General features: G+C 43.3%; 3 protein-coding genes across 5 annotated transcripts; 1 reads left to right on the top strand and 2 right to left on the bottom strand.

Moving 5' to 3' along the window:
* Window positions 1-6,086: 6,086 nt before the first annotated feature.
* LOC144593008 (uncharacterized) lies at window positions 6,087-13,796 on the bottom strand. The gene is made up of 5 exons (XM_078398422.1): window positions 12,894-13,796; window positions 10,237-10,546; window positions 7,416-7,511; window positions 6,438-6,548; window positions 6,087-6,217 (listed from the first exon to the last, which is right to left on the bottom strand). Exons 1-5 carry the CDS (start codon window positions 13,794-13,796, stop codon window positions 6,087-6,089), a joined length of 1,551 nt encoding a protein of 516 aa, XP_078254548.1.
* A 12,639-nt stretch (window positions 13,797-26,435) lies between these two features.
* On the top strand, window positions 26,436-53,323 carry kbtbd2 (kelch repeat and BTB (POZ) domain containing 2). Of its 3 annotated transcripts, XM_078397580.1 has the most exons (5): window positions 26,520-26,555; window positions 28,340-28,634; window positions 39,712-40,177; window positions 42,567-42,732; window positions 50,764-53,323. In XM_078397580.1, exons 3-5 carry the CDS (start codon window positions 40,008-40,010, stop codon window positions 52,300-52,302), a joined length of 1,875 nt encoding a protein of 624 aa, XP_078253706.1. In that variant the 5' UTR covers window positions 26,520-26,555; window positions 28,340-28,634; window positions 39,712-40,007; the 3' UTR covers window positions 52,303-53,323. The 3 variants fall into 3 exon arrangements, with proteins under 3 accessions (XP_078253707.1, XP_078253706.1, XP_078253708.1); XM_078397581.1 differs by lacking the exon at window positions 28,340-28,634 and having other exon boundaries at window positions 26,436-26,555; XM_078397582.1 differs by lacking the exons at window positions 26,520-26,555; window positions 28,340-28,634 and adding an exon at window positions 38,631-38,727.
* Window positions 53,324-54,457: 1,134 nt separating this feature from the next.
* avl9 (AVL9 homolog (S. cerevisiase)) lies at window positions 54,458-106,973 on the bottom strand. Its single transcript, XM_078397579.1, has 16 exons — window positions 106,848-106,973; window positions 95,209-95,329; window positions 87,744-87,829; window positions 84,679-84,750; window positions 81,137-81,226; window positions 75,803-75,869; window positions 74,595-74,635; window positions 73,138-73,176; window positions 72,267-72,336; window positions 70,193-70,707; window positions 68,379-68,513; window positions 67,124-67,343; window positions 63,886-64,003; window positions 61,829-61,882; window positions 56,737-56,825; window positions 54,458-56,057 (listed from the first exon to the last, which is right to left on the bottom strand). Exons 1-16 carry the CDS (start codon window positions 106,920-106,922, stop codon window positions 55,942-55,944), a joined length of 1,908 nt encoding a protein of 635 aa, XP_078253705.1. The 5' UTR covers window positions 106,923-106,973; the 3' UTR covers window positions 54,458-55,941.
* Window positions 106,974-144,179: the final 37,206 nt, after the last annotated feature.

Here is a 144,179-nt window from a genome sequence, read left to right as displayed (position 1 = left end):
CATTTTGGTTTCACCATGTCGAAATTACAGCAGTGTTTATACATAGTGCCCCCATTTCAGGGCACCATAATGTTTGGGACACAGCAATGTCATGTAAATGAAAGTAGTCATGTTTAGTATTTTGTTGCATATCCTTTGCATGCAACGACTGCTTGAAGTCCGCGATTCATGGGCATTACCGGTTGCTGTGTGTCTTCTCTGGTGATGCTCTGCCAGGCCTGTATTGCAGCCATCTTTAGCTTATGCTTGTTTTGGGGGCTAGTCCCCTTCAGTTTTCTCTTCAGCATGCTCAATTGGGTTCAGATCGGGTGACTTGGCCACTCAAGAATAGACCATTTCTTAGCTTTGAAAAACTCCTTTGTTGCTTTAGCAGTATGTTTGGGATCATTGTCTTGCTGTAGCATGAACTGCCAGCCAATGTTATGAGGCATTTGTTTGAACTTGAGCAGATAGGATGTGTCTAAACACTTCAGAACTCATTATACTACTGCCATCAGCAGTTGTATCATCAATGAAGATAAGTGAGCCAGTACCTTCAGCAGCCATACATGCCCAGGCCATAACACCCCCACCACCGTGTTTCACAGATGAGGTAGTATGCTTTGGATCTTGGGCAGTTCCTTCTCTCCTCCATACTTTGCTCTTGTCATCACTCTGATATAAGTTAATCTTCGTCTCATCTGTCCACAAGACCTTTTTCCAGAACTGTGGTTGCTCGTTTAAGTACTTCTTGGCAAACTGTAACCTGCCCGTCCTATTTTTGCAGCTAACCAGTGGTTTGCGTATTGCAGCCTCTGTATTTATGTTCATGAAGTCTTCTGTGGACAGTGGTCATTGACAAATCTACACCTGACTCCTGAAGAGTGCTTCTGATCTGTCACAGGTGTTTGGGGATTTTTCTTTATTACAGTGAGAATTCTTCTGTCATCAGCTGTGCAGGTTTTCCTTGGCCTGCCAGTCCCATTGCAATTAGTAAGCTCACCAATGCTCTTTCTTCTTAATGATGTTGCAAACAGTTGATTTTGGTAAGCCGAAGGTTTGGCTGATGTCTCTAACAGTTTTATTCTTGTTTCTCAGTCTCATAATGGCTTCTTTGACTTTCATTGGCACAAACTTGGTCCTCATGTTCATAAACAGCAATAAAAGTTTCCAAATGTGATGGAAAGACTGGAGAAAAGACAAGGCGCTGAGAGCTCTCTTATACCTGCATTAAGGAGGCATTTAAACACACCCCTGAGCAATTACAAACACCCGTGAAGCCATGTGTCCCAAACATTATGGTGCCCTGAAATGGGGGGACTATGTATAAACACAGCTGTAATTTCTACAGTGAAACCAAAATGTATAAAAATGGCCTTTAATAAAACCTGACAATGTGCACTTTAACCACATGTGATTTTTCCTATTACAAATCTCAAATTGTGGAGTGGAGGCGCAAACATTATGGAGGGCACTGTAATTTGCCACCAACCCAAATCAGGTAGCCAACCTGCTCAACATGCATTGCCTTCTCATCTTCTGAACCTATCCACACTTTGGTCAGAGCCTGGAAACATACCCTTTGGCATGGATGAATTGACCAATGCACTTTCAACTTCCCATCACCAAGCCAAATTTGTATCCAGTCAACCAAAATACCTTGAATCCCATATGCCTAACATTCTAGAACAGCGTACCATACTTATAACTAAAGATCTAAACATAGCACAAAAAGTAAGGAAATTTGTGTTTGATAGATTATTTCTTTGTTGTAACAATGCTTCTTGGCAATAAATCTTATACCGTTGGAAAGCCTGTTTATTTCCCTTTTAAATGGTGCCATATTTGTAAGGAACATGCATTTGTGGGATGAGCAGCAGAGCTGAGTATGTGGGTTGCGCCCATGAAAAATCTGCCAAATGTTCTCTGCCAATGCCAAACAGCTTATTCTGCCATTGACTCTTGTTCGGTGTTGTTTGGTGGATTGGATGATTGAAGTCTGAAGAAACAAGACATATTGACAATTTAACAATTTATTCATTTAATAAACAGGAGCCTCAGTAGCGTGTGGAAGAACCATACACAGCCACAACAGCCTGGCCAGGGCCGTCTTAACGCATGAGCCTGATGGGCACTTGCCCGGGGGCCCACGAGCATAGGGGCCCCATGCTGATCTGTGTATGTTAAGTGACTTGCAATAAATAAATACTACTTTAAAAATGTAGGTTCAATAAGTGCTTTTTTCGCAACATTTTCGGTCACTAAGTGCTTCTCACAGCGATCTGTAAGTGTTTTTCGCACCCTAAGTCCATCGCTAAGTGCTTTTCGGTAAGTGCTTTTTGCCGGCACGACAGGGGGGGGCTGGTAGGGAAAGGGGGGGTGGGGGAGAGTAACGGTAGGGGCCCCAGTACTCTGCTTTGCCCGGGGGCCTATAATGCTGTAAAAACGGCCCTGAACCTGGCACCTCCTCCTCATGCTGGTCACCAGCCTGGTCACACACTGTTGTGGGATGGCATCCCATTCTTCAACCAGCATTTGTCGCAAGTCAGCCAACGTGGTTGTGTTGGTCACTCTGGCACGAACAGCACGCCCAAGCTGATCCCACAAGTGTTCAATGGGGTTGAGGTCAGGACTGCTGGCAGGCCATTCCATCCTCTCCACTCCCAAATTCTGGAGGTAGTCTGAGAAACCCTGCTCTGTGGGGGCGAGCATTGTCATCTTGGAGGATAGAGTTCGGTCCCAGACTGTGGAGATATGGGATTGCCACTGGTTGCAGAATCTCATCTCGATATCTCTCTGCATTGATGACAAGCCTCGTTTTTCCAGTGAGGGAGATGCCGCCCCACACCATCACACTGCCTCCACCAAAAGATGTTACTCTATCGGTGCAGCAATCAGCATAGCGTTCTCCGCGTCTTCTCCACACTTTGACCCTATGATCCAACTGCCGTAGGCAGAATCTGGACTCCGCTGAACATAACATTCCTCCGCATGTTCAGGTTCCAGTGCACGTGTTGCCGACACCAGCGCAAACGGGCCTGACGGTGAAGGGCAGTCATGGCAGGCCTCCTGGCAGCCCTATGAGACTGGAGATCGGCTGCGTGCAGTCTGTTCTGAATTGTCTGGGCAGAGAGCCGTCGGCCATATCGTCCTGCAAACCTTGACTGCAAATCTGTAGAATACAGCCTACGGTTCCTAAGTGCTGACAGGGTGAGGAAACGGTCTTCTTCGGGTGTCGTCTTTTTGGGACGCCCACTTTGCGGCCTGTCTCTGACATCCCCCGTTATATGGAACTTGGCCTTCACTTTGGAGATGGTACTAGGGCTCACTCCAAATAATGCCGCAACGTGGTTTTGCGGAACACCAGCTTGAAGTTGCCCTATCGCACGGGCCCTATCCAGATCATTCAAACGTGGCATGCCGATTCTTGGAGCAGACACCTACTGACCACTGTAGCAGGGCCCATGCTCACAGATGCTGCCAATCAGGTGCCAATCAGGCACCTGATTGTCAGCACCTGGTGGTACCAGAAGCTCAAAACAAGAGTCAATAGCAACAGCAGAATAAGCTGTTTGGCATTGGCAGAGAAGATTTGGCAAATTTTTCATGGGCGCAACCCATATACTCAGCTCTGCTGCTCATCCCACAAATGCATGTTCCTTACAAATGTGGCACCATTTAAAAGGGGAATAAACAGGCTTTCCAACGGTATAAGATTTATTGCCAAGAAGCATTGTTACAACAAATAAATATTCTACCGAACACAAATTTCCTTACTTTTTGTGCTATGTTCTAAAGAGCAACAGAATTACCCCAAATCCTTCATTAGATCACCATCTGCAATTAAAATCCCCAAATCATTCTAGTTAATCTTTCCTACACCCTCAGTTGATTTTGTAATTATAGTGATGAAAACTGAATAGTGATGGCCTTTTAGTAACTAAATTTAACTACCTTGTTTTTGTCCTTGTGCCTCTATAAAGACCTAGCTTCATTAACCATTTCCTACTCGTCTTTATTCATGCACATATACATCCATGCCTATTCTTGCACCCTTTTAGATTGCTAAATTTGATCTAATACATTTCTCCTTTCAGCCCATTTCATTAGCAGTCTTTTTCATCATTCTCATCGTGTTTTTCTGCACTTGCAAGCTTATCTATCAAATGAACATTTTCCCAATGCTTACTATTAAATTCATTCAATAGCAAAAATGGGAAGTTTTAGTTTACCTTAGTTTAGAGATACAATGTGGAAACAGGCCCTTCAGCCCGCCGAGTCCATGCCGACTAACAATCACGTGTACACCAATCCTATCCTACCCATTAGAGACAATTTACAGAAGCCAATTAACCTACAAGCCTGCACATCTTTGGAATGTGGGAGAACATACAAACTGCACACAAATAGCATCCAGGCTCAGGATTGAACTCAGGTCTCTAACACCGAGACAAAAACTACATGGATAGGACAAGTTTGGAGCGATATGGACCAAACGCTGGCAGGTAGGATTAGTGTAGCTGTGACATGTTGGGCCGAGTGTTGCTGGGTGTGAGCAAGTTGGATTGAAGGGCATGTTTCCACACTGTATCACTCTTATGACTCTACTGCCACACCACCATGCCATCCACAATGTGCTGTCTCAGTACAGAACCCAGGGAACACTTTACTTAACTTCCTTCTGGAAAATTGCTATTCCATAAAGTCTTTCTCTGCAAACCAATTTCTTGTATTTATTTCATAAACTTCAAATTCTGTACAAACTATTGATGGTGTCAGAGGTTATGGGGAGAAGGCAGGAGAATGGGGTTAGGCGAGAGAAATAGATCAGCCATGACTGAATGGCAGGGTAAGTGATGGGCCGAATGGCCTAATTCTGCTCTATCATTTATGATCTAATATCTGAAATTCGCTGCTCTCTACATCTCACAAGTGACTGCAAGTTGAAAGTTTGAAAATTCAAAGCCGATTTAACCAAGTCATTAGAAATTCATTCACAATTTCTCTGTTATTGGATATCATGTTGGGGATAAAAATGCAAATGAGTTCCACATGACCATTAATCCAGATTGGCTTTTGTTTTCTAATACAACCACTTAAAGCAGGAGTAGCAGCTTGAACTGCATGTTGTAAATGGACACAAGCTAATGTCCTTCATTAATAGGTGTAAAATCAGGGTCAGAACTTTGGTTATCACATTTATCGAAGTACCAGTTGCATGTCCTGCAAAACTGAAAATGTGGCACATTACGCCACCTTAGATGATTAGTTAGACAATATGTGCAGGAGTAGGCCATTCGGCCCTTCAAGCCAGCACCACCATTCAATGTGATCATGGCTGATCATTCTCAATCAGTACCCCTTTCCTGCCTTCTCCCCATACTCCCTGACTCCACTATCCTTAAGAGCTCTATCTAGCTCCCTCTTGAATGCATTCAGGAATTGGCCTCCGCTGCCTTCTGAGGCAGAGAATTCCACAGATTTACAACTCTGACTGAAAAAGTTTTTCCTCATCTCCATTCTAAATGGCCTACCCCTTATTCTTAAACTATGGCCCCTGGTTCTGGACTCCCCCAACATTGGGAACATGTTTCCTGCCTCTAACGTGTCCAAGCCCTTAATAATCTTATATGTTTCAATAAGATCCCCTCTCATCCTTCTAAATTCCAGTGTATACAAGCCTAGTCTCTCCAGTCTTTCAACATACGACAGTCCCGCCATTCTGGGAATTAACCTAGTAAACCTACACTGCATGCCCTCAACAGCAAGAATATCCTTCCTCAAATTTGGAGACCAAAACTACACAGTACTCCAGGTGCGGTCTCACTAGGGCCTTGTACAGCTGCAGAAGGACCTCTTTGCTCCTATACTCAACTCCTCTTGTTATGTAGGCCAACATTCCATTTAAGGCACAAATCTTAGATTAGTGTCAATAGCAATTAGTTGAAATGGAAGAGGTAGGCCAGAAGGCCTGTTTCTATGTTGTATTTTTATACAAGCTGAAATTTACACATTTCAGTTTTGAATATTGAAAATTGGAAGCAATTTAAATACACAGGACAGTATGAATTGCTTTTGCACCAATTTATTTTTTACCAGTGTTTAAATCACTCTGCATTGTGAAGGCACTTAAAATGACTTGAGTATTTTTTCATTGCATCCAAGTGCTCTTTTTTGACATGGTATAAAGGTGCAGGCTTTTTGGAACTTTTAGCCCTTCCTCTCCTCAGTGCATTTCCTGAAATGCAAGGAAAGAAAGTCAAGATTTAAAATCAGTTTACGGTTCAGCATTTTCACTAAGAGTCAAAATATTAAAGTCCTAATCTACCAGTGATGGCTGAAATTACTGATAGGCTGAGGATTTTGTACAAATAATGTAGATTCTCTTGGCAATTAACCCATCTTATCAGTTCACAATTACTGTCCCCTTGGATCCTGCTTAATGGTAAGTAGATCACCTTGAAATGCATGCAAATCTGACAAATTCCAGAAATCCATTTCATTAAGCTTCTGAGTTGCTCTCTTCAGAGGGACTGATTTGCAGCTGGGCTTGATTTGTTCCAGCTTCTCTGTACAGAAAAAAAAAACTTAGTTAAACAATGTACAATTTCATCATAAAGTATCACCTGTGCAATGCTGTCAATGAAGGTTTTTTACATTCAAGGAATGTGGGCTTTGCAGACTGAACCAGCATTAATTGTCCTTGAGTAAATGACAGCGAGCTGCCTTCAAACTGTAGTGCAAGGTGTGGGTACACCCACAATTTGTACTGAAACCCTGAGAAAAAAATTGGAACCCATAACTTTCCACTCAAGTGCAGCATTCACTGCCCAAAGTCAATTAAGTACAATGCTACAAAAAGTGGAGTTAACCAAAAGCTAATTGCATTTTAAACAATTCCACTCGTATCTTATCTTACAAAATACAATTTTAATCAATTTTCCATAAAAGACTGAGGGCAGAAGAATAAATATTAAACCCAAGCCAATCAGACCCAATTGAGAACCAGCATAGCAACTAAAGTTGATAAAGATAAGAGGCTGCAGATGTTGGAATCTTGAGCTAAAAATAACATTGGAGGAATTCAACAGGCCAGCCAGCATCTGCGGAGGGAAATTCACAGACAAAATTTATCAGGACTCTTCTTTGAAACTAAAGGATACCAACCCAAAACAGTTTGTCCATTTCCCTCCACACATTCTGTGGAAATCTGCAGAGCTCCTCACCCAGTTAACTTTAGCTGATAATTTTAAATGCTAAAAGATATTATCAGGTTGCAAACCTGGCTTAGCAAAGATACTATCTTGGTAAAGCTTATGCTATGAAGGGCATCATCCCAAATGCATAATTGCATTTCTGTTAAAAGAATAGTGTAGAATTAACTCAATACTTTGCTCAAATCCATATTTAGTGTTAAAATGAAAACATGTTCTTACCAGAGTCTGCATCATCAAATGACTGAGTAGCTGACTTGGGCCTTGCACCAACTTTATTCCAATATTCATCAACAGAATCTTCACTTGCATTTTGTACTTAAAAGAAATTAATGAATCGGATTGAAATTTATAAAATAATTTTTAAATAGATCCAATTAGTCCCCTACCAATTTGAATGTCAGGAAGCTAGTTGTACCCAAATTAACTCATTACTGTTTATGAAGGGAACAAATTATGAAAATGTAGGCAAGAATCACAAAACATTGTCTTCAAATACTGTGCATTTGGATTTTGACAAAACTAAACATTAAATGAAATTTCTGAATATTGTGGTACTTACTGGTAGTGTGGGACCTGTAAAGAAAGTGCAAGGATGTTTAACATTATTGATGGTCAAGTTCAGATGAACTGCTCAGAATAAGAATTGCAGACATCTGCCATCTTGCTGCCAACTGTCAGAATGAATGCAAGAGCAAGCCAGCTGGACCCATTCTCATGACCTTCCCTTGGCTCTGCAAATTCTTTCAGAAACTCATCTAGCTTGCTTTTGAATACTCCAATTAAATTTGTTTTTTTGGTTGTATATTCCAGATTACAGGTTACCTTTGGCAATCATCTGTTCCCCTAGTCCTTGACTTCAACTGAGAATAGCCTCCATCTACATCCTTCGAGCATAAGAAAATACAAGGAATCGGCATATAGCCACCTCAAGTCCCATCCACCATTCAATATGATCTATGCTAGCCTCAACTTTGCCGTTCAAAACCACCAGATTTCTAGAACCACCGCAGTTTCTCTCGACGACCCTCGTTCCTGGAATCATTTTAGTAAATCCCTTGCCTTCTTAAAAGCCTTGCATCTTTCTTGAAGTGTGGCATTTCATTGCTCTTTACTGCCCACCTCCACATACAGAGCCCAGAATTCCAAAACCTCAATTGCTTTCTTGCCTTCTCTACCACTTACAAGACTTTAGTCATGCACCCAGATTAATATTGATGTGTCTCTGAACATTGTTTCCTCTATTTTATAGGGGATTAGATAACTACCTTTGAATTCACAATAAAATTGAATGTTGCCTCTACAGCACATCTAAAAACACTATTGTGGGAAAGATCCAGTAGAACTGATTTACATAAAGCCAATGGTGCAATTTGTCTGAGGAAGAAGCTTCCAATTAGCAGAATGAAAAGACAAAGAAAGAATGAGAATAAAGAATGAAAGTGATGCATAGACAGTGATTTTGAATCTAGATTGCAAGGTTAGGGAAAGCAATGGAGTTAAACTTGGGCAAATACCGTATTTGAAAAGGCAAAAAAATTGCAGTGATAGAAAATAATGTGATTAGCTGGACTACTCAGAATGAATGGTCTCATTTCATGCTGTAACTCATTTGGTTATAAACCTGAATTATAGATTACAGGAGGGTAGATTGGCAACTACATAATTGAAATTTCATTATGGGAGCAGTTATCAGCATGTCCAATTTCAGGACATGAAGTACAAGAGCTAGCAAGTCACATTGCAGCTTTATAAAACTTTGGTTAGACCACATTTGGAGTATTGTGTGAAGTTCTAATGATCCCATTACAGGAATGATGAAGGTTTTTGAGAGGATGTAGAAGGGATTCGCCAGGATGCTGCCTGGATTTGAGGATAGTGTTGTAAGAAAATGAACATACTTGGATTGTTTTGTCTAGAGTACTGGAATTCGAGAAAAGACCTGATAGAAGTATAAAATAGAGGTATAAAATAATGAGGGATACTGAGGATGGTCATAATTCTTTTCCCAGGGTGGGAGTGTCAAATGAGTAAGCTTTAAGGCAAGAGGGGTAGAGTTTAAAGGAGACATACAAGTTAAGTTTCTTAAAAAACTGAGAAGTTCCTGAAAGGAGCTGCCAGGGATGGTGGAAGCAGATACAAGAGTGATGCTTAGGAGATATGCAAATATATAGGAAATGGATCACATGCAGGCAGAGATTACTTTAAATATGCATCTTCAGCTCAGATTGTGCTATAGGGCCTGTTCTTCTGCTGTACGTTTCTATGTTTCATTGTCTTTGAGGCTTACTCTTGAATAGCTGCAGTCCTTGTGAAGATACTTAGTTCTGTTAAGCATATTGTAACATGACTCAGCCTATTCTGAAGATAGATTTCCAAGTTAGCATTGTATGCTTCAGTTAACGGAGACTAGATGTTGGGTGAAACCAAAGCAGAGAACAAGTAGAGGTTTGACAGGTGCTGTCTGTTTAGGAGTTGATACGTTCTTCCTGTAACCCCGTGGGTTTTCTCTGGGTCTCCAGTTTCCTTCCACACTCCAAACACGTACAGGTTTGGAGGTTAATTGGTTCCTGTAAATTGTAAAGTCCCCAGTGTGTAGGATAGAGTTCGTGTACGAGATGGTCGCTGGTCAGTGCAGACTCAGTGGACCGAAGGGCATGTTTCCACACTGTCTCGCAAGTCTAAAGTAAAGGTGTTCAAAGATTTTTATTGAGTGAATAAGAATCAGTCCCAGTGGCAAAACATGCAAATAACAAAATTCAGTTAAGACAATAGTCAAAAGCATCAGTGTCATAAAGAAGGGTGGCAAGAGAAAGTTCATTCATAATTGAAAGGAATGGGATAAATAGGAGATTAGGAAAACTAGCAGGGGAGTGGGTCCAAGTTGATGTCAAAACTGTTTGATCAAGCTTGGCGAGTTTAACAGCCTCTTGAGGAAAGAGTATCAAAACACTCAATTTACTTTTTGACAAATGGGCTTCATAGATTAAGTAAAAAGTATATCCTTTATCCAATTCAATAATACAATACAATGAATCCTTACCGCTCATTGTTTTCCATGTATATTTGTGCCTTTTCCCCCCTTTCTGTTTCCGTTCCAATTTTGAGATTTGCCCGGATTTCCGACGCTCCTGGTGCTCAGTCCCCAACTTAGTTTGTTCTCGTTGGTTAATAATATACTTTATCATGTCTTGTCTTTTCTTTGCTCTCTGTTTTTCTTGTTGCAACCGATTAGAAAACTGAAGTGGGGAGATTTTAGGTGATCTACGACTTATTTTCTTATAGGAAAATCCACCAACCTTTGCCTTTTCTGAATTTTCTGCCCTGGAATCATAATCTTGCTCCTCTGAAACCTGCTTGGAATTAGAGATCAGAAGTTATGCAATATGGATGCCATGTCGCCCACATTGCCCTTGTCAGTTGAAAGAGCTTCCCACCAATCCAAGATATTGGCAAACTGAATACAAAATATGGAAGATAGTGTAGTGGTGGACAGATATTTTTGAAACTGGGAATTTGCAAGTAGTGTATCACATGTAGGAGGTATGATTAACAATTGTGCAGACTATGTAAAAATTGGAGTTTTATATAGCAAAGGCAATGAGGCAAAACACTTCGGGAGGCCAAATTCTGTTACGACAGTAAATAGCAAAGACCTTCAGACCAAAGTTGCACAGTGGGACCTTGGTGTGCTAGTCTCTAGCTCCCTAAAAATGGCATTTAGTATGCTTGCCTTCCCAATGCCTTGAGGCATTGAGTATTAGAGTTGAGACATTGTGTTGTAGCCGTACAAAACATTGGTTTGAATGCACTTGGGATATTATGTATAGTTCCAGTAACCACACTACATGAAGAATGTGGTGGCAACAGAGTGCAAAAGAAATTCATCAGAATATTGCCCAGGACAGTGCATTGTGGTTATAAAGAGGGAGAATAGATAGCCAGTTTATTTTTATTGCAATATATAGGAGCCAAGGGTTGACCTAATAGAGGTCTGTAAAATTGAGAGGCATAGATAGGATACTCACAATCATTTTCTCTGGGCATTGGAATCTGAAAAGAGGGGGTCACGGGTTTAAGACAAGAGGGGAAATTTTAAAGGGTCTGAGGAGCAAGTTTATTCAGAGACAGAGGTGAATATCTAGAACGAGCTGCCAGAGGTGATGGATGCCATTACATCTATAATGTTTGAAAACCATTTGAATAATTACATAGAGGGATACTAATAAGGGGAAATGGGTTTAACATAGATAGATAGTTGGCATGGAGGTGGGCCAAAAATGCCTATTTCTGTGCTGTACATTATGATTTTATAAAACAATGTAGCTTTATATGTGATAGCTTTTCAGGTATGTATCCGTGTTGTCAGATATAGATGTAGTAAGGCTTTCCGCCTCCCATCACCCTTTCAGGAAGAATTCCAAACAGCCCTTTTCGGAAAAAAATCATAGTCATATACTTTCCAATTATATATCTTAAATCTATATTCTTGTTTTTTGGCTTCATCCCTACATTCAGAATCATCTAGGCCTCCGCTTCACCTACTTCCCATTCCAAAAAGGCACAACTCTCAACCAATTTTCCTCTACTGAACTTTTAGTCCTGGCAACATCAAGACTCTTTAATACCCTCACCAGAACTGCAGGACTGTCCACAATACTCAAGATGCAGTCTAACTAGAAAAGCAACCTATTGAAGCATAACACAAGATACAAAAAGTGAAGTTGACTATCCGAATCATTTTATTCATCTCCCTGCTATCCAAAGATTGGTGCCCAGTTCTTCTATCCCTCCATATTTCTACCTTTATACTTATCTATTTCATTGCTATGCCTTCTCCCATTTCTCTAGAAAGAATTCCACCTGCTAATTTTCTACTCAACTGATCATGTGATCTATACTATATAGGAAGGAACTGCAGAAGCTGGTTTAAACCGAAGATACACACAAAAAGCTGGAGTAACACAGCGGGACAGACAGCATGTCTGGAGACCCTTCTTCAGACAATGGTCCGTTTCCTTTATCATTGTTACATTTTTGCACATCTTTCATTGCTCTTTATCTCTCTACATCATTTATATCTCTCGTTTCCATTATCCCTAACCAGTCTGAAGGGTCTCGACCCAAAATGTCACGCATTCCTTCTCTCCAGAGATGCTGCCTGTCCCACTGAGTTCCTTCAGCTTTTTGTGATCTATACTATCCTCTAGTCCAAATCCTTCCTTCACCACACGGTCATCTTTATATCTACAAACTTTGATTTCTTCAACATTTAAATCTCTAATGCAATAATACATGTACCAGACCCCATGGATCCCACTCAATACAGCATCCGTTACCTTTTATTTTCAAACACCAAAACAATGTTACTCTCCAATAGATTCCACAAGGTTTTTATTTTGAAAACTAGCCTGCCATGATGATCAAAAACCTTGCTACAATCCATGCAGCCTAACATTGCCTGCTTTATCCATCCTTTTGCCATCTAAAAAAACCCAAGTTAATTAGTCCCAGCTTCCCTGGCAGCAATTTCTGATTAATTAGTATCTTTCTAAATGAAGGTTTATTTTGTCCCTCTTGAATCAATTCAAATAATTTGCTCGAGTAACTGGCCTGAAATTACCCATTTCAAGACAGTGGAAGCAATTTAAAGTTACTTTCCTGCCCCTCTATGTTTAATTAATAGTTAAAATATCATACCTCAATGGAATCTGAAGAGTATCGGGTTTTTTTATTTCCATTTGATCGGGATGATTCTCTAGAAACTCTACGACATCGTCGCCGTCCACTAGATGCTGACATCTCATGAAATAATTGGCCTTTTCTCAAATCCTCCCTTTCAGAAAGGGCTTTGCTGCTGGTATTCCAAGTGGCAGAGTTATTTCTGCAGACATGTTTTATGCCTTTTCCTTTTAAAAGTTCTTTTTTGCAACAACTACAAAATTGCTCTCTCGCAGAAAGATGTTGATTTCCCACTGTTTTGCTACCAATTTGATCATTGCAGGCAGAGATTGCAGGGCAGAAAGATGAATAGGCATTACACATTAGGTGAGAGTATGACAATTGGTGTCTTCCATGCATGGCATCAGAGAAGGATGATTCCTCATCCTTTGAGGAGATTTCATCAAAAGATACATTGAGAACTCTTGGATGGTGCTGCAGCATTTGAGGACCATCTTTCCAGCAATTACTTTGTGCTTGCTCTTGTAGCCATGCCAGCACACTTGCAGAAGGTATGTATTCTTCAGGTGACTCAAGGGAAGCATCACCTTTCAATACCTCACATATTTTTTCTTCATTTAATGGCTCTGCTGAAATAATCTTTTCATTGTCTTTATTGGTTGCATTCTTCGCTGTTCCATCTTGATTGAAACGTCCACTTGATTTCCTTTGTAATGGAGCTTTTTCTGACGCCTCATGTACAAATTCATTTGTTGGAAATTTGCAGCTTTTATTGGTTTTGCATTGCAAACTGTCCACTTTATCATGCCTGCCTGGGTAGCATGAAACTTCATCTTTTGTCCTAGATTCAAATCCTGCTTCTGGAGATTTGTTTGAATCCAGCAACATTTCACCCTGTGACAGGGCTGGATATGTACACATTTCTGGAACTTCTGTTTTTCGAATTATTTTGTCAGCTTCAAATGAGCCATAAATAGGCACCCCACTCTCACAGGCACTTACAGCCCAAACTTCACATTGAACGCCTTCTTCTACCTTTTTATTAGGAGTATTATATATGGGAACAGTGGCTTCAAATGATCTCCATACATTTATGGAAGGTGCTCCTTCACTGCATTCTATTCTTATTTTTTCTTTTTGTAAAGCATAACCACCTGCCTTGGCATTCTTGGATGCCACAGCAGCACTAGTTTCTTCTGTCTCATTTGACTCGCCCTGTATTCTTTTGTGCACTACTCTTTCCTGGAGGATATCTGCACTGCCAGAAGTTAATTCAGGACCAGGGGTCTTCTGATGCCGTACTTCAGCCGCCTGTCTGCTACTTGCCATAGTTTCAGTGATCACATCTGCCCTTTTCGGTTGGGCTGGATTGGTCTCACTCGTATCAGTTTGCACTTCTGTATTAGTCATATTCCTTCTAAAGGGATAATGTCTGAATCGGGTAGAGTGATAAAATGTTGGGCGAGCGACAAAAGAATTAAAATAGGGTCTTCTGAAGTTTGTGTGAGCCATTGGTGACTGTGGGCCATAGCTTCTTGGGAATGGCATTGGACACACCGGATAATACAAGCTACCACCAAATTCTAACAGGAAGGAAGAGACAAATTAGTTGAGTAACAAATAATCTTTTACCAAACAAACTAATTAGAAGCCTCTTAAACCACATGCCACAGAATTCATTTTGGGAACTATAAAATAATTGCCAAGTATTTAGCATTCCTTCACAATGTTTGCCTCTGTGACTAACACTTGATTAATTAGTTAAAATATTGAAATCAAGCCTGATCAAAGTGGCAACAAAAGGAGAGAAGTCATAATGCTGAACACAAACTGAAGATGTTTGTTCAAGAGTTGGAATCAACATTTCATTTGCAGTGGCCAATTAGTCTGCCTTGTACTTTTTATTCTTCATTTCAGGACACGTTACCAACAAAACAAAATTTATTGTCCATCTCTTACTACCATGGAGAAGGTAGAGTCAGTGTCACACAAGCAGAGAAACAAAGCCCATCACATTTATGCTGACCATTAAGTGTACAGTTCTGATCATCCATCTATTGGAAGAACAATTTAAAACTACATCAATAAAGTGGAAAGGATGCCCAAAAAAATCAGAAGGGGGTTACAGGGTCTGGAAGAGTTCAGTTGCAAGGAGAGGCCAGATAGGCTTGGACCATTGCCCCTGGAGCACAAGAGGCTGAGGGATGACCTTAGACTTTTACAAAATCATGAAGGGAATAGGCAAGGTGATTTGCCAGTCTTCATCCAAAAGGTAGGAGAGTCTAAAAGTAGGGAACAGGTGAGGAGAGATACTTTAATAAAAAGGGACAACTTAATTCACACAGAGATAGGTGTGTACATGGAAGGAGTTGTCAGAGGAAGTTGTATAGGTGGGTTCAATTATGACATTTAAAATACACTTGGGGAGGTACATGGATATGAAAGGCTGAGGGATGGAGGCCAGGCAAATGGGACTAGCTCAGTTGGACAAATTGGAGGAGTTAGGCTGAATGGCACATTTCCCTGCTCCATGACTCTGACCAAGTACCAACATATACCAATTCCATTTACTAATACTTGGCCCATCACCTTCTCTACTTTGACGTGCTGGTCCAAACATTTTTTTTAAGTGTTTGTAGCACACACCTCCAACACCTTCTCAGGCAATGAATTCAAGATTTCAAACACCATCTGGGTACAGTTCTCAAATCCACTGACTCCTTAACTTAAACCCATGTCCCCTGGTTTTAAACGTTTAAGTTGAGAGAAAGCTCCTCACTATCGGCCCCATTAATGTCCCTTCTTGAACGACTTCCCTCCCTTTAAAAGTGGTCAGTCACGCTAGTCTAGTTAAATTACAGCAGACCGCTCCTCAACAGTAACTGCAAAGTGGGCGGGTAGGGGGCAAGGAGAGGTGGAAGGGTCAGCCCTTTTCCATCCTGGAAACTAAACAAGGACCCCAGCGATTAAATTAATCGATCCTCGGCAGGTTTACTGACTCGGTCCTAGCCGGATTTCCCAACTATCGTCATTAACTGAACACAGGTCAAAACGTAACCTGGAACAGCAGGCGAGTTTGAAGACCAAACATTAACCAATTTATAAAGAAAATCGACTGAAAGAGGATAATTGCGTTGCGGAACGACAAATTTAAATCAAACGTATAAATCAGGCCAACACACGGAATGAAATGAATACCAGTTAAATGATTAAGTCAACCATTAAATCTGTCACTCGCAACTACACGAGATTGGCAAAGCTGCTTACCTACGGTGGGGTAGAAGTATGGGTGAAAGGCGGGAGGGTGCACGAAAGGAGACATAGGAGGCACAAACATGTGTGGTGACGGCATTGGTTGAAAGAAGAAGGACCGGTTGTGGTTTGGTGGGTGACCATCTTCCGGTCTTTGGCAGGAGGGTGAAGAATTCATTGCGGTTCGCGACACGCAAAGAACCAAAATCAAAACCCAATTGTGTAGGATCGGTGTCAGATTCATCGAAGCTCCAACTGAAAAACATGCAAAAACATTTACTAAATCTGTGACACAAATACACTTCCATTCGAAAAAAATGATTATTTTAAAGTTATAAACCACACAAGACCAACTACAATAAATTCCGGGTTTAGCTTTGAAATCGCCCCATAATTTTCAAACGCACCTATCCTTCATACACCCCTAAGCAGAAGCGAGAGCGAGAACAACCATTAGCCTGATCTTTGCATTTGCACAATACAACGCTAATGGAACGAAATACCTTATCTGCCAACACCTCCCTATACCCATGCATTTATCAATTAGCGGCCAACAACCAGCCAGTCACGCGAAGCCATTAATTTCACTTGACAGCACTGATTCTCGAAGCTGTGCTGACGAAACAGTTTTAAAACTAGTTTTATGCAGATATTATGGGTCCCGTTTGTTATTCTGCAACATTCTGACGTCCTCTTTTAGATAAAAACTAGTGATGAAAATATTCAACAGGTGAGGAAACTTAATGCCTTCTACTACCTAGAACGATTGTGACAACGGAAGTAACACGTGTGATTAGAACAAACTGAAGATAATTAGAAACAATTTCAAGATTTTATTTAAGATTTTCAGAACCCACATTATGTTTCCTTTTATGATAACTCTGATTTTCCCGTTTTGTTATTTTCTTCTTTCAATTGCTCCCTTGTCATAGGATCTGCCATACTTTCTATTCTTCATTGTTCTTCCCCTTTGTTTTCTCTTCCCAATGCATCCTTTTTCTGCATCTTGAAACGTGTTTATTTCTATTTTACTGATGTGTACAGTAGAGGAATAGGAATATAGGTCAGATGAAAGTGCTATTAAAGAAATAGTATAGAGCCATAGAATATCATGGTGTCACACAGCATGGAATCAGGCCATTTGGCCCACAGCATTCATGCTGACCGATGGAAACCTATCTGTATTAATGTCTGTATTAATATGTATTCATCTTCAGCACTTGGTTCAGTGTTATGTTCATAATTTCATAAGTCACAGGAGCAGAATTAGGTCATTCGGCCCATTGAGTGTACTCCGCCATTCAATCATGACTGATCTATCTTTTACACCAAGACAATTCTAGTCTATTCCAGACACTTAAGTGCTGTCAGTGACCCTGCTATTGTTACTCTCGCAGGCAGGGCAATGCCTGATAATCAACACTCTCTGGATTAAAAAGGTCCCCTTCATATCCATCCTAAATCTCTTGACCCTTACCCTAAGCGTCAAGAGATTTTGAGGGGGGGGGGAGGGGGTAGGGAGAGGTGGGAGGGAGGGGGAGAGCGGAGGGGGGAGGGGGGAGGAGAGACAATAGACAATAGGTGCAGGAGTAGGCCATTCGCCCCTTCAAGCAGAGAGGGTGCAGCACCAATACAGGAGAGGTTTGGGCCCAACGGTTCCACTTGGTCTAGTAGATAATAAACTTGACTTGATTTGAACTCAGTTTAAACCTTCCCCGACAGTGCTAGTAAACCTCCCTGCTAGGATGCCGGTCCAGTTCTGATTTCTGTGTAATCTGTCCCACTTGCACATGTCCCACCTTCCCCAGAAATGGTCCCAATGATCCAGGTACTAAAACCCAACCTCTTGCACCATCCCTCCGGCTATGCAATCATTTGACCTATCCTATTCACATACTCACTAGTTTGTGGCTACCAGAAGCAATCCAAATACAACCTTTAATGTCCTGTGCTTTAAATGGCTGCCTAGCTCCCTAAACTCATCTTGTAGGACTTCACCTCTTGTCCTACCTATGTCGTTCGCACTACAACTACTGGCTGTTCACCCTTCCCCTTCAGAGTGTCCTGCAATTGCTCAGGGACATCCTTGACCTTAGCATCAGGGATGCAAAATATATCCTGGAGTCTTATATGCAAACAGAGAAATGCCTATCTGCATGCCCCTTCTCCCTCATGATATAGTATACAGTATAGTTACAGTATAGTAAAGGATACAGTATCCCTTACAGTACAGTTCTGTAGTCTTCTTCCTCTCCTGCACAGCAATGCCTCCCATGATGACATGAATGGGATGTTGCTGCTGTTTTCTCTGGTATTCTCTGATAAGAGGAGGGTTCTAGATGTTTGGATCACTGGGAATATTTTTGGGGAAGGAGAAACCAGTACAAATTGGCAAAATTGATCAAGGAATCAATTACTACAGTAATGGGGAATACCCAAGAAATCTCCACAAACTCAGCTATGTGGGTGCAGCTTAGGATCAGCAAAGGAGCGATCACTCCTTTATAGTACAGGGTTCCAACTGCGTAGGTATATTGGCAAATCATTAAGAGATACACTGATCAGCCAGAACATTATGACCACTGACAGGCGAAGTGAATAACATATCTTGTTACAATGGCACCTGTCAAGGGGCGGGATATATTAGACAGCAAGTGACCAGTCAGTTCTTGAAGTTGATGTGTTGGATGCAGGAGAAATTGGCAGGAGTAAAGACCTGAGTGACTTTGACAAAGGCCAAATTGTTATGGCCAAGGCTTGTGGGGTGCTCCCGGTCAGCAGTCGTGAGTATCTACTGGGTATGGGGAGAGGGCAGGAACAGAATACTGATTGTGAATGATCAGCCATGATCACATTGAATGGTGGTGCTGGCTCGAAGGGCCAAATGGCCTCCTCCTGCACCTATCATCTATTGTCTTTTGTCTATTGTCTATTGACAGTGGTCCGAGGAGGGACAAACCATAAACTAGCAACAGATTGTTGGGCGTCCAAGGCTCATCAATGCGCGAGGGCAACGAAGGCTATCCCGTCTGGTCTGAACCGACGGTCTACTGTGGCACAAGTCACAGAAAATTTTAATGGAGGTCATGGGAGGAATGTGTCACAATACACAGTGCATCACACCCTGCTGCGTATGGGGCTACACACGGAGGAGCAACAGCATATTAGGCAGGTAGTCATAATGTTTTGGCTCATCAGGTCATAATGTTTTGGCTGATCGGTGTACAAAAGGAGATTCACAGGGATACAATCTGGGATAGAGAATTATGATTAGATCGGCTGAATTTTTAACTTTAGAGCAGTGGAGGCTGATGGTCCTGACAGAGGAACAGAAAATTATGAGGGACATAAGCTGGGTAGATAACAGAAAATGTTTCCCCACAGCAGGATGAGCATCGGAAATTAGAGGGCAGAGGTTTAAGTGAGAAGTAAGAGATTTAGAGAGGATAAAAATTATCATCCAGAGGCTTGTTGAAAAGTGGAGGAAGTGGAGGCAGATATTCGCACATTTAAGTAGAATGTCAGTGAGCAATTAAATCACCAAGTTACAGAGACCTATAGACCAAGTACTAATAAATGGGAGTTGCCTAGATGTTTACTTATGGCCACATAGACATGGTTGGCATAAGGGCTACTTCTGTGTCAAATGACTCTATAATTGTGTCAGTAACCGGTTTATAATTTCAATTGTATTAACTGAATAATTTTATTGAAAAAGTGTAGAGTATGGAATTTTTAAAGAACAATTGGGAGAGGTTTTAGACCCTGTATAATGATGGAGAAGGGGCTGAACTGGGCCTAATCTTAGGGAATGTAGCCTGGCAATTGGTTGAAGTGTTAGTGAGAGAATGTTTTGGAGATAGACCATAATTTCAATGTTGTTAAGCCAATAAATGTATTCATTTTTTGGACCTGGACAATGTTGCAACGTTTAGGGTTGTGGATGGGTGCTTTGTCCGAGATGAGTCAATCGTTTTGTGTGTTATTTTAGCTCCGTTTATTCAGGCTAGAGGATAATGTTCCACAATTTTCCTAATATGTTTTGTGAATGATGAAAAGGTTGAGGTGGCTGGTGTGCCATTCATCATAGAATACCCAGCCTCTGACTTGCTCTTGTAGTCATATTATTTATGCGACTGGCCTTGTTGAGTTGATGATTCCCTTGATGTTAATATGGAATAATTCAGTAATAATAATGCAATTGACCATCAAGAATAGGTATTAAGATTCTCTCTTGTGGAAATTATAATTTCCCAGGACTTGAGCTGTATGAATGTTGCTTGTTACATATGTCTAAACTTTATATGAGTCTTGATGTATCTGGGCATGATCTGCTTTGCATTCTGAGAAATTGGGAAATGAATTGAATATTGTATAATTTTCTGCAAATATTCCTACTTCTGTGCTTATGTCACTTTGTCAGGCCTAACACAATGTCCTGAGGAACTCCTGTAACAGTGTGCTGCAGTGGGATGATCAACATCCAATATCACAACCGTTGCCTTTGTTCCAGGTACAACTTCAGCTATTGTAGAATCTTCCTCTTGATGCCTATTCCCATCCAGTACTCTCAGCCTTTTCTCGGTAGCATGTGGAATGAGCCGATCTGATTGAAAACAAGCTTTTGTGATATTGGGTGTCTTGGGAGGAAGACAAGAACAAACACCCACTCAGTATCTCCAGCTGAATATGAACACAAATGCTTTAGAAATCTTTGGCACCCTCACCATTATTGAGAATGGAAATATTCATGGATCTGTGTAGTTGTCCACATTTGGACCATGACACGTGGAGTGGTCCTGGTAAAACCCAAATTGGGCATCGGTGACTGAATTATTAGTCAGTTGACAGCTTCCATCGCATTGCTAAGTACAGATTGAGTACAGACTGATTGGCAGTAATTTGCTGGATTGGATTTGTTCTGTTCAGTGAAGACTAATGAAGAGTATTGATGAAATTTAGCTGCCATCTCCTAATCTGCCAAAACTAATTCCCCAGCTTTGCTTTCTAAGGGACCCACACTTACCCAAACTACTCCCTTCCTTTCTATCTATAGGGCTTCCTGAGTTCTGAATTACCTGATTTACAGAGATACAACTTCATGTAAATTTTTCTAACTAATGGTAATAATAATGAAATGATTCATGGTTATCATTAATGATTGGATGCCGTAGGTATTCCATTAGTTGAATTATGGATGATGAAAGAATTATAGCAGGTATTTAGAGCAATGATTTGCAGAGTTATGGAAAATAGAAGTTTCTGTCTTACGGAGAAATCGGCTTACAGACAGTTCAATGAACTTATGTAACCCAAGGGCAGCCCGTATCCATAGAAGACCTTGTTGTTTGTTTTGATATTACTCTCTTAATAAATTCTGCACTTTTTAGCCTCTACCACTAGCCCTCTCCATAGTGTATGCTCCATGTATGGTTATATGTTTATGTACATTTTCCTTGAAAGTCAACCAATCAAGACAGAGTGCACTCCTTAGAACTGTTCCTGTATTTAAGGCCTTCAATGATTGATAGGTCCAGAATCAACTGGAATTCAATATTGACTGCCAGGAAGATATTTTAATTACCATTTTCTTTCTCTCCAAATAAAATTATTTTCTTGTAAATTACTGTCTTTGAGTAACTTGGGAAAAAATTCAGTTCCTAGAGAAATTCCGTTCCTAGAGAATTGTGCTGACAAGTGACAGTTCTATAACAGATTAGAAGGAAGGCCACCAAGATGATGAAGTAAAGTATCACAAAAAATTGCAATGCTTCAGAACAAGGCGACACTGCCCATACACATGACTGCCCATACTGTCCCTCTGCCACTGCCTCAATAGTGCCCCTTGACTGTATTTCAGGTGTCCCTCATTGGACATGCACTGTTGGCACCTCTCTTACACCCCTACAGGTTTTGCACTAATCCTCCATTTAAAGGTGCTATAACGTTGAAATATTTCCACACAAATACAGACAACAACCTTTCTAATTTACAGTCAATACATTTGTACATCTCACGTTAGATATTTTTATTATGAAACCACAACTTTCTGTCCGCTGACAAGTAGTTTAATTTATTATTGTCATGTGTACCGAGAAAGAGTGAAAAGCTTTTGTTTGCATGCTTTCCAGTGAAATAAAATAATCCAATCAAGCCGTCCACAGTGCAAAGCTAAAGCATAAAGAGTACAACATTTAGTGCAAGATAAAGTCTGACAAAGTCTGATTGAAGATAGTTCAAGTTGGTTTGGTGATGGAATTACATAGGTGTTCTCTGTTAGCTTCTTGTGTCAATCACATTTTGCTTGAGTAGGTTCCACTGCATGTAATCGTGATGCTAGGCAGCTAAACTTCATCATAGTTTCTTCTGTTGGAAAACTAACAGGCCTCAGTTGGATCACAAAGTCTTCCAGTAATAATTAGTGCCATCAAGTCATAGTACTGTAGGGCAAAGAAACAAGGCCCTCTGCCTATTGCATTCTTGCAGCTCTTTGGCCATTATACTAATCCAATTTGTCCACATTGTTGCCATATTCTTCAATGCCTTGCTTATTCAAGTACCTGTCTAAATGTCTCTTAAACAGTGATTTTGTCTGATTCCACCACTTTCTCTTCCAGATATAGACCACTCTTTGTACCAAAACGTTCCCTTCACTTTCCTTCTGAAACTTATTCCTCTCACCTCAAACCTAGGCCCTCTCATTTTTGATATCCTACCATGAAAAAAAGCTTCTAACCATACCCTACACCTGGTAATTTTATATCCATCAGGTCACCTTTGGCTTCCTTCCCACCAAGGAAAATTAGCTCCTCCACATAACAACCCACATACCCCATCCCCTCTCCCCTATTCCATCACTCCCTCCCCTCCCCTGCAGGGAATAAGCCGCTGAGCCGGCCACCGGTCGGAGGACCTGGGCCACCGGGAGGAAGCCACAGAGCCGCCCCCTGCTCGTCACCCAAAGACCGGGAGAGTGGAGCCGGCGACGAGGTGGACGTGACTGGCGAGGAGTGAGGCTGGTTGGAGGAGAGGGAACCATGGTCTGGCTTACCACACCCTTAAGGTCAGCTGTGGGTAGCCCCCCAGGGCACAAAGGTGGACAGGCAAGGAAGGGAACATCGCATTCAAGGAAGGCGATGGCTGGAAGCCCAGAGCAGCCTATGGCGTGCCCGGACTGCTTATTAGAACGAGAGCATGGACTGCATTTTGAAAATGGCGCCAAAATATGGTGTCTGTTTTGTAATGTTTCAACATCATGACCCAACATTTATATTGATTGTGTATCTCGGTGTGTGCCTCTAAGAAAAATCTGTAAAGCACAGAAACTGTGTCTTTGAGCTGTTGGGCTAGGGTTGGATTGATTCCAGCTCATTTCTCCCTGTACATATTATACAATGAAATACTCCAATTGAGGAACTGAGTGATGCTTTTTTTCCTGTTGTAGCTTGAGGGCAGCTTGTGATGGTGCTGAGGCTGTACTTATGCTTTTCATCTTCTTCATCACCATCCAAGTTACATCCTGGTGTCTGTTGGCTAGTTCTGGCTTTGAGGCATTTTGCCAAATGGAGTTGATTGTCTAGTCAAGCAAACACCAAATAGGGTCTTCTGTTTTCTCTCCCTCAATGGCAAATACATTCCAAGACAACCATTACCTGACAGCTTTGTAGTTGAAGAAATTTCTCTCCAGGTAATTATCCACCTGGAGAAGATGGGTAGCCTGACAGGTCCAGCTCACCAGGATATCCTATTTCTGCCTTAGCCTTCATGATAGTGTTCTAATACTTAGTGTTTGCATGCAGGCCTACACACACTTACAGCAACAGTCACTTACAAAGAAGGCCATCAGGATTAGTGAAGAATTGGGTACACCTTTCCCCACTTTTCCCAGGGTGGGGGAATGGCGGGGATTGTGCATGGGCTCTGTGGAGTTGAACTTCGAGAACGGAAGGTTGCTCTCGTGATTATGGTAGCAGCAATGTGAATATATGATGTACAATAGGGCAAATGTCTTGCATCATAGTGCCAATTTACTGATGCTAATATCTAGAGAAAAAAGCTGAGATAAATGTAGGACCCTGAAGTTTGAAACTGGGAAATGAACATTTAAAGATCAGATCATTAAAGGGCAGATCATTTAAATTAACACTTTGCATCAAACTTCATAGTGGACGAGATGGCAAATATCCTAGATGAGGTAGTTTCATACAGTGTGAAAGAACTTAGAGCAACCCGTACTACTAAGGATAAGTTCTATAAAAAACTAATGGGACTAAAGATGGGGAAGTTGCTACTACCCAATGGACTGCATCCAAAGGTATTAAGGGAATTGGTTGCAGAGATGGAGGTACCGTTGGTTGAGGTTTTTCAAAATTCACTGAGTTGGGAGTCAGGAGGAAAACAAAAACCAGACTATTATGGTTCAATGTGTAGGAATGAATTGCAGATGCTGGTTTATGCCTAAGATAGACACAAAATGCTGGAGTAACTCAGCGAGACAGGCAGCATCTCTGGAGAGAAGGAATGGGTGACAATAGACAATAGGTGCAGAAATAGGCCATTCGGCCCTTCGATCCATTCAATGTGATCATGGCTGATCATTCACAATCAGTACCCCGTTCCTGCCTTCTCCCCATACCCCCTGACTCCACTATCATTAAGAGCTCTATCTAGCCCTCTCTTGAAAGCATCCAGAGAATTGGCCTCCACTGCCTTCTGAGGCAGAGAATTCCACAGATTTACAACTCTCTGACTGAAAAAGTTTTTCCTCATCTCTGTTCTAAATGGCCTATCCCTTATTCTTAAACTGTGGCCCCTGATTCTGGACTCCCCCAATATTGGGAACATGTTTCCTGCCTCTAACGTGTCCAATTCCTTAATAATCTTATGTTTCAATAAGATCCCCTCTCATCCTTCTAAATTCCAGTGTATACAAGCCTAGTCGCTCCAGTCTTTCAACATATGACAGTCCCGCCATTCCGGGAATTAACCTAGTGAACCTACACTGCACGCCCTCAATAGCAAGAATATCCTTCCTCAAATTTGGAGACCAAAATTGCACATAGTACTCCAGGTGTGGTCTCACTAGGGCCCTGTGCAACTGCAGAAGGACCTCTTTGCTCCTATACCCAACTCCTCTTGTTATGAAGGCCAACATTCCATTGGCTTTCTTCACTGCCTGTTGTATCTGCATGCTTCCTTTCAATCGAGTCCTTTCTTCAGACTGACAGAGTAGCCTGAGGGGAATTGGCCAATGAGGTTATATCGGTCAAATTTAAGGTGGAAGTTATATTTAATAGTCAAATTCAAAGAACAGATATGTAGGTAGGTTACACAAGGGTAAATAGGCTGAATGGCCTATTTCTGCACCTATTGTCTATTGTCACCCATTCCTTCTCTCCTTTGTGGAAGTACCTCAATTGAGCAGGTTTGAAGGAATTCGTAAAGTGTATTCAAGAGGATTGGATCTGCTCTATCTAAAAGATAGAGCAGTCTTGATGGGTTGAATGGCTTAATGTTGCTATTTCTTTAGTATTCTTAGTTTTTTCTCCATTTCTGAAGGAGAAGATTTTTCACTAAGTCTGGCTTTCTCCAGCTCTAACTTTTCTTCCAGCTTTCTCCCCCCAACAATCAGTCTGAAGGGTCCCAACGCAAAATATCGCCAATCCATTTTCCCCAGAGATGCAGCCTGCCCTGCTGAGTGAACAGAGGTTCACATGCACCTCCTCTAACCTCATTTACTGCATCCAGTGTTGCCAATGTGGGCTCTTGTATATCGGCGAGACCAAGAGATCTCCTGACTGTTAACCATTTTAACTGTCCTTCTCATTCCCATACTGACCTTTCTGTCCTGGGCCTGCTCTATTGCCAGTGAGGCCACATGCAAATTGGAAGAAGTGCACCTCATATTTTGCTTGGGTAGTTTACAAACAAGCGGTATGAACGTTGAAATCTCTAACTTTAGGTAACTTATACAAACACTCCCCCTCCCCTTCTCCATTGAAAGTCAGTTGACAGTTCCACAGTTCGCAACAATGTATCACACTGTCCCTAGCCATCAATCTGCCTATCGCAGGGGTGTCAAACTACCGGCCCGCGAAAGGGTGCAATGTGCAATCCGGCCCTCGGGATGATTTGGGGGGGGGAGAAGCGCTGTTAGATTTAACACAAAAAGTGAGCTACATGACCACTTAAACTCACAGGAAATATGAATTTTGCGCAGAAGGAAAATGTTAGTCCGATCTGCAGCTGTCACCTCCGCACTCCCCAGCTCCCGGGGGTGAGTGGAAGCTACGCCCATATCCGGCCATGCGGTGACATGGGCGGGCGGGCGGGAAGGGGCCGGCGCTGGGGAGTCTCAGCGTTGTTGTGGACACTGGGAAGTGCCTGGGCTGCCGTCACAGAGACTGCCACCAAGTACCTGAGACCCAGGTGAGTGCTTGGATAGAGGCTGGTGGGAAGTCACCGCACTGTGAATGGGGCTGCAGCCAGCGATCCAAAATCTGAGCTGCTCTCCAGGGTGGGGGCTCTGGGTTTGGAAGGATGTGAGGACGTGCTGGTAGTTATGCGGGAATAGGGAAGAGAAGGGAGAAGGTGGTGGTAAGGGAAGGGGAGGGAGAGCAGATGAGGGAATGGAGGGTTTTTAGGGATGAGGAAGGGAAGAGAGGGTGTCGAGGGAGGGGAGTGGGGGAGTAGGTGTTAAAGAAATGAAGTAGGAAGGGAGGGGGTGAGGAAGGGAGCAGATGAGAGAAGGAACGGTGTTTAGGGATGAGGGAAGGGAGGGGATTTAGGGACGAGGTAAGGAAAGAGAGGATGAAGGGAAGGGAGTGGGGGGGCAGCTGTTAAAGAAAGGAAGTAGGGAGGGAGGGGGTGAGGAAGGGAGCAGATGAGAGAAGGAACGGTGTTTAGGGATGAGGGAAGGGTGGGGATTTGGGGACGAGGTAAGGAAAGAGGATGAAGTAAGGGAGGGGAGTGGGGGAGCAGTTGGAAGGAAGGGTGTAGGGATGAGAGAAGGGATAGGCTGAGGAAAGGGAGAGGGCAGGTGAGGGAGATGGTGAGGGTAGAGAAGGACACGAGAGGTGAGGAGAGAGGATGTGAGGGGAAGGAAGACATAAGGAGAAGGATGGGAAGCAGGGAGACCATCTTTCACCATTGCCAGGTAGCTGCTGTTTGGCTGTTCACCACCCAGCCAACCCATTGTGGGCAAAACATAAACATTGTAGGAGACCATAATTCAGGGGAACAGAATTATGTAATTTAGCCCATCGTCTACTTTGCCATTCAACCATGGCTGATCTATTTTCTCTCTCAACCACATTCTATTGTCTTCTTCCTCCCTGTAACCTAATCAAGACCTATCAATCTCTGCCTAAAAAATACCCAATGCCTTGGCCTCCACCGCTGTCTGTGGCAATGAATTCCACAAATTCACCACCTATTCGTCCTCATCTCCATTTTGAATGTATGACCTTTTATTCTGATGCTGTGACCTCTGGTCCTAGACTCTCCATTACTGGAAACATTATTTGCACATCCACTCTATCTAGGGCCTAGATACCAATCATAAAAGCAATGCTTGCTAGGCAATCTTCTTCATAAGAAACGAAATTCGTAAGTGAAGCACTTTGTAGTTATTGCAGAGACTGAGACACATGAGAGCAGGTTGAAAAAACGAATGCAACGAAAGCTATGGGAGCATGCGCGTGTGCACAACCGATCCGGCCCGCATGAAGTCGCATTTTGCCTATTCCAGCCCGTGACCTAAAATGAGCTTGACACCCCTGGCCTATCGGAACCATCCTGCTTGATGTCATCTGTTAATAGACACAAAATGCCGGTGTAACTCAGCGGATCAGGCAGCATCTCTGGAGAAAAGGAAAAGGTGACGTTTCGAGTCGAGACCCTTCCGCAGACTGAGGGTCATTGATGTCATCTGTTGCCGGCCCGGATTTGTCGCTTCCAATTCCTCCCCCCTAAAATCAGTTTGAAGAAGCGTCTCGACCTGAAACGTCGCCTGTCCATTTTCTCCAGATATGCTGCGTTACTACAGCATTTTGTGTCTATCTTTGGTAACAAACCAGCATCTGCAGTTCATTTTTAATACTGCTGGGTTACTTGAGCACTTCGTGATTTGCTCATCATCAGCGGGTCCTTGTGCCTGCTCTTCACTGCCGCTGCATGTATTGGCATTGCCTTGATTTCACGCTTGTCCTCAGGTTGCCTCTGCAGCAGCTCTTGGCTGCGCCCCCTCAGCGCCACCTGTCGGTGCGATACCCTGCGGCTCGCGGGCGCGACACGCTGCCCCCAGTCTGCTGCGGACGTCACCACGCCCCTGCGACGTGACGCGTGAAGGGCAGTTGGGCCAGTGATGGCGGCGAGCCCAGGGGTTCGGGCGCTGCTGGTCTGTCGCAAGGACTGAACGTTAATGTTGGGCCCGCCGGCCGCGCTTCACGGGCAGTGAACTTTCCATGGAGGTCGCGGGGGCATTGCTGATCTCTCTCCCGCACGAAGGTAGGCTCCGGCGTGGCTCTCCGCGCCGCGTCAGGTGGAGCGGCTCCGGAGGCCGCGGTTCCCATGTCGGCTCCCGCGAAACCTGGGGCCCGGAGCCTCTGGTCTGCGGAGACGGCGCTCGGCTCAGCTCATACCCGGCTTCCGGGCGGCGGCTGCGAGGCCGCTTCCCGGTGTCGCACCAGAGGCCTGCGCTAGGCCGGAACTCGCCGGCGCCGGGCCTGCGGGCGGGACCCATCGTGAGCCCACACTGAGTCAGGAACTCGGGTGGTTGAGGAACATTGAGCCGTGTTCGGATTTAGATGATGAATAATTGTTTAGAAATGTTAGAAGTTGGCGAATGAGAAATAAACAGCGCGGGAAATATTCAGCTTCCTGTGTTAGTTTCACTTATCAGAAAAGGTCAGGGTTGGTTTGTGGTTTAATTACACACATCAAAAATCGTACCATCTGACATCGTGTAAATAAAATTGGAGAACTGAATGCATCGCTCATAAATTGGCAAAAGAGAAATTGATTTCAATTCATGGGATAATACAGGGGAAAGACGTTCCGTTGTGGCGGCCGTATTCGTGCCGTCAAGTGTCCCAGTGAATGGAATGACTTGGGAATATAGTTAGGTCTTTAGCAGTGGTGTGGGTGATCTGATGAGGGGAAGTTTAGTAAAAGCGGACAAAGTCCAGGAAAGTGGCAAAGGACACAGAATTTGCCCATATACAGAAGAGTATATCTCCAGTTAAAATCAGTGTTGTGAGGCAAATGAGAATTCCAATTTACTTAAACTTTATTTAAGCTTTAAGCAACTAATCTCTGTAATACACATCTTCAAAGTATCTGGAAATTATCGCTGATTCCGCAGGCCTCGCCCTCCCGAGAGTCCCGCACATGCGCACACTTCAGTCAGTAATAATTTGGTATACCAGAAAACTGAAAGCTGTCTATTAGAATGTAGCCAGCATTCAACGACAATCGGTCTATGAAGATGTGAGTTGGTTGTGGGAGTTTGGGAAAATACAGTAAACCAGCAATGCGTATCAATCAAAGAATTGATGTATATATAACCTGTAAACAAGTCATAAAAACTGCAAACTTGAAATGTAGTTTAGCTAGAAACTACAGATGTTGAAACCTTGATGTTTCAGTGCTTGTTTAAAAACCTTTAAAATATGATGGAAAAAAATCTTCCTCAAAAACCCTCTGAATTTTTAATCCTTCCCTTAACATATATTTTCTGTGATTATATACGTTTCTGTTAAATGCAAATGTTTTTTGCCATCTATGACTCGTAATAAAGTCCTACATAGCTTTTACTGTTTCAAGGAAATCAAACTCAGGCTATGTAATCTTCTCATAGTGAAATGCTGCATGCGAGGCTACATGGTGAATCTCCATTGCACTCTCTTCAGTAAAACACATCCTTGAAAAAATGTGGTGACCAAATTACACACATTGCGCCAGCTGTAACCTTAATAACTTTATTATGCATTTGTATCAATACTTTGTTATCCTGGTTAATGAAGGCCAGTTTCACCTATGCTGACTTAATTACCTCAACTAACTGTACTGCCATTCGCTGGGCTCCCTGGACCAGTACAGCAAGATCCTTCTCGTAACTATTTCTTCGGGTCCTTTCACTCTTTTCATAAATCTATAAATCATACTATAAAATTGTGGTAATCCAACCATTTGGAAATTCCAATGCTATGATGTCTGATAATATTTCCTGCAGGCTCATCTGAGTTGAGGGAGGCTCCAATTCCTGTGCACCCTTAAACTTACTGGGTTTACTGTGTCTAACATGGGCAGGACCTACACAGTGAATGGCAGGGCCAGATTGAAGTGTGGATGCATGTGTTTTGGAGGGGGAGGGGTGTGGGGAGCTAGTTTGTATGATGGACTGAGTTACATCTACGACGCTAAAATTTATTGTGGTCTTGGCAGAATTGTTGCCAAATCAAACTGATGCATATTGATAGGATACTTTCTACAGAGCGTCTGTAGTAGTTGGTAAGAGGCACTGGAGAAATGCTCAACTTCCTTAGTCTTCTGAGGAAGTAGAGGTGTTCTTTTTTGACCGCAGCTTCAATGTATTTGGTCCAGAACAAATTGTTGGTGATATTTACGTCTCAGAACTTGAATCTCTCATCCATCTCCATGTTGGGGCCATTGATGCTGACTTTCTGCAGATTCACTTTCAGGAAGGCTGATTTGACGTCAGTGACAGTGACTAGGTTTAGGTGCAACATGGATGAATGATGTGTTTTCTCAATCCTTCCATTCAAAATGGGCATAGAATGCATTGATCTTATTGGGGAGCAACACATTGTTGCCAGTGTTATTGCTGAGCTTCACTTCGTAGACCCTTGCAGCAATATCACTGGCATCATGGTGTCAGTGATATGCTCAAATCTTACTATTGCAATGCAAGCCTTGCCACAAATGACAAGTGTCCGTGCAGGTTGCTTGGAACTCTGGCTTGGTGTGGAATTTTCTCTTGGGTAGAAGTTGTTGTTGAATCTGGTATATGTGCTTTCAAGCTTTTATATCTTCTGTCTGACAGGAGAAGGGAGTATGATCAGAGTGTAAGTTGTCCTTTCCCAAGGTATTATGAAGTGTAGATGTGGTGTTGAGTAAGTTCATTTGTATGATGAACTGGGCTGCATTCGCAATTCTACAATCTCTTGAGTTTCAAGCAGAGCGGCTGCAATATAAAGCTGTGATGCATCACAATAGGATGTATGATGTACGATAGGATCTGTGGAAATTAGTAAGAGTCATTAGAGACGCACCAAATTTTCTTACTTTTCAGAAGAAGTAGAGGTGTTGGTGTGCTTTCCTGAGCCTACATGTGGTTCGAATAGGTCAAATCCTTGGTGATATTTACATCCAGGAACCTGAAATGTGACCATCTCTACTTGAGTACCACTGATCTAGAGTGGGGTGTGTATTCCACCCAGCTTCCTGAAGTCGATGACCAGCTCTATTATTTTGCTGACATTAATGGAGAAGTGTTTTTGACACTAGTACGAAGCTCTCTGTCTCCTTTCCTGTACCATTGCTCGAGATCTGGCCCCATACGATAGTGTTATCTGAAAACTTGTAAATGGAGTTGGAGCAGAATTTGGCTGCACAATCCTGAGTGTACGGAATTTATAGTAAGGCGTTAAGGATGAAGCTTTGTGTAGATGTAGAGTATTATCGTGGAGGATATCTGGGTAACAAGGATACCTGCGACAGACTCTTACTTATAGCATTGCTTTCAACACTATAAATTCCAAACAAGAGCATCTCAAAACTCCTTGATATTATCATGGAGTATTATCAGTCTGAAGAAGGGTCTCGACCCAAAACGTCAGCCATTCCCTCTCTCCCAGATGCTGCCTGACCTGCTGGGTTACTCCAGCATTTTGTGAAACCTTCGATTTGTGCCAGCATCTGCAGTTATTTTCCTACATGGAGGATATATTGTTGCCTCTCCTTATTGCAGTCTAAGGGTTAGGAAGTCTAGGATCCAGTTGCAGAAGGAGGTTGATAAGTCCAAGTTCAAGGAGTTTTGAGATGATATTGTTTGGAATTGTAGTGTTTAAAGCAATGCTGTAAGTAAGAGTCTGTCGCAGGTATCCTTGTTACCCAGATGTGCCAGGTATAGTGTAGGGCCTGGGAATGGCACCTACCTTCTATGGACTTGTTACGGCAGTAGGTAAATTGCAGTGGGTCTATACTGCCTGGAAGTCTGGACTGGATATGTGCTGTGACCGGCATCGTGAAGCATTTTATGATGGTGAATATCACTGGGTGGCATGCTAGCTGATTTTGCTTTGGCACCGGGAAAATAGTGGTCGTCTTAAATCAGGTGGGAACCACAGATCAGTGTAGGGAGATGTCCGAGAATTTTCCTGCTAGCTAGTCTGAGCAGGATCTGAGGACATTGTAGAGAATTCGATCTGGGCCAGTCACTTTATTCAGATTCACACAGGAAGGCAGATCTGATGTCTGCAATGGTGACTGTAGGTACACTCATGGTGAGTGTCATCCTTCCACTATCTGTTCAAAACGAACATAGAACGCTTTAAGCTCGTCAGGATGCCAGCAATGCAGCCTCACTTTTTTTTTTAACCCGTTACACAATGCAAGCCGTGCTACAATCGATGAGTATCCGTGTGGTTATTCTGGAATTCTAGCTTGGTCCGGCATTGTATCGCAGCATCCTTGATGTCTTTGTAAAGTTCGTACCTTGATTTACTGTTCAGATCGGGAACATCTGATTTAAATGCCACAAATTTGGAATTCCCTAAGGAGTTGACTTCACTTTTTTCATGCTGTCCTCTGCATGACGTAAGTGGCATACTCATTTAGGTTGGTTGTAGTATCTTTGAATGTGGACCAGTTGACCAACTCAAAGGATCATGTAGGATCTCGTCTGTTTTCTTCCAGCACTTTATGCCTTTCTGTATCCGATCTTCACGTTTCAGTCTTGGTATCTAAGCAGAGGGTAGGAACATAGACAAGTTAGCTTTTCAAAAATTCAGGTGGGGATGGAGCATTGGGCGTATTTAATGGGTGTGCATCTTTGTCAGTGGTGTTTGGGCCTCTGATGGTACAGGAGATACATTGATGGTTTTTTAGTAGCATACTCGCCTTGTTGAAGTCCCCGGGTGTGATGAACAACACTTTGGAATATTTTGTTGCAAAGCTATTGGTGGCAGTGTATGGTATATCTTGTGCTAGATCCATATCTGCGTCAACTACCTTAGCTGGTAGCTCATTTTGTATACCCATTACCCTCTGTATATAAAAAAAAGTTGCTCCTCGGATTCCTATTAAATCTTTCCCCTCTTACCTTAAACCTCTGCCCTCTAGTCTTGAATCACTCTACCCTGGGGGAAACAAAAATTGCAATCACGCTGTCTATTCCCCATATTATTTTGTGCACCTCTATAAGATGACTTCTCAGCCTCCAAGGAATAAAGCCCTAGCCTACTCAACCTCTCTCTATAGCTCAGGCCTTTGAGTCTGGCAACGTCCTCATAAATCTGTGTAGGAAAGAACTGCAGCTGCTGGTTTAAATCGTAGGTAGACACAAAATGCTGGAGTAACTCAGCGGGACAGGCAGCATCTCTGGAGAGAAGGAATGAGTGACGTTTCGGGTCGAGACCCTTCTTCAGACACAAATCTTCTCTGCACTCTTTGCAACTTAATGGTATCTTTCCTATAGCAGGGTGACCAAAAGTAAACACTGTGCTCCAAGTGTGGATTCACAAACCTCTTGTATGACTGTAACATAACGTCCCAACTTCAAAATTCATTCACCTATCTGATGAAGGCCAGCATGCCAAAGCCCCCTTTATCACCCATTCTACTTGTGATTTCAGGGAAATGTACACTCCCATTACTCTTGATCGTACTCTCCAGGGTCCTCCTGGTCACTGTGATGGTCATGCCCTGGTTTGACTTTCCATAATACACCACATTGTACTTCTCTGAATGAAACTCCATTCATTCGCCCAGCAGAGCAAAATCCCGCTGTAATTCTTGATAACCATCTTCACTATCTATAATATCACCTTTTACCGTATAACATAATCTGCTGGAGGAACCAGCAGAATCAGTTTGATTGTGTGTGATATTGTTTATTTTTATTGCTCTTGTTGTTGGACTGTGGGTAATTTTTCATTTCACTGCACATTTATATGTATGAGACAAATAAACTTGACTTGACTTGAACTCAGTGGGTCAAGCAGAATCTGTGAAGGGAATGGACAGGTCTGGTCCCTTCTGTCAAATGTTTCCTATGTACACTCTTCAATCCCTTGTACTCTTACTGGAGATACACCTTATCCCAGCTGCCTATACCTGAAACATGCCACTTTGTCCTTCCCGACAAAGGCCCTAATTTTTCATCAACTGAGGCCACAACTTTTGTTTTAAGATAGTCATGATTGAGGATAAATCTGAAAAGTGGAAGTACTAAATTGGGGTAGGGCAAATTACACCATTATTAGGCAGGTGTTAAGGCCAATAATTTGGGAGCAGCTGCTATTGTGCAAGTCTACTTCTGACGTAAAGACTATCTGATCAGAGTTCAGGGCCAGTATATTCCAGTGAGGAGGAGGGACGTGTATGGCAAGGTTAGGAAAACTGGGATGATGAGAGTGGGACACAAAAAGCTGGAATAACTCAGTGGGTCAGGTAGCAACTCTGGAGAAAAGGAATAGGTGATGTTTTGGGTCAAGACCTTCAGACAGAGCCTGGGGAGAGTGAAACGAGAAATATAGATGGTGATATAGAGATATATACTAGAATGAAAATAATGGGGGGGGAAAAAGTTACAATAATTGAGGAAAGGTGGAGCCCACAATGGTTCATTGTTGGCTGTGGGCTAGGTTCAAGGACCCGAAGAGTTACTCCATCTTTGTGTCTATCTTCGGTTTAAACCAGCATCTGCAGTTCCTTCCTACACATGATGAGAGTGGATATTGGTTTGGTTAAAAGAAAAAGGAAAACACATGCAAGGTTTATGAAGATTAAACCAGACGGCCTTTGAAGAATAGAAAAAAACCAGGAAAGAACTTAATATCTAAAATTGAAGGGAAATTTCGGGAAAATGTGGAGTTAGAGAAGTTCCAAATGTGAATTTGGAAATTGAAGCACTGAGGCAAAAAAGCTACTTTGGAGCAAAGAATGGCTATGCAAGAGAGATTCTGATAATGTTTAATTATGTATGACTTGATTGTTCTCGTGTATAGTATGATTTGACTGGCTAGCATGCAAACAAAAGTTTTCACTATTGGTGCACATAACAATAATATAACATTATGTTTAAGGAATCTTAAGGAAAGTGGGATTACATTATTTTAGAAATTGGTGGGCCTTCATTTTTCAAAAAAAAGATGGCTGTTTAGATTTTCAAACTTGATCATTAATTAGCATAAATCTAAATAATAGTGATCTAGTTTTAATCCTTCAATCTCTATTCCTAAATATGCATCTATTAAGGTTCGATGAGTAAATAGACTCTGCAAGGTCCTATTCGTGTATTCTCTCTAGACAAGTAGTGATTGAGATATAAAGGATCTTTGACCCAAACTCTTAACTCTTCCCATTGAGCTGCACCCTTGAGTTCCAATGACCCTGGTTATATTATATGCTCTCCCTAAGACTGCATGGGCTTTCACACATATCCTGAAGATATGCGTAAAGATTCAAAATAACTCGGTGGATCATGCAGCATCATGACCTAGTCTAAAGAAGGGTCCTGATCCGAAACCTCGCCTATCCATGTCCTCCAGAGATGCTGACTGACCCGCTGAGTTGCTCCAGCGATTTGCGTAAACTGGCATCTACAGGTCCTCGTATCTCCAAAGATATGTGGGTTGGTAGGTTAACTGGCCATTGTAAATTGCTTCTAGTTTGTGGTAGAATCAAATGGAATGTGGGGGAATAAAGTCAGATTCACGTTAATGTGTGCTTAATGGTCTGTACAGATTTGGCAGGCCAATGAGCCCGTTTTTGTGCTCTGACTCCATGACTAATAATGTCTCCGAAAACAACAATTCTTGCTACTGAAGGGAAGATACATACAAACTGCACCCATTTGCAGATTCTCCTCCAAGTGGCTAAGTATTTATTTTTGGATCTAAATTCTGCCACCATTTACATGGCATTGTGGGAATACCTTCATCAATCCTTGCATGTTGCAAAACATACTTGGCTAATTAAGTATGATTGTGATTGTGATCAAAAAGATCGCATGGTTCTATGTAGCTATCCCCACCATCCTAAACCCAACTAAGAATGGGTAATAAATGTTGGCTTAGTTATGAACAAAAAAAAGAATAATAACCAGAAATGTTATTAAGTGTGAAGTTTGCTGAGACTCAGTGTCATCTTGTTTCTGTTTCTTTTTTATCTGACTGGTCTTGATGTATCTTGATGTTTCCTGGCCACTTAGTACTGCCTGTTATCTGTTAGTGACTTAGGGGCCAATAAAATTCACCATATGGAAAAAGCCTACGAACAATAAAACTAGGCATGCCTGAAAATGTGGTGACAGTGCAGGAATATGTGCAGGAATATATATATGCATGAAAGCAGCATGCCACAAACTACTTAGATATCCCAGTATCAGTGGGAAGATCAAAGATCTGTTGTTCTGAAACATGTATTAAGTAGTGGTGGCCTCTCAAACATTCAACAGGCTAGTGAGATTCCAAGTTCTCATCCAAATGGACCATCAGACTCGTTTGACAGTTTTCGTTCATTTGTAGAATTGTGAACCAGAGGCATTTTTTGTCGTAGTATAGGTAGAAGCAGTATTTAGACTTCAGCTGTTTATGAGATAATTTGTCACTGCTATTTCCTGGCTCCTAATGGCAGCCTTGCTCACAATGGCCATGTAATTGAAGATTTTTCTACATTCATTTCCATTTATTTTTCCCTCACTCACCCCAAAACCAAGGGTGCATTTAATCTGTTTCAAGTGTATTTGTATTTGTTTATTCCAGATTGTATTTTAAGGTTGGAGCCCAGTACTAAACCAAAAACATGGGTTTTAAGATTTTAGATAAGTACCATTGTGTACGGGGATTTTATAATGTATAACTTTTGTATTAAAGACTGGAATTCCATTAGTCTTTGAGTAGCCTTACCAATTTTAAAATCTGTAATTAATGGTCTGAGAACTATATGCAGTTTCCTGTTTTTCGGTCGGTTTCTATTCACAATGTTATTTTAAGTGTCATTTTGCTTATTGAGGCAACATTCCATCTATTCTTGGCACATTCTCTTAAATAAGTCTTTATGGTACTCTAAAGATTTTTTTATTATGTTGTGCAAATATTGCCACTGCAACCTTGCAGGCAATTATAGTAGCAGCAATGAAATGTTACTGTACTGCTGTCTTCCATCATTATCTTCTGAATTTTTCTGGTTACAATCTGTGATATCATAGGGTGGCACAGTGGTGCAGCTGGTAGAAACATAGAAAATAGGTTCAGGAGTAGGCCATTCGCCTCTTCGAGCTACTACTTCAATACCAGAGACCTGGATTTGATCCTGATCTTGGGTGCTATCTGTGCGGAGTTTGCACGTTCTCCCTGTGACCACTCGGGTTTCCTTTGGGTATTCCAGCCCCCCCCCACATCTCAAAGGCATGTTTGTAGGTTAATTAGCCTCTAAATTGCCCCAAACGCATTGGGAGTGGATAAAGTCATACAGCAAGGAAATAGGCCCTTCAGCCCAATTTGTCCATGCTGACTAAAATGCTCCATCTACGCTATTCTCACCTGCCCGCGTTTGGCCCATATACCATTAAACCTTCCTATCCATGGGTTTGTCAAATGTATTTTAAATGTTGTTATAGTACCTGCCTCAACTATCTCCTTGGGCAGCTCGTTCCATATACCCACACCCTGTGGAAAAAGTTGCTTGCCAGATTCCTATTAAATCTTTTCCCTCTTACCATAAACTTATGTCTTCTGGTTCTTGATTCCCATACCCTCGGTAAAATACTCTGTGCCCTCACCCTACCTATTCTCATGATTTTGTACACCCCTATAAGACCACCCCTCAGCCTCCTGTGCTCCAAGGAATAGGCTCAACATCTCCCTGTAACTCAGGCCCTCATCCTGGCAACATCCTCAAAATTATCTGTTTACTCTTTCCAGCTTAACATCCTTCCTATAGCAGGGTGACCAAAACTGAATACAATACTCCAAATGCAACCTCGCCAACATAGAAACATAGAAAACATAGAAGAGGAGGCCATTTGCCATGTAGGTCCTGCCCTTGTTCGATGTCCCAAAATGCAACACCTCACACTTCTCTGTATTAAATTCCATCAACCATTCCTCCGCCTACCTGGCCAATTGATCCAGATCCTGCTGCAATCGTTCACAACCATCTTCACTATCAACACTATCGGGCGGCATGGTGGCGCAGTGGTAGAGTTGCTGCCTTACAGCGAATGCAGCGCCGGAGACTCAGGTTCGATCCTGACTACTGGCGCCGTCTGTATGGAGTTTGTACGTTCTCCCCGTGACCTGCGTGGGTTTTCTCCGAGATCTTCGGTTTCCTCCCACCCTCCAAAGACGTGCAGGTATGTAGGTTAATTGACTGGGTAAATGTAAAAAATGTCCCTAGTGTGTGTAGGATAGTGTTAATGTGCGGGGATTGCTGGGTGGTGCGGACTCGGTGGGCCGAAGGGCCTGTTTCTGCGCTGTATCTCTATCTAAAATCTAAAACCACTAACTTTTGTATCATCAGCAAATTTGCTAATTTTGCCCTGTAGATGACAAACACTAATGGGCCCAGCACCAAACCCTGAGGCACACCACTAGTTACAGGCATCCAGTCTGAGAAGCAACCTTCCACCATTACCCTCTGCTTCCTTCCATGGAGCCAATTTGCTATCCATTCAGCTATCTCTCCTTGGATCCCATGCGATCTAACCTTCCAGAGCAGCCTACCATGTGGAACCTTGTTGAATGCCTTACTGAAGTCCATGTACACAGCTTCTACAGCTCTGCTCTCATCAACCTTTTTGGTCACGTCATCAAAAAAATCAATCAGACACGACCTCCCACGTACAAAACCATGCTGACTATCCGTAATATCCAAATGCCTGTGTATCCTATCCCTCAGAATACCCCCCAGTAACTTACCAACTACAGAAGTTAAGCTCTCCAGCCTATTGTTTCCAGCATTTTCCTTGCAGCCCTTCTTGAAAAGAGGTACAACATTTGCCATTCTCCAGTCTTCCGGCACCTCTCCTGTATTTAAGGACGACTCGCAAATTTCAACCACAATGTCCTCGGATTTATCAGATCAGGATATATCAGAGTTGAGATAGTAGCTGTGCTAGCTGCCACTACTACAGTGGTGCTTTGGATTTATTAGCTAGTCAGAGTTCAAGGAGACAAAAATTACTAAGAAATATTTTAATTATTTATATTCTAGTGTATCTCTTGCCTCTATTTTAAATCTTCAATGCATAATTTTGACAATGAACTGATTTGTTATTTGAAAACTACCTGACCACATCCAAATTATATAATTGTTTCTAATCTTTCTTTTTGTCTAGGCACTGATATTGTTTAGCACCTGGATCGCTTGTGTACTGGATTTATGCTACCTCAGAAATATACATGTGATGCAATTTGCCTCAATGGAAATGCTGCAACTCGCCATAAACATCTGGAGTATAAAATATGATACATCTGAAAATTCTGCTCTCCTATGTCTATTAGTCATTGTACAACTTCCAAGAGTAATATATTGAATTAGTGCTCATTGGTTCATCTGAAAAATAACTTTTTCAAGCTGTGTTAGAGAGCTTTCATCAAATTAGCTGGAGTTTCTCATTAATGAAATGCAATCATGTCCAATAAGGAAGAGAGGCAGATCAATACTGAATATGCTGTATCTTTGCTGGAGCAGCTTAAGTGTTTTTATGATCAGCAGCTATTGACTGACATTGTTCTAATTGCGGAGAGCACTGAATTCCCGTGCCATAAGATGGTTCTTGCTACATGTAGCTCCTATTTCAGGTAAGTAGAGGTCTTATATTTTCCCTGTCTTGTATGGCTAAATTAAGCACTTGCTGCACAAAAGAATGACGATGTATATTAGGTTTTAAACGTTCATGAGAACTGGGGTGGCCAAAATTATTGCTTTAATCCTTTAATATGCAATTAAAGTCAAATTGGGTTTATTGACATATGCAAAAGTGCAGTGAGATACAGACGCAGAAAAATCTTTATTTTACCACAGCTACTCAAGACAAAACCACAAAAACAAATGCATTAAATTCAGGTTGGAAGTGTGCCTTTTGGATCATAAACTTGACCTTGCAGTGTACATAGAAAAGTAGGCTTGTGGGACCCCATGTGTGTAATAGGTAAATTTCCTGTGTCCTGCATAAATGCGATCCCACAAAACCCAGTATTTACACTGCAATTGGAAACACTAAAGCTCGATAGTTCTTTGACCAAATTTTATCATACTCTGATGCTACAGATCAGATTTAATAGTGGAAGTTTATGGAAGCCATGATCCTTTTGCGTTCTTTTGGTATGGGTGAATCACTGGTCAACACAACCTTTTTGTAAGAGCTCATTCTTTAGTGCAGAATTTTATTCAGTTTCAGTTAATTTGGAAAGATTTTTTCACTTTATTTTTAAATATTCAAAAATAGTATTCTGTTTTTCAGCTACATTCTGAACATTATTGAGCACCACATCTAAATTTTGCTTACTGGGGGGGGTGGGGTGGGGTGGGGGGGGGGGTGGGGTGGGGTGTGGGGGGATGAGGGGATGAGGTGTGAGAAGGTCATGTTTTTAAATGCAGGTAAGTTGTTAAGCATGCAAGTTGTTTTTGCCTTTTGGAAGCTAGAGTTGCCATAAATTTAAATTGAATGAATCACAACAAAGATTATTTAATTTTTTTCTGAAATGTAAGAAAGATTACATTTTCTTTTCTTCAAATCTCCTGTTCCTTTTGTCTAGAATATTAAATCTCTGCATCTTGTTCCTTGAACCGCATGTACTGGGAATTACTTGTTTGTCTTTTTTGAACCTGTCATGAACTTGCACAAATCTTATCAAATCTCCCCTCAATCTCCTTTGCTGCAAGTGAGGTGGATCCTCAAAAAAATTTTTTTGTTTGCACACGAAAAGCGATGGTTTATGGGTACTGGCAGATGGTCAGACATAGCTCCTACGCAATTTCCTCCTCTAATAGGTGTACAGTGAATTCAAATTTGTCCAACCTCCCCTTATAATTAATACCCTGTCATCCAGACAGCATCCAAGTAAACCTCTTGTAAACCCTCTCCAAAGCCTCCACAACCTTCCTGTACATAATACTCAAATGCGGCTGCAACATATCATATCATATCATATATATACAGCCGGAAACAGGCCTTTTCGGCCCACCAAGTCCGTGCCGCCCAGCGATCCCCGCACACTAACACTATCCTACACCCACTAGGGACAATTTTTACATTTACTCAGCCAATTAACCTACATACCTGTACGTCTTTGGAGTGTGGGAGGAAACCGAAGATCTCGGAGAAAACCCACGCAGGTCACGGGGAGAACGTACAAACTCCTTGCAGTGCAGCACCCGTAGTCAGGATCGAACCTGAGTCTCCGGCGCTGCATTCGCTGTAAAGCAGCAACTCTACCTGACTTCCAAGCCCTGATGGATGAAGCAAGAATATTAAAAGGCTTTCTTTACTACTATCCACGTGTGTTGCTATATTCAGGTAGCTTTGTACTTGAACCCCAAAATGCCTCTATATATCAATGTTGTTAAGGGTCTTGCCATTTTTATACTTTCCCTTTACATTCAACCTTCCAAAGTCCAACACCTCGCACTTGCTCGATTAAACTCTTTATCAACCCTTTCTCTGCCATATCTGTAACTGATCTATATCACTTTGTATATTTTGACAGCTTTCCTTGCTGTTTGCAACACAGGTCTCAGACCTTGAGCTTGAATAATACCCTTCCACCATTACCCTCTGCCTTCTATAGGTAAGTCCGTTTTGAATCCAAACTGCCAAGTCATTATAGATCCCATGCATCTTGATCTTCTGGATCCGCCTACCATGAGGCATCTTGTCAAATGCCTTACTAAAATCCATGTAGGCGGCATCCACTGCTCTTTCCCAATCAATCTAATTGCGGAACTTGGCATATGATCTTAAACTAAGACTATTGGAAGAAATCATGGGAAGACTATAATTATGATTGCACCATATTTATACGTTCAAATGATGAAGGAAAGAACAGTGCAGGGAACACTGAGTTACTGCTAATGTTTTCAAGCAGAAAAATAAAATAGAAAAAAAATTAGGAAAAAAAAAGTTATATTAACAATTGCCATTAGTCTCTTCGTGCTTAAAGTAGTGAATTATTTTGGATCTTTTTTCAGGGCCATGTTTATGAGTGGACTGAGCGAAAGCAAGCAGACACATGTTCATTTACAGAATGTACATGCACCGACGCTTCAGATAATCATTAGATATGCATACACGGGTAACCTGGTAATCAATGACAGCACTGTGGAGCAGCTCTATGAGACATCATCTTTTCTGCAGGTAAAAATATTTGGTTGACTGAAGACAATTTCTCACTGTTAGCATGTTTTTAAAGCATTTTTTAAATTTAATGGGTGATTTGGATAAAAGGGGGAGTTAAGAGGACATATTGAGGACCTGCATGGGCGGCTGGTCCAGAGGAGTAAGTCAAGAGTTAAAATGCTAATTTGGGGCAAGGCCAACTTTGAGGGTATGAGGCAGGAACTCGATCGAGTTGATTGGAGTAGGTTGATTGATGAAAAATGAACATTGGGGAAAGTGGAATGGTTTTAAAAGTGTGCTGACAAGAGTTTAGGACATGCACGTACGTCCCTGTTAGTGAAGGGCAAGGCAGGCAAAGGTCAGGAAGCCTGGATGATGAGGGAAATTGAGGCTTTGGTCATGAATAAGAAGGAGGCATGGGATAAGTATAGGCAGCTGGGATCAAGTGTATCCCTGGGGGTGTTTCGGGAACTAAATAAGCTAAAAACGGAAATCAGAAGGGCAAAGGGTGGCAAGAAATAGTTCTGGCAGATAGCATTAAAGATAATCCCAATAAATTTTATAAGGGCATAAAAGGAAAAAGGACCACTCCAGAATCAATGCGGTCAACTGTGTGTGGAACCACAGGAGATGGGAAGGTCCACAGCGAGTTTTTCTTTGTTTTCTTTTCTGAAGTCAGTTCTATATAGTCTGTTACTCTCGAAGGTTAGATTACATAGAAAACATAGAAAATAGGTGCAGGAGTAGGCCATTCGGCCCTTCGAGCCTGCACCGCCAACTTGGGATGCAGGGCGAGCTAGCTAATTGGATACATAATGGACGTGATGGTAGAAGGTTGTTTGTTTTGGACTGGAGGCCCTTAACTAGTGGTGTGGATCGGTGCTGGAGCCATTGTTGTTTGTCATCTATATCAAAAATGGTGGTTGACGTACAAGGCATGGTTAGTAAGTTTGCACAGGACGCTAAAATTCGTGACATCGTAGGCAGTAAATAAGACTCAAGAATTAGAGGGGATCTTAACCAGCTGGAAAGTCAAACCAGGGCATTCACAGTGAATAGTAGAGCCCTGGGGAGTGTTGTAGACCAGAGGGTCCTAGAAGTACAAGTGGTTCTTTAAAGGTGGCATCACAGGTAGACAGGGTTTTTGAAAGGTGAATGGTTGATATTTTTCCCCAGGGTTAAGGAGTCTAAAATTAGAAGGCATAGCTTTTAAGATGAGAGGGGAAAGATTTTAAGAAGGCATCTTTTATCCCACAGACAGTGGTGGGTATGCAGAATAAGCTGTCAGAAGATGTAGTAGAGGTGGGTACAATCACGTTTTAAAAATGTTTAGGAGTATAGGAGGGCTAGTCCCATTCACCCAGATGAGCATGGACGAGTTGGAGTTGGGCCTGTTTCAGATTTGAATAGCTCTGACTCTATGAAAAGGGGCAGCCATTTGGGACTGAGATTGGGAAAGATTTATTTTCCCAGAGGGTGATAGAATTCTTTATTTTGGAGGACTATGGAGGCCAATCAGTAAGTTCAGTCAGATGATTTGATTTATGAACATTAATGGAACCGAGTAATATCAGGATAATGTCAGATGCAACTGTAGTAGAACACCAATCATGATGTTAATGTCAAAGCACATGAAACACTAAATCGCATGCATCTTTATTTTTTATGTTCTTGTGGAAGGACCTGGATCTGTGTGACAGTAACCTCACACCTCTGTAATGTTCCAGTTATTCCACAACGTTATAAGGCTTTTTAAAAAGAACATCTTTCATTGTGTTAACCATAGATTCCTTTCCCCCCCCATAGTTTTTAATTCTAATGGTATGCACCCTTGTTGATTGATGAAATATTTCTTAAACTGTCTTCCATGCATATTTGCTGTTATCTTTTAATCTAATTTTTTAATCCACTCAAACCAATGGTTCCCTTCATGCCTTTTGTAATTATTCTAATAAAACCTTTATTTAAGGGCCAAGCTTCATTTCCAAATTTTGCATATGCAGCCTAACTAAATTCTATCAATGCTCTTTATCTTAAAGATTCTTTGCTCTGGGATCACTGATTCTTGATACTCTTGATCAGATTTAAACTAGGCTGTTCCATATTTGGAGCCACAACATATTATTCCAGAAAACAGTCTTAAGCACATTGTCAGAGTGAGGCCCAGCGCAAATTGGAGGAACAGCACCTCATATTTCGCTTGGGTAGTTTACACCCCAGCGGTATGACCATTGACTTCTCTAACCTCAGATACAGTGCCCTCCATAATGTTTGGGACAAAGACCCGTCATTTATTTATTTGCTGCTGTACTCCACAATTTGAGATTTGTAATAGAAAAAATCACATGTGGTTAAAGTGCACATTGTCAGATTTTAATAAAGGCCATTTTTATATATTTTGGTTTCACCATGTAGAAATTATGTTTATACATAGTGCCCCCATTTCAGGGCACCATAATGTTTGGGACACAGCAATGTCATGTAAATGAAAGTAGTCTTGTTTAGTATTTTGTTGCATAGGCTTTGCATGCAATGACTGCTTGAAGTCTGTGATTCATGGACATCACCAGTTGCTGGATGGCTTCTCTGGTGATGCTCTGCCAGGCCTGTATTGCAGCCATCTTTAGCATATGCTTGTTTTGGGGGCTGGTGTCCTTCAGTTTTCCCTTCAGCATATAAAAAGCATGCTCTATTGGGTTCAGATCGAGTGATCGACTTGGCCACTCAAGAATTTACCATTTTTTAGCTTTGAACAACTCCTTTGTTGCTTTAGCAGTGTGTTTGGGATCATTGTCTTGCTGTAGAATGAACTGCTGGCCAATGAGTATTGATGCATTTGTTTGAACTTGAGCAGATAGGATGTGTCTATGCACATCGGAATTTATGCTACTACCATCAGCAGTTGTATCAACAATGAAGATAAGTGAGCCAATACCTTTAGCAGCCATACATGCCAGCCCATAACACCCCCAACACCGTGTTTCACAGATGAGGTGGTATGCTTTGGATCTTGGGCAGTTCCTTCTCTCCTCCATACTTTGCTCTTGCCATCACTCTGATATAAGTTAATCTTCGTCTCATCTGTCCACAAGACTTTTTCCAGAACTGTGGTTGCTCTTTTAAGTTCTTCTTGGCAAACTGTAACCCGGCCATCATATTTTTGCAGCTAACCAGTGGTTTGCATCTTGCAGATAACCTCTGTATTTCTGTTCATTAAGTCTTCTGCGGACAGTGGTCATTGACAAATCCACACTTGACTCCTGAAGAGTGCTTCTGATCTGTCGGACAGGTGTTTGGGGATTTTTCTTTATTGTAGAGAGAATTCTTCTGTCATCAGCTGTGGAGGTCTTCCTTGGCCTGCCAGTCCCTTTGCGATTAGTAAGCTCATCAGTGCTCTCTTCTTAATGATATTCCAAATAGTTGATTTTGGTTAGCCTAAGGTTTGGCTGATGTCTCTAACAGTTTTATTGTTTCTCAGTCTCATAATGGCTTCTTTGACTTTCATTGGCACAACTTTGGTCTTCATGTTGATTTACAGCAATAAAAGTTTCCAAAGGTGATGGAAAGACTGGAGGAAAGAACATATGCTAAGGGCTCTCTTATACCTAAGGAGGCAATTAAACACACCTATACCTCAGTAAAGCATTAAGGAGGCAATTAAACACACCTGAGCAATTACAAATGGCTGTGAAGCCATGTGTCCCAAACATTATGGTGCCCTGAAATGGGGGGGATCTATGTATAAACACAGCTGTAATTTCTTCACGGTGAAACCAAGATGTATAAAAATGGCTTTTAAAAAAATCTGACAATGTGCACTTTGACCACATGTGATTTTTTTTTCTATTACAAATTGCAATTTGTGGAGTACAGAGGCAAATAAATAGATGATGGGTCTTTGTCCCAAACATTATGGAGGACCTGCTTTCCCTCTCTATCCCCTCCCCCTTCCCAGTTCTCCCACTAGTCTTCCTGTCTCCGACTACATTCTATCTTTGTCCCGCCCCCTCACCTGACATCAGTCTGAGGAAGGGTCTTGACCTGAAACGTCATCCATTCCTTCTCTCCTGAGATGCTGCTTGACCCGCTGAATTACTCCAGCATTTTGTGTCTGCCTTCCATGAAATTGCCGTTGGTTGGCTATGTTGATGCAATTTGTGCAATCTAAGTGCAGATAAAAGTGGTACATTATATTCAGTTATGGAATATTACAAGCTTTTAGCATTTTTTGCTTAGTATTAAGTCCAGTGGTTTAACTGTTGGTAGGGAGGCCACAGACTACTTGCACCAATGATTTCTTGCCTTCATTACTTACTATCTCCACCAAACTAATACTAGATTTCCAAAACCAAGATACTTATGTCATCTTTTATTATAGCTACCCAATTCCTTGTTTATTCTGCCTATCCTAGGTTGTCAAGTATCCTGGAACATTCAGTTCCAAATTTTTACCACTTTGCAGTTACCTTATTTTTCTCTTTATATCAACTAATAGGAAATACTAGAAACATTCGGGTGAGGCAGCATCTGTAGAGAGAGAAAAATCAAGCTAGCAGGTTAATTTGTGGATGAACTAGGAAAAATAAAACAATAAGTTGCGAAGTAAGTAGGTTGGGAGTGAATGAATAAAACAAAGGAAATATGATAGGATTACGTAAAGCCTGTTTCAATAGAACAACTTTCAACAGGCCTACTCCTGCACCTATTTTCTATGTTTCTTCTGGCTTACTCATGAGCCATGCGTTCACCTCTCTAATTCTATGTCAGCCTGCAGGTGGCTTGGGTAATAACCTGTGGATTATTACCTTGGTGGTTCCACTTGTTAATTAAGCGTTTAGATTTTTGCAGCAGCCCCTCTGATAATTAGATCATCCCTCTTCTAATCGCAAATTCCTCTGCAACCCAGTACGCCCTCAACCCTGTCACCAGAAGCAGGCAAGCATTTAACTCCTTGTGACAACCATATCATATCACTTCTATTTTCCTTCATCGACAATTCAAGTTGTTGATTAGTTTGTCCTTCTCTGCAGTGTTTGCTATCAGCAGCACAGTTTGTAAGAACCTTATATCGGTTAGCCAAAGGCTTCATCAATGCCGTCTTCTGGATTGCATATCTATCTGACTTAGTCATAGAGTATACAGCATGAAACAGGGTCTTTTACTGCTTAGTCCATGCCAGCTAAATTTGGCACTTGCCATGTACCTGTACTCCTAGATCTCTGATCTACTAGCAGAGATAGTAGAGATCTCCTAGACCTACTATCACTGATAGTAAGTTTGCAGATGATGCTAAAATACACGTTATAGATAATGAAGATGATCAGCGAGTATAACAGCAGGATCTTGATTAGCTGGCCAAATGGGCCAAAAATTGACAGATTAAGTTTAATTTGTTAAAGTGTAAGGTGCTGCATTTGTGACATCAAACCATGGTAGGACCTTGAAGGGTGTTATAAAACAAATGGATCTAGGAGTACTAGATAGTTTTCTGATGCGTTATTACATGGAGAGAGAGAGTGATGAACAACACTTTTGGCATGCTATTCTTCATCCGTCAGGGAACTGAGTACAGAAATCGGGACGTTCTGTTATAGTTGTACAAAATGTTGGTGAGGCTGCACATGGAATATTGTGTTCAGTTTTGGTCTCTGCTTTAGGAAAGATATTAATAAGCTGGAAAGAGTGCAGAGATGATGTATGTGGATGTTGTCAGCACTCGTGCTATAAGGAGAGGTTGGGCAGGCTAGTACTTTATTCCTCAGACACAGGAGGCTGAAGGGTAAACTTAAAAATTGCATAAAATCATGTGGGCCATAGATAGGGTGAACACAATCGTTTTTCATAGGGTAGGAGAATCAGGAATTAAAGGGCATATGTTTACGGTGAGAGGGTAAAGCTCTAATAGGAACAGCAGCACAAAGTGTGTTGGGTTTATGGAATAAGCTTCCAGAGAAACATTTGGACAGATACATGATAGGAATGACGTAGAGGGGCATGGGACAAGAACAGGCAAATAGGACTAGCGTGGATGGGGTATCTTGGTTGGCATAGACAAGTTGGGCGAAAGGGCCCATTTCCATGCTCTGCAATTCCATGATTGTTCCACAACACTCCAGGTCTCTGCCATTTACAATGCAAATCTTGCCTTGGTTTGACATACCAACACCTTAAACTTGTAAATTCCTTCTACTATCCCTTGACACACTTTCTCAACTGATCTAGATCCTGTTGTAAACTTGGATATACTTTCCTCACTGTCCATTATATCAGCAGTTTTTGTGTCATCTGCAAATTTACTAATAACTTATTCAAAATGTTACAGTAAATAATAAATAGCAGTGGACCCACCACCAACCCTTGTAGCACACCATTGGTCACAGGCCTCCAATCGGCAAAGCAAACTTCCACAACTACAATTTGACTCTAAGCCACATTTGTCAGCCTTCCACTTGCCACTTTTAGTCATACGTACCTGACTCTGGTAACTGATGCGTAAACTAGGATAAAGTTATGTGGAGATAGACACAAAGTGCTGGAGTGACTCCAGGCAGCATCTCTGGAGAGAAGGAATGGGTGACGTTTCGGGTTGTGACCTTCAGACAGAGTTGGGGGAAAGGGAAACAAGGGTAAGTGGATACGTTGTTCGAGATGACAGTCACACTTGTGACTGGAATAGTGTCAGGTAACTATCTCATTCTGATCTATTGGATTTCCAAAGTTTGGACACCTTGTGAATTATGAGTTGAAGTTCTAGAAGCTGCTGGCACCTTTGATTTGGCTGAAGGAGATTGGTTTCTACAAACCTTCACATACAGATAGAGTCCTAAGAAACCTCGAGTTAAAGAAACACATTATTAAAAGCAATTTAATCGATGCTCGAGTTTCAGGTTCTCAATTACAAAGTTATTTCCCCCACAGGATTTTCAAAATACAGATTTTTTTAATAGTTACAAGTTTAGTTTTGTATTGCAAGCTAAAGATACTGAAGGCTGCATATTATAGAGTATTACTACACAAGTGTTAGTAGAAACGATTCTTATCAATTTCTATGTCCACTTGCTATGAAACTGACAAAGACTGACTTAAGAGACAATGCCGTCTGATTACTACGGGGGGGGGGGGGGGGGGGGGGGGAGGGGGAGTTGAGGGTTGCTGCAAGGAAACCGCTGCTTTTTCCTGTATTCTTTATTTTCCAAGCAGGTTTTCTTTTCTGCTTGTTCTAAGTAACTAAATAATTCTCTACTTCCCAAGAGAAATCGTGCTTTAACCATGTAATACAAAGGGATTACAGTTATCATTCAGTTCCTTCAGTTATCATTCGCGTTTTGTCTAATTCATAATTATGAAAATAATTGTAGAAGAACTGCCTGTATGATAGTTACAACAAAGTAACTACCTGCCATCTATCTTCATTTGGTTAATTGAAAAATTAACAAAATATTTTTTCTCTGGACTTTAAGTTATTAATATTAGTTTTGTTCTTTGCTCTAATTTGTGATATGGCCAAGCTTTTGAGGACAGGATGAAGCTACAATACATTCCAGTCAATCATCTGAATTTTTAAAGATTTCACATCTGTCTTTCTCCATTTATTCCAATTCCATTTCTCCCCGACAGTCGCAGGTTCTCCTTCACCGGTCCAGTTTCTCCGATGCTTGGACTTAATCTTCCTTGGCATGCTTCTAACAATGTGACACACTCTTGAACATGAGAGTTGAAAATTATACCTTCTAGCTCAGAGTCAAGAGTGTTACCAACTAAATTAAGATTTTTATACTGTCTATTTCCTCCCCCTTCCCATCTAAGAATATCTGGATGCATCATATGTATAATGCATTGCTGATTGATGTAGCGCAGCTCTCCACTTATTTAATGATTTTAAATAAACACTAATCTATCTTTAGCTCTACATACAAAATAACTATACTGTGTCTCAGTAATATTTTACAATTATTATTTACTAATTGTAAAGGTTTTTACATCCAAATTCTAAACATTTTGTTGATGTTAAAACCTGTACTAATTTAAATCATGTCTTTCTTTGTGCAGGTGGAAAATGTATCTCAACGTTGTCGGGAATATTTAATAAAGAAAATCAATGCTGAGAACTGTGTTCGATTACTCAGCTTTGCAGACTTGTACAGCTGTGAGGAGCTCAAATTAAGTGCAAAGCGAATGGTAGAGCATAAATTCACTGTTGTTTATCATCAAGATGCATTTTTGCAGTTGTCACATGATCTACTGATTGATATCCTGAGCAGTGACAATTTAAATGTTGAGAAGGAAGAGACAGTTCGTGAAGCTGCTATGGTGTGGCTTGAATATGACACCGAATCACGGTCCCAATATTTATCTTCGGTCCTTGGCCAAATAAGAATTGATGCACTTTCTGAGGTAACGCAGAGAGCCTGGTTCCAAGGCTTGCCACCTAATGATAAGTCTGTTGTTGTGCAAGGACTGTATAAATCTATGCCAAAATTCTTTAAGCCGAGACTTGGTATGACTAAAGAAGAGATGCTTATATTCACTGAAGTCACAGGTGAAAGTCCTCGTTCTTCCTTTTGTGCTGTTTGCTACAGCCCTCAGGCCGAGAAGGTGTACAAGCTGTGCAACCCACCTGGAGATTTGCAGAGAGTGGGGACCCTTGTCACTCCTGACAATGACATTTACATTGCAGGTGGACAGGTGCCTTTGAAAACATCTATCACCAATAATAGTAAAGCGAGTAAACTGCAGGCTGCATATAGACCTGTGAATTGTTTCTACTTGTTTGATGCTCAGCTGAACACATGGGTTCCAAAGACTCCAATGCTGTGTGCTCGCAATCGACCTTCATTGGTTTGTTGTGCGGGATATATCTATGCAATCGGGGGGGACAATGTTACTGGGGAAATGAACAAACGGACCGTGGAAAGGTATGATTCAGAAGCAGATGAATGGACTTTAGTGAATCCCTTGCCTTGTGCTTGGCAGTGGAATGCAGCGGTGGCTGTGGAAGACTACATTTATGTCATGGCACACAATTTAACATTTTGCTACTGCCCACGTACTGACACGTGGGTTGAAATGGCTGCGCGTCAGACAAGCAGGTGTTTTGCCTCAGCTGCAGCATTTGGAGCCAACATTTTCTACATTGGTGGTTTGCATATTGGAAATAACTCAGGCATCCGAATACCTTCAAGCACTGTTGATGGCTCCTCTGTAACTGTTGAAGTATATGATGTGATCAAAAATGAGTGGAAAATAGCAACTAATATCCCTGCAAAACGTTACTCTGACCCATGTGTAAGGGCAGTCGTGGTCTTGAATCGCTTGTGTGTGTTTATGAGAGACACTCATATGACTGAAAAACCCAAGTATGCAATCTATCAGTACAACGTGGAGCTGGACCAATGGATCCTGCGACAGTCCATTTCAGAGCGAGTCTTATGGGACCTTGGCAAGGATTTTCGGTGCACTATGGGGAAACTTTACCCCTCGTGCCTGGAAGAATCTCTTTGGAAGCCACCGCCATCTCTATTTTCACAGGATGGAGCAGATGAATTTGAATTGGATGGCGAGATGGTTACTTTGCCCTTAAATAGTTAGCCAGATGTGGGCACAGATGCTATGGATTCCAAGGACATACACAGCAATGTGCATGTCATCAAACTTCCAGGTCATGACGGGGTTTATTTAAACAGATTAAGCTGTACCTATGTTCAGTCCAGCGTGTCACTAAGTTTGCATAGTATTGTATAAATAACTGAGAAATGAGTTGTAGTATCTTCCACTACTAGATACTGTGTTCTGCTAAAGAGATTACCATATTGTTACAGTGTGACTAATTTTCAAAAGAAATTGTTTTACTTACACGTATCTCTGGATTTGATTATGAAGATATGAAATATTGTCGATCTTCCCAGTAAAAATAGGCTGAGCAAGGGGGCTGACTGCAGGTTCAGTCGAAACATTGGGTTTGTTAGATACATGTACACCCGCATCCATAAAATGTTCCCATTTATTCCAGGTAAAAGAACTATCAAACGGCTGGTAATTTACCAGGTGTTAGTGGGCAGTGTCATGACTGCCTGTCTCTTGTAGTGCGGGTCTGTGGAGCTTCAATACTCAATGTGTCTCCACATTACAAGTAACATAGGCTCATCCATATTACAATTTCCCTGCTGCTGAATTGTCATTTGTTAAAACAAATTTTAGTGAGTAACAACCAGGTCTTTATTTTGTATTTCATTAATTTAATAAGGCAACTGTTACTGTAGTGTGATTGTGTATAGGTATCCTAGCTGTTGGGTTTTTAATACAGTTGGTTTGAGTGAAAATGTTTCAAGAATGAACTGTACCCTGCGTGCAGGAGAGCAGAACGGACCCAGCACTGCTCTGGCATAACTCCCTGGAACCACTAGCAGTTGCTGGACTCTCCATTCTAACATGAGCACAGGTGCTTCATGAAATCCCTACTCGCATGTTCAGCTACATTGTGTTCCTTTGGCACTGTATTTTGAATTAACTTAATTTATTAAAAACCTTCACAAAGTAAATATTTGTTTTCATTTGTGATGCCTAAAATGCAAGTTGTACTACAACAGGTATGATTTCACATCTCGCTATCCTACGCTTCAGTCTTCTGTTAAAACAAAGATGTATTTAAGTCAGAAAATTAATAAAGCGTTTTCATTTTACTTGTATATTCAACTCTCTTTAAAATTAGCTGACGGTTGCTGTGGTTGAAAGTGGAATTTTAAGTTCCAAATTTAGCTTTCAAGTAACATGCACCCTAAATGTATAAGGAGGAACTGCAGATGTTGGTTTAAACCAAAGGCAGACACAAAAAGCTGGAGTAACTCAGTAGGTCAAGCAGCATCACTGAAGAAAAGTAATAGGTGACATTTTGGGTCAAGACCTTTCTTCAGATTGGAGAAAGGGAAATGAGAATTGGGAATTCTATATTGATGTAGTAGTGGTTACAGTCTGCTGAAAACCTGTTTATCTCACTGCAGTGAGCTGGAAACCTTGATGTTTACTGAGGCTTTGACTGAATGAGAAAGCTTATATTGGTTCCCCTGAACATTAATTGAAATGCAGTGTTTACAGTATGTTACCAAGGGGTGGGTAAATAACCTTTCTGGCAACTGCAAAGTGATGGGTGCTACAGCTGATTGTGTACAAGGGCATCTGCTTATAAGACATCTATTGATTAGGTTTTGCATTACAAAGCTTGATTATTAATGGTTTGGATTAATTGCATAAACAAATGTGCCATACAATTCTAATATAACTGCATCATTTGAATTAACTCCACTTGAGCCCTGTGCAGCCATTATTCACCGGATTTCTGCACCTCTGTCTTAACTAAAACCTATTAAAATATCATTCGTATGAAGTTGGCTACTGGTTCACAGGATGTGATTCCTCCTGGCACAGTTAAAACAGCTGAGAATCAACCACAACGATGAGGCAAAAGCCAGAGTTGAAGTACATTTTAAAGGCTTATTTGAATCACTACACATTAGTTTCAGTTAATCAATTTCCAGGTTTTTTTATAATTACTTGAATTTGAATATCAATCTAACAATTTTTTTAGTGTTCATTTTTCTACTGTGCGCACTAAATTAGAAAGTGAAATATGAATGGCTTTTTCAAACACCTTGCACAAAAGCTATAAATCGGAGAATCAGTAGACGAAGTCTCTGAAGATATCAGTGTTAAATTCAGTAACTGGTACAGTTGTGAAAAAATCCCTGAAGATGGTTTTATTTGTAATTATCACAGAACAAAACCAAGTGATATTAACATACTGAAAACAACGTTCACAGTAAATTGTAATAGAGCAAATAACATGCAAAGCTATTTTCTATTGAATTGCATCAAAATTTTGAATTATATCTGAATTTGTCAGGGACAAAACTACTAAACGTAATATGCAAAGTACAATCTGTTAAGTCTGTTGTAACCAATTTATGCCTTCATAAAATTGGACAAAAATGTGGTTCACACTTTTGTACTCTAAATCCATTTTGTATAAGAGCTTGCACTCCTTCAAAAAAATGTTGTGGTCAGAGACTGAATCCAAATTCTAATATTGTGTACCATACCACTATAAAACCAGTACATTATCCTCTACCCCTTTTTAATCAAAACTGATGCAGCTAGGAATGTAAACTTAACTCTTTCCCTTATAAAAGGGAACAAGAAAGAGACTGGATATGCAAGTGGTATATTTTGTCCAGAATACTTTCACACCGACACTTTTTAAAGTCTGCCTAGTTTTTTGCATTAAAATACAGCACACACCAATGCTATTTCTAATTTTGCAATGCCAGATTTGCATTAGATAAGAAAATAAGATTTAATGATTTACACCAAAGAAAATGTTAATTTAAATAGAACTGGAAAGTTATATTTACAAGCATTTCTTTCAAATTGTTTAAAAATACATATTAAAATGAATGAGTTATTACAGGCTGTTACATATTTGATTAGTCAAAAAAAGTAAGGATCAATGCATTACAAGCATAAATATTGTGTTTAGTTTTCATGATCTGAATACTGCAGTTCACTATTTGAAGGTAATGACATTCTTGGAAAGGAGAAGATCTTGAGCCCAGAGTTGTTTCCCTTTTATTTAAATACAACTTAATCAAATCTAAGCAGGTTTGTTCCATACTTAAGCACTGAAATATTTCAATTGCTTAAAAATGAACATGTTAAATATGTACATCCCTGTCAGTACACAGCATTGGTATAATCAATTAAGAACATGGGTTTTAATTACTTCAGTGATTATATTTACTGGAACATTTTTATGGTTGTTGAAAACAAGAGAAAAATATAGTTTGCCATTTAAATATTAATCCCAATCAAAGATTATAAAAGTGAAGCAGAGGCAAACACTACTAGCAAATACATTTATCCACTGCCTCTGCTGTTGTACAATAAGAAACACAATTTATTTTTCAATTGGTCAAAAACTGCAGTAAAACAATTGAAAATTGGCCAAAATACACATTCTACATAAATCAGCAAGCATCTAATAGTGAAAAGTTGTCTCAAGTCGAGGTAATAAGCAAAATAGATAAACAGTGATAAGTCTGATCATTTTTATCTGGCCCCAGAAATAAGGAACATATTAATTATAACCAGGCCTTTTAATAAATCAATGAGTTCCAGCTCTCAGCAGAATAATACTGGAATGCCCAGTGCCTGCAATAATCCTTGCATATGAAGTTGTCAGTGTTTCCCTGTTTGTCTTTCAGAGAAAGATGCAGTCGATTGTTGGTTAAAGGTGGAAAACCATGAGGTCATGGCAGATTTGGCACTAGTGAGTGCCCCTCCTACAGATTGACCTGTAAAAAGGAATGATAATTGTCTTTAATTTTTTTTTTAAAGCACACAAAGGTTACACAGCCTATGGATGGAAAAACTTCAGATCCTGGACATCGGGGTCAGCCTAGGACCCGAAATATTAAATTTCTCTTTCCACAGATGTTGCCTGCTCTGCGTGTTCTCGGCATTTTCTGTTCTTTAATTGGTTCAATTATGTGTCACATGAAGTAATTGAGACTGGTACAAAACAACATTTAAAAAGGTACATGGATAGGAAAGGTTTAGAGGGATATAGGCCACGTGTGGGCTAATGGGATTAGCTTGGATGGGGCATCTTCATTGGCTTGGCTGCATGACTGACCACTTTGCATCCCATCAAGCCAATTGTGGTCAGCATTTCAGATGTCATTTTTAAAATTAATTGGACTGCATTAACTAGGCAGGAATAAAAATCTGATTGGAGAGACTCAACTGCAAGTTTGAGGAAAATAGGCACGGGCTGACAGGTAATATATTCAAAAGAAGCTTGAAGAAAATATTAGAGAAACAAGAAATGGATAGTTCGTAAGTTTAACTGGAGTTAAGGATGGGTTGGCAATGATTCTTCCAAATGCAAGGTGGGGTGAAGCTGTAACTGAAAAATTATCCAACATCTCAAAATTACGACAGTTATTAATGGTTTGTAAGTAATGCACTTACTGACTGCCTTTCCTGTCTGCACCACACTGCGACTCGTGGAGATCATTGCATTTCCAAGCTTCTTCCCACGTTCACTATTCTGGACAGAACTAGAGCAAAAATAAATCCAGGACCATTCAATATGTGACTTACATTATTAATGTTTCACTTTCTACTTTTATCCACTAGCATGTGACCAGCCAGTCTGAAGAAGGGTCTCGACCCAAAACGTCACCCATTCCTCTCCAGAGATGCTGTCTGTCCCGCTGAGTTACTCCAGCATTTTGTGTGTATCAGCGAGTGACTGAACATTGGTTTGATTTAAGGCTGTCTAGGTTTGTGGATAGTGAAGCATCAATTGCATTTCAAATATATATATATAAAAGCAAACAGGACTATAAGCATTAGGAAATCATCTTGCAGCTTTATAGGAATTTGGTTAGATTGCATTTAGAGATATATACTAGACCAAATGGACCCGTTGGGCTCATTCCTCGTAGAGGGGGACAGGGAAGGGGAGAGGGTGTCGTCACTGAGTGAGCCCTATTCCCCACTCCTGACCCCCACCCCCTTTCCCTTCCTCCCCACCCCCACTCTCTCCTGCCCCCAACAGTCCCCCTCCACCCACTTGGCCGCCACGCCCACTCCCCTCCGTGGAGCCGTTGGCTGCGAAAAGCACTTTGCAGTGCCCGTGCGTTCAATGCTGACTGCTGACGTGTGAGTTTGGGCCGGGTGAGAGGCGAGGGAACGACTGATCCACCACTTTGTCTATTCCTACACTCCCAAGGAAAATAAAGCCTCATCCTATCTGGTCTTTTCCTATCACTCCAATCCTGAAAATACTTTCTGCACCCATTCCTGTTTACTGACATCCTTCCTATAACAGGGCTTGTATACAGTACATCAATTATGTTTTCACAAACATCTTGCACAGTCGGAACATGATGGCCTAAGTCTTGTAATCAATGACCTGATCAACGAAGGCAAGTGTGCCAAATGCCTTCTTCACCATTCCTCTACCTACAGTGCATTCAGAAAGTATTCAGACCCCTTCACATTTTGTTACGTTACAGCCTTACTTTAAAATGGATTCAATTTTTTTTAATCATCAATCTACACACAATATCCCAGAATGAAGAAGCGAAAACAGATGTTTTGAAATTTTTGCAAAGTAATTAAAAAGAAATAACTGAAATATCACATTTACATAAGTATTCAGACCCTTTGCTATGACACTCAAAATTGAGCTTGGGTTCATCCTGTTTCCATTGATAATCCTTGAGATCTTTCTACAACTTGATTGGAGTCCACCAGTGGTAAATTGATTGTACATGATTTGGAAAGGATCACACCTGTCGATATAAGGTCCCACAGTTGACAGTGCATGTCAGAGCAAAAACCAAGCCATGAAGGCGAAGGAATTGTCCGTAGACCTCAGAGACAGGATTGTGTCAAGACATGGGGAAGGGTATAAAACAATTTCTGCAGCATTGCAGGTCCCGAAGAGCACAGTGGCCTCCGTCATTCTTAAATGGAAGAACTTTGGAACCACCAGGACTTTTCATAGAGCTGGCCACCCGGCCAAACTGAGCAATCGGGGGAGAAGGGGCTTGGTCAAGAACCCAATGGTCACTGACAGGGCTCCAGAGTTCCTCTGTGAAGATGGGAGAACCTTCCAGAAGGACAACTATATCTGCAGCACTCCACCAATCAGGCCTTTATGGTAGAGTGGCCAGACGGAAGCCATTCCTCAGTAAAAGGCACCTGACAGCTCACTTGGAGTTTGCCAAAAGGACTCAGACCATGAGAAACAAGATTCTCTGGTCTGATGAAACCAAGATTGAACTCTTTGGCCTGAATGCCAAGCGTCACCGCTCATCACCTGGCCAATACCATAGCTACGGTGAAGCATGGTGGTGGCAGCATCATGCCGTGGGGATGTTTTTCAGCGGCAGGAACTGGGAGACTAGTCAGGATCGAGGGAAAGATGAACGGAGCAATGTACAGAGGGATCCTTGATGAAAACCTGCTCCAGAGCGTTCTGGACCTCAGACTCGGGTGGAGATTCATCTTCCAACAGGACAACGGCCCGAAGCACACAGCTAAGACAACGCAAGATTGGCTTCGTGACAAGTCTGAATTGAGTGGCCCAGCCAGAGCCCGGACTTGAACCCGATCGAAGATCTCTGGAGGGACCTGAAAATAGCTGTGCATCCAACCTAACAGAGCTTGAAGAGGATCTGCAGCAAAGAATTACCAAAATACAGTTGTGCCAAGCTTGTAGCATCATACCCAGACTTGAGGCTGTAATTGCTGCCAAAGGTAGAACATACTGAGTAAAGGGTCTGAATACTTACGTAAATGCGATATTTCAGTTATTTCTTTTTAATTATTTTGCAAAAAATTCTAAACACCTGTTTTCGCTTTATTGTTGTGGGGTATTGTGTGTAGATTGATAATAAAAAAAAAGAATTTAATCCATTTTAAAATAAGGCTGTAATGTAACAAAATGTGGAAAAAGTGAAGGGGTCTGAATACTTTCTGAATGCACTGTATATTGCCACTTTCATGAAACTATGTATTTGTATCCCTAGGTCTCTTTGTTTAAAAGCCTGTCCAGGCACAGCCATTTACTGTGCAAGTTCTAACCTGGTTTAACTTAACAAAATGGAACACTTTGTACATTTCCTAGTTGAATTCCATCTGCCATTCCTTGGGTTACTTTCTCAGTTGATCAAGACCCCGTTGTGTTCATAACCTTTTTCACTGTTCACCACACAACCAAATTTGCTGTCATCCGTAAAGTTACTAACCATTCCAACTACATACCCAAACTGTTAGGATGGATGACGAACAACAGTGGTCCCAGCACAACACCTGTGGCACACCACTGGTCACGAGCTTCCAATCTAAAAAATAATCTACTTCCACCAAGCTAATTCTCTATCCCATTAGCAAGCTCACCCTGGATCTTTGGGTCCCAACCTTCTGCACCAACCTATCATGTAAAACCTTGTCAAAAGCCTTGTTTAAGTCCATGTAGATAACGTTTATACTACTGCTTTCGTCAATTCTCGTGTTCACCTCTTTAAAAAAGGTTACATTTGTGAGAGATTATTTCCCCACACACAAAGCCATACATACTATCCCTAATCAATCCAAATGCAGGTAGACCCGGTCCCTCAGAATCCGCTCCAGTAACTTTCCTACCACTGATGAGGCTCACCAGTCCTTATCTGCCACCCTCCAGTCTCACAGGTGGCTAATGATGATGCAAATATCTCTACCTGGGGCCCAGCAATTTCATCCCCACCTTCCCATAAATCCCAAGGGATTTATTCAATATTGTGCTTTAAGACCATCAACACCACCTCTTTTGCAATGTTTTTGTGTCAATAGTACAACTGGATGGTGCAATATTTTTCAGTCGACAGTACCACAGGGTGGTGCAAAAGGCCGAACAGGTTTTTTAAGAATGGGAACAATTATTCTTTATTGAATCAGATATCATAAAATAAGAAAAAATCCTATGCTCTCCCATTCAAATTATTCTCCCAGTTAAGAACCCCATGAACGGTTGAAATGTAAGCTGACTGTGAAGTGTTAACATACAAGAAGATAAGAAAAAGCAGAAGTAGGCTATCCAAACCTTTGAGCCTGCTTCCTTAAGATTACGGATAATCGTTTACCTCCAGCACCATCACTAAAATCATTGATTCCCTTAACGTCCAGAAATTATCAATCTTCATAAATTCATGTCATGGGAGCAGAATTAGGCCCATCAAGTCAACTCCATCATTCAATCGTGGCTGATCCATCTTTCCCTCTCAACCCCATTCTCCTGCCTTCCCCCCATTACCTCTGACACCCATACTAATTATGACAAGGAGACTGGGGGGTGGTTGTGGGGGGACAGCAGAATGGACAAAGTGATAGCCGACAGGAAGAAGCAGCACCTGGTGAGAAGGGAGGAAGCCCCATGGTGACCAAGTGCATCCTGTCAGTAGCCTAAAGACAGCACTGCTGACCAAGCAAGGGCTGCAACGTAAGCCGCAACAACCGCCGCATCAACCAGACGGTGTGCAGCTGCTGAAGAAGGGCTCGCTGGTGCAGATCAGCAGTATCCTCAATCTTTTTACACCCTTACTAATCAAGAACTTGTCGATCTCCACTTAAAAAATACCCAATGATTTGGCCTCATGCAGTCTGTGGCAATGAATTCCACAGATTCACCACCCTCTGGCTAACAAAATCCCCCAAGTTCCTTTCTAACGGTACGTCCTTTTATTCTGAGGGTGTGCCCTTTAGTCCTAGACTCTCCCACTAGTGAAAACATCCTCTCCACATCCACTCTATCCAGGCAATTTCACTATTTTGTAAATTTCAATGAAGTCCCCCTTCATATTTCTAAACTCCAGCATGTACAAGCCCATCATACGTTAACTCAATCATCGCGTCTCTGGGATTTATCTGATTTAACATTTCCCTTTTCCCCCCTTCTTTCCTCTCCCTCCTGTCCCTTTCCACCTACATCCCTCCCTCCAGCTTTACATTTCACTCAACTTTTCTCCTTATCTGATATCCTTTGTCTCCTTTTCACCTCTAGCCTTTGGTACTTACTCCATCTTCCAACCAAAACCGCTCCAGCAACCACCTATGACTTAACAGGCTTTGTCCAACCCCCCACATCTCTCTTCCAGCTTTCCTTCCCCAACTACGATCAGTCTGAAGAAGCGTCCCGACCCAAATGATGGGTTGCCCATCTGATTTCCTCTACAGACGTTGCCTGACCCGTTGAGTTCCTTCAGCATTTTGCCCGGTCTAGCTTGATATGCTATGAAATGCATTGAAATGCATTTCCATGAAATGCATATCTAATACAAGCCTTCTGTATTAGGGAAAAGTTCAAGAATGTTGTTGGGTGAAACAAAAATCGCCGTATGGTTTGTTTTTGCCTGATGCCTTATTAATTTATGTAAGAAGATGAAAAAGTTAGGAACATTTCTCTCTCTTCATAACTGGCACATTAACAATTTTTTCTTTAAAGTCAAAATAAATTCAGCATTGGCAAATGTTTGAATAACATAGAAATCTTAACTCTCATACTACTCACTGTGACAATCTTAGTTTGACATCTGATACGTTGTACTGCCCCTGAAATGGATGTCTGGTGAAGAGAAAAAACATGCAAACAATTCTGTTTTGATTCAATATATATCACGTGGCGGCGCCTAACGGCAGCGGCTGACTAGCAGTCTGTCCGTCTTTTTTTTCCCTTTTTTTGTTGTGTGTCGGTGTTGGGATGGTTTTTATATATATATTTTTGGTTGTGTATGTGTGGGAGGGGGGGGGGGGGGTGGTGGGGTGGTGGGTGGGGGGGGACTTTTCTCTTCCTCACGGCGCGGGGTGCGGCTCAGCTGCGGGGCCTAACATCGCCCGCTGCGGCTCGGCCGCTGGACTTTACATCACCCGGTGCGGCTTGGCCGCTGGACTTTACATCCCGGTGCGGCTTGGCCGCTGGACTTTACATCCCGGTGCGGCTTGGCCGCTGGACTTAACAGTGCCCGGTGCAGCTCGGCTGCGGGGCTTAACATCGCCCGGTGCAGCTCGGCTGCGGGGCTTAACATCGCCCGGTGCAGCTCGGCTGCGGGGCTTAACATCGCCCGGTGCAGCTCGGCTGCGGGGCTTAACATCGCCCGGTGCAGCTCGGCTGCGGGGCTTAACATCGCCCGGTGCAGCTCGGCTGCGGGGCTTAACATCGCCCGGTGCAGCTCGGCTGCGGGGCTTAACATCGCCCGGTGCAGCTCGGCTGCGGGGCTTAACATCGCCCGGTGCAGCTCGGCTGCGGGGCTTAACATCGCCCGGTGCAGCTCGGCTGCGGGGCTTAACATCGCCCGGTGCAGCTCGGCTGCGGGGCTTAACATCGCCCGGTGCAGCTCGGCTGCGGACTTGACATCGCCCGGTGCGGCTCGACCACGGGACCTAGCTGCGCAAGGCTTGGTCGCGGGCCTTTCATCGCCCGGTTCGGCCGCGGGACGTTTCAGCGCCCGGTGCGGGGACTGTGCGGGTCGGTCGGGGACGAGCTGTCTGTCCGTGGGCGTGGGGAAGAGAGTGGAAGTTTTGTTGTCTCCATCACAGTGAGGGGGTGTTTGGAGTCACTGTGATGGACGTTTGTGTTGGGGTTATGTGTCTTGTGTTTATTCTATGACTGCTATGTAGTTTCGTTCGGTACTTCGGTACCGAACGACAAATAAAGCTCTGTTATACTGTTATACTGTTATATTTCTAGCACACAATTAATTAATATTGAAGATCAATGCTTACTGAACAAATTAAAATCAATTAATTACCTCTACAATTAGCTTCCTATCAAACAACATCTGATGCATGCCTATCTTAAACATTCTTGCAACTGAATAAAATGCTTGGAAATATTTATTCGGCTTCAACATCAGCAAAGAATTCATATTAAATTTATTTATTAAATGCTGTTTCTCATTTTTCATCCATGTAACCATTTAAAACCCAAATTCACATTCATTAATTTCAGTCTATTACAGGTTTTAAGTTCACAAGTCATAGGAGTAGAATTAGGCCATTCGGACCATCGAGTCCACTCCGCCACTTAATCATGGCCGATCTATCTGCCTACTAATTCCATTTTCCTGCCTTCTCCCCATAACCCTTGACACCCATTCTAATCAAGAATTTGTCTATCTGCCTTAAAAATGTCCACTGATTTGGCCTCCACAACCCTCTCTATGGCAATGAGTTCCACAGATTAACTACCATCTGACTAAAGTTCCTGCTCACCTCCTTTCCAAAAGAGTGCCCTTTAATTCTGAGGCTCTGACCTCTGGTCCTAGACTCACCACCAGTGGAAACATCCTTTCCACATCCACTCTATCTATGCCTTTCATTATTCTGCAAGTTTCAATGAGGTCCCCTCTCAACCTTCTAAGCTCCAGCGAGTAGAGGCCCAGTGCTGTCAAACTCAAATGCCAAGTAAGCAAAACTGATCAGACGAAACAAAATTTTAACTTCACTCACTATTATTAGATATACAAACCTCAAAACAAAATGAATAATCAAAACTTGTTACAACTACTCCTCATAATCCTCACCAGTGTCTGAATAGAATAAATCATGAATTAAGAAAGATCATCTCACCCAGGATTAGTTTGGGCAAGAGCAGGATGTTTGTTGCTATGCCACACCCTAAAGTTGTGTGTATTCTTCCAGGCAGTAACAAAGAGAAGGCCATAGTCTGCCAACATTTTCTCATTATCTGACGAAAAAGAAAAGCCATATAGGTATATTGCTTTAACTGTAAATGGCGTTCAGCCAATTATTCTGTTGTACTAACATAAATAGATGAATATTATTGGCATGTCATTAATTCACAGCTTATAGAGTGACAACAGCAATGAAAAGGCTATCTGGGCCATAGTACAATAAAACATTCTTAAACGTCTCCAAAGACGTACAGGTATGTAGGTTAATTGGCTGGGTAAATGTAAAAATTGTCCCTAGTGGGTGTAGGATAGTGTTAATGTGCGGGGATCACTGGGCGGTGCGGACTTGGTGGGCCGAAAAGGCCTGTTTCCGCGCTGTATATATATGATATGATATTCTTGACTAGTCGGTCCTATTCATGGCAAGAGCAATATAGATAGGTCCCACTACCTTATCTGTTTCCCACATCAGAGAGATTTATTTCCCTTCAAGTTCAGATTCTATTTCTCTTTGAAAGCCACAATTTAATTTTCCCCACCTACCTGTCAGGCAATACAGTTCCGATGCTCTGTGTATGCACAAACATTCATAGCTCATTCACCGGAACTAGTTCCAGCAAAGGCTCATTCCCACTGAGTCCAGAAACTATTTCTCAATTTTTTTAAATCTTGAACACACAAGGTCATTCTCCTTCCCTGCCCTTTGAACAATTCACATTCACATCTACATTAAAATATATTGGCCGCTTTCTTCCTTTCTCTCCCCCTCTCTAGTTTTATTTATTTCAACCTTCATCAATTTTGCCACACACATGCTTTTATTTTTTCTCTGTATCTTCAACTTTACAATCCCATATGGCTATTTGCAATTTACCTTCAATCACATGAATAAAATCTCTCTTGTATTCCGTGTTGCTTAAGTAACCTCTTCTTCCCACCCTGTCTCCTGTAAAAAGTCTATCCGACTCCCAATTCCTCCGTCTACGCTACATCTGCGCCCAGGATGAAGTGTTTCACACTAGGGCATCAGAGATGTCCTCATTCTTTAGGAAACAGGGCTTCCCCTATTCCATCATAGATGAGGCTCTCACTAGGGCCTCCTCTATATCCCGCAGTTCCGCTCTTGTTCCCCCTCTCCCCATTCGTAACAAGGATAGAGTCTCCCTTGTCCGCACCTTCCACCCCATCAGCCAGCATATACAACAAATTATCCTCCAACATTTCCGCCACCTCCAACGGGATCCCACCACTGGCCACATCTTCCCATCTCCTCCCCTTTCTGCTTTCCACAGAGACCGTTCCCTCTGTAACTCCCTGGTTCACTCGTCCCTTCCCACCCAAACCACCCCCTCCTCAAGTATTTTCCCCTGCAACCACGGGAGATGCAACACCTGTCCCTTTACCTCCCCCCTCGATTCCATCCAAGGACCCAAACAGTTGTTCCAGGTGAGGCAGAGGTTCACCTGCACCTCCTCCAACCTCATCTATCGTATCCGCTGTTCCAGATGTCAACTTCTCTACATTGGCGAGACCAAACGCAGGCTCGGCGATCGTTTCTCTCAACACCTTCGCTCAGTCCGCCTTAACCAACCTGATCTTGCGGTGGCTCAGCACTTCAACTCCCCCTCCCACTCGCAGTCTGACCTTTCTGTCATGGGCCTCCTCCAGTGTCAGAGTGAGGCCCACCGCAAATTGGAGGACCAGCATCTCATATTTCGCTTGGGCAGCTTACAGCCCAGCGGTATGAACATTGATTTGTCTAACTTTAGATAGCTCCTCTGTCCCTCTCTTTCCCCTCTCCCTTTCCAGTTCACCCACTGTCTTCCTGTCTCCAACTACATCCTTTCTTTGTCCCGCCTTCTCCCGACATCAGTCTGAAGAAGGGTTTCGACCCGAAACGTCACCCATTCCTTCTCTCCTGAGATGCTGCCTGACCCGCTGAGATACTCCAGCATCTTGTGATACCTTTGATTTGTACCAGCATCTGCAGTTATTTTCCTATACATCTGTCTGCCACTGTACAAGGCAGCTGCACCCACAGTCTGTCTCGTCTTTTTCTTCTTTTGCTGTTTTGGTCTGCGTTTACTGTGTTTTAGTGTACCTTTAGTCTTTGTATTATGTGGGGGGGGGGGGCGGGGGGGGGAAACCTTTTTTATCTTTTCCCTCGACAGAGATGCGACTTTTTCATCGTATCTCCGTCTGCACTGCGGCTCTAACATCGTGGAGCTGGCGGTCCCTTTGTTTGGGATCGACTGCAGGAGCACCAACTGCAGGAGTTTCGACTACCCCGAACGTGGGAGCTTCGATCGCCCCGAAGGCGGGAGCTCCGATCGCCCCGATGCGGGAGCTCCGATCACCCCGACCGCGCCGAAAAAAAAGGACGTGCTGCCTGCACTGGTGAAGACTCAGAGGGAGTGTCGTGAGTGCAGTCATCTCAGTGTTTTGCAGGGACATAGCTTCATGAGGACATCCCGGAGTCTAGTGCGAGTGTGGACGGCTGTCTGACTGTTCGGGCAGACAGGGAGGGACTGCAGACAGTGACAGCGATTGGTACAACTCTGGTCACATCATGGTGAAGGAGCGTGTGTGTGGCAAGGACATGGAACTGATGGCTGTGGGTCTCCGCTTATACTATGTGCCCTGGGGATTCTCACACGCCACTGTGGTGGCTGTTTAAGTCTATTTTTAATTTCTGATGTGGTTATGTACCGTTGCTTTTTTGCATGACTGTTGGCAAATCAAATTCGTTGTTGGTCAAGATTTCAAGATCAATTTATTGTCACATATACCAATTAAAGTACACTGAAATTTGAGTTACCATGCAGCCATACTAAGTGAAAAGCAACAAGATACAGCCTCATAAAATAAAATGTTACATAAACATCCACCACAGCGGATACCACATTCCTCACTGTGATAAGACAATAGATGCAGGAGTAGGCCATTCGGCCCTTCGAGCTAGCACCGCCATTCAATGTGATCATGGCTGATCATTCACAATCGGTACCCCGTTCCTGCCTTCTCCCCTTACCCCCTGACTCTGCTATCTTTAACTCTATCTAGCTCTCTCTTGAAAGCATCAAGAGAATGCCTGAAAGATATATTGAGATCCATTCTATTTTGATATTACTGTATATTAAAAACTTAAAATATACTCAAAATGTTATTGTCACCTGGCTGCAACGTTGTGGCAAGAAGGGAATGAATATAGAGTGAAAACTGGGCCCTGATCCACTCATCTCCTCCTTCCCAACCTGTCCCATCGAGAAACACATCGTCTCTATTTTCAGTTACATGCTTCACCAAAAAGTCTGCAAAACGCAAGTCTGCTGTAGTGAGGTTTAATAGTTTGCGTAGTTCCGGATCTTGTGTTTGTATGCCAGCTTCTTCAATCTGCAAAAATATACAAGTTAAAAGAGCTTTGGATTCCTCTTAACTTTAAGAAATGTTTATTTACCTTCAGATTTGACAAAAGCATCATGCATGTGAGGAGATGTTGCTCTTTCCTCCAAATCATCTTTAACAATATTTCAAGATATTTTGCTAAATAGTCATGGAGAGGTTCCACATAATTTAAGTGGGTTTAGATTAGTTTAGAGACACAACATGGAAACGGGCCCTTAGGCCCATCGAGTCCACACCGATCTTCAATGACCTGTTCACATTAGTACTATGTTATCGCATTTTCTCATCCACTCCCTACACACTAGAGGCAATTTACAGCAGCCAATTAACCCAACAAACCCACGTATTTGGGATGTGGAAGGAAACCGGAACACCCAGAGGAATCCCACTTGGACACAGGTAGAATGTGCAGACTCGACACAGATAGCAACCAAAGTCAGGATCTAAACCAGGTCTCTGACGCTGTGAGGCAATGGCTAACAGCTGCATCACTGTGTCATCTTTCTTAGATCATAGTCATACCGCGTGGAAACAGGCTCTTCGGCCCAACTTGCCTACGCCGACCAACATGTCCCATCTACACTAGTCCCACCTGCCTGCGTTTGGGCCATGTCCCTCTAAACTTATCCTATCCAAGTACTGGTACCCGTCTATTGGTTTCTTAAGCATATGATAGTACCTGCCTCCTCCGGCAACTCGTTCTATATACCCACCATCCTTTGTTTAAAGAAGTTATCCCACAGGTTCCTGTTAAATCTTTCCCCCCTCCTCTGGTTCTTGATTCCCCTCCTCTGGGCAAGAGTCTCTGTCCATTTACCTTTCATGATTATGTACACCTCTATAAGATCACCCTCATCCTCCTCCACCAAAATAGCCTGCTCAACCTCTGATGGCGAGTCGTCATTCTATATGACATTGAGATTTTTTTTAAATGGATTACACTGTTCTATCATGCTTACAAAAATGTCAATACATTGTATTTAAAGCCATAAACTAAGTTAGATTTTAGAGCATTGCACGTACGTCAATCACTGCATCACTCAGGTGTTTCTGCTGCCGAAAAAGGATATTTGTTGCCCCTGCAACAAACCCACGCACAGTGACATCGGAAAGAAGGTGATGCTGCTGCAAAGCCATGTATGGTAAACAAAGATAACCCTGCAAAAAAAGGATTACTGTCACTAATTTTCAAATGTAGGCAATAATGCAATGGAAACCATAAAAACTAGTTTTTCCAATTGCAGAGACCTGAAGAATTAGCAATCTGTAATTTCATAGACAATAAATAGGTGCAGGAGTAGGCCATTCGTCCCTTCATCCAGCACCGCCATTCAATGTGATCATGGATGATCATCCACAATCATTATCCCGTTCCTGCCTTCTCGCCATACCCCTTGATTCTGCTCACCCTAAGAGCTCTATTGAACTCTCTTTTGAATATTCCCCACCCTGAGGTGATATTCTGAAAAGAAAGATTAAAGTTTTGTCCAATGGTAAATTAATTTAACAAAGTATGTAATTTAGTTACATACATTTTATTTCACTGCAATCTCAAAACAATCAAGAAAACAAAACTAGTATGAAAATTGCCATTAAAAAAATTATAAGATAAATTGGTCAAAATTATATGAACACCCAATTTCTAAAAATGCAGTTGCGACTTGATGTAATTGAAACTGCAGTTTCAAACAATGTGTGTACTGGATTAGTTTTACACTTAAACAATATAAACTATGAAAATAATCTCTGTGACAGACTGTTGCCAGGACTAGAGGGTCTGAGCGATAGGAGAGGTTGAGTAGGCTGGGACTCTATTCCTTGGAGCGCAGGAGAACGAGGGGTGATCTCAGAGGTGTATAAGATCATGAGAGGAATAGATCAGGTAGATGCACAGAGTCTCTTGCCCAGAGCAGTTGAATCGAGGACCAGGGGACACAAGTTTATGGTGAAGGGGAAAAGATTTAATAGGAATCTGAGGGGTAGCTTTTTCCACACAAAGGGTGGTGGATGTATGGAACAAGCTGCCAGAGGAGGCAGTTGAGGCAGGGGCAATCCCAACATTTAAGAAACAGTTAGATAGGTACATTGGTAGGACAGGTTTGGTGGGATATGGACCAAATGCAGACAAGTGGGACTAGTGTAGGTGGGACATGCTGGCCGGTGTGGGGCTGAGGGGCCTGTTTTCACACTGTATCACGCTATGACTCTATGACAGTCATTGTTCTTGCCACTTTTTTGGTTTGTCATAAAAATGTCAATTATCTTAGCTAACAACAACTTGTGCCCTCCCTTGTGCGTGTTTTGTGTCATTTTCTTTTCACATACCAGATAAGTCACTTCTAATATATTTGGCAATAACTGCATTTACAATAAACTTTAGAAAGTTACATTAGCTTCATTGCATCTCAAGTCCATTTGCACCGTGACAAAACCATTGGATAAATTTGATGTATTTTATCATTGAGGTAGTTAGATCCAAAATACCTTACCTGAAAATATTTGGGAAGTCCTCATCATTTTGAAAGGCTCCATCAATTTACCTCTTAGCCTCCTCTGAACACACTCTTGATTGTTCCAATATCTTCTAACTAAAATCCCTTATTGTTGATAATAACCTGGTAAATCACCTTTAACATTTTACAATATCTTGGCAAAAAGTGCACAATGGATCAAGACACACCATCTATAAATTACATTTCTAGAATTTAGATTTATGAAAACAATCCACCATAATTTTCTCAGGCAAAAAGCATCCATCTTCACTATAATGCTGCTTAATAAAAAGATCATAGCCTTTCTTGGCAATTCAAAAAAAATTGAACATTTTTCAAAGTTACCTTTGTAAAGATAGCTAAGGGCATTCCATACTGGTCTTCCTCTAGACCTGAAATTAGACCTGGAACTATCACAGTCTCAATTGTATTTGCCTGTGGTTGCACAGTGATTGGCAAAGATTGGGAAATCAAAGAATCCGAGATAAAGACTTCTTTTTGGTTATTCTTTTCATTCATTGTCTCTTCCTTTGTCCCGTTATCTGCATCAAGAATGCTGGTGTCCAAAGTTTCCCAGTCACTTTCAGATGAATTGGGTGAAGTGTGTGGTGGAGGTCGTAATCTATCTTCTACTTGCTCAGACCTCTCTGCATCTGCAAAGGTTACCAGCTTTGCTGTAACATCTTTCTGATGATCTCCTGCTGGATATTTTGTGTCTACACTGAATTCTGAAACTTCTGACACAGAAATGGAAACATATTCTTCAGTATTCAAACCATGCTCCTGGAAAACGATATCTTCTGAAGTGCTTTTACGTGGTTTGTATTGTGATGCATCTGCTAAACCGTGTTCTACCATTCCTAAATAAAAAAAAATTAAAAAAAATCAAGATTGCAAATTAAACAGTCCAACCTCTACATACAAAGAATAAGCCATTAACTCAAAGATGGGGGAAGAATAACTACTCAATGCTTCTTAAGAATTTGATGCTAAAGAAATCATGGGCTGCAAAATTCAGTTAAAAAAAATAAACAAAATCAGGAGTTCCAAAAGAGGTTGCAGGGTGACTTGGACAGTTGAGTGAGTGGGCAGATGCATTGCAGATGCAGTATTAATGTATATTAATATGAGGTTATCCACTTTGGCGGCAAGAACAAGGAGACATATTATGATCTCAATGGTGTCAGATTAGGAAAAAAGGAAATGCAACGAGACCTGGGTGTGCACGTACACTAGTCACTGAAAGTAAACATGCAGGTAAAGCAGGCAGTGAAGAAAGCTAATGGCATGTTGGCCTTCATAACAAGAGGATTTGAGTATAGGATAAAGAGATTCTTCTGCAGATGTACAGGGCCCTGGTGAGACCACATCTGGAGTATTGTATGCAGTTTTGGTCTCCTAATTTGAGGAAGGACATCCTTGCTATTGAGGGAGTGCAGTGTAGGTTCACGAGGAATCCCTGGGATGGCGGGACTGTCATATGAGGAAAGATTGGAAAGACGGGGCTTGTATTCACTGGAGTATAGAAGGATGAGAGGGGATCTTATAGAAATAAATAAAATTATAAAAGGATTGGACAAGTTAGATGCAGGAAAAATGTTCCCAATGTTGGGGGAGTCCAGAACCAGGAGCCACAGTCTATGAAAAAAGGAGAAGTCATTTAAAACTGAGATAAAAAAAGACTTTTTCACTCAGTTGTGAATTTGTGGAATTCTCTGCTACAGAAGGCAGTGGAGGCCAATCACTGGATGAATTTAAAAGAGAGTTAGATAGAACTCTTGGGGCTAGTGGAATCAAGGGGTATGGGGAGAAGGCAGGCACGAGTTATTGACTGTGGATGATCAGCCATGATCACAATAAATGGCGGTGCTGGCTCAGAGGGCCGAATGGCCTCCTCCTGCACCTATTTTCAATGTTTCTATGTATGCTGCTCAGAGATTTGGGAGTAGGGTTTGTACATGGAAGATAATCCATGTTGAGAGGTCTCCTTCTCTATTGTAATTTAACAATTTTTTTCATGTATTTAAATTCAATGACCAGCAATCTTGCCACAGGGGCAGTAAATCATAAACACTAATACAGGGATTTGATCGTATAATCAGGGTTGTCACTTTAATGCTGTTTAAGGAGTGTTACAGCTGTGATGTGGTTTTAGATGGCATTGAACCAAGATTCTTTCTACCTTAGGTACATTGAAATGATTCCATGTCAAGATACAAACGTGAGGAATTCTCCCATTTCATCAACCAATATCACTTAAAACTTACTCTCCATATTGCTTGTGGCATTTTATGCGTGGAAATTGGCTGCCACATTTCCCCGGTACTGTATATTGAAAAAATACTTCATTGGCTGAAAAGTGCTTTGGATTTCTAAATGTGTTTAAGGGACCTATTTATTGATAAAATATAGATTTTACCTGGAAATAGTGATAGTACAGTCATCAGGGTTCCAACCAGACGGTTCACTGGTGATAAATAAAATAGAACCTGCAAAGTAAGTTGCTGTTTTACTATCATACTCAAAAACAGATAATAAATATTGAAAAATATATAAAATTGCTAAAGGTTTTTAGCAATGTCATAGATTGAAAACCATTGACTCCAACCTCCAAATGAAATAAACTCAGCAAGTTTCAGGTGGAGTAAATGTTACAGGCAAAATGGTCTACTTGTAATCTTAAACCAAACTACAATCGAAAAGCAACAAAACTGCAGTTGGTGGAAGTATTAAATAAAACTGAGAATGCTGGAAGTACTCAGCAGATCTTCAATTAAGGATGAAACTGAATTGAAACTTTTTTTTTTCCATCGATGACTTCCAGTTCAGCATTTTGTTTTTACTACCAAAAATATAACAATTCTGTAATGATTTAATTAACATTAACACCAATAAAAATCAAATATTTATCCAGTTGCAAAAATCTGACTCTTTAGTCTCATGGCATGGAGCCAGGACCTCTGGCTCAGAACTGAGATATTCCCTTTATCATATTCATCACTTCCCCACCCTCTTGGCAACTTAAAACTAGTCTGTTTTGTCACATTCCCACAGTCTGTTGAATGGCCTACAACCCAAAGAGTTAACTCTATCCAGATTCTATTTTGCTATTCACAGATGCTGCCTAACCTGATGAATGATTTCTGCATTTCCTGTTTTATTTCCGATTTCCAGTGACTGCAGTCTTCTGATTTTCAAACATATTGACACACTTAGTTGTACAAATGTTCTGAATGCAAGAGAAAAATTGATAGGATCAACAACTACTTACGCTTGCCAAGATTACTTACTTTTTTCTCTAAAAGAATCAATTTGAAGAGAATTATTGTCTGCGAAAAAAGCCTAAAATTAGCATTTGTATGAGCAATTGTACGATTGAGGACAAAAATCCCATTTATATAATACATTTAGTACTGTAAAACGTTCCAACACCCTTCCTGGAAGTATAATTTGAAAAAGAACGCCATTTTATGGAGACATGACAAAAACCAGAACGGTTTTCAGATCATTGTAAAGAAAGGGGAATTGCTTTGCGAGAGGTGAAGTGTGAGAGCAGCTTCCACAAAAAGGAACACAATGATACAATAAATGAAAATAACGATGTAACAGAGCGGACAAAAAGATAAGCAGAAGAGGTTGTGGAGCCGAGGCCAGCATAGACACCATGATCATATTGAATGGCAGGGCAGGCTTGGGGTGCCAACTGGCCTACTCCTGCTCTTATGTTTGCCCATTTATTGTGATTAAAGGTTAAGTACCATCAGATACTTGTCTTCATGTTTATATACTTAAATTAGAAGTTACTAAAGAAAAACACCAGTCACATGGAGGGGTATCTTTGGATATGCTTAAATTCAAGGTTTCAAGGTCAGTTTATTGTCACATGTACCAGTTAAGGCACAGTGAAATTTGAGTTACCATACAGACATACTAAGTGAAAAGCAACAAGACACACAAGCATGTAAAAGTTAACATAAACATCCACCACAGTGGATTAAAAAAAAGACCAACAAATGACATGATTTTACAAAGGCCTTTCACAAAATTATACATGACCGACTGTCCAGAACAGCACGAGACTATTTATACCAAGAGTTTTGGAAAAAATATCAAGCTACAAATTTTCTTCTGATGCCATCCTCTAGACTAATTCTGACCAATATTAAATAATGGAGTACTGAAATATGTTTCTGCTATTATAAGCCTGACAACAAATGCACAGGTACTTACGGAAATCAATAATAAATTATGACTCATCTTTATTGGTAAAATCATTTAATTATAAGGCATCTTTATTGCAACAAAAAAAAACATGGCATTTTATAAACCAAGCATAGAGAAAGAATAGGTTAGAGATGATCAGAGATAGGGCAGGAATATAGGCTTTGAGGAAGTTTTGGAGAAGAGCAGAAGCTAGCAAACGGCATTGTGCAGAGATTCTGGAGCCAGGCATCCAGTTATTAAACACAGACTCAAAGTAACACAGAGATCAGGGAAACTTGGAACAGAGAAGTGAAGGGTAGTGGTGGGAGACGGAATTAGGGAAAAAGCACGCTGACAAGAAAAAAATCTATTAATTTAAATATTAGTATGAATATTCTTAAATTGATAATCTAAAGTTGTGATTGAATTACTGACTGTGCACAGAAGAAATTGAGAGGCTATCTAAATCAGCTGGCTAATATTAAACTCACATTCTTTTATATCAAGGTCCAACAAATATCCCAAACCAATTTGGTTAATGTACCTTATGTCTGAAATGGAGAACCAGGTCACGGGGCGACAGACCTAAAGAGAACCAATTTATATTAAATTGTAATGTCAACAAATAATCCTAACTGAAAAATAATATCATTATAATTAACAATAATTGGATCACCTATCCTTTCCATTAGACATGTTATGAATGAATCATCTAAGAAACAGTAATATGTATAATTAAGCCTATGCCCATTCTTTCAAATAACAATTAAATTATTCCCACTCTAGTCCTTCCCATTGTCCCAAGAATTCCATCCCCTTCATCAAATTTCATTTTCAAAGTTTTATTTAATATGGTTTCAGTGCTTGCTCAGGCAGGACATCCCAAATCATAACTTGCCATCAAAACAAAATTCTTGGCTTCCCTCCATCACTGCCAGCCAAATTAGCTCCACATCTGTCATTCAGAAATTGTTAAAAACTTATTGAAGGCATTACTAGAACATACAACCAAGTCAACATGGTTTTAGAAAAAGGAAATCATGCTTGACCAGTTTATTCTTCATTTTGGTGGAAAAAAAGAAAAACTAGCATGGCAAATAAATAGAGAATGAGGAGATCTTAGATGCAGAGGTACCTAGGTTCCCTGGGGGAGGGGAGGTGGGGGGGGGAGGAGGAGGGGGGGGAGGAGGAGGGGGGGGAGGAGGAGGGGGGGAGGAGGAGGGGAGGGAGGAGGAGGGGGGTGAAGGAGGGGGGGTGAAGGAGGGGGGGTGAAGGAGGGGGGGGTGAAGGAGGGGGGGTGAAGGAGGGGGGGTGAAGGAGGGAGGGAGGGGGAGGAAGGGGGAGGGAGGGGATGGGGGGGAGGGAGGGGATGGGGGGGAGGGAGGGGATGGGGGGGAGGGAGGGGATGGGGGGGGAGGGAGGGGGGGGGAGGGGGAGGGAGGGGAGAGGGTGCTGCACCAATGCAGGAGAGGTTTGGGCCCAACGGGTCCACTTGGTCTAGTTTGTACTAATAGCTGACCTGTGCAAGGTCAATAGTTGAAATAATTGATCGGATGATTCAGTTAACATAACTTCTCTAACGACAAAACTGTTTTTCAAACAGTTCAGATATCCCATTGACTAACTAACTGCAACATAAAATCTTAATCATCAACATTCCTGTGACAATTTAGAGCGAACATGTTTTTTCCCCCTTTGAGTGTGTTTTGGGGGTAACCAGAAAAATGTGTGATGTGATCGATCTTTACTTACTTAAATAAGCCTGGGATCCCTCCAAGGCATTTCCTCCTAAAGAGCTGTTCATGTGTTCATAAAGTTCCTAGTTTAATCATTAAAAAAAACATGTTAAAAGCATTCAGACTCTGAAAAGGACAAATATTATATCCATCTTTTATTTGCCTTGTACAAGCATTACAAAAAAGTCCCATTACCCACTCAAGCTCAATGTAAGAAGATTCATCATTTAAGTTGCTAACACAGATCTTAAGTGCAGAAGTCTAACTCCTAAAACAGTAGGTTCATCTTTAAAAACCTTGTGTAAAGTCAGATTTAAAATTGTAATGATCCCAATGTATCTAACCTGTCCAACTCAAATTGGAGATTAACTTTCTGGGAATCCTGCACTAGTACTCCTAAGTCCCTTTACATGTCCGATTTCTGGATTCTCATCCCATTTAGAAAATAATCTGCGCCTTTATTCCTATTACCAAAATGCACGACTCCACACTTTGCTACACTGTATTCCATCTGCCACAATATCCAAACCTGTCCAAATCCTCTGCAGAGTCCCTGCTTTCTCAACACTACCTGCCCCTCCACCTATTTTTGTATCATCTGCAAGTTTTGCCACAAAGCCTTCAATCCCCTCGTCCAAATTATTAATATACAACGTAAAGAGTAGCTGCCCCAGCATCGACCCTTGTGGAACTCCACTAGTCACTGGCAGCCAACCAGAAAAAGGCCCCTTTATTGCCACTCTTTGTCTTCTGCCATCCAGCCAACCTACTAGCCATGCTAGTATCTGCCCTTTGATACCATTGGCTCTCATCTTCCTAAGCAGCCTAACGTGTGGCACCTTATCAAAGGCTTTCTGAAAATCTAAGTAAACAACATCTGCTGACTCTCCTTTGTCTGTCCTGCTATTTACTTCTTCAAAGAATCCAGCAAATTTGTCAAGCAAGACCTCCCCTTCACAAAGCCACTGGTTTCGACCTATTTTTATCATTAATAGCCTATTGGCCTATTTTAGGGATTTGCCCCAGGATATTAAGAGAGGCAAGAGGGGAGATTGAAGGAGCCTTGGCAAAGATCTTTGCATCTTCTCTAGCTGTAGTCGAGGTCCCAGAGGACCGGAGAGTAGCCAGTGTTGTTGTTTTGTTTAAGATGGGAAGTAGAGATAATGCAGGGAATTTGAAACTGGTGAGCCTCAGGTCAGTGGTATGGAAGCAGTTGGAGAGGATTCTTCAGGATCAGATTTACTCCCATTTGGAAGAGAACGGGCTAATTACGGACAGGCAGCACGGCTTTGTCTTATTAACTTGATCATGTTTTTTGAGGTGATGAAGGTGATCATTGAGGGTAGGGTCGTGAATGCTATCTACGTTAATTTTGGTAAAGTATTTGATGAAGTCCCCACAGTATACTAATCCAGAAGACTAAGATGTGACTCAGTCACATGGGTTCAGAATTGGCTTATGAATAAAGGACAGAGAGTTGCAGTGGAAAGGCATTATTCTGGTTGGAGATCTGTAACCAGTGGTGTTCCGCAGAGATCTGTGCTGGAACCTCTGTTGTTTATGATATATATAAATGGACATAAATGTAGATGGGTTGGTTAATACATTTTCAGATAATGCCAAGATTGCTGGAGATGTGGACTGTGAGGATGGCTGTTAAAATATTTAGTGGGGTAAGATCAGTTACAGAAATGGGCAGAGAAATGGCAGATGGAGTGTAATCCAAGCAAATTTGAGATGTGGAATTATAGACAATAGACAATAGACAATAGACAATAGACAATAGACAATAGGTGCAGGGGGGAGATCAAATGCCAGGGGAAGTATACTGGTAAGAACCTTAACAGCTCTAATATACTAATATACAGAAGGATCATGGGATGCAAGTCCATAACTTACTGAAATTGACACCACAAGTATATCGAGTGCATGCTTTGCTTGCCTCAGGGTACTGAGTACAAGAGTCAGCAAGTCATGATGTAGCTTTATAAGATTTTGGCTTGGCTGAGACCAGAGTATTGCATGCAGTTCTCGTCGCTCTGAAGCAATAAGGATGTGGAGGTGTTCCAGATGAGATAGTTTATCTTGGCATCATGTTTGGCACAGACATTGTGGGCGAAAAGGCCCGTTCCTGTGCTGTACCTTTCTATGATCTATGTTCTATTTTCTACCATGAATTTGAACAGATGACAGACTTGCATTTCAGCATAGCATAGAAGGGGAACTGTTATTCAGAGGAGGCAATAAACCATGGCTCCATGTGCCTGTGTGTCATGAAGTAACAACATTGATCAAAATAAATCAGTTCAATATGGAATCAAACCAACACAGATCAACCAGCAAGAGGTTGAGAGGGAGATTTAAGATTATGATGGAGTACAAATTCAATACGATTTTTACGATACAAGGCTTTAAGATTGAATAGTACACTAGAAAAATAACATATTATCAGGTCTGACAGTAAGTTAAACAGGTTACAGATTTAGCTGCAAAATGGTTATGGAAATCTTTATAATGGAGAGCATAGGAGTAAAATGTTTGCCTCAGAATCCAGAAACCAAGATGATGAACAATTTAAACTTGGTTGACAATGTGATGTGTGAATGTAATAGGAACCCGTGGCAGATGTATAATTTCTTTCAGAAACCGAAGATGCCTTTGGTGTGTCCCATTGTTTAACTGGATAAAACTTGAGAACGAGATGCAAAAACAAGTAACCTAACAGCACAGAGACAAAAGTTACGACAGGTGACAGAGCGGCACAGCTAGTAATTGTTAATTGATCTGTGAAAGTGATCTCATGTCGATGCGCAACCAGGAGTTGGTCTGTCAGCTCTTCAGGCCAGTTCCAGCACTTCGTATTTCCACTGTTTTGTATGTGAGGCGCTTCATGTTATGCACGCTAATTCTGGACTCCATCCCGTAATAATCTTAAATATCTTGATTAGATATCCCAACAATTGCACAAATTCAAGAAAGTACAAGCCAAGATAATGAAAGATAACATTTTACCTTTTACACTGCAGTCTCATTTAGCTTAAATTGCATTACACATCCGCGAAAGCAAATATTTCCTTTTTAAGCTTCTTAAACTGAATGCTGCTCACACTCAATGCCCGATCAAGGCTTTGTACAATCTGAATAACTTTCTCCCCATGTTGCTTTCTAGTTCCCACAATGTCTGTGTCGAACATTACGCCAAGTTAAATTATCTCATGCACTTGCACATGATCCATCCCCTTCCATTCCCTGCATATCCGTGTGCCACTCTAAATCATACCTCCTCCTTTTGTATCCAAATTGTTATAGTGCACTATAGCTATATTGCACTAACTCTACATTCTGAACTATGTAGTAACATTGAATTTGGAAATTTTAGTCTTGGTCACATAAAAGGGAGAAGACAGAAGAGAGGTCTAAGAGATAGATAGAAAGTTAGGTTTAGAATGGAAAGGACAATTGGGTGTTAGTGGACTTCAGCCTATGCAGACAATGGCAAAGACTAGGAGGGATGTATCTTGATCACAAGCCAAGTATAGGAAAGCAATAATATGGAAGTGTAAAGTGAAGGTTGATGCTGTGGTGAAATGAAGTGAAATGACAAGTTAATGTCAGCTTGAAACATCAATGTCTGATTTTAGAGTCAGTTCTAGAGAGGGCACCGCTTTTCCAGGGACAGGTTATCAGTCAGAATATCAGTAAAAGTTGCAGACTGTACACAGGATTGAATAAAAAATTAATTGTAAGCCACAGAAGTTGATACATGTCCAATAAATTATCTTTGTGTTAATAATGTACACCAGTATATCAGGTGTACAAGCAGAGAAGCAACTAGCAAGAGGATTAAAAGACAAAAGTCTTTGTTTCATCTGCTGATGCAGCAGATAACAAGAGGAGTTGAGGTTCAGGCAAGCAATTTCAGAGTTGAAGGCCCTGGTTATCTGAAAGGATAATTGGCAACTATTCAAAATTGGAAGAGAATGGGATAATTAGGGACATGCAGCACGGCTTTGGCTTATTAACTTGAACATGTTTTTTGAGGAGATGAAGGTGATAATTGAGGGTAGGGTCATGAATGCGATCTACTTTAATTTTAGTAAGGTATTTGATGAAATCCCCACAGTATACAGATCCAGAAGACTAAGATGCATGCGATTCAGTGACTTAGACACAGGGGTTCAGAATTGGCTTATGAATAAAACAGAAGGTTGTGGTGGAAAGGCATTATTCTGGTTGGAGATCTGTAACCAGTGGAGTTCCGCAGAGATCTGTGCTGTTGTTTATGATATATATAAATCGACATAAATGCAGATGGGTTGATTAATATATTTTCAGATGATACCAAGATTGCTAGAGATGTGGACTGTGAGGATGGCTGTCAAAATATTCAGTGGGGTTAGATCACTTACAGAAATGAGCAGAGAAATGGCAGATGGAGGGTAATCCGAGCAAATGAGGTGTGGCACTTTGGGAGATCAAGTGCAAGGGGAAAGTATACTGGTAAGAACCTTTACAGCACTAATATACAGATAGAGTAAAGGAGGCATATTAAGAGGCTAGAATTAGTATCCAAAAGATGCCTTAGAAGGTTAAAGAGCTGGAGAAAATTGCAAGGTTATGGAGGAATAAGTAGTAATTGAAAGCAATAGTGAGAATTAAAACTGAGTTGATGCTTAAATTGGAACCACTGCAGATCAGTGAAAGGGATGGAAGAACATGACTTGGGATGATATGTGGTCTAAAATCTGTCTCATGAACAGTTTGGCTCAACACAAGAAGGAAGGAGTCAGTCGTTAAAGAACAGATTTTTTAAACAAGCACCAAAGACAATGCTTTGGTCTTCCAAATATCCCACATTCTTGTGCACAGATCACTAATAATTAATATATACTAATAGGATTAATGATAATAAAGAATAAAGAATAAAGGTAATCACTGAAGTGACATAAAATTCCAACTCAGGCTGTTTGCAAAGGATGTAAATGAAGAATATTCTACTTTATTTCAGTTTCGTTTTTTAGTTTAGAGATACAGTGTGGAAACAGGCATTCAGCCCACCGAGTCCACATCCACCTGCGATCCCTGCACATTAACACTACCCTACACACACTCGGGGCAATTTACACTTTAACCAAGCCAATTAACCTATAAACTTGGACGTCTTTGGAGTGTGGTAGGAGACCGAAGATCTCGGAGAAAACGGTCACAGGGAGAATGTACTAACTCCGTGCAGACAGCACCCATAGTCAGGATCGAACCAGGGTCTCTGGCGTTGCAAGGCAGCAACTCTACCGTCCGGTTTTACTTTCTTGCAACAATCTTATTAAAATGAAAACAGTAAAATGCTTACCTTTAAGATAGAAATTTGTGAAAAATCTTTTTCCTCAAAGTAAGCATGTGTGATGAGTTGCAATTTTGCTTGAAGTAAACCATAAAGCGGCTGTTGAGAAAAATTGCAACAAAGTGTCAATTAATTCACAACAATATTTTATAGCAATTTCATAGAATAACAGATCTTTCAACCTATCAGGTCTGTAGCAAAGGTGGTTGCCAAATAATACAAAAGGTATGGGTGGGAAAATGGCAGATGGAGTTTAATTTGGGCAGGGCGTGAGGTGTTGCTCTTTGGGAGGTCAAATGCAAGGGGAAGTATAAAATAAAGGCAGAATCTTTAACAACATTCATATACAGTGGGATCTTTGAAGGAGCTCTCGATTTGGGCCTAAAGCAGCAACACCAGCAGATGGAGTGGAAAATAAGGCATACTTGCATTTACCAGTCTGAGCATTGAGTAGAAGAGCAAGGAAGTCATGTTGCAATTAATAAAACTTTAGTTAGGGGGCTTGTTGAGTATTGTGTGCGGCTCTGGTCACCCCATTACAGGAAGGATGTGGAAGTTTTATATGCTGAAGAGAAAACTGAAGGGGACTTGCCCTCAAAACAATATAAGCTAAAGATGGCTGCAATACAGGCCTGGCAGAGCATCACCAGAGAAGACACCCAGGAACATATAGAAAAGTATAAAATCATAAAAGGACTGGACAAGCTACAGTGCCCTCCATAATGTTTGAGACAAAGACCCATCATTTATTTGTCTCTGTACTCCATAATTTGAGATTTGTCATAGAAAAAAATCACATGTGGTTAAAGTGCACATTGTCAGATTTTAATAAAGGCCATTTTGGTTTCACCATGTAGAAATTACAGCAGTGTTTATACATAGACCCCTCATTTCAGGGCAGCATAATGTTTGGGACACAGCAATGTCATGTAAATGAAAGTAGTCATGTTTAGTATGTTGTTGCATTTCCTTTGCATGCAATGACTGCTTGAAGTCTGCGATTCACGGGCATCACCAGTTGCTGGGTGTCTTCTCTGGTGATGCTCTGCCCTGCCTGGATTGCAGCCATCTTCAGTTTATGCTTGTTTTGGGGGCTACTCCCTTCCAGTTTTCTCTTCGGCATATAAAAGTCATGCATAATTAGGTTCAGATCGGGTGATTGACTTGGCCTCTCAAGAATTGACCATGTTTTACCTTTGAAAACTCCTTTGTTGCTTTAGCGGTATGTTTGGGATCATTGTCTTGCTGTAGAATGATCCACTGAGCAGATAGGATGGGTTTATGCATGTCAGAATTCATTATGCTACGACCATCAGCAGTTGTATCATCAATGAAGATAAGTGAGCCAGTACCTTCAGCAGCCATACATGCCCAGGCCATAACACCCCCGCCACCATGTTTCACAGATGAGGTGGTATGCTTTGGACCTTGGGCAGTTCCTTCTCTCCTCCATACTTTGCTCTTGCCATCACTCTGATATAAGTTAATCTTCGTCTCATCTGTCCACAAGACCGTTTTCCAGAACTGTGGTTGCTATTTGAAGTACTTCTTGGCAAACTGTAACCTGGCCCTATTTTTGCGGCTAACCAGTGGTTTGCATCTTGCCGTGTAGCCTCTGTATTTCAGTTCATGAAGTCTTCGGGGGACAGTGGTCATTGACAAATCCACACCTGAAGAGTGTTTATGATCTGTCGGACAGGTGTTTGGGGATTTTTCTTTATTCTGGAGAGAATTCTTCTGTTGTCAGCTGTGGAGGTCTTCCTTGGCCTGCCAGTCCATTTTAGATTAGTAAGCTCACCAGTGCTCTCTTTCTTCTTACTGATGTTTCAAACAGTTGATTTTGATGAGCCGAAGGTTTGGCTGATGTCTCTAACAGTTTTATTCTTGTTTCTCAGTCTCATAATGGCTTCTTTGACTTTCATTGGCACAACTTTGGTCCTCATGTTGATAAACAGCAATAAAGCTTTCCAAAGGTGATGGAAAGACTGGAGGAAAGACTAGCTGCTGAGGGCTCTCTTATACCTGCATTAAGGAGGCAATTAAACACACCTGAGCAATTGCAAACGCCTGTGAAGCCATTTGTCCCAAACATTATGGTGTCCTTGAAATGGGGGGACTATGTATAAACAAAGCTGTAATTTCCACCTGGTGAAACCAAAATGTATAAAAATGGCCTTTAATAAAATCTGACAATGTGCACTTGTGATTTTTTTTCTATTACAAATCTCAAATTATGGAGTACAGAGGCAAATAAATAAATAATGGGTCTTTGTCCCAAACATTACAGAGAGCACTGTAGATGCAGGAAAAATGTTTCCAATGTTGGGGGAGTCCAGAACCAGGGGCTACAGTCTAAGAATAAAGGGGAGGCCATTTAAAACTGAGGTGGAAAAAACTTTTTCACCCAGAGTGTTGTAAATTTGTGGAATTCCCTGCCACAGAAGGCAGTGGAGCCCAATTCACTGGATGAATTTAAAAGAGAGTTAGATAGAGCTCTAGGGGCTAGCGGAATCAAGGGATATGGGGAGAAGGCAGGCATGGGTTACTGATTGTCGACGATCAGCCATGATCACAATGAATGGCAGTGATGGCTCGAAGGGCCAAATGGCCTCCTCCTGCACCTATTGTTCTATGTTTCTATGCCAGGAATTTAGACTGACAAGAGACTCAAGTCAAGGACTGAACCACAGCAAAAGCCAACAGACAAGTCTCAGTTTGACGCTTCGACTGAGATTTCAGGCGCTGCGAGTTAAAGAACAAGGCCAGACAAAGGTCATACTTTTAGCACTAGGTTAAAGGGTACCAAGAGTTGAAATCTCACTCGAGAGAACTCAGAGTTCATAAGATAGATTAGCAGCCCCGGATTAACGCGGCAGAGGTGTTGTACCACTGGGCGGCAAGGTGGCACAGCGGTAGAATTGCTGCTTTACAGCACCGCCAGAGACCCAGATTCAATCTGGCTATCCAATTCTTAAGGGACCAGACAGGCCAGATGCAGAAAAAATGTTCCTGTTGTTGGGGGAGTCCAAAACCAGGGTCACAGTTTAAGAATAAGGGGTATTCCATTTAGGACTGAGATGAGGAAAAACGTTTTCACCCAGAGAGTTGTGAATTTGTGGAATTCTTTGCCACAGAAGGCAGTGGAGGCCAGTTCACTGGATGTTTTCAAAAGAGAGTCAGATTTAGCTCTTAGGGCTAACGGAATCAAGGGATATGGGGGAAAAGGCAGGATTTTGGATGATCAGCCATGATCATATTGAATGGCGGTGCTGGCTCACTAACAACACTAACAAACCCTTTTCATCAGCTAAGAATAGGTACCCAGTAAGCCCATCAGCAGGTTCACCAGTTCAATGGATCCCAAGAGAAAATATGCTATTTTAAAATAGGCAAAAATGAAATTAAATTTGCTCAATTGCTATGTCATTATTACTTTAAAACCAAATAGCTGAACAATGAAATGGTACTTACACCTCATTTCTTCCTTTCCCCAAATATATTTTATTAAAGAAGCTGCATTTGATATGTATTTGAGAAAAAGAGTGAATTACCAGCCTGCTGAGCACACAGACGCTCTTTTGTACAGTTTCTCTTGTGACGTCTGCTAGACGAACCTTCAGGATCTGAAATAAAGAAAAAAATGTTAAAATTAGAGCCCCTAGAGGAACCAACACACCTGAGCAATTACAAACACCTGTGAAGCCATGTGTCCCGAACATCGTGGTACCCTGAAATGGGGGGACTATGTATAAACACAGCTGTAATTTCTACATGGTGAAACCAAAGTGTATAAAAGAACCCTTTAATAAAATCTGACAATGTGCACTTTAACCACATGTGATTTTTTTCTATTACAAATCTCAAATAGTGGAGTAGAGGCAAATAAATAAACGATGGGTCTTTGTCCCAAACATTATGGAGGACACTATGTTGCCTAATTTTAAGCTCCCCTATTGAACGGAAAAGATGGTGGTATTCATCATAGGATTTTATAAACTCCTACATGGTCATTCCCCAACATCTTGCGCTCCAGTGAAAAAACAAAACCAGTCTAACCAGCCTCTTCTCATAACATTCCAGATGTAAATGCACTCTTTCCAGTTTAATGAAATCATTCCTATGGCAGGATGACCGGAACTCTATAAAATACTCTAAACATGGATTTACTAACATCTTGTACAGCTGTAACATGACACCCTAACTCTTATACACTATACCTTGGTCAATAAAGGCAAGCATACCATACCCCCTTCTAGACTACACTTCTTCCAACCCTGCTTCCTGCAAAGACTCAATCCCCTACTCCAAATTCCTCCATCTACACCGCATCTGCGCCCAGGATGAGGTTTTCCATACAGAGGTCATCGGAGCTGTCCTCATTCTTTAGGGAACGGGGGTTCCCCTCTTCCATTATAGATGAGGCTCTCACTAGGGTCTCCTCGATATCCCGCAGCTCCGCTCTTGCTCCCCCTCCCCCCATTCGTAACAAGGACAGAGTCCCCCTTGTCCTCACCTTCCACCCCATCAGCCGTCGCATACAGCATATAATCCTCCGACATTTTCGCCACCTCCAACGGGATCCCACTACTAGCCACATCTTCCCGTCTCCACCCCTTTCAGCTTTCGCAGAGACCATTTCTTCTGCAACTCCCTGGTCAACTCGTCCCTTCCCACCCAAACCACCCCCTCCCCAGGTACTTCCCCCTGCAACCGCAGGAGCTGCAACACTTGTCCCTTTAACTCCCCCCTAGACTCCGTCCAAGGACCCCGACAGTCTTTTCAGGTGAGGCAGAGGTTCACTTGCACCTCCTCCAACCTCATCTACTGTATCTGCTGTTCGAGGTGCCACCTCCTGTATATCTGCGAGACCCAGCGCAGGCTCGGCGATCGTTTCGCTGAACACCTCTGCTCATTCCGCCTTAACCTACCTGATCTCCCGGTTGCTGAGCACTTTAAATCCCCCTCCTATTCCCAATCAGACCTTTCTGTCCTGGGCCTCCTCGATTGTCAAAGTGGGGTCCAGTGGAAATTGGAGGATCAGCACCTCATATATTGTTTGAGTAGCTCACACCCCAGTGGTATGAACATTGACTTCTCGAACTTCAAATAGCCCATGCTTTCCCGCACTCTCCATCCCTCCCCCAGTTCTCCCACCAGTCTTACTGTATCCAACTACATTTTATCTCTGTACCGCCCACTCCCCTGACATCAGTCTGAAGAAGGGTCTCGACCTGAAACGTAACCCATTCCTTCTCTCCAGAGATGCTGCCTGTCGCGCTGAGTTACTCCAGCATTTTGTGTCTACCCGTTCTTTACCACTCTGTCTACCTATATTGCTACTTTCAGGAAACTTTGTATTTGTACTCCAAGATCTCTCTGTTCAATAACACACCCCTGTCCCCCACCATACACTCTTTTATGTCCTGCCCTAGTTTAATTTCCAAAAATGCATTATTTCATACTTATCAGAGTTAAAATTCCATCAGCCACTCCCTTTTTTACTTTCCCAGGTGATCTAAATCCTGTGGCAACCTCAGATGACTTTCTTCACTGTACATCAATTTTGATGCTATGGCAATTCAGTTAGTTAGTATTACTGAGAATAAATTTGTTTTTTTTAATCTGATTACTGATTGATTATTAAATAGGTTTAGATTTGATAATTTCTTTGGTGGAAATGTACAACTTGTTCAGGAACATTGGATGACAAGCGATATTGCAAATTCAGTTAAAATGCGAAACGAAGCATAAGGTTCATGAAAGTGCAATTGGACAGACACTTTGAGCAATATAAAGAAAGGAGGAGACAATTTAAGCAGGGAATTAGGAGGGCTAAGAGGCAATGCGAAATCATAGTAGAATAGAATTAAAGAGAATGATTACTATAAAACAGCAGATTACATTAATTATTTTGCTCAAAACCTATTCTTACAATTGATATAAGGTATAATAGTTCTGCATATTTGTCAAGGTCTGCTGCATTATGTTATTATAAAATGATATAGCAGTCCTCCGGGGAAAGATTTTGAAGCAGCCTGAATGGCAACTTTTTCCAGAGTATGGTACACAGATGGAAAGAGCTGCCAGAGGAAGTGGTAGAAGTGGGCACAAATACGATATTTGAAAGACACTTGAACAGGTACGTGGATAGGATAGGTTTGGAGGGAAATGAGCCAGGTGCAGGCAAGTAGGACTGGCTCAGTTAAGCAACTTGGTCAGCATGGATAAGTTGGGCTGATTCTGTAAAGGTCTCTGACTAGCTGGGCTGAATTGCAAATAAAAAAGGCCACCTTCTTGTCCTCCTCCAAGCAAAAGTTGTCAGCTTTAACTGACATTGAGAAATAGTTATAATTGATTCAGTTGATGAGGACTGATATTTATTTCATTTGCGTTCCAATAAAGCAATCTCCAGATATTAAAATCATTCTCTGCAGATACCAACAACAACCCCAAGGAATTTCACAAAATGCATGTAATTGACTCACCAAGCATTAAACAAAAATTATAGTGAACTATATTAGTCTTTTCTTCTCTCAAACACAATCAATTTGCAAGACAGTTCTTCCTCAGTTGCCATAACAAATCATTAAAGTTATATTTTCAGTGAGGCACACACCTTGGCATCAATCTGACGGTAGCAGGAAACCCCATAAACCGTCTTTTGATTTCCACTCTTTGGAGGCAAGTGAAAATAAATCGTATCTAAAGGAGAAAGAAAAACAACTGTAACATCGCAGAACATATGGTGGGCTCTTCAGAACCAATTACTGCATTATACAGGCATCAATCGAAAGTAATCAATCCTGCCTGCACATGCCCATATTCTGTGTCTACCCATGTGTGCCTAAATGCCTCTGAAATGTTGTTCTCATTTCTGCTTCCACTATCACCCCTGAAAGCATACATCTTTCATACACCTACCACTTTTTGTGTGAAACCTTTGCCCCATACACCTCCTTTAAACTCCTACCCTTCCCTCATCTTAAACCTTTGTTCCCAAGTATTTGACATTTCATCCTGGTAATGCCTCAATGACTACTATACTGTAATACTCACATCCACCTTGATAAAGCGATTTGAGATGTTAATAATGGCTAAAATCAACTCCTGCCTCAGAATTGACATGGATCTGCACATCACCACAACTGGTCAACAGCATATCTGTGTCTTTGGAACACATACATCAAACTGTCGTTCATCCACGAAAGCTTGGCATGCAACACTACCAAACCCTCCAAACACATTACCAAGTTCCAAGAGATGGGCCTCTGTACCATCCTGTTCATCTGGAATCCTGACTTCCTCATTGGTAGACCTCAACCAGTGCGAATTGATAACACCATCTCCTCCCCATTGACTGTCAACACGTGCCCCTCAAGGCTGTGTGTTTAGCTCCCAGCTCTACTCTCTTTACACCCATGACTGTGCAGCTAAGCATGACTCTAATGCCATCTATAAATTCAGCAATTACATTATTGTGGTTGGCTGAATCATAGGTGGTGATGAGTCAGCATTTATGAGAGCGATAAAACACCTGGTTGAGTGGTGCCACAACACCCCTCCTTCACTGTCAACAATACCAAGGAGCAAAGTAAAACATTGACTTCAGAAAGGTGATTCAATCAAATTCATGAGACGTGATCTTCCATTCACAAAGCCATGCTATCCCTAATCAACTGGTGATTCCAAATGCATGTGTATTTTGTCCCTCAGAATCCTGTCCAGAAAATTTCCAACCAGAGGTTTGGCCTCCTCATCTATAGTTCCCATGTTTTACTTTGAGCCATTCTTAAATAGACCCAGACATTAGCCCCCTGCGATCTGCCAGCACCTCAGCTGTGGCTAACGATGTATATATCTCAGCCAGGACTCCGCCACACCTTTTTCTGTGGCTATCCAGTTTTCATGTACACACCTTATCAGGCCCCAGTTTTATTTACCTTCACATGTTTTAAAACATCCAGCACCTCCTCTAATGAAATGTAGACCATCCCCGAGACATCCAGATCAACATCCCCAAATTCCCTCGTCTTCACGTCTTTCTCAGTGGTAAAAACAGGAGAAATAGTATTGAGGTCCTTGCCCATCTCGTGCGGGTCTATTCTCTTCCTAGTTACAGTTTTACCCTCGATATATTTGTAAAATCTCTTTAGACTTTCCTTAATCTTTCCTGCAAATGCTATCTCATGTTCTTTTTTTTGCCTTCCTGATTTCCTTTTTAAGTATATTCCTGCATTCATTATACTCCACTCTGGTTGCACGATTCAGCTGCTTATATTTGACCCATGCAGCCTTCGGTTTTCTAACAGAGCTTCAATATCTCATCATCCAAGGTTGCTTACTCCTGCCAGCCTAGCTCTTCACTGATGGGAACGTGTAGATCTTGAACTCCTGTTATCTCGCTTATAAAACCCCTCGCCCAATTGCTGCAAACAACTTTGAGGCAGCTATCTAATATTGTCAAGATTTGCCTTGCCCCAATTTAGAATTTATCGATCAAATCTGTCCTTGTTCTCTCCACCTATTACTCCCCAGCACTATTTCCACTACTTCCCTCTCACCTGCCAATCAACCCCTCCTCAACTGGGTTCACCTTTTACTTGGTATCTCTTGCCCCATTCCCCCCTTCATTTATATTGGCTAACTCTTCTGTCCTATTTTAGTGAGGAAGGGTCTCCAACCAAAGCATCCATTTCTCGCCACAGGTGTCACCTGACCCACAATTCTTCCAGTAGATTATTTGTTGTTATGCCATGAAATTTCCTTGGCAAGTGAGATTAGGCCGAATCCCAAGGCATTTTCCTTGTATATTATGACCAAATGCATAGCAAGGGAAAGGGTAAGTACACTGTTTTTTCCTGCCTACTTTATATTCATCAAGGACCATTGTTTTAGAGGGATATTCTTGAGTCTTTTGGTCCTTTGCCCTTGGCTAAAGAGAGTAGAAAGATCTCTATCAGGGCATTCTCCACCCGTGCCTCCATCCAGGGAACACGGCAGTCCTTCCAAATGAGACAGAGGTTCACGTGCACCTCCTCTAACCTCATCCAATGTTCCTGATGTGACCTCTTGTACAACGGCGAGACCAAGTGTAGACTCGGCGACCTTTTCGCTAAACACTTGCGCTCGGTCTGCCGAAGTCCACTGGATCTCTTAGTAGCTAACCATTTAATTTCCACTCCCCTTTCCATTACCACACTGACGTTTCTGTCCTGGGCCTCCTCCATTGTCAGAGTGAGGTAACATTCAAATGGCAGAACAGCACCGCTTATTATGCTTGGGTAGTTTACAACCCAATGGAATGAACATCAAATTCTTTAATTTTAGGTGACCCCTTAATAACCCACCTCCATTATCCCCCATAAACTCCAACCCCCCCACCATCTCTTTCCCCATCCACCTTTCCTCCCCTATGCCCCACCTGAACTTCCACCTATTTCTCCCCTCACCCTCCCCTCCTGCCTCTTTTCTCTTTTCTCCCTCTGGCTTTACAATCTGCAAATCTTCAATCTTACACCTTCCTTCCTTTCTTATCTTTGGCCTTTGTTCTTTCATCAGCGCCCGCCCCCTCACCTATGTCAACCTATTACCTGCCATGCTTTATGCTGCCGCTCTCCTTTGCCTGCTTTCTTCTCCCCCTCTACAACCAGTCTGAAGAATGGTCTCAACCCTAAACGTCACCTATCCATGTTCTCCAGTGATGCTGCCTGACCCGCTGAGTTACTCCAGAGCTTTGTGTCCCAAACAATCTCTGCTCTTACTTCCCTTAGTTTCCTGGGATAGATTCCAACAGACCAGGGTATCTATCCACTTCAATGTATTTCAAGACACCCAACATCTTTTTAAATCGACATGCCCTAAAATATTAACATACCTCTCCCAAATCTCACCATCATCCACATACATTTACCTGAACATAGGATCCCCCCACGGTTGCGTCCTTAGCCCCTTACTGTACTCCCTGTACACATATGATTGTGGGGCCAGGTTCAGCTCAAACTCCATCATCAAGTTTGCTGATGACACTGTGGTGGTGGGCCGGATCTCCGACAACGATGAGAAGACCTACCGGGAGGAGGTGGCTGATCTGGCACTCTGGTGTCAGGACAATAGCCTCCTCTTGAATGTCACTAAAACTAAGGAGCTGATTGTGGACTTTAGAAGGGCTAAACATCCAAGGACGTACACGCCACTGGAGATAAATGGGTCTACTGTGGATAGGGTGAGCCGTTTTAAATACTTGGGAGTCCACATCACAGAGGATCTGACATGGGCAACGCACATTGCCACGCTGGTGGGTAAGGCAAAGCAGCGCCTTTACCACGTTAGACAGCTGAGGAAATTCAGAGTGTCTCTGAGGATCCTTCATTGCTTCTACTCTGGGGCTGTAGAGAGCATCCTGTCCGGCAACATTACAGTCTGGTTTGGGAACAGCTCTGCCCAGGACGGCCCTACAGAGAGTAGTGCGTTCGGCAGAATGCACCATGGGATCTACACTCGTCCCCCTGCAGGACCTATACATCAGGAGGTGCAGATCCAGAGCAAGCAAGATTATGAGGGACCCCTGCCACCCCAGTAACGGACTGTTCCAGATGCTACGGTCAGGCAAACGCCTCCGCTGTCATGCTGTGAAAACGGAGAGGATGAGACGGAGTTTCTTCCCACAGGCCATCAGGACTGTCAACTTTTATAACTCCAGGGACTAAATTTTGTCTTCTCTATATTAACTTTATTTATATGCTGTAACTGTAATTCTTTTTTGTGCACAATCCGCAGGCATTGCCACTTTCATTTCACTGCACATCGTGTATGTGTATGTGACAAATAAACTTGACTTGACTTGAATAGCAATTATAAGCACTCTTTAAGGACCTCATCCAGCTCTATGTTTAAATTCCCTCTGACCTTGAGTGGACCTACCCTTTTCTGAGCTATATTTTGTTCCTAATATATGTATAGAACGCTTTAGCGTTCTGTAGCATCTTCAGTCTCTTGTGTCACCTTAATCCTGCTTGCCAGGGACATTTAATGACCCTATTTAAGCTTCTCAATTTCTTGTCTTAAGTTCTTTCAGCTTCTTTTATATTTGTCAAGGACTTTGTCTGAATTCAGTTTCCAAGCAGCATCTGTGGAGGAAAGGAATTGTCAACGCTTGCATCAGTCTAAAATCCTGCATCAGGAGGAAGAGCGTAGAGGGAAGACACCAGGTAAAAAGGCGAGAGGGGGAGTGGCGACACAGGGGCCAGTCAGTGATGGGTGGCCCGAGAATGGATGAAGGATGACAGGTTGGCAGGGAGTAGGGTGGAATTGGGAGAAGAGCTCATATACGTTTCCTTTCTCTTTTTGACTAAATGTACAATTTCTCATTATCCAAAGCTTCTAAAACCTATCTATCATCCTCAGGGTCATGATGGTCCCAAATCTAATCAACTGGCCTTCAAAAGATTACCAAAATACCAAAGGCAGATTCATTCAACAGCCGGTCACATCTACTTTCGCCAATTCCTGCCTAATTCTGTTGTAATTAATCCAATCTAATGTGACTGTAAAGTTGCAGTAATTCAAAATTTCATTCTACAGGTTCATATCAGGTGCATAGAACAAATAATCTTTTAAAACTTGAATTAGCCTTTCCACTATTTAGCACTTTCACCCAAAGACCAATCACATCCTTATCCATAACTATCTTAGGGGCGGCACAGTGGTGCAGCAATAGAGTTGCTATCTTACTGCGTCAGAGACCCAGGTTTGATCTTGACTCGTGTCTGTACAGAGTTTGTACATTCTCCCTGTGACTGCGCCGGTTTACTCTAGGTGCTCTGGTTTCCTTCCACATACCAAAGAAATGCAGGGCTGCAGGTTAATTGACTTTGGTAAGTTGTAAAATTGTCCCTGTTATGTGTAAGATAGCGTATCGTTGGTCGGCGTGGACTTGGTGGGCCGAATGGCTTATTTCCTCAGTGTTTCTCTAAAGTCTAAAGTCATGGCATTAAGGTCTCAAAGATATAGATTTAGTATATAGTATTCTTCTCTCTGAGAATGGTAAGCACCTGCAATGCACTGCCTGAGAGAGCGGTTGCAGCAGGGTATGTATAAAATGTCCTGGCATTCTCGTTAATATCCAGTGTCTCCTTAATCCTACTTGCCAAGGGCATTTCATGACCCCATTTAGCCCCTCTCAATTTCCGCTGTTTAACGTCCTGCCATTAACAGCACACTTTCCCATTAAATATGACTTCCACATGTACAACAACTCACACTCGCCCAGATTAAATTCCAGCTCATTTCTTCACCCATATCTGTAACTGATCTATATCACGTTATACCTTTTCACACCTTTCTTCATTGTCAGCAACTATACTGGTTTGCAAGTAGTCTCCAAATACACTAACCAACCAATTAAAATTTTTGTCCACGCCATTAATATATATAAAATTACAAATAACAGAAGTACCTGCAGAACACCAACGATCATAGACCATAAGCTAGAAAAACATCTTCCACTGCTACTCTCCAACTGAACAACTAACCCAAGAACCATTTCCCCAGCCAATTCAGCTTAAATCTTCAACTGCACTAGCAAACCTCACGGCAAGGATGCTGGTCTCACTCTGCCGTGAGGTTTGCTAGTGCAGTTTCCTAGCTCATGGCACCAGAGGCGATCCAGAGATTACTGCTATTTAAATGCCACTATTTAATCTTTGAATTCCCGCTATTTAAATGGCTATCTAGCTCCCTAAATACATTTTGTAGGACTTCATCCCATCGCAAAGCTACATGCACCATTACCTCCAGCTGTTTACTTCCCCTTTCGGAATGCCCTGCAACCACTCTGAGACATCTTTGTCCATATCACTATTTCTCTCCCATTATTGTTTCTCCCCCAACCTTCTATACAGCTGTGTTTATCATAGTGTTCCAAACTACACAGTCACAGATGTTCTCTCCTGGGAGGCCACACAATCCCCCACCTCAAACAGTATCCAACTCAGTACATTTATCAGTAAAGGGAATAGCCACAGGAAATTCTGCCCTACAGTGGTCACCTATCTTCTCTCTTTCTGTGAAGTGACCTGCTCACTAAATGCACCACCAACTGTATTCCCTGCAATGCAGATGATCCATTGCAAATCTATCTGCAGCACTAACTGCTCCAGGTATGGGGAGATGGCAGGAACGGGGTACAGACTAAGAATGATCAGCCATGATCACATTGAATGGTGGTGCTGGCTCGAAGGGCCGAATGGCCTACTCCTGCACCTATTGTCTATAATTGCCGTGGCTAAATAAGTCAGAGGCTAGGGCATCCTGCGGCAACTGACTCGCCTACTGACAACCCAAGGCCCTTCTACTATCTATGTGTTACATCAGCAATATGATGGATGGGTGCAGCACAATCTCTCTCAAGAAGCCTGACACCACTCACGTCAAAGCAGCCTGCTAAATTGACAGTGTAGGAAGGAACTGCAGATGCTGGTTCACACTGTAGACACAAAATGCCGTAGTAACTCAGCGGGACAGGCAGCATCTCTGGACAGAAGGAATGGGTGACTTTTCGGGTCAAAACCCTTCTTCAGACTCAGGGGAGAGGGAGACAGAAATTTGGAAGGGTAAGTTGTGAAAACGAGACATCAAAGGAGGCAAAGTTCAAGGAAAATGTAGAATAGATCATTATTAGCTAAGGAAAGATGACCATGAAGCACACAAAGATAAAAATATAATTAGGAAGACAGTTAGACTGGTCGGAGAACAAGGATGGGGGAGGGATGGTGAGAGAGGGAAAGCAAGGGTTACTTGAAGTTAGGGAACTCGACACAAAAAGATCCACATCAGTAATATCATCAAGAAAAAAATGTCCAACAGTGTTGTGGGAAGAGGACAAGCAGGAAGCTTGGAGAAGTCTTAACTCCTTATCCAAAAAGTAGCCAAATGAAGCACCTGAACAAGAATCCAGCAGTCAGCAGGATGATAAAGTTAGATTTCTCCAGAATACAAACATGATCTTGGTTGAAGGTATTATGTACTGATATAAACAAACTACAGAAAGTATAAATATAAATAGATTTATTTATATATCTCACCCTCCTGGTAGTTATGTGCTCCATCTGGCAGAGCAAGAAATGGAAGGTATTTCCATTCCTCTGGCAAGCTGTGACCATCATGTCCTTCTTCTGGAATCAACGGTGGATATGAAAATTCAACCTATAGTATTCCAGAAAGGAAATTGCAATAAGTAACAGTAATAACAACACAAATTAGTTTAAAAAAAATGATAATAATTTGCAGAATATTTATAAAGATTCCTTTTCGAAGCATGCTTTCCAGTAAAGCCAAGAGCCAAATTCCCTGATTTGCAATTAATTGGCCACTTTGAACACTGTCACCAGTCACCAGAATTATCTCTGATCCTAACAAAGTGATAAATATGCAAGTAAGGGACTTGCAGTACACATTTGCCATTTATTGACAGCAGCTAGCAGGCCCATCTGTTTTCAGGGCACCTCCCCACAACACCAATCCCACCTCATGTATCCCACGGCTCTTTACCCTCATATGTCCTTCTACCGCTCAGGACAGTATCCATCTTTTGCTTTGATATTTTCAATTTTAACATACTATATCACAATCCTTGATGGTGGTAAAGATGCAAAGCTATTTAAAATTAGGGCCATATTCTGAGAATCCAATGATTCGGGTCTAAGAAATCTAAAATAGCTGTAATTCTTTTAATAAAATTGGGAGTTTCCCCATTGTTACTAATGCCACTCATTATCTTTTTCTCTCCAGTGTCTTTTTGACTACTCCAATGGAGCTTTTAATTGCTTTATCTCTTCCTGTACTCTTGAGAATTATTTTCCTACTTTAACAGTATCCTACTGAACAGTATCCTTCAGTGTTGTAAGAAAATATAAAAGTGTGGTTTGTGACAAAGGATCAAATGCAGCTATATGAATAAAAATAAACTGAAGGAAAAGAATTTGCTCATCTGTTATCCTGTTTACTAGTCAGAACAGAACATTAGCAATGTAGTATGCTTAACATTTTCAACTGTGCTAACTTCAGTGCAGAAGAAAATATCTCCAATATGGCAGAATATTTATTAAAACTGTGGCAGTGCACATACATAAACCAAAGAAAATATTTAGCAGAAAACTAGCGACAAAAGAGTTTTGATAAGTTCATAAGTACTTGGAAGCCTTATCCTTAATACTGGACTCGAAAATCTTACCAAACACTTCAGTCAGGCTAACTGGTGTATAGTATCCCCTTTTGGCTCGCTTTTTGAACAGCAGAGTAACTTTAGCAATTTTCCAGTCCTCTGGGACCATTCCTGACTAGTAATTCTCAAAAGATCACTACCAAGGCCTCCACAATCACTAAAGCAACCTCTTTCAGAACCCTGGAGTCTAATCCATCTGGTTCAGGTGACTTATCCTGGTGACCTTTTAGTTTCCCAAGCACTTTCTCCCTAGTAATAGCAACTCCACTAACTCTCTTGCATTTCTGACTCGTTGCTGGTGTCTTCAGCTTTGAAGACTAATGCAAAAAATGTATTCAATTTGTCCGCAATTTCTTTATTCCCCATTTCTACTTCTCCAGCATCATTTTCCAACAGTCCAATGTACACTCTTGCCTCTCTTTTAGTCTTTATATATCTGAAGAAACTTTTGGTATCCCCTTTTATATTATTTACCACCTTACCTTCATATTTCATCTTTTCTCCCCTTCCATTGCCTTTTTAGTTGCCATCTATTAGTTTTAAAAATCCTTCCCAATCTAGCTTCCCGTTTCTCTTTGCACTATTATACGTCTTCTCTTTTACTTTTATGCTGAGTTTGACGTCCTGTGTCAGGCATGGTCATTCTCCCATTACAATGTTTCCTCCTCTTTGGAATGAAAAGATCATGCGTCTTCCAAATTACTCCCAGAAACTCCTGCCATTGGTACTCCACCGTCATTCCTGCTAGGTTCCCTTTCCAATCAACTTTAGCCAGCTGCTCTTTCATGCTTCTGCAGTTATCTTTACTCAACAGTGATACCCACACACCTGATTTCATCTCTCTCTATCAACTGTAGGTTGAATTTTATCATATTATGGTCACCTCCTCCTATGGGTTTCTTGACCTTAAGCTTTTTAAATCAAATCCAGTTCGTTACACAACTCCAAATCCAAAATTGCCTTTTCCCTAGGAGGCTCCACCACACGCTGCTCTAAGAAGCTATCTTATAAGCATTCTATAAATTCCTTCTTTTGGGATTCAGTATCAACCTGATTTTCCGAGTCTACCTGCAAGTTGAAATCCTCCATGACCACTGTAACATTGCCTTTCTTACATGCTGATTTTATCTTCCGGTATAATTTGTACCCTAGCTGGACAAAGATGTTTTAACATGCAGACGAATGAAAAGTAGGAATCAAAAACAATCACTAGAATATCATTAAAGGAATTTGTGAGAAACATCTTTACACGATAAATTATTCAAATATAGAAATTTCAATTTAATGGATGATGCATGTGGTTAAATAGCACAGATGCTTTAAAGACAACACGAAATAAGGTTGAAAAACTTGAATGAAATGCATATCAGGTTATGCGGTAGGGAAGGAGAAAACTCATGTGAAGCAAAAACATTAACACTGACAGAGCAACTAGGTGAGTGGCCTCTTCCCATGCAAGAACAGAAAATGCAACACCTTTCTTTTTTCACTATCCAGGGACCCAAAGAGTCCCTTTCCACGAGAAGCAGAGATTCACTTGCACTTCTTCAAATCTAGTTTAATGCAATTTAGTCTCCTTCACACTGGCAGACCATTGGTCTGTTGAATCCACAGAAGTCGCCCGAGCTTGGAGTAACCCGTCACTTTATTGACCATATCACTCCAACCCTGCCAAATCTGTCTGTAGCCTCCTGCAACGATGCAATGAAACCCAATGCAAGCTTGAAGAACAATATCTGGGCACACTCAGTATCATATTCTCCAATTTTAGATTACACAATCTTTCTTTCTGTCTGGATCGATTACTGACACATCCAGGATGATGTGGACTGAGACCTACATTTTTTTCTTGCAGAGAATTGTGTATGTGCAACTCTCCTGCTCAAAAGGATGGTGGAAAAAGAGCTTTTGAATATTTAAGGCTGCGGTAGATAGGCATTTGCTAATGGGAGGGTGTGGAAGATCACTGGCGATAATAGGGAATCAAGTTTATAATTGTATTGGCCTAATCATTATTAAACAGTGAAGGTTGATTGTGGGGCCCGGGCGACATACTCCTCTTTTTACACATGTACACATGTACATATGTAAAGTTAGGATGTGGACTTCCTGCACAACTTAAAGGCAGTGGGCAATCTGGATCAGGGTAGGCTGTGACCGGCAGATTCAAGGACAAAGACTTTCTTATGAAGATTCATTTATGCTCCTCAAGCACTTAAGGATGCTTTCAAAAGCAGATAGCTTCTTGACAATGCAGCCCCACTTTTTATTTGCTGCTTGTAGCCCGCATTACAACTGAAAATGGCAGCACCCATGCACTCTCTAGATACCAGAAACATTTGTGCTTAGTTTTTAGCCAACTACTATAAGGGAATCAATGCGATAATAATCAGGTAATTGCCTGGGAAAAAGCTTTCTGGGGGAAAATAATGGCCAAGACACCCAAAATAATTTTATGTGTAGTAAAGAACTGCAGATGCTGGTTTAAATTGAGGATAGACACAAAATGCTGGAGTAACTCAGCGGGACAGGCAGCATCTCTGGAGAGGAATGGGTGACGTTTCGGGTCGAGACCCTTCTTCAGACTGATGTCAGGGGAGTGGACGGTACAGAGATAAAATGTAGTTGGAGACAGTAAGACTGGTGGGAGAACTGGGAAGGGGAGGGGATGGAAAGGGAAAGCAAAGGCTACTTGAAGTTAGAGAAGTCAATGTTCATACCACTAGGGTGTAAGCTACCCAAGCGAAATATGAGGTGCTGTTCCTTCAATTTGCACTGGGCCTTGTTCTGACAATGGAGGAGGCCCAGGACAGAAAGGTCAGTGTGGGAATGGGAGCGGGAGTGAAAGTGTTGAGCAACTGTCTCCAATTTGCACTGGGATTTTTATTGCTCTATGAAGCACTCCTGCATTTCCAATCTTTAAACAAGCCATGGATTCTCTTCTGATGTCAGGCTCCAAATTTTTGGATCTTTCTGAACATCGATATAACATTTTCTGCAGTAGAAAAATTCATTGTTAAATGTAGAAATGAAATTGTTAAACTCAGCTTCCAGTTCTCTGCTCTCCTACTGAATTGCTCAAATTTTGAAGTAATTTTGTAACAGTGAATGGCTTTTGCTTTCAAATACAGATAAAGTTGAAGGAATTAAATGAAGATCTGTACATGGCTTTCATTTACTTGACAAACCCTTGTGACTTTGTGAGTGATGCTAACCAAATTTGGCTGCTCTCCAGATTTTTTCCATTGCAGATGACTCATGTTGTTCTCTAAAGACCCACTTGGTATCCAAAGTAAGGTTAATAAGTTGTTCTTTTGCTAAAAACAGATGGAAGAACTCCGTGGGTCAAGCCGCATCTGTAGTTTCAAAGGGACAATTGGCAGTTTAGGTTGAGACTCTGCATCAGTATTGTACTATTGCCAATTCTGTAGATTGCACTGTTATGCTGGGAAACTGGCGCAAACCTTTGCTATCCCTGAAGCCATTCATGCTGGAGTGGATCCCAGTTTTACCACAGCAATGAATTACCACAAGGTTCAGGAGGGAAGGGGTTTATGGCAATGTAAGGGGTTCATGTCAGGTGATGAGCATGGCAACGTGCAACCCGAGTAACTGTCTATTTTGAAGGACGGATGATGGGAGGGGGTGTGGAAGTAATTACCTCCAAGCGTTCAGATTGAAGGACCGAAAGACTCTGTAGAGTAGCATCAAATGGGATAATGGCGTTAGCTATACAAACACACGCTGCAGGAATAGGCCAATTGGCCCCTTAACCCTACCCTTCAATAAGATCACAAGTGATCGACATAGAACTCAACATCACTTTGTGCACTTTCCTCATACCTCTGGATTCTTTTGTAGAAGTAGTATCTGTCAGCTTCCACTTTAAATACGACCCTGCCTTTACAGCTCTCTAGGACAGGGAATTCCAAAGAATCACAATCCTCTGAGAAATTCCTCCTCGTCTCCCTTAAATGTGCAGTCCTGTACAAGTTGTGCCCAGGCAATGACCATGTTCCATTTTTAGAATATGCATAAGCAAATTTTGCCCTTAAGTTGCAAACTACACAAAAATCACCATATTCCAACCATACCTCCATAGTATTATAATAAATGCCATCAAAAGCACATAAACAACTGATAAGAACAATTACTGAACGTGGGGGAGTGGAGAAACATTCTGCACTTCATTGGAATGATCGCATGTCAGACTTTAGAATGTAATAATAGTATATGAACTCATTTGGACATACTGGTATTCTTAAATCAGGCATTTGTAACCGGTAGGCAACCTATACTCTGAAACTATGGCCTGGTTCTAGATAATCTCAATAGGGAAATCATCCTCTCAATACCCACACCATCAACTCCTTCAGAATCTTACATATTACAATAAAATCATCTCTCATTCTTCTCAATTCCAATTAGTAGACCCAGCATGTTCAACCTTGTATGAATCTCCTCGACATTAATCCGGATGATCCGCTACCACAAGACCACGTAGAGATACCACCAACATGCCTCTGGAAGATCATATGTATCTAGTGGGCTGACAGCAAGATTAATGACAGGAACCTCACTGAAGCTAATGTTAATATAATGTAAAGCTAATCAGCATTGAGGCAATAAAACCAACTGCAGACAATCCCGCTAGATTGGAGCCTAGGGATCCGAAAGTCTGGCATTCATGCATGAACAATCATATCCACCCAGTTGCCCATAATCAGAGATCTAACGAGTTAGAAGAAACATCCTTCTACCATACACAGTAACAAAGAGTTCTAACACACCATCTCCTCTCCTGATCCTTCTACTATTTCTAAATTGCCACAGTACTCATTCAATGTCCTCTACTAGAAGAGCAGAAATTATCTTCAACAAAAAGAATGAGTTGGTCAATATCACAGACTTTTTCCTAATCACCTACTCATTTTTTTCTGATCATCTTAAAAAGTTTCAGAACTCACCTTGTTCTCAAATGCATTTTGGAATCCATTTGTGCCATGAAATCATGGATGGAATTACTTTCCATCAACATTCCATGGTAAAATTATTCAAACTGTTTACCTTTTCCTTATTTTACTTTATAGTATTAATTTTCAAACTCTGTATTTCTCTAAATTACCCCCTTCTCATAATATCCTTGTGTAGAACATACCCAAGGTGCTAAAAGCAATGCTGTAATACAATGCCCATAAAGGACAAAATATGTTGCGGTATGGAAGCATAGATTTACCAGGATGAGACATGGAACATAAGAGTTAAATTAAGATTTTATTCCAGATTAAGCTATGAGTCAATAAAAATGTAAGATATTAAAGAGATCAGATTGCAAACAGCAAGCATTTCCACAGGTTGGCGAGTTTAGTCCATAAATGTGATACTTGGTTTTGAACAATAAAGTTAAGAAACATTTCTACACATAAGGGTGGTAAAAGCTTGAGGAACCTTCTCATAAATAATAACTAATGCCAATCATTTGTTAACTAAAACCCTAGAAAATAGTTTTGTGCTAACTAAAGGTATTAAAGGATGCGGGAATTTGTGTAGGAAAATAACTGCAGATGCTGGTACAAATCGAAGGTATACAAGAATGTGGGAAAATCAGTTAGAACAAATTCAACAATAATTTCACTGAATGGCAGACCTGTATGACCTGGATTGTACGACTTACTATAGACACAAAAAGCTGGAGTAACTCAGCAGGACAGGCAGCATCTCTGGAGAGAAGGAATGAGGGACGTTTCGGGTTGAGACCCTTCAAATGCCCTGCGTTGTACGATCTACTTCTTTGTTTCTAAACAGATTAATAATATCAACATGCCTGGTCTCTCCAAAGATGCTGCCTGACCTGCTGAGTCTTTCCAGTATTCTTTACAATTGTTCCATGATTCTGTTGCTTGATAAAGGTGCACAATAATCTGAGGCAACTGAACCAGCAGCAGATGACAAGGTAGTTCAGCAAAGGTCTGACTTAAATTCACTATTAATGATAATAACCAAGTTAATGGGGCCAGAAAATTGATCAAAAACCTTTCACTACATACTGTGAAAATTGAGAATATTAAAGAAGTTCTACTAATATTCGCCATTCCCACCATGTAAAATTGTTCCTTGAACATTTCTTGCCAAGAGACGCCAAGTTCGAAACAAAGAACTGCACAAGCTGGTTTATACCAAAGATAGACACAAAGTGCTGGAGTAACTCAGCAGGTCAGGCAGCATTTCTAGAGAAAAGGGATGGATGACCATGCTTCTATTTTGTTTTTATGCACCAGTCCTATGGAACCCTTGTACAAGTGTATAAAAACACAATGGCAGAGGTAGGCTGACCTCTCAACTTAGCGCCACTTTTATGCATCATGCATCACTGTCAAGTATCACTGAGTTAAGAAGTGCCCACCATGAAAATACTTGTCAACTATTTGAAGCCTTCCATCATGAAATACTTGTCAATTCTTTCCTCCAAGCTGATGTTCAATTCAACTTGACACTTTCTTTTGAATGTTAAGGGTTTTTATTTTCTTGTACACAAAAGTAATATGATCCTTTTAAAAGGTGATAATTTTTGGATAAGCCATTTGGTCTCCGGTATTTTGAAAACAAATCCACAGCAAAGTAGAGGTGGTATCCTTGGTGTACTGGCCAATATTTAGTCCTCATACGACGTTAAAAGTAAATTACCAAAGCATTATCATAATATTTTCCGTAGGAACTTTCTTTACATAAATTTGTTGGTGCATTTCCTACATGACACTTCAAAAACAATTTAATTTCCTGGAAAGTGCTATATTTCTGCACATTTTGTAGGATTCTATGGTTTATGATTGTATGATCTACTCTCTGAAAATCGCTTAAAATCGCTGAAATATTTCTGAGTAAGAGGTTTGCTAAAATAGTATTTTGCATTTCTTCACAGAAATGTTCAACCTAAACATGTGGTTAATTATTTATGCCATGCATGCAGAGACAAAAACTATCTTGAAGAATTACCAGCCCATAAATGTCTTTTCTATTAAATAAGGAATCTCACACAGTACAAATTATGATAATTTACACTGAAATATTTCTCACCCATATTTACTCCCATTCTGCCCTCAGTTTTTTAATAAACTTTTAGCAACTACTCAGATCAAGACCATATGCCAAATATTTCAGCCTTTATTGACGGTAGTTTAATCAACGTTGCATGTACTTCTCTTCATGATGGAGTTTTATTTACGAGCATGATATGAACACTTACAGTTTACACGTAATTAGAATAATCATGAGAGTAAAGGCATTGTTTTTATGGTAAAAGGGACAAAGTTTAAAGGACTTGTGCAGAGCAAGTTTTATTTTAAACACGGCTTTGGGTGCCTGGAACGAGCTGGCAGGGATGGTAGCAGAGGCAGTTACAATGTTAGCTTTCAAAAGGCATCTAATGGGAAAGGAAGGATATGGATCATGTGCAGAGTAGGAACATCTAGAACCAAAGGACATAGGCTTAAGGTTGGGGGGGGGGAAGGGAAGATTCAATAGGAACCTGAGGAACAACCTTTTTTTTTTTACACAAAGGGTTGTGGGTATATGGAATGAACTACCAGAGGAGGTGGTTGAGCCAGGTACTATCACATTTTTAAAAAACATTTACACAGGTACATGGATAGGATAGTGTTAGAAGGATATGGGCCAAAAGCAAGCAGGTGGGACTAGTGTAGATGGGGCATGTTGGTAGGCATGTGCAAGATTGAAAGAAGGGCCTGTTTCCATACCGTATGACTCACCTTGGCATTTGTCAGAAGCTGAACTTGACCAATTGCAACCGTGGTGATCCTGAACTGTGCCTCAAACCGATAACTGTACTGCCATTACAATAATCTATTTCCACATGCAGAACACAATTCAAATCTGTACTGCTCAACACATCTGCAAACGAAACCCTGCTTCATGTCTATGTCACCTCCAAACTTGACCAACTACATATTTGTGCCTGTTTTCCCTTAATTCTATTATCCATTAGGTACATTAAGGCCTCTACACTTATTGACCTACATTGACTTCTGGATAAACAATACCTCAATTTTAAATATATCACCTATACTTTCAATTCCCATCACAGTCTCGAACAATCCAAACTCTGTAACCTCCTCAGGTTCTCAAATCATCTGACATCTGACAATGCTGCTCTGCTTTTAGCCTCTTGATTTCCCTCATATTTAATCACTCCACCTCTGGCAGCTGTCATCTGGCCTGTGTGGTAACATATATGGCTGTGAAAGGAACTATGTACATACAAGCTGCTGCTGAAAATTGGAATTTGATATTAAAATACAAATCATTCAAAGAGAATTTCTTTGAATTAACAACAAAATGAAGCAGACTGATCAGACTGAAAGTCAAAATACAGATGTTTACAGCATTCAGATGAAGCAGCATTCTGTGAAACCCCTCATTAATAATAATATAATAATATAATAATAATAAACATTTATTTTATATAGCACTTTTCCAAATGCTCAAAGACGCTTTACAAAACAGTCAAAACATATAAACAAACTGACAAACTGACGGAGAAGCGGCGAACAAATAGCGCCAGCGTCCTCTCACGTCAGGGTCCGGCAGTAGACAATAAAGAACAGAAGACACACAATTACAATTTAACACAAACAACCATCACAGTGATTGCTCCAGGCACACCCTCACTGTGATGGAAGGCACAGAAAAGTCTTATCTCCTCCTCATTCTTCTCCCGTGGTGCCACGAGGTGATCGAGGCTCCCGACTTTTGAAGCCCCCACCGGGCGATGGAAAGTCCCAGGGCCGAGCCGAGCAGACCGATAAAGGACCTGAGCCTCCACCGGGCGACGGAAAGTGCCGCGGCCAGGCCACGCAGGGCGATGAAGGGCCTGCGAGCGGGTCGATCAAACTTCGCGCTTCGGGGCGGTCGAAGCTGCTACGGCTGGAGCTCCCGAAAGCCGGTCGCCAGCCAGGGACCTGCGAGCTCCCGATGTTGCGGTCTGCAGGGCCCACGGCCGAAGCCTCCGAGATGGTAAGTCCAGGCCCTGCGACCGGAGTCTTCAAGGTCGATCCCAGCTGGAGGCCGCCGACTCCACGGTGTTAGGCCGTAGCACGAACGGAGATACGACACGATAAAGGTCGCATCTCCGTTGAGGAGGAGATTGGAAAAAAAGGTTTCCCCCCACCACCCCCCACATAAACAGAGTTAAAAATAAATCGAAACGTACATTTAACGATAACAATAGACAAAAACAAAAAAAGACAGAGAGACTGCCGGTGAGCCGCAGCTGCAGAACGCAGCCACGCCCCCACACATTAATGCTCAATTGGATTGGATAAATGGGATTATTATTTACAATCATCACAATTAGATTTTCAATGTAGAAGGAGGAAGTAAGATTTAGGAGTTGGGAGGGACTGAGTTGGTTTGTGGGATTGGGATGAAAAGAAACAATGCAATCATGAGAGAAAAGGAGGAAGTCAGGTCCTGAAGGCTATTGAGTTGGGCATGTTCAGGCTGTTTGGTTAGGTATAGAAAAGGAATGTGTGAATGGTACAATACCTATTTTCAAAATATTTTCTAACATGAAACTCAGTCCTCCCCAATTCCTAAAACTTACTGCCTCCTTGTTACCTGATCACATTATCTAACACTCACCTTTTCCCTGATCCCACAAACTGTAATCTCAGGCCTCCCCTGCTACTCCAACCTCTCTACATTGTTGCCAAGTTGTGATTCCCTGCCACCCTCCATCCCTGGTTTCAAGCACTGGCTCCCTTGTCCCCTCCATCCTCTGGTCCAAGGGCCAACTCCCTTCACATCCTCTGATTCCAGGGACTGACATCCCAGCCGCATCCTTCGATCCCAGGGACCAACTCCCTGACCCCTTCCATCCTACGGTCACAAGGAGCAAATCCCTGTCCCCCACCATACTTCAGTCCCAGGAATACACTCCATGCCTATACTCAGGTCCCAGACACAGACTCCCTGTTACCTCCATCCTCAGTAGACAGATCCCCCCGAACACTCCCTCACGGTGCCAAGGACTGACTCCCAGCCCATCCTCCAGTTCCAGGGACTGACCGATTCCAGCCCAAGTCTCCAGTCCCTGTTTCCACCATTCTCCAGTCCCAGGAACGGACTCCCTCTTCCCTCCATCCTCTGGTCCCAGAGACCGACTCCCCGCCCCCCTCCATCCTCAGGTCCCTGGTCCCAGAGACCGACTCCCCGCCCCCCTCCATCCTCTGGTCCCAGAGACCGACTCCCCGCCCCTCTCCATCCTCAGGTCCCTGGTCCCAGAGACCGACTCCCCGCCCCTCTCCATCCTCAGGTCCCTGGTCCCAGAGACCGACTCCCCGCCCCTCTCCATCCTGTCGCAGGGACTAACTCCCAGGCTTTCCCTCGACCCGACAGCATGAACCTCTCATCTCCCCTGACCACACTGTCGGGCTCTCTGCTCCCAGCCCAGCGCTCTGCCGACCGGAATAGCCACCGACTCACCTGGCAGCCCTTCTTGTGATGGAAGCCCACTACCACAATGTGCAGGACAACCGGGGCCTCAGCGCCCTCCTCCATCCTGCCCCGGGTGAGAGCTGCAGCCGCCGCCTCGCACGCACTTCCGCCTCCAGCCACGCGTTCAATGCGTCATCACGCATGCTCCGAGTGGGAAGCTGACGAGTGTCAGGGAGGGGGGGGAGTGGAAGGGGGGGGAGGGGAGGGGAGGGGGAGGGGGAGGGGGAGGGGGAGGGGGAGGGGGAGGGGGAGGGGGAGGGAGGGGGGGAGGGAGGGGGGGAGGGGGAGGGGAGGGGGAGGGGAGGAGGGGGAGGGGGAGGAGGGGGAGGGGAGGGGGAGGGAGGGCGGGGGAGGGGGAGGAGGGGGCGGGGGAGGGGGAGGGAGGGCGGGGGAGGGGGAGGGGGAGGAGGGGAGGGGGAGGGGGAGGAGGGGAGGGGGAGGAGGGGGAGGAGGGGGCGGGGGAGGGGTGAGGGGGGAAGGAGGGAGGAAACGACGTTCCGGGGCCGGACATTTCTTTAAACGCATAGAGGAGCAATAATAATAAATAAAAATAATAATAATAATAATAATAAAAATATTTGTCATATCTAGGTTGGCACAGGGTCAACGGTACAATGAAATGTATTTGACAAGACAACGGGTCACCTCAGCAGTAATATTCCAAGGATAAATAAGATTAAAAAATGACATTAGTAAGATTAAAAGACAATATTAAAAATAGGTAAAAAGACAATATTAAAAATAATCAACATATATGATTTGAAATGTGTTTATGAGTTCAGAAGCCTGATGGCCTGATGGTAGAGACTGTTCTTAAGTCTGGTGGTACGTGCAGCCATACTCCTGTATCGTCTGCCTGACGGTAACAAGGAGAACAGCCTGCGTGCTGGGTGGCTGTGGTCCTTGATGATGCTGCGTCCCTTCCGCAAGCACCGCCAGTAGAAAATTTCTTAAATGGCCGGGAGACAGTTGCCAGTGATGTGCTGTGCCGTCTTCACCACTCTCTGTAGTGATTTGTGGCAGTGGGCAGAACAGATCCCGTACCAGACTGTAATGCAGCCCGTCAGCAGGCTCTCGATGGTGCATCTGTAGAAGTTTGTGAGGATGCTGGCGTTCATGCCAAACTTCCTCAGTCTTGTCAGGAAAAAGAGCCGCTGGTGAGCATTATTGTTATTGTGTCCGTGTGCAGTGTCCAGGAAAGGTCCTCAGTGATGTGCACATCGAGGAACTTAAAGCTGCTGACCCTTTCAACTTCAGCATCACCGATGTGGATGGGGAGGTGTCCACTCCCGTGCTGTCTCCTGTAGTCCACGATCATCTCTTTAGTTTTGCTGACATTGAGAGAGAGGTTATTTTCCTGGCACCAGCTGTTTAGTGCCTTTACCTCCTCTCTGTAGGCCATCTCATTGTTGTCTGTGATGAGGCCCAAGATGGTCGTGTCGTCAGCAAACTTTAGGATGCTGTTATGAGCTGTGCTTAGAAGTACAGTCGTGCGTGAACAGGGAGTACAGGAGAGGACTGAGCAGACAGCCCTGTGGTGTGCCTGTGTTGAAGATCAGTGAGGTGTGGCTGCCAATTCTCGCCACCTGGGGCCTGCCCGTCAGGAAATCGAATATCCATCCGCAGATGGAGGTCTCCAGTCCAAGATCAAGGAGCTTGGGGACGAGTTTTGAGGGAATAATAGTGTTGAATGCCGAGCTGTAGTCAGTAAAGAGCATTCTCAGGTGGGTGAGCACAGTATGTATTGCCATGGTGATGGCATCGTCTGTGGCCGTTTGGTCTATATGCAAACTGAAGAGGGTCCAAGGTGTCAGGGAGAGAGGAGCAGATGTGAGTTTTGACTAGTCGCTCGAAGCACTTCATGATGACTGATGTCAGTGCGACAGGACGGTAGTTATTTAAACAGGAGGTTAATGGTTTCTTTGGAACAAGAACGATGATGGATGCTTTGAAGGAGGTGGGAACCACAGACTGACTCAGAAAGAGGTTGAAGATGTTGGTGAACACTTCTGCCAGTTTATCAGCACACGCTCTGAGGGACCGCCCTGGAATACCATCCGGCCCTGGAGCTTTGCGATCGTTGACCTTTTTGTCAATAAGACCAAGGAGGTCTTATTAAAGTCCATAAAGCATCGGTTAGCCCAAAGCTGGCAAGCTGTATGCGTTTCTGGTTGCCGCAAGGACGTGATTGCACTGGAAACAGTGCAGAACAGAGAACCTATTGGCGAGGATGGAATATCTATCGTCTCCACTGTTAATCTAGTGGCCCACCTCATAGCCTATTTGCCCACTCCCGTCAAATCATATAAACTAACAACACAGATCTGGCCCCTAATGACCCACCTTGCCCAGATTGTCTATGGTGCCCATCTCTGTTAGGGCCATTTGTTCGTGTTCTCCTACCGCTTTACTATCCGAATACCTGTCCAAATGTTGTATTTGCCTCTACTGCTTCTAGCAGCTTGTTCCAGATAACCTCCACTGTCTGTCAAAAAGCATAGATCAGTATAGTACAGCAAATTCTTTCAGCCCACAATATATGTGCTGTATATGATGCCAAGTTAAATTAATCTTCTCTGCACGGGATCCATATCCTCCTGTTCATTACATGTTCATGTTTCTAGCTAAAAACGTAAATGTCAGGCCCTGGGGATTTATCCATTTTATTGCGCTTTAAGATACTCAATACCTTCCTGGTAATTCTTATATGATCTGAGACATCACAACACATATGACTCATTTCCTTCACTTCCATAATCTTCTCCACATTATAATATTCATTTCATATCTCCCTCATCTTTTGTGGCACTACACAAAGAGTGTGCTGGCATACTGTATAACCACATGGTATGCCAGCTGCTCAGAAAAGGACAGGAAGGCCCTTCAGAGGGTCATCACGACAGCCCAGAAGATCATCGGCTGCTCACTGCCCTCCCTGGAGCACCTGTTCAGCCTACGCTGCCTCAGTAGAGCAGGCAAAATAATAAAAGATCCATCCCACCCCGGCCACCGTCTATTTGTTCATTTGCCCTCTGGTCGACGTTTCAGGTCGATCAAATCCCGAACAAACAAACTTAAGAACACTTTTTACCCCAGGGCCATACGAGAACTGAACACTACCTTCTGCACTAGGCAACACTGTTAAAACTTTTGTACTTAATATAATTGTATTTATTTGTTGCATATATTTATTTATTGCATATATGTTTTTACGCACCGTCAGGATTGGCTATTTTTTAATTTCGTTGTACTCGTTACAATGACAATAAATGAATATTATTATTATTATTATTAGATGACCATGCTGATCTTATGTGTAGGAAGGAATTGCAGATACTGGTTTACATTGAAGGAAGACACAAAATGCTGGAGCAACTCAGCGGGTCAGGCAGCATCTCTGGAGAAAATAATCTGGTGATGTTTTGGGTTGAAACCCTTCTTCAGACCTTAACATAAATAATTTTATATTATATGTATAATCTTATTATCTAACATTTTATATTATGTTATATAATATACATTATATTGTAATATAATATTTTATTATAAAATAAACATAATTAATTGTACACGTCGTGACCCAAAATGTCACCTATTGTGGCGACCATAGAGAGTGGTCCTAGATGTCGAACCCAGATTGGCCAGCAAGGTCACGTGTGGTTGCGACCGTAAGGATTGGTCCAGGGAGTGAGACCGCTGATTGGACAGCGCCGTCACGTGTTGTTTTGGCGCCCAAAGTAGTCAGTTGAGAGACTCCTTCGAAGAGAACAGTTAGTTTTAATGGTTGTCTGTAATCTCGTTATGTAAACTTTGTGATCGAATATTGCTGTCGCAATAAACTTCTTCAACAAAGAACGAGTCTCCAGACTCACCATATTGGTGACCCCGACGTGATCCAGTCGATCACCTACCATGAGTGAACAAGACGCCTCGTTTTTGGCTTCTATGCCCGGCGCACCGGAGCTAAGCGCGGTCAGCGTTCACCTTCCGTCGTTTTGGGCACATCAACCACAATCTTGGTTTGTCCATACCGAAGCCCAGTTTCACTTAAGAAACATCTCGGCAGACGCGACAAAATACTACTACCTTGTCAGCGCTCTACCGCCGGAGACGACCGCACGGGTGATGCGGTTCATCGTCAATCCTCCCGCAGAAGACAAGTATGAGGCCATGAAGGCACTGTTACTAAGAACCTTCGGATTCAGTAGGCATGACCGAGCTAAGAGGCTTATGCACCTACCGGATCTCGGAGATCGGCTGCCGTCCGTCCTCATGGCTGAAATGTTAGCGCTAGCAGGGGAACACACGGATTGCCTCATGTTCGAGCAGGCATTCCGAGAGAAGCTTCCCGAAGATGTCAAACTCATGCTCACGGATTGTTCTTTTACGAACCCCGTGGCATATGCAGAAAAAGCCGATGCGCTCATGGTGTTAAATCAAATTCTTTACCTTCAGTCTGAATAATCACACGTGATACTGGATTAGCACATCAGATTTATTCCACCATGGGGTTCTTCCCCTCCCCTGAGTTGAGGTCTCTTCAGACACTAGTGTTGTGTCTGGAGATCTTCTCGGGAAGAACCCCATGGTGGAATAAATCTGATGTGCTAACCTCCTCATGACCTACAAAGCCCTCCATAACCTGGCCCCATCCTACCTGACTGACCTCCTCCACAGGCACACTCCCACCTGCACCCTCCGCTCTGCTGCTGCCAATCTCCTGTCCCCCCCCCATCCGGACCAAACTCAGATCCTGGGGGGGACAGGGCTCTCTCCATCGCTGCTCCCACCCTATGGAACTCACTACCCCAAACCGTCGGTCTTCCGTTACCAAAGGATAATTCACATTCACAGGACGTATGTTTGGTCGCGGATATCGCCAAACCGTGCAAATTCACACCCAACGATGACCTCAGGTCATATGAGAATAGTTTCCACCAGGAAAAGGAGGGATGCGTATATGTTAATAACCCAGCAACATCACATGCTTGATGTCGTTTTGTGATAACAGGACCTGTCAGGTCAAAGACGGCCAAGGGAAATGTAAATGTCACCACTATACCTGTGTTCCTCTTGCTTTGGGAATCCAACTAGTCTGTGGAACGCATGTGGTGGTAGGAAACTATACGTTCCCTTTTACCCAGATGATGAAAGAAAGAGGTGGCAGAGATGCACAATGGTTCTCTGAGCAGTTTAAGATCTTGATAGAGGGAGGTGAGTTAAACATGTATTCGATATGTCATGGCACTTTGTTTTTAACATATTCAAACCTTTTCTTTTTCTTTAATGGTACAGCCACTAATGTCCTGAATCCACCATTCCCGAGGTGGCAATAGGAACCCTGATTCCTATGACAATAACCTGTCCCTCCCAGTGGGTGTCTCGTCAAAGGTTGGTGACTAAAGCTGTTTCAGAAGAATTTTGTTCAAAGTGGAAAGATCCCACATCTCTAGGAACACATGGGAGCTCTGTGGGATAGGGATGGGCGAGCTTCTTTAGTCTAGGCTTCACTGGAGGTTATTTGGCTGCCAATAATCGCAATTACCTCATTTGTGATCTCACTATCTTGGGTAATACCGGACCAAACTCAGATCCTGGGGGGGACAGGGCTTTCTCCATCGCTGCTCCCACCCTATGGAACTCACTACCCCAAACCGTCGTAAGAGATATTGTAGCAGGGCGCAGTTTTTCTGGTGTCAGGGGTCATTGTTTAGAAATGTTTAGAAGTGGCCTGCATCGCCTTAACTCTTTTAGTTTCAAAACTCCACACATGCATCATTCTTCTGGTATAGCCCTCCAAAGGGCGCATATCCTATTACACCTATTCTATTATGTTGCTCATCCTCAAAACCACTTCAGCTTCCCCTTCACTCTTACCTCCTAATCTAATAACCTTCCTAGTCGTTCAAACTCTTCCTTCACAATGGCGTCCAAATCAAAAAGAAGCAGTTCAATCAATAAGGTCTCGACATCAGCGGCCGCGCCACAGCGGCATAAAGATGGCGCCGAGTCTCCCGCCAATTCTCCAAAAGCCCGCAAAAAAAATCCGCACAAGCGCGGCTGGTGCTATTACCATCTACGATGGGGTGGAGAATCCCGCAACTGCCGCTCACCTTGTACCTTCTCGGGAAATGCCTCGGCCGATCGTACATAGAGGCGGTTGCGATTGGCCAGAACCGACGCCTCTACGTCCGAGACCGATTCACGGACACAGAATTTTTGGTTGACACAGGAGCCATAGTCAGTATCGTACCGCCGACCGGCATCGAGACAAGATCGGGTAAGAAAGGTTCTACCCTCATCGCGGTTAACGGCAGCCCCATCCGCACGTATGGTACGCGGACAATGTCCCTGGCTTTAGGCATCCGCACGTACGAATGGCCATTCATTATCGCGGACGTCAGCCAGGCGATCCTAGGCGCAGATTTCCTCTGGGCCTTTTCACTAGTCCCCGATATCCGCGGTAACGACCTTCGACCATCCGCCAGCAGCGATGAGCCCGCCGCTCCGCTGGCCACCTCCCCGCCCAGCCCAACTGTCCAGGCCGTCGTCGTGGCCCCCGACCCGTATGCTGAGGTCCTGGCGTAGTTTCCAGAGCTGCTCGTCCAACGCTTCGACGCCCCTTCGGCCAGGCACGGCGTGGTTCACCACATCCGCACCGAGGGCCCCCCCGTTTTCGCTCGGGCCCGGAGGTTACCGCCCGACAAGCTGGTAGTGGCGCGGGTCAGTCCGACAGCCCGTGGGCCTCGCCGTTGCATATGGTCTCCAAAGCATCTGGGGGGTGGAGACCATGCGGCGATTACCGGTGCCTCAATGCCGTCACCACGGCCGACCCCTACCCCATACCGCACCTCCAGGATTTCTCGTCTGGGCTGGGAGGTGCCGTGGTGATCTCCAAGATTGATTTGGTGCGGGGCTACCACCAGATCCCTGTGCATCCGGAAGACATACCAAAAACTGCCACGATCACTCCGTTCGGGTTGTTCGAATGGTTGCGCATGCCTTTCGGTTTAAAGAACGCGGCACGGGCTTTCCAGCGACTCATGGACCATGTTGGTCGAGATTTGCCTCTTGTGTTCATTTATTTAGATGAAATCCTGGTCGCCAGCCCCTCGGAGCAGGAACACCTGGTCCACTTGCGGACTGTATTCCAGCGGCTCCAAGACCACGGGCTCATTATCCAACCCTCCAAGTGTCAATTTGGCCTTCCTTCTCTCGATTTCTTAGGGCACAGAATCACCCCTGCCGGCACCACCCCTTTGCCCGAGAAGGTGGAGGCTATCCGTGCATTCCCGCGGCCCACCACAGTGAAAGGTCTGCAAGAGTTCGTGGGCATGGTGAACTTCTACCATAGGTTCGTCCCGGCAGCAGCACGGGTCATGCGCCCGCTCTTCCAGTGCCTCGCGGGTAAACCTGTAGAGTTGGTATGGTCCTCGGCCGCGGAGTCGGCTTTTGCAGCAGCTAAGGCGGCTTTGGCAGACGCCACCATGCTGGCCCACCCGAGCCCCTCCGCCCCCACGGCCCTGACGGTTGATGCGTCTGACGTGGCGGTGGGAGGGGTTTTGGAACAGCAGGTCGGTGACCTTTGGCAGCCCTTGGCGTTTTTCAACCGGCAACTGAGTTCGGCTGACCTGAAAAATAGCTTCTGGCTCTCTACTTAGCTGTCCGTCACTTTACGTCACCCATTTGTGGCCTTTACGGACCATAAATCGTTAACTTTTGCTTTTTCCAAATTGTCCGACCCATGGTCGGCCCGCCCGCCAGCAGCGGCACCTGACTGCCATCTCTGAGTTTACCACCGATGTCCGTCATGTCGCTGGTAAGCTTAATGCCGTTGCTGACGCCCTGTCTCGGCCTGCTGTTTCCCCCATTTCAGCGGTAGACTGCGAGGTGGATCCCAGGAGCTTGCGGAGGCACAGCTCCTGGCGGGCATACCAGTCCGCCACTTCAGGGTTGAAGTTGGCTCAGGTGGCCTGTGGGCCGGCGGGTACGAAAGTCTGGTGTGATGTTTCCCTCCCCCGTCCTAGGCCGGTGGTGCCACCCTCCCTTCAGCGCCGGGTATTTGATGCCATTCACGGGCTGGCGCACCCGTCCATCCGCTCCACCTCTACCTTAATAGCCGCTCGGTTTGAGTGGCATGGCCTGCGAAAGCAGGTAGCTGTTTGGGCCCGTTCCTGCGTTCCCTGCCAGACCGCTAAAGTCCAACGCCATGTCCAGCCCCCAGTTCAAGAGTTTGCGGTCCCAGCGGACCGCTTTTTCCATATTCACGTGGATTTAGTCGGACCTTTACCTTCCTCCCGGGGCTACACCCATCTGCTCACGGTGGTGGATCGGTTCACCCGGTGGCCGGAGGCTTTCCCATTGTCAGATACCTCCGCTGCCTCTTGTGCCAGGGCCCTGGCCCTCCATTGGGTGGCCCGTTTCGGGGTCCCGTCTGTTATCACCACCGACAGGGGGCCACAGTTCACCTCTACCCTATGGGCCACGCTAGCAGAGCTGTACGGCTCCCGGTTGCAACACACCACGGCGTACCACCCTCAGGCTAATGGGCTCATGGAGAGGTTCCACCGACAGCTCAGTGCGAGGCTAGAGGGCCCGGACTGGGTAGACCAACTTCCCTGGGTCCTTTTGGGCATCCGGACCGCTCCTAAGCAGGATCTCGGTGCGTCGTCCGCAGAACTAGTATATGGCTCGCCACTCCGAGTACCCGGAGATTTGCTGCCGGAGCCCTCTGGTCAGCTGCCGTCAGCTGCCGTCAGTTCCGTCGGTGTTAGCATCACTCTGAGCACGTGTGGGTTCCCTGGCTCCGGTTCCGACTTCGCGTCATGGGTGTCTCATGGTGCACGAACCACCTGCCCTGAAGGACTGTGAGTTTGTATTTCTGCGTAGAGATGCCCATCGTTCCCCGTTGCAGAGGGTCTATGAAGGGCCGTTCCGGGTTTTGCGTAAAGGGACGGTCACCTTCACCTTAGACGTGGGCGGCAGGAGTGAGCTCGTCTCGGTGTCCAGGCTTAAACCTGCGCATTTGGATCCGGACAGCCCTGTCCTGGTCGGTCAACCGACTCGGCGAGGCCGTCCTCCTGCAGTTCCACCCGGTCCAAGACCCCCCGCTCCTGCAGTTCCACCCGGTCCAGGACCCCCCGCTCCTGTGGTTCCGGCTGCCCCTCTCCTTACTCGTTCTGGTCGCGAAATCCGGCTCCCTGCTAGGTTCCGTACCTTGGGTTCTGGGGGGGGGGTCATGTGGCGACCATAGAGAGTGGTCCTAGATGTCGAACCCTCAGATTGGCCAGCAAGGTCACGTGTGGGTGCGACCGTAGGGATTGGTCCAGGGAGTGAGACCGCTGATTGGACAGTGCCGTCACGTGTTGTTTTGGCGCCCAAAGTAGTCAGTTGAGAGACTCCTTCGAAGAGAACAGTTAGTTTTAATGGTTGTCTGTAATCTCGTTATGTAAACTTTGTGATCGAATATTGCTGTCGCAATAAACTTCTTCAACAAAGAACGAGCCTCCAGACTCGCCATACTATCCATGTTTTTCAGAGATACTGCTATGGAGACACTAAGTTACTCCAACACTTTGTCTTTTATTCCCTCAAGTTTCTGGGTGTTCCTGGTCTCTGAGGATCTGTCATGGGCCCAGCACATTGATGCAGTCACAAGAAAAGATCATCAATGCCTCGAAGATTGAGGAGATTTGGCTTGTCTTGAGTACTCTATTGAACTTCCACGGTCTAAAGTATTGCAACTGGTTGCGTCATGGCATGGTTCAGTAACTCAAATGCTTAGGGATGAAGAAGGTTACAGAAGGTGGTAGACATTGCCTGGACCATCTTAATACTGACTTCCCCACCAACGGAGGGAGCTGCAGGAGTTGCTGCCTCAAAAAGGCACCTAATATTGCCAAAGATCCACACTGCCCTGACCATGTTCTCATCTCATTACCACTATCAGGAAGAAGGTATAAGTGTCTGAAAACCATGACCGTCATCTTCCAGAACAACTTCTTCCCAGCAACCATCAGGCTCTTGAAAACTGCACAACACTAATCACTGCCACAACAACAATGATCTATTATGGACTTTGTTTTGGCTACATTGCAGTCTTTGGTTTTGCGCTATTACAGTTAGGTTACCTGGTATTGCTAATTATTAATTTATTCTGTTATTGTATATATGTGTTTTTTGCATAAATAGGACTTGAATCTTGATTGTTGACCTATTGTTAACTCAACCATAGAAAACGAAGGGATGACCTGATTGAGAAATTTCAAATATTATAAATTGATAGGGTAGTGAAGGACAAATTGTTTTCCTGCACAGAGACTAGGATTAACTAATTTTATCGGCAAAATCAAGTGGTGTTTTCTTTAAATCCACATGACAAGTGGAAGTCCAAATTATCTAAAAAAATTAAATCTAAAACTGAACTCTAATCTACTTTGAATAACATTAAGTTGACCTGTAATTCATCAACTCCACACATGATGTAGATATCTGGATTTCATTTGCTCTTAAAGAAATTACAGCACTCATTTTGAAATATTACATGCATAATGTAAAAATGTAATGGGCATGGAACAATCGCAGAAAACAGCATTGAGATAGTTTGTGAGGTGATGCTTTCCTGCCAACATTTACTTAGGGTTTCTGTGCTCCTGGTGCGTAGCCTTGAGTTTTTCAATACCATTGTGAATATATCTTCACCACTTTGAGCAATCATGGGGTTGAAGATCCAACAGTCAGTGGAAAACGAAACCTTCCTACTGCACTACTGGGTCCGAGATACATTTCTTCCGTACAAATTTCTTGGTCGGTTTACAATTTATTTTTTGTTGACAAGATCCAGATGAAGTAAACATGCCCCAATTCTTGTCTCTTTCCCTCACTGTGACCATGAAGGGTTTTTCTCTTTCCAATTACTGAAGAAATCTCAGTTGCACAATTGAATCTGTTAATCATGATTAAACTGAAGAAAACTCAGTCACTTCAGTGGACTTTCCCTGCCACACTTATACAATAAGTCTCAGCTTCCAATTAGTTCATTGCTGTGCACGTCAGGATTGAAGTAAATACGCATCTCAGCCTGGTACGTCAATTGCTGTGGTCTTGACCACCTGGACCTGCGGAGAGTGGTGATCAGAGCCCTGTGCATCACAGGTTTGTCACTTTCTTCCATCTAGTTATTCAAGATGCCTGCCATCCTTGCCATTCCCTTTTCTCTCTTACATTCTGATTGAGGGTACAGGAGGTTGAGAGCTTGCGCATCTAAATTTAAGAAAAGCTTCTTCACTATTATCAGACTTCTGAAACAAACAGCTCTCTCAATGCCAGTTCCTGGCCGTGTGCCACATACTCTTAACTCTGAAGATAAGCCAAAAAGCTGGAGTAACACAGCGGGTCAGGCAGAAATGCTGAGTTACTCCAGTATTTTGTGTCTATCTTCGGTTTGAACCAGCTTCTGCAGTTCCTCCCTACTCTTAACTCTACCTTATTTGCTTATTCCATTGTACTTCAATATTTTATTACACTCTATTGAATTTCACTATAATCATCCACCATTCTGTTTTGTGATCATTGTATTTCTTGTTGTATTTATCATTATTGTATGTATATAGTTTATTCTGTGAACTTTTTCAGGAATTGGGGTGGTGTACGTAACTCAGTTTGCATAAGTACAGAATGTTGAAAGCATCAAATTCCTAGATGTAAATATCACCAAAAATGTGTCCTGGTCTTACCCCATTGACACTCTGGCCACGAAAGCACGACAACGCCTCTACTTCCTTAGACCAAGGAAATTTGGTATGTCTCCAAGGACTATTACCTATTTCTCCAGCTGCACCACAGGAAGTATCCTATCGGGAAGTATCACAATCTGATTTGGCAACTGTTCTTCCCCAAACTGCAAGAAACTGCAGAGAGTTGTGGATACCACCCAGTTCATCATGCAAACCAGCCACTCCCCCTCTTCCCCCAAGCGACTCTATAGGGTGGTTGCACAGCAGGCAAGGCCACGCCCTCTGACCCGCGCTGTTGCCACGCAACGCCGTCTGGATGGCAATCCGTGTACTGCAGTTCAGCATTTACCATGGACATCAGCAAAGCGTCTACTGTCCCAGCATCCGTTCAATTGTCTAGTGTTGTGCAGAACATAGATACCAAGTCTTGCATTACACTACTTAAAACCACATCATACGACATTTTGCAGTCGTTTTCACACAACAGTCTATTTTTCAATACAATACAATACAATACAATATATCTTTATTGTCATTGTACAGGGGGTACAACAAGATTGGGAACGCACCTTCCATGCAATGCAATAAATTAATTAGCTAATCAGTATAAATTTATACAACCCAGTGAAACAAAATTAGAAACAGATTTAAAACAGTATAAAGTTCAAGTAGGTCTGTGCCGGTTCACTGAGCGATGTGACCATACGGCTCAGCAGGACCGGTTCATAGCAGCTATGGGCCTGGGGATGAAGCTGTTCCTGAGTCTAGAGGTGCGGGCGTAGAAGGCCTTGTAGCGTCTGCCCGATGGTAGAATTTCGAACAGACTATTGCAGGGGTGTGAGGAGTCTTTGTGAATGCTGGTGGCTTCTCTGAGGCATCGTGTGTTGTAGATGTCCTCCAAGGCTGGTAGCTGTGTTCCGATAGTCTTCTGAGCTCTATGGACTACCCGCTGAAGAGGTCTCCTCTCTGCCTCTGTGCAGCGGAGGTACCACACAGGGATGCCATGCGTTAGGATGCTCTCTATGGTGCAGCGGTAGATGGTCGTCAGCAGCTGTTGGGGCAGACCAGACATTTTCAGTGTTCTCAGGTAGAACAGTCATTGCTGCACCTTCTTGACCAGCGCAGCGGTGTTAGTGGACCATGTGAGATCCTCTGAAATGTGAGTGCCCAGAAACTTGAAGCTGGGCACTCTCTCCACACTGTCCCCATTGATAAAGATCGGAGCGTATTCCCCGTTGTGTGATCTACGGAAGTTGATGATCAGCTCCTTGGTCTTGGAGGTATTTAGGAACCGGTTGTTAACTCAGCACCAGTCCGCCAGGTTCTGCACCTCCGCTCTGTAGTTTGTTTCATCACCGTTGGTGATCAGCCCGATCACCGTTGTGTCGTCTGCAAACTTGACAATGGTGTTGGTGTCGAATGCAGGAACACAGTCGTGTGTGAATAGGGAGTAGAGCATGGGGCTCAAAACACAGCCCTGTGGTGTGCCGGTACTCAGGGTGATAGTGGAGGACAGGTACGGGCCCATTCTCACTGCCTGCAGTCGCTCCATCAAGAAGTCCAAGATCTAGTCGCATAACGACCAGCTGAGGCCTTGCTGGTGGAGTTTGGTGATGGGCTTGGTGGGGATGACCGTGTTGAAGGCAGAGCTATATTACTTACAATTTCATTCATAATGAACGCTGATGACCAAGTTATTTTTTTGAAAGCTTTTTCTGTTCTTATGAATGAATAAATGAATGAATGAATGAATACGTTTATTGGCCAACTACGTACCCATACATGTATTGTACCTTAGTGCTCCGCTCGCAATTAACAACACGAACAAACAGTAAACAATTAAGAAAAAAGCTTAAAACATTAAGACATTAAGAATACAACATTAAAGTTTAAACATGTGCGTGAAATAAACCAGACCAAAAAGAGATTACAGACGGAAATGCCCCATACGAAAGAACAACTATCTGTACCTATTGTGGGACTATGGATTCATTTAAGTTGAAAAGTGCACAACAGATCCTTGCAATTGTTTTCAATTTTGGGTACTAGAATTTCAGAATTGGTCATCATGTACCCCAGTGGTACAGTATGACCTAGTATTAGGTATTTTTACTTGACAGCACCAATCACACGCTCTACATGAATGCGTAAATGTGCAATTTCACAAGTTTTTTCCACATCCAGCGCAGATAGTTGTGCTTTCCCTCTTCTAAATGCAGGAATTTCTGCTTCACAACCATAAAATCCGGTATCATCTATTATGTCAAAACCGCGATCAGCTAAAATGACATCCCCAGGGAGCAGGTGGTCAAAAATGTTAGATGAAAGTGTAATTGTTTTATCTGTGCCATGCCGCAGATAAAAATGAAATGACACCACATGGTGTTATACCTATTAAAATTTTAATGGTGTTGTGGTGTTTATAGTTTGACCAAGTCTGGGCGGGCACCTCTAAACTCGTAGGTCGTAGGGCGGCACGGTGGCGCAGCGGTAGAGTTGCTGCCTTACAGCGAATGCAGCGCCGGAGACTCAGGTTCGATCCTGACTACGGGTGCCGTCTGTACAGAGTTTGTACATTCTCCCCGTGACCTGTGTGGGTTTTCTCCGACATCTTCGGTTTCCTCCCACACTCCAAAGACATACAGGTATGTAGGTTAGTTGGCCGGGCAAATGTAAAAATTGTCCCTAGTGTGTGTAGGATAGTGTTAATGTGCGGGGATCGCTGGGCGGCACGGACCCTGTGGGCCGAAGGGCCTGTTTCCGCGCTGTATCTCTAAAAAAAAAAGGTTTATTGCAAAATACTTCAAAGCAATCTATAATCACTGCCACATGCTTTCCAAATGTCTGCCGAAGTTGCATGGGCATGGTCTTCCACAGAACCTCTCTTTCGGGCCAAGCAATTAACTTGGATATGCCATAAAGTGCATCAATCCCAGTATTGAATATGCACGATATTGTGGATTCACTAACAAGGAATCGATACGCAAGATCTTCATGAGGCACGGCTAGCCTGAGCTTCATCAAGATGATCAGCAAACATTGGTAAACCCGTGTAGAACTTAACCTTTTTGTCGTCCTTGGAAAAGCTTTCTTCAGTAAGCTTAATTTGGGCTGTTTCTTGTCTTGCTTTAGCGAGCTCTTTATTGTTATTGTCTGCTTGTGCTTCCAGTACTGTTATGAGTGCTGCACGTATTTCTGTTTGTGTTGATGTGTCCATTGTCTCCTTGACTGGTGTTTGTGTTTCCATGTGAAGTTCATGGTGTACTTGCAGCTGCGGTTCAAAGTTTTCTTCATCATGAACCTGTTCAGCATCATCTTGCGGAGCAAGTTCAGCATCATCTCTCACGGTCACTCCTACTTCCACTATTTTTTACAGCACAAAAATTGACCATTTTAGAGTTTTTTTCAAGGTAAGAAAGTATGTGTTGCATGTGTTACTAGTGTATGCCGGAAGCTGCGATGTCCTCCAGATGGCTTGAACGACTCCGTGCGTCACACACTTTAACCATACTGTTAAAGTTTGATTCTACTAGACAGACAACAATACCATAAAGTGGTAAAACATTAAAGTCTTTATTACGCCAGTGGGAGTGGGAGAGCTACAACTAGTATTTTTTTTAAAAGTTTTTTTATATCAAAAAATACTTTATTCAAGTAATAAATAATTGCTTACAGAACATCTTCTTTTTTAACAAAACCCATCCGACATTTCCGGAGGTTACACATTCGATACAGGCATTCACTTCCAAATTTACGTCCATTTACTTACATTTACACACCTTTACACAGTATCCCTTATTTGGAGGGGCGTCTCCACCACACCCTGCCCCCCATGTCCAGCAGCGGAAGGCCCCTAGACTATGGTCCTCCCCCACAGGGCTTTGGCGTTGGCTGCACCAAGCTTCAGTGCGTCCCTCAGCACGTACTCCTGCAGTCTGCAGTGGGCCAGTCGGCAACATTCCTTTGTTGCTTCCCACCAGAGTGTCGGGGAATCAAAGAGGGGCCTCACAGTTCTCCAACATGCGTAGTCCCTCTTTAGCTCCTCAACGTTCTCCGGGGTCAACAGCTCCACATTTAACTTCCAAGTCCCTCTGCCCGCCCTCCGGTCCTCCTGTAGGTGACAGGTGGCCTGAAGGAGGCAGTGGTCAGAGAAGAACACCGGCGCGAGGTCGGTGTGTCTGACCGTGACGGCACTCGATGTGAAGAGGAAGTCTATCCGGGACTGGGCTAAACCGTTCGGCCCTGACCAGGTGAACCGCGGCTGGGCCTCGCCTGCAGGGTCACTGAAGGCATCGCGCAGCTTTGCATCTTTGACCGTCTCCACCAGGAGTTTGGAGGTGCCGTCCAGTCTGTGGTTGGCACTGCTGGATCATCCAGCCGCATCGATAATGCAGTTGAAGTCACCGGCCAGAACGAGCGGTCTAGACATGGCCAGCAGCGGTGGGAGCTGCTGGAGGACGGCCAACCGCTCGCTCCGCACGGGTGAGGCATACACATTAATCAGCCGGAGCGGAGAACCACGGTATATTACATCCACCACCAGGAGACGCCCCCCCACCACCTCCCTTACCTCAGTGACTTCCTGATTCCTATGCTTGCATACTATGGTCACTTGAGGACCCCACTCACCCACAGAGTGTTTCAGCAGCATTTTAATACACCAAATACAATAGGTTTTAGAAGTGATAACAGAACCAGACACCCCACACGGGTGGTCTTGCAAGAGGATAGGAGTTCAATGAATCATCACCCACTATCACTGGCCATTGTCCGAGGTCATTAATTCAGTCTATTAACGTAAACACATCTGAAGAAGGGTCTCGACCCGAAACGTCACCCATTCCTTCTCTCCCGAGATGCTGCCTGACCTGCTGAGTTACTCCAGCATTTTGTGAATAAATCGATTTGTACCAGCATCTGCAGTTATTTTCTTATTTTTCCTGGTGCTCAACTTTATGGTGATTGCAGAGGCTCATTCTACTCTGTGCTCTTCTCCTGTATCCATTTCCTGTCCTTTGTAGTTTTACAACACGCCTTTTGTAATCTCAAGTCAGCATCTACACAGAGATAGACTTGCAGGCGTCTGAGGTATGCAATCTAATTTAGTGGCAGTTCATCTTCATGTAGCATTTGGTCACGTACACCTTAACCCTTAAATCCCCTTCTCCTTTACAATACGACCTCACGTTCAATCCCCCTTTCTACACTTCATGCCGCCCCAGGAAAGCAGCCGACATAATCAGGGTCTCTCATGCTTCTCCCCTCTTCTGATGGGCAGAAGATACAAGCTCTTGAAGGTGTGTATTACCAAATTCAAGAACAGCTTCTTTACTGCTGTTGTTAGACTCTTGATCAAATGTTAAATTTGATCCATCTGATTGTGACCTACACATTTTTTTAAAACGACACTAATTTTAACTCTATATTCTGCAGTCTGTTTATTTGCTCTTTTTGCACTAAATGTTGTATTCATTTATGGCATGATTGCTCTAATGCATGTTATGATTTGCATGTGAACACAAAATGCTGGAGTAACAGCGGAACAGACAGCATCTCTGGAGAGAAGGGATGGGTGACGTTTTGGGTTGAGACCCCTTCTTCAGACTGATGATTAGTGTGGATAGCACGTAAATCATGTTTTTCATAGTATCTCTATACACGTGGTGATACAACCATTGTTGTTGGATGATGAGTCAGTGTACAAGATCAGTACTGAGGCCTCACATGAGGCATTTGATCTTCCTGAAACCTGTTCCAGTACAATGAGATGTGTACAGGTGAGTGCTGACAACTGACACATTCCAGGCTTCAGGAGAGTATGCTGAGAGATGCACTGAAGCTTGATTCAATCACCATAAAGGCTTTGTGGAGAAGGGCCACTGTCCAGAGTCCTGTCATCATTGGATACGGGGCAGGTTTTGTGTAACAACAGCCTTTTAATCCCTTCCTAGATGTATTTAAAAAAACATTGGTTAGCCCAAAGCTGGCAAGCTGTATGCGTTTCTGGTTGCCGTAAGGACGTGATTGCACTGGAAACAGTGCAGAACAGAGAACCTATTGGCGAGGATGGAATATCTATCGTCTCCACTGTTAATCTAGTGGCCCACCTCATAGCCTATTTGCCCACTCCCGTCAAATCATATAAACCAACAACACAGATCTGGCCCCTAATGGCCCACCTTGCCCAGATTGTCTATGGTGCCCATCTCTGTTAGTGCCATTTGTTCGTGTTCTCCTACCGCTTTACTATCCGAATACCTGTCCAAATGTTGTATTTGCCTCCAGCTTGTTCCAGATAACCTCCACTGTCTGTCAAAAAGCATAGATCAGTATAGTACAGCAAATTCTTTCAGCCCACAATATATGTGCTGTATATGATGCCAAGTTAAATTAATCTTCTCTGCACGGAATCCATATCCTCCTGTTCATTACATGTTCATGTTTCTAGCTAAAAACGTAAATGTCAGGCCCTGGGGATTTATCCATTTTATTGCGCTTTAAGATACTCAATACCTTCCTGGTAATTCTTATATGATCTGAGGCATCACAACACATATGACTCATTTCCTTCACTTCCATAATCTTCTCCACATTATAATATTCATTTCATATCTCCCTCATCTTTTGTGGCACTACACAAAGATGACCATGCTGATTTTATGTGTAGGAAGGAATTGCAGATGCTGGTTTACATTGAAGGAAGATGCAAAATGCTGGAGCAACTCAGCGGGTCAGGCAGCATCTCTGGAGAAAAGAATCTGGTGATGTTTTGGGTTGAGACCCTTCTTCAGACCTTAACATAAATAATTTTATATTATATGTATAATCTTATTATTTAACATTTTATATTATGTTATATAATATACATTATATTGTAATATAATATTTTATTATAAAATAAACATAATTAATTGTATAGGTCCTGACCCAAAATGTCACCTATCCATGTTTTTTTTCAGAGATACTGCCATGGAGACACTGAGTTACTCCAACACTTTGTCTTTTATTCCCTCAAGTTTCTGGGCGTTCCTGGTCTCTGAGGATCTGTCATGGGCCCAGCACATTGATGCAGTCACAAGAAAAGATCATCAATGCCTCGAAGATTGAGGAGATTTGGCTTGTCTTGAGTACTCTATTGAACTTCCACGGTCTAAAGTATTGCAACTGGTTGCATCATGGCATGGTTCAGTAACTCAAATACTTAGGGATGAAGAAGGTTACAGAAGGTGGTAGACATTGCCTGGACCATCTTAATACTGACTTCCCCACCAACGGAGGGAGCTGCAGGAGTTGCTGCCTCAAAAAGGCACCTAATATTGCCAAATATCCACACCGCCCTGACCATGTTCTCATCTCATTACCACTATCAGGAAGAAGGTATAAGTGTCTGAAAACCATGACCGTCATCTTCCAGAACAACTTCTTCCCAGCAACCATCAGGCTCTTGAAAACTGCACAACACTAATCACTGCCACAACAACAATGATCTATTATGGACTTTGTTTTGGCTACATTGCAGTCTTTGGTTTTGCGCTATTACAGTTAGGTTACCTGGTATTGCTAATTATTAATTTATTCTGTTATTGTATATATGTGCTTTTTGCATAAATAGGACTTGAATCTTGATTGTTGACCTATTGTTAACTCAACCATAGAAAACGAAGGGATGACCTGATTGAGAAATTTCAAATATTATAAATTGATAGGGTAGTGAAGGACAAATTGTTTTCCTGCACAGAGACTAGGATTAACTAATTTTATCGGCAAAATCAAGTGGTGTTTTCTTTAAATCCACATGACAAGTGGAAGTCCAAATTATCTAAAAAAATTAAATCTAAAACTGAACTCTAATCTACTTTGAATAACATTAAGTTGACCTGTAATTCATCAACTCCACACATGATGTAGATATCTGGATTTCATTTGCTCTTAAAGAAATTACAGCACTCATTTTCAAATATTACATGCATTATGTAAAAATGTGATGGCATGGAACAATCGCAGAAAACAGCATTGAGATAGTTTGTGAGGTGGTGCTTTCCTGCCAACATTTACTTAGGGTTTCTGTGCTCCTGGTGCGTGGCCTTGAGTTTTTCAATACCATTGTGAATATACCTTCACCACTTTGAGCAATCATGGGGTTGAAGATCCAACAGTCAGTGGAAAACGAAACCTTCCTACTGCACTACTGGGTCCGAGATACATTTCTTCAGTACAAATTTCTTGGTCGGTTTACAATTTATTTTTTGTTGACAAGATCCAGATGAAGTAAACATGCCCCAATTCTTGTCTCTTTCCCTCACTGTGACCATGAAGGGTTTTTCTCTTTCCAATTACTGAAGAAATCTCAGTTGCACAATTGAATCTGTTAATCATGATTAAACTGAAGAAAACTCAGAGTCACTTCAGTGGACTTTCCCTGCCACACTTATACAATAAGTCTCAGCTTCCAATTAGTTCATTGCTGTGCACGTCAGGATTGAAGTAAATACGCATCTCAGCCTGGTACGTCAATTGCTGTGGTCTTGACCACCTGGACCTGCGGAGAGTGGTGATCAGAGCCCTGTCCATCACAGGTTTGTCACTTTCTTCCATCTAGTTATTCAAGATGCCTGCCATCCTTGCCATTCCCTTTTCTCTCTTACATTCTGGTTGAGGGTACAGGAGGTTGAGAGACAATAGACAATAGGTGCAGGAGTAGGCCATTCAGCCCTTCGAGCCAGCACCGCCATTCAATGCGATCATGGCTGATCACTCTCAATCAGTACCCCGTTCCTGCCTTCTCCCCATACCCCCTCACTCCGCTATCCTTAAGAGCTCTATCCAGCTCTCTCTTGAAAGCATCCAACGAACTGGCCTCCACTGCCTTCTGAGGCAGAGAATTCCACACCTTCACCACCCTCTGACTGAAAAAGTTCTTCCTCATCTCCGTTCTAAATGGCCTACCCCTTATTCTTAAACTGTGGCCCCTTGTTCTGGACTCCCCCAACATTGGGAACATGTTATCTGCCTCTAATGTGTCCAATCCCCTAATTATCTTATATGTTTCAATAAGATCCCCCCTCATCCTTCTAAATTCCAGTGAAAAGCTTCTTCACTATTATCAGACTTCTGAAACAAACAGCTCTCTCAATGCCAGTTCCTGGCAGTGTGCCACATACTCTTAACTCTGAAGATAAGCCAAAAAGCTGGAGTAACTCAGCGGGTCAGGCAGAGATGCTGCCTTACCCGCTGAGTTACTCCAGTATTTTGTGTCTATCTTCGGTTTGAACCAGCTTCTGCAGTTCCTCCCTACTCTTAACTCTACCTTATTTGCTTATTCCATTGTACTTCAATATTTTATTACACTCTATTGAATTTCACTATAATCATCCACCATTCTGTTTTGTGATCATTGTATTTTTTGTTGTATTTATCATTATTGTATTATCTGACCCGCGCTGTTGCCACGCAACGCCATCTGGATGGCAATCCGTGTACTGCAGTTCAGCATTTACCATGGACATCAGCAAAGCGTCTACTGTCCCAGCATCCGTTCAATTGTCTAGTGTTGTGCAGAACATAGATACCAAGTCTTGCATTACACTACTTAAAACCACATCATACGACATTTTGCAGTCGTTTTCACACAACAGTCTATTTTTCAATACAATACAATACAATATATCTTTATTGTCATTGTACAGGGGGTACAACGAGATTGGGAACGCGCCTTCCATGCAATGCAATAAATTAATTAGCTAATCAGTATAAATTTATACAACCCAGTGAAACAAAATTAGAAACAGATTTAAAACAGTATAAAGTTCAAGTAGGTCTGTGCCGGTTCACTGAGTGATGTGACCATACGGCTCAGCAGGACCGGTTCATAGCAGCTATGGGCCTGGGGATGAAGCTGTTCCTGAGTCTGGAGGTGCGGGTGTAGAAGGCCTTGTAGCATCTGCCCGATGGTAGAATTTCGAACAGACTATTGCAGGGGTGTGAGGAGTCTTTGTGAATGCTGGTGGCTTCTCTGAGGCATTGTGTGTTGTTGATGTCCTCCAAGGCTGGTAGCTGTGTTCCGATAGTCTTCTGAGCTCTATGGACTACCCGCTGAAGAGCTCTCCTCTCTGCCTCTGTGCAGCTGAGGTACCACACAGGGATGCCATGCGTTAGGATGCTCTCTATGGTGCAGCGGTAGAAGGTCGTCAGCAGCTGTTGGGGCAGACCAGACTTTTTCAGTGTTCTCAGGTAGAACAGTCGTTGCTGCACCATCTTGACCAGCGCAGCGGTGTTAGTGGACCATGTGAGATCCTCTGAAATGTGAGTGCCCAGAAACTTGAAGCTGGGCACTCTCTCCACACTGTCCCCATTGATAAAGATCGGAGCGTATTCCCCGTTGTGTGATCTACGGAAGTTGATGATCAGCTCCTTGGTCTTGGAGGTATTTAGGAACCGGTTGTTAACTCAGCACCAGTCCGCCAGGTTCTGCACCTCCGCTCTGTAGTTTGTTTCATCACCGTTGGTGATCAGCCCGATCACCGTTGTGTCGTCTGCAAACTTGACAATGGTGTTGGTGTCGAATGCAGGAACACAGTCGTGTGTGAATAGGGAGTAGAGCATGGGCCTCAAAACACAGCCCTGTGGTGTGCCGGTACTCAGGGTGATAGTGGAGGACAGGTGCGGGCCTATTCTCACTGCCTGCGGTCGCTCCGTCAAGAAGTCCAAGATCTAGTCGCATAACGACCAGCTGAGGCCTAGCTGGTGGAGTTTGGTGATGGGCTTGGTGGGGATGACCGTGTTGAAGGCAGAGCTATAGCCAATGAATAGCATCCTCGCATACGTGCCCTGTCTCTAGGTGAGTCAGGACAGTGTGAAGAGCCAGAGAGATGGCTCTCTGGCTTAAACTGTTAAATTTAAGTTTAATGTTAAAGATTTTGAAGTGCACTTTAACTTCTGTGTTTGTTATTCAAAGATTTGACAATTACTTACAATTTCATTCATAATGAACGCTGATGAGCCAAGTTATTTTTTTGAAAGTTTTTCTGTTCTTATGAATGAATAAATGAATGAATGAATGAATACGTTTATTGGCCAACGACGTACCCATACATGTATTGTACCTTAGTGCTCCGCTCGCAATTAACAACACGAACAAACAGTAAACAATTAAGAAAAAAGCATAAAACATTAAGACATTAAGAATACAACATTAAAGTTTAAACATGTGCGTGAAATAAACCAGACCAAAAAGAGACTACAGACGGAAATGCCCCATACGAAAGAACAACTATCTGTACCTATTGTGGGACTATGGATTCATTTAAGTTGAAAAGTGCACAACAGATCCTTGCAATTGTTTTCAATTTTGGGTACTAGAATTTCAGAATTGGTCATCATGTACCCCAGTGGTACAGTATGACCTAGAATTAGGTATTTTTGCTTGACAGCACCAATCACACGCTCTACATGAATGCATAAATGTGCAATTTCACCACATCCAGCGCAGATAGTTGTGCTTTCCCTCTTCTAAATGCAGGAATTTCTGCTTCACAACCATAAAATCCGGTATCATCTATTATGTCAAAACCGTGATCAGCTAAAATGACATCCCCAGGGAGCAGGTGGTCAAAAAAGTTAGATGAAAGTGTAATTGTTTTATCTGTGCCATGCCACAGATAAAAATGAAATGACACCACATGGTGTTATACCTATTAAAATTTTAATGGTGTTGTGGTGTTTATAGTTTGACCAAGTCTGGGCGGGCGCCTCTAAACTCGTAGGTCGTAGGGCGGCACGGTGGCGCAGCGGTAGAGTTGCTGCCTTACAGCGAATGCAGCGCCGGAGACTCAAGTTCGATCCTGACTACGGGCACCATCTGTACAGAGTTTGTACGTTCTCCCCGTGACCTGTGTGTGTTTTCTCCGACATCTTCGGTTTCCTCCCACACTCCAAAGACATACAGGTATGTAGGTTAATTGGCCGGGCAAATGTAAAAATTGTCCCTAGTGTGTGTAGGATAGTGTTAATGTGCGGGGATCGCTGGGCGGCACGGACCCTGTGGGCCGAAGGGCCTGTTTCCGCGCTGTATCTCTAAAAAAAAAAGGTTTATTGCAAAATACTTCAAAGCAATCTATAATCACTGCCACATGCTTTACAAATGTCTGCCGAAGTTGCATGGGCATGGTCTTCCACAGAACCTTTCTTTCGGGCCAAGCAATTAACTTGGATATGCCATAAAGTGCATCAATCCCAGTATTGAATATGCATGATATTGTGGATTCACTAACAAGGAATCGATATGCAAGATCTTCATGAGGCACGGCTAGCCTGAGCTTCATCAAGATGATCAGCAACTGCTGAAAATGTGTTAATGAATGTCTAGTGGGGTGCTTGTCCTTAACATATTTGAAGACCACCATTAAAGCAGCAAACATTGGTAAACCCGTGTAGAACTTAACCTTTTTGTCGTCCTTGGAAAAGCTTTCTTCAGTAAGCTTAATTTGGGCTGTTTCTTGTCTTGCTTTAGCGAGCTCTTTATTGTTATTGTCTGCTTGTGCTTCCAGTACAGTTATGAGTGCTGCACGTATTTCTGTTTGTGTTGATGTGTCCATTGTCTCCTTGACTGGTGTTTGTGTTTCCATGTGAAGTTCATGGTGTACTTGCAGCTGCGGTTCAAAGTTTTCTTCATCATGAACCTGTTCAGCATCATCTTGCAGAGTAAGTTCAGCATCATCTCTCACGGTCACTCCTACTTCCACTATTTTTTACAGCACAAAAATTGACCATTTTAGAGTTTTTTTCAAGGTAAGAAAGTAAGTGTTGCATGTGTTACTAGTGTATGCCGGAAGCTGCGATGTCCTCCAGACGGCTTGAACAACTCCGTGAGTCACACACTTTGACCATACTGTTAAAGTTCGATTCTACTAGACAGACAACAATACCATAAAGTGGTAAAACATTAAAGTCTTTATTACGCCAGTGGGAGTGGGAGAGCTACAACTAGTATTTAAAAAATATATATTTTAATATCAAAAAATACTTTATTCAAGTAATAAATAATTGCTTACAGAACATCTTCTTTTTTAACAAAACCCATCCGACGTTTCCGGAGGTTACACATTCGATACAGGCATTCACTTCCAAATTTACAGACATTTACTTACATTTACACACCTTTACACAGTATCCCTTATTTGGAGGGGCGTCTCTCTCCACCACACATTGCCCCCCATGTCCAGCAGCGGAAGGCCCCTAGACTATGGTCCTCCCCCACAGGGCCTTGGCGTTGGCTGCACCAAGCTTCAGTGCGTCCCTCAGCACGTACTCCTGCAGTCTGCAGCGGGCCAGTCGGCAACATTCCTTGTCGGACGTCTCGCTCCGCTGGGAGGCCAACAAAGCTCGGGCAGACCAAAGAGCGTCTTTCACCGAGTTGATGACCTTCCAGCAGCACTCGATGTCGGTCTCCGAATGCGTCCCTGGGAACAGTCCGTGGATCACAGAGGCCTCTGTGACGGAGCTGCTCGGAATGAATCGTGACAGGGACCCCTGCAGACCTCTCCAGACTCTCATTGCAAATCCACACTCTGTGAAGAGGTGGGCCACCGTCTCCTCTCCGTAGCAGCCGTCCTGAAGGCAGCGTGCGCCGGTAGTGAGGTTCCGGCGGTGCAGGAAGGATCTGACTGGGAGGGCTCCCCTCACCGCCAGCCAAGCCAGGTCTTGGTGCATGTTGGTGAGTTCTGGCGATGAGGCATTTTGCCAGACAAGCTGGGCAGTCTGCTCTGGGAACCACGCCACAGGATCCATGGAGTCATTCCCCTGCAGTGCCTGCAGGACGTTCCGTGCTGACCACTGCCCGATGGACTTGTGGTCAAAGGTGTTGGTCCGGAAGAACCTTTCCACAAACGACAGATGGTTCGGCAATGTCCAGCTGACTGGCACATTGCGTGGCATCTGTGCCAGGCCCATCCTTCGCAATACCGGGGACAGGTAGAACCTCAGCAGGTTGTGGCACTTGGTGTCCACGTGCCTTGGCTCTACGCTCTGCCTGATGCAGCCACACACGAAGGTGGCCATCAGAATGAGGGCGACGTTGGGCACGTCTTTACCCCCGTTGTCTGCCGACTTGTGCATTGTGGCTCGTCGCACCCGGTCCATCGCCGACCCCCAGATGAAGCGGAAGACAGCCCGGGTGATACCCCTGGCGTAGGAGGGAGGGACGGGCCACACTTGCGCCAAGTACAGCAGCCCCGAGAGCACCTCACACCTAATGACCAGATTTTTCCCCGTGATGGAGAGGGAGCGCTGCTTCCACAGCTCCAACTTCTTCCTCACCCTGGCTATCCGCTCCAGCCAATTCTTGTTACACGCCTCAGCCTTCCCGAACCAGATCCCCAGCACCCTCCAGAAGTCAGGCTTGATGGTGAAGGGGATGGAAGATCGGTCGGGCCAGTTGCCAAAGAGCATGGCCTCGCTCTTCCTGCGGTTTACCCTGGCCCCCGTGGCCAACTCAAACTGGTCGCAGACGCTGATCAGTCTGCGGACCGACCCTGGATCCGAGCAGAAGACGGCGTCATCGCCCATGTACAGGGAGGCCTTGACCTGAGTGCCCCCACTGCCTGGCAATGTCACTCCTCTTATGCTCGCATCCTTCCTGATGGATTTGGCAAAGGGCTCAATGCAACAGACGAACAAGACAGGGGAGAGAGGGCAACCCTGCCTGACTCCAGACCTGACGGGGAAGCTGTCTGATTCCCACCCATTGATTTGGACTGCACTACAGATATCGGTGTAGAGCAGTTGTATCCACTTCCTGATTCCCTCCCCAAAGCCCATTTTGGAGAGCACGTCCCTCATGTATGTGTGCGATATCCTGTCGAAGGCCTTCTCCTGGTCCAAGCTGACCAGGCAGGCATCCACCCGTTTGTCCTGCACGTAGGCAATGGTGTCTCTCAGCAGCACCAGGCTGTCTGAGAATTTCCTGCCAGGTACAGCACAGGTTTGGTCCGGGTGGATCACCTGTCCCAGAGCAGACTTGACCCGGTTGGTGATGGCCTTAGACAGGATCTTGTAATCTACGTTCAACAATGTGATGGGTCTCCAATTCCTTATGTCATTCATCTCCCCCTTCTGCTTGTAGATTAGGGTGATGCTGCCCTTCCTCATAGAGTCTGACATGCTGCCGGCTAGAAGTATGTGGTTGTACACTTCCAGCAGGTCTGGGCCCACCCAGTCCCACAGCGCCGAGTACAACTCTGCCGGTAAGCCATCGCCTCCGGGAGTTTTACTCGAGTCAAAGGAACGGATGGAGCCAGTCAGCTCCTCCAGGGTCAGTGGTTGGTCCAAACTCTCCCGCTTGCTGTCGTCCAAGACTTCCGTGATAGAGGACAGGAAGTTCTGGGAGGCGGTGCTGTCTGTGGTCTTTTTATCGTACAGATCCTTATAAAAGGATCTGCAGATCCTCAGCATGTCTGTCTGCGAGGATGTTACCGAGCCGTCCTCCTCCCTAAGGCTTTTGATCACAGAGCTCCCCCTGTGGACCTTATGGAAGAAGAAACGTGAGCACGTCTCATCCTGCTCAACATGGCGGACCCTGGACCGGAAGATGATCTTGGAGGATTCAGAGGTAAAGAGCCGAGCTTGCCGGCCCTTCAACTCTCTCAGTTCCTCCCTCACATCCACCCCTCTCTTCTGCAGAAGGAGCAGTTGCTGCAAATCTGCCTGGAGTTGACACAATTCCCTCTTACCCTGTCTTGCTCTCTGAACACCTTTGGAGACGAAGAACTTATTGATGTTCTCCTTTGTTGCTTCCCACCAGAGTGTCGGGGAGTCAAAGAGGGGCCTCACAGTTCTCCAACATGCGTAGTCCCTCTTTAGCTCCTCAACGTTCTCCGGGGTCAACAGCTCCACATTTAACTTCCACGTCCCTCTGCCCGCCCTCCGGTCCTCCTGTAGGTGACAGGTGGCCTGAAGGAGGCAGTGGTCAGAGAAGAACACTGGCGCGAGGTCGGTGTGTCTGACCGTGACGGCCCTCGATGTGAAGAGGAAGTCTACCGGGACTGGGCTGAACCGTTCGGTCCTGACCAGGTGAACCGCGGCTGGGCCCCGCCTGCAGGGTCGCTGAAGGCGTCGCGCAGCTTTGCATCTTTGACCGTCTCCACCAGGATTTTGGAGGTGCCGTCCAGTCTGTGGTTGGCACTGCCGGATCGTCCAGCCGCATCGATGATGCAGTTGAAGTCACCGGCCAGAACGAGCGGTCTAGACGTGGCCAGCAGCGGTGGGAGCTGCTGGAGGATGGCCAACCGCTCGCTCCGCACGGGTGAGGCATACACATTAATCAGCCGGAGCGGATTACTGGTGTGCTGGTGGCTGGAGACTTCAATAGGGGAAATCTCAAAAAGGTCATGCCCAACTTCTACCAACACATCACGTGTGTCACCAGGGGGGAAAGAACTTTGGACCACTGCTACACGCCGTTCAGGAAAGGCTACAAGGCCGTTTCTCTCCCTCCTTTTGGGAAATCTGACCACGCTGCCATTTTCCTGCTGCCGGAGTACAAACAACGGATAGTACGGGAAGCGACAGTGACGAGGGACGTAAAGCGGTGGGCTGACCATTCAGAGGCCATGCTGCAGGATGCACTGAGCGAAGTCGACTGGAACATGATCCAAGCAAGTTCCAGAGAAGTAAATGAGTTTGCGGAAGCGGTTACGGACTTCATTGCCACAATAGCCGATACCATCATCCCCACGGTAAGGGTCAGTATCTTCCCTAACCAAAAACCCTGGGTGGACAGGTCTATTCGCGTGGCCTTGAATGCTCGCACCGCTGCTTACAACTCCGGCCTGGCATCCGGCAACATGGACGACTACAAGGGAGAGTCCTACCGACTGCGAAGGGCAGTGAAGGATGCAAAAAAGAGGTACCGGGACAAGATGGAGTCACAGATGGAGCAGCAGGACACCAGGCGCCTTTGGCAGGGGCTACGGACTATAACTAGCTACAGGTCCAGCACCCCCTCAACCGGAAGTGCCGGCTCCTCCTTAGCTGATGACCTGAACTCTTTTTACGCACGGTTTGAGACGGGTAACACCACCAGCTCGCCGTTTAAAAACAGCACCGAAGGGGCGCTGGCTAGCGAGGCTGGAGGAGGATCCACCGCCGGGGATGTGCACACATTCTCGGTGTCCGAGCATGAGGTGAGGTGGGCTCTGACGCGTGTGAACACGAGGAAAGCTGGAGGCCCAGATGGTATATCTGGGCGAGTACTAAAGTCTTGTGCTACTCAGCTTGCTCCAGTGCTCACCACAATATTCAACCTCTCCTTGGCAAAGTCCGTGGTCCCTGCATGCTTCAAAAGATCCATCATTGTACCGGTGCCAAAGAATGCCTCTCCAGCGTGTTTAAATGACTACCGACCGGTGGCCCTCACCTCGGTTGTCATGAAATGCTTTGAGAGGCTAGTCAAGAAGCACATCTGCGCCCTCCTTCCTCGCAACATGGACCCACTACAGTTCGCATACCGTCCGAACAGGTCCACGGATGATGCGGTCTCCCAGGTTCTACACACCGCTCTCTCTCATCTGGACAGCCAGGGGGGCTATGTGAGGATGCTGTTCATTGACTTTAGTTCAGCATTCAACACAATAGTCCTCAGCAGACTGGTTGAGAAGCTGCTGGAACTGGGGCTTAGCACCCCTCTGTGTGCCTGGGTCCTGGACTTTCTCACTGCCAGGCCCCAAGTGGTCAGGATGGGGGAACACACATCTAGCTCCCTCACCCTGAACATAGGATCCCCCCAGGGCTGCGTCCTTAGCCCCCTACTGTACTCCCTGTACACACATGACTGTGGGGCCAGGTTCAGCTCAAACTCCATCATCAAGTTTGCTGATGACACTGTGGTGGTGGGCCGGATCTCCAACAACGATGAGAAGGCCTACCGGGAGGAGGTGGCTGATCTGGCACTCTGGTGTCAGGACAATAGCCTCCTCTTGAATGTCACTAAAACAAAGGAGCTGATTGTGGACTTCAGAAGGGCTAAACATCCAAGGACGTACATGCCACTCGAGATAAATGGGTCTATTGTGGATAGGGTGAGCAGTTTTAAATACTTGGGAGTCCGCATCGCAGAGGATCTGACGTGGGCTAAGCAGCGCCTTTACCACCTTAGACAACTGAGGAAATTCAGAATGTCGCTGAGGATCCTTCATTGCTTCTACTCTGGGGCTGTAGAGAGCATCCTGTCCGGCAACATTACAGTCTGGTTTGGGAACAGCTCTGCCCAGGACAGGATGGCCCTGCAGAGAGTAGTGCGTTCGGCAGAACGCACCATGGGAACTACACTCGTCCCCCTGCAGGACCTATACATCAGGAGGTGCAGATCCAGAGCAAGCAAGATCATGAGGGACCCCTGCCACCCCAGTAACGGACTGTTCCAGATGCTACGATCAGGCAAACGCCTCCGCTGTCACGCTGTGAAAACGGAGAGGATGAGACAGAGCTTCTTCCCACAGGCCATCAGGACTGTCAACTTTTATAACCCCAGAGACTAAATTTTTGTCGACACTTTTTGTGCTATGTTTAGTAACTTATTAACTTTATTTATATGCTGTAACTGTAATTCTTTTTGTGCACAACCCGCAGGCATTGCCACTTTCATTTCACTGCACATCGAGTATGTGTATGTGACAAATAAATTTGACTTGACTTGACTTGAACCACGGTACATTACATCCACCACCAGGAGACGCCCCCCCACCACCTCCCTCACCTCAGTGACTTCCTGATTCCTATGCTTGCATACTACAGTCACTTGAGGACCCCATTCACCCACAGAGTGTTTCAGCAGCATTTTTATACACCAAATACAATAGTTTTTTAGAAGTGATAACAGAACCAGACACCCCACACGGGTGGTCTTGCAAGAGGATAGGAGTTCAATGAATCATCACCCACTATCACTGGCCATTGTCCGAGGTCATTAATTCAGTCTATTAACATAAACACATCTTCCTGGTGCTCAACGTTATGGTGATTGTAAAGAGGCTCATTCTGCTCTGTGCTCTTCTCCTGTATCCGTTTCCTGTCCTTTGTAGTTTTACAACACCCTTTGGTAATCTCAAGTCGGTATCTACACAGAGATAGACTTGCAGGCGTCTGAGGTATGCAATCTAATTTAGTGACAGTTCATCTTCATGTAGCATTTGGTCACGTACACCTTAACCCTTAAATCCCCTTCTCCTTTACAATACGACCTTACGTTCAATCCCCCTATATACACTTCATGCCGCCCCAGGAAAGCAGCCGACATAATCAGGGTCTCTCATGCTTCTCCCCTCTTCTGATGGGCAGAAGGTACAAGTTCTTGAAGGTGTGTATTACCAAATTCAAGAACAGCCTTTTTACTGCTGTTGTTAGACTCTTGATCAAATGTTAAAGTTGATCCATCTCATTGTGACCTACACATTTTAAAAAAACTACACTGTAATTTTTACTCTATATTCTGCAGTCTGGTTATTTGCTCTTTTTGCACTAAATGTTGTATTCATTTATGGCATGATTGCTCTAATGCATATTATGATTTGCATGTGAACACAAATGCTGGAGTAACTCAGCGGAACAGACAGCATCTCTGGAGAGAAGGGATGGGTGACGTTTTGGGTTGAGACCCCTTCTTCAGACTGATGATTAGTGTGGATAGCACGTAAATCATGTTTTTCATAGTATCTCTATACACGTGGTGATACAACCATTGTTGTTGGATGATGAGTCAGTGTACAATATCACTTCAGCGCTGCCGTCGCAGCTGCGGCTTGCCTGCAGTCCGTCTGTCTTTTGTGTTTTTTGTTGTTTTTGTCTGAATTGTAGTTTAATATGATGTAGTGTTGTATGTTATGTTTTGGGGGGGGGGGGTGGGTGGGAGGGAGGGAACGGGAACTGTAACATTCTCTCTCCAGAACGGAGACGTGACCTTTGTTCTGTGTCGTGTCTCCGTTCCCGTTGCGGCCATTCACCTGGGACCACCTGGGGCTCTGGTTCGCAGAGCCCGCGGCGCGGACTCACCACCTGCGGCGCGGACTCACCACCTGCGGCGCTGGCTGCCTGCGGATGCTGCGGGCGCGGCTGCGACTCGTCTCCGGAGGCTCCGGCGCGGGCCGCGTGGACGTCGGAAGCCCGCAGACCCCTGGGTGGGGGCCGACATCGGGAGCTCCGGCAACGGCAGAGGCAGCGTGTTCGCCCGCCCCGAATCGCGGGGCTTGGGTCGGCCCGCCGCGGACCTTTCACCGTCCGGCGCGGCCTGAAATAGGCCGTTGACCTTTCACCGCCCAGCGGGGGCTTCAATATCGGGAGCCCCGACCGCCCCGACGTGGCAACTCCAACAGCCTGACCGTGGGACAAGACGGCAGGGAAGAGAAAAAGAAATTTTGGCCTTCCATCACAGTGAGGAGGGACTGGAGGAGACTCACTGTAATGGATGTTTCTTTTTGTTTGGTGTTAGTTGTGATTGTATGTGTTATTGCATTTTTATTGATTAATCTTATTGGTCTTATTGTTCAACTGCGGGTAATGTTTCATTTTACTACACATTTATGTGTATGTAACAAATAAACGACTATTGACTATTGACTATTGAGGCCTCACATGAGGCATTTGATCTTCCTGAAACCTGTTCCAGTACAATGAGATGTGTACAGGTGAGTGCTGACAACTGACACATTCCAGGCTTCAGGAGAGTGTGCTGAGAGATGCACTGAAGCTTGATTCAATCACCATAAAGGCTTTGTGGAGAAGGGCCACTGTCCAGAGTCCTGTCATCATTGGATACGGGGCAGGTTTTGTGTAACAACAGCCTTTTAATCACTTCCTAGATGTATTTAAAAAAGAAACGGGAGTGAAATTGGTGCATTGTAAAATAGTACGTATTGATGGCAAAATTAATATAATGAGAGACATGTACCAATCATATTGATATTTCTGAATACAAGAATGCGAAGAATGCAACTGGTAGGGTGGCCCGGATAGAGGAGGGGCTCCAGAAGAATGCTGCCTGACTTGCTGAATTACTCTAACATTTTGTTTCTATCTATCCGGAAGCAGATACTTTATTCCAAGATTTTCAGGGGAAAGACATTAACAAGTGGACAGTGGACAGGATTCAAGCTAGAGCTGAACGACTACTTGAAAAAAATTACCATCTCTCCACTAATTTCCCTTTGAGAGCAATGGTGCATGTGGACATTAGCATGTCCACATGCCCCATTAGCATGTCCACATGCACATCCTACCAGTTGCATTCTTCGCATTCTTGTATTCCTTTTGTTATCACAGCTTCCCCAGTTATCACAGCTTCTCCAGCCATTATGGGCCCCACCCTTCCTGAGGACATCTGTTGCTGGCCCTGATTTGTTTTGGCTTTTTCTCGCCTCCAGTTTATTTCCACCCCCACCTTTACTTTGTCTGAAGAAAGGTTCCGACCCGAATCGTCACCAATTTTTCTCCAGAGATGCTGCGTGACCTCGCTGTTATTCCAGCATTTTGTGTCTGGTATAAACCAGTATCTGTGGTTCTTTGCTACATATTTTATCTGCTTTTGCTTTGAGAGTCTGGAGTGAGTGTATGTGATGTGAGCTGTTCCATGGAGCTAACTGAGTACAATTAGGAACTTATGGGTGCGGAGTTTGACCTGGTAGAAAACACAGGTGATGGATTCTGGTAGATTCAAAGAATATTGTGTGACATTGATGAGGCCTTTCAATTTTTTGGGTGCCTTTTATGGGTAGTCCAGATCTCAGAATCGCATTGAATCACTGGTAGGGATCGCAGCTGCCTGGTTGATTTAGAATTTTGTGCTGGATCTGAGATCTTCAAACACTTTTTCCTTAGTTGACCAATGACTCTCATTGTAGACAATGGTGAATTTCATCATCGATGTCTGCCTTTAAGAAATGTTTCCCGAGATAGGAAAATAGGCGTTAGTGCTTGGGTGGGGTTATTGGCTGTGAGGTGTAACAATGCAGCAATTATGATGGAAAAAAGTTTTAAAATAATACCACGGAATTGTTTGCCACCAGTCCTCACTAAGATTGCTAATCATAAATCCTTAAATGCTGGAATTCTGAAATAAAAGCAGAAAATGCTAGAAACACTCAGCATGTCAGGCAGCATCTGGGGAAAGAGTAAAGGAATTAACGTATTAGGTTAAATACTTTTTCCACAGATTTTATTTGATCTGTGGATTGCTTCTAGTATTTTCTGTTTTATTTTAGATTTCCAGCAGCTAAAGTTTTTTTTAAATGTCATTTTGTTGTTGAATTCACTGCCACTTTCCTTCCATGAATACCTACCTCAAAATATTTCCCCTCTCTGCTTCTTTTGTCTTAATCACTTTTTTTTGGCCTTATGTCTTGGATAAGGGGTTGTGATGATGACCTAAAATCTTAACTCTGTTTCACTTTCTACAGGCACTGCCTGGTCTGTTCAGTATGTCTGCATTTTTCTGTTCACTATGATTAGCTTTGTTGCTGACCTATTGGATTGGGTCTTGGTTTGCATGACCTGACAGTGTGCTTTCAGGGTGACAGTGCCTTGTTAAAATGTTGACAGTATTGCTTCAGTCAAAGTGTTCTCCCATGTTTCCAGTTGTAATAGTGCAGTCAAAATTAAGGTAGTTTGCACCTGGATACTGTAGTTGATGTGACAGTCTGTTTCAGGAGTTGTTGGCCTTCAATCTCCAGGATCCAGAAAGGTTTCTGTGGAAGCTCAGTGTAAATTTTGCTTCAGAAAAACTGGTTTAAAGCAGCCGATCTATGGTGATGTGTTATGAGTAATCTTTGAGAAAAGATCTGTTCATAGTTAATTGCAGGAAACACTCGGCTGCAAAAGCAGTGAGTGCAACAAACACTGCACTATTTCCCATCTTCATGCTTTTCAATTTAAGAAAAAACGTGCAGTAGTTGGATATCTGAAGTTAGAAAGCCTTTTACATTGATAAAATAAAAAATAAAATGTTTCTGCTGTTGGAAATCTGAATAAAGAACAAAGATTCCTGTTTGTCATTGATGGCTCGGAAGAACCAGTGTAGCAAATATGTAATACCTAACCGCTAATTAAATTCTGGTCATAACTGCTATGTGTGACTTTCGCTTGTTTCTTATTAAATGAGCATTACAAATAAGTGGAGACACAAACATGTTAGGCACAGAACGTAGACAGCGGAACAGATTTTAGTTCAATGACCTTTTATCAGAACTCATCATCTTGAAACATTGACTCCTGTTTGCCCCTCCACATTTGCTGGCTGACCTGCTGAGTATTTCCAGTTTTTTCTGCATTTACTTCAGATGTGTAATATTTTGCCTTTGTTCCAGCAGTATCGTTTTGTCAAGCCACTTTTCTCTTGTCACGGTAGCGCAGCGGTAGAGTTGATGCTTTACAGCGAATGCAGCGCCGGAGACTCAGGTTCGATCCTGACTACTGGTGCTGCACTGTAAGGAGTTTGTACGTTCTCCCCGTGACCTGCGTGGGTTTTCTCCGAGATCTTCGGTTTCCTCCCACACTCCAAAGACGTACAGGTATGTAGGTTAATTGGCTGGGTAAAATGTAAAAATTGTCCCTAGTGGGTATAGGATAGTGTTAATGTACGGGGATCGCTGGGCGGCACGGACTTGGTGGGCCGAAAAGGCCTGTTTCCGGCTGTATATATATATGATGATGATGATGATAAGAGAGAGAGCGAGATAGGCTGTGATCCAATGACATCAGCTGGATATTAGGAGCTACATCCTATATCAATATCTGCATATTTAGAATAAATAATAAAAACTTATTTTCAACATCCATTGTTTACTGCTGCGGTTAAAAATTAGCACACAATCCCCCACCAATCACTTCGCTTTCCTGAACTATATGTCATTCAGTGAGATTTGAAGCCTGAGAGAATCTGCATAAAAAGATTAATGGATCAATATTGTTTTTAACCTGGTCCAGGGTTTCTACTAGAAACCTCCCCATCTCCTCCCCTCCCCCTCCCCCTCTCCTCCCCTCCCCTCCCCCCCCCCCATTCCCCTCCCCTTCCCCTCCCCCCCTTCCCCTCCCCCTCTTAGAAAGAAAAGGTTTGGTTTAATTCGGGTTTTCTCCTGATATATGTTGCCTGACCTGGTGAGTAGCTCCAGCATTTTCTTCTTACTTCATACTTCCATTTTTTTAATTCTTGGGGCACAAGAGACTGGAATCTGGAATCTGGAATCTGGAATGACAGGACAGCTGCTGGAGGAACTCAGTGGGTCAGGCAGCATCTGTGGAGAAAAATGGACAGTCGATGTCTACCTGAACTGAAAGAGCAGTGGGGAGATGACTAATATAGGAAAGGAAGAGGGAGGTGGAAAGAACTAGCAAGTGATGGGTGCCCTCACACATAGATGATGTCCTCACACATGTCTCCTCGGTATCCTGCAGATCTTCCCTTGCTCCCCTCCCCCTAGTCGCAACAGAGACAGAGTCCCCCTAGTCTTCACCTTTCACCGCTATCAGTCGTTGCATATAACACATAATCCTCCAACATATTCGCCTCTTCCACTAGTCACATCTTCCCATCTCCGCTTTCTGCCACATTCTCTCCGTAATTCTGTGGTTAACTCATCCCTTCCCACCCAAACCACCCCCTCCCCCGGTACTTTCCCGAGCAACCGCGGAAGATGCAATACCTGTCCCTATACCTCCTCCCTTGACTCTCTCCCGGGACCTTGACAGTCCCTTTGGATGAGGCAGAGGTTCACGCACTTCCTCCAACCTCATCTACTGTATCCACTGTTTCGGCTGTGGACTCCAATATATCGGCGACACCAAGTGCAGACTGGGATTCACTGAACTCCTCCGTTCAGTCCGCCTAGGCCTATGTGATCTCCCGGTTGCTAAAGACTTTAACTCCCCCTTCCAATCTCATACAGACCTTTCTGTCCTGGGCCTCCATTATTGGAGTGAGGCCAAACGCAAATTGGAGGAACAGCACCTCATAATTTTCTTGGACACCTAAATGAATGAATGAATAAATGAATGAATATAACTTTATTGTCATTCAAAAACTATATACCAGACGAGTGCATATTTGAACGAAATTCCATTGCATCTGGCTCACAATGTAACACCGAATAATAAAAAAAGATTTAAAAAATAAATAAATAACTCGCACATAAAAATAATGGCGGCGGATTATTGCGAATTCAAGAGCCTGATGGCTCAGGGGAAGAAGCTATTGCAGAACCTGACTGTTCTGCTCCGTATGCTGCAGTACCTTTGACCAGAGGGGAGCAGGGTGAACAGTCCATGATGGAGATGGGTGGGGTCTTTAATAATGTTTTTGGCCTTGGGCACGCAGCGTTTTGTGTGCAATGTCCAGGATGGAAGGAAGTGAAGTCCCGATAGTTTTTCTCAGCCGTCCTCACCACTCTCTGCACGGACTTCCAGTCTGAGGCTTTGCATTCCCCAAACCAGACAGAGATGCAATTGGTCAGTATGCTCTCTATGTTGCCTCTGTAGAAAGTGGTGAGGATGGGAGGGGGGAGGTGTGCTCTTCTCATCCGGCGCAGAAAGTGCAAATGCTGCTGGGCTC

This window comes from Rhinoraja longicauda, chromosome 4, assembly GCF_053455715.1.
Source record: "Rhinoraja longicauda isolate Sanriku21f chromosome 4, sRhiLon1.1, whole genome shotgun sequence".
NCBI classification, from domain to species: Eukaryota; Metazoa; Chordata; class Chondrichthyes; order Rajiformes; family Arhynchobatidae; genus Rhinoraja; species Rhinoraja longicauda.
This window is presented reverse-complemented; position numbering and strand designations above follow the sequence as displayed.

What these genes read in the sequence shown, in the direction of transcription:
- avl9 (XM_078397579.1), bottom strand. Translation starts at nt 106,922, where the DNA reads ATGGAGGAGGGCGCTGAGGCCCCGGTTGTCCTGCACATTGTGGTAGTG. An exon ending in CACAAATTTCTATCTTAAAG is followed by an intron (nt 75,870 to 81,136) that starts GTAAGCATTTTA and finishes TGATTAAACTAG; the next exon opens with GAACTTTATGAACACATGAA. An exon ending in CTTGCCCAAACTAATCCTGG is followed by an intron (nt 61,883 to 63,885) that starts GTGAGATGATCT and finishes TCTCTTCACCAG; the next exon opens with ACATCCATTTCAGGGGCAGT.
- kbtbd2 (XM_078397581.1), top strand. Translation starts at nt 40,008, where the DNA reads ATGTCCAATAAGGAAGAGAGGCAGATCAATACTGAATATGCTGTATCT. An exon ending in ACATGTAGCTCCTATTTCAG is followed by an intron (nt 40,178 to 42,566) that starts GTAAGTAGAGGT and finishes ATCTTTTTTCAG; the next exon opens with GGCCATGTTTATGAGTGGAC. An exon ending in AGACATCATCTTTTCTGCAG is followed by an intron (nt 42,733 to 50,763) that starts GTAAAAATATTT and finishes TTCTTTGTGCAG; the next exon opens with GTGGAAAATGTATCTCAACG.
- LOC144593008 (XM_078398422.1), bottom strand. Translation starts at nt 13,796, where the DNA reads ATGTGTACATATCCAGCCCTGTCACAGGGTGAAATGTTGCTGGATTCA. An exon ending in ACTCTTCAGATTCCATTGAG is followed by an intron (nt 10,547 to 12,893) that starts GTATGATATTTT and finishes AATTCCAAGCAG; the next exon opens with GTTTCAGAGGAGCAAGATTA. An exon ending in AGATTTGCATGCATTTCAAG is followed by an intron (nt 6,218 to 6,437) that starts GTGATCTACTTA and finishes CTTGCATTTCAG; the next exon opens with GAAATGCACTGAGGAGAGGA.